Here is a 134,555-nt window from a genome sequence, read left to right on the forward strand (position 1 = left end):
GTCCCCTGCATTGGCAGGCAGATTCTCAACCACTGCGCCACCAGGAAAGCCCCAACTTTAATCAATTTTAATTTAAATAATCACATATAGGTTGTGCTTATTAGATCGGACAGCACCAGCTGCCAAACTTGAAGTTGGAGATAAAGAGACTACGTAAGATTGGGAGCTGCAGGCTTGCTGGGACCATTGCAGAGGAACCCCACGTGCTGCCAGTTGGGAGTCAGCAGACAAATGTGACTATGTTTCAAGAGCCCATCCATATCTAAGAGAATGGTTTAGGATCAAATCTCTCACCAGCAGAGCCTGTAGGGAGCTCACTGCTGGCTCTTGAGTCTACAGACCGTGAATTGGATTAGTGGTGGCGAGGCTGAAATTCAACCAGAACACGCTGTCGACTAAAAAATTATTCACAGTCTAAAAGTTGAGAGTTATCTTTTATTCTGTAACTGAGCAGGACCCTATGGGGCCTTCCTGGGACAGGCCTTCCCCGTACCCTCTGCTTTAGCTCCTCTCTGAAGCAGCTAGATAACAGTATTTGATGCACATTTCCTGAGTTGTTTTACAGATGTGAAAACCCCCCACCAAATGGAAGATGTTAACTACTTGATGACCATGAGAACATGGGCCCAGACCTCCTGGAGCCTAAGGACTGATAATGTTAACCCCTGTGACACCACTCTGTTACCTCACCATCAGCCAATCAGAGAATTGTGCATGAGCTGATCACTTTCCCTTTGACCCACCTCCCTCACCTGGCTTTTTTTTTTTTTTTGGCTGCGTTGGGTCTTTGTTGCTGAGCACGGGCTTTTCTCTAGTTGCGGAGAGCAGGGGCTAGTCTTCGTCGTGGTGCATGGGCTTCTCATTGCGGTAGCTTCTCTTGTGGCGGAGCACAGGCTCTAGGCACGTGAGCTTCAGTAGTTGTGGCATGCGGGCTCAGTAGTTGTGGCTCTTGGACTCTAGAGTGCAGGCTCAGTAGTTGTGGCACACGGGCTTAGTTGCTCTGCGGCATGTGGGATCTTCCCAGACCAGGGATCGAACCCATGTCCCCTGCATTGGCAGGCGGATTCTTAACCACTGAACCACCAGGGAAGCCCCCCTCACCTGCTTTTAAAAATGCTTTGCCAAAACCCTTCAGGGAGCTCAGGGCTTCTTAGGGAATGAGACACCTGTCTCCTTGCATGGCCCTGCAATAAACCTTTCTCTGCTCCAAACTCCGATGTTTCAGTTTGTTTGGCTTCACTGTGCATCGGGCACATGAACTTGCGCTAACAATTCAGTGGGAATTTTTAGGACTTCAAACCCAGGAGGCAGCATCTCAAGTAGCCATGATAGAACTGCTCTGAGGAGGTGAGGGGGGAGCTAGGATATACTGGAGTTTTGCAACAAAGGGCAGGTAGTAGGGAACATCAAAAGATTATTTTTGCCCACCCCCACCAAAGCCTCCCCTGGCTGCACGGGTCCCAGGCCTGAGCCCCCACCCCTGCCAAGGCCTCCTCTGACCGTGTGGGTCCCAGTGGACCTGAGCACTGCCACCCCCCATAGCCTCCATGGGCCACACAGGTCCAGGCGGGCCGAGCACCACCGTCCTCCAAAGCCTCCTCCAGCTGTGCCGGCCCCTGCGGACACACCCATGGAAGCCAGCGCCCCAGCCAGCCTGTGCGGGCACATGTGCTCCAGGCCAGCTTCAGGGTCAGACACTGGTGAAAGGAACACATGCAGAGGTGGTGCTGACACAGCAGGTTCAGAGACCTACCTAGAGGTCTTGGAGGCCCTCCTGTGGAGGCAGGGGTTGGATGTAGCTCACCGTGGGGGCAAGGACACTAATAGCAAAGGCACCAGGGAATTTTAATTTTTAATTTTTAATTTATTTTAATTTTTTTCCAATTTTTTTTGCTGTTGTGTTTTGTTGTTTCAATTTTATTTTTTCTAATATACTTTTTATTTTTCTAATTTTATTTTATTTTTTATGCTTTGTTATTGTTATGCTCTTTTTTGTTGTTGTCTGTTTTGTTTTTTGGGTTTTTTTTTTTCCCCGTTGCATGGCTTGTGGGGTCTTTGTTCCCAGGCCAGGGGTTGGGCCTGAGCCCCTGTGGTGGGAGTGCTGAGTCCAAGCTGCTGGAATAACAGAGTACTTCAGGCCCCAGGGAATATTAATAGGTGTGAGCTCTCCCAGAGGTCCTCATCTTGGCACCAAGACCTGGCTCCACCCAACTGCCTGCAAACTCCAGGGCTGGACACCTCAGACCAAACAACCAGCAAGACAAGAACACAGCCCCACCCATCAACAAAAATGAGATGACAGAGAAATATGTTACAGACGAAGGAGAAAGGTAAAAACCTACAGGACCAAATAAATGAAAAGGAAATAGGCAATCTACCTGAAAAAAGAATTCAGAGTAATGATAGTAAAGATGATCCAAGATCTCGGAAATAGAATGAAGGCACGGATGGAGAAAATACAAGAAATGTTTAACAAGGACCTAGAAGAACTAAAGAACAAACAAACAGTGATGAACAACACAATAACTGAAATGAAAAATACACTAGAAGGACTCAATACCAGAATTACTGAGGCAGAAGAACAAATAAGTGAGCTGGAAGACAGAATGGTAGAAATAACTGCTGAAGAGCAGAATAAAGAAAAAAGAATGAAAAGAAATGAGGACAGTCCCAGAGACCTCTGGGACAACATTAAACACATCAACATTCAAATTATAGGGGTCCCAGAAGACGAAGAGAAAGAGAAAGGGTCTGAGAAAATATCTGAAGAAATTATAGTCTAAAACTTCCCTAACATGGGAAAGGAAATAGCCACCCAAGTCCAGGAAGCACAGAGAGTCCCATACAGGATAAACCCAAGGAGAAACATGCCAAGACATATTAATCAAACTAAAAAAAATTAAATTCAAAGAAAAAATATTAAAAGCAGCAAGGGAAAGCAATAAATAACATACAAGGGAATCCCCATAAGGTTATCAGCTGATTTTTCAGCAGAAACTCAGCAGGTCAGAAGAGAGCAGCAGGATATATTTAAAGTGATGAAAGGGAAAAACCTACAACCAAGATTACTCTACCCAGTAAGGATATCATTCAGATTCGATGGAGAAATCTAAAGCTTTACAGACAAGCAAAAGCTAAGAGAATTCAGCACCACCAAACCACCTTTACAACAAATGCTAAAGGAACTTCTCTAGGAAGGAAACACAAGAGAAGAAAAAGACCTATAAAAACAAACCCAAAACCATTAAGAAAACGGTAATAGGAAAATACATATCAATAATTACCTTAAATGTAAATGGATTAAATGCTCCAACCAAAAGACACAGACGGACCGAATGGATACAAAAACAAGACCTGTATATATGCTGTCTACAAGAGATCCACTTCAGACCTAGGGACACATACAGACTGAAAGTGAGGGGGTGGAAAAAGATATTCCATCAAATGGAAATCAAAAGAAAGCTGGAGTAGCTATACTCATATCAGACAAAATAGACTTTAAAATAAAGACTCTTACAACAGATAAGGAAGGACACTACATGATCATCAAGGGATCAATCCAAGAAGAAGATATAACAATTATAAATATTTATGCACCCAACACAGGAGCACCTCAATACATAAGGCAAATGCTAACAGCCATAAAAGGGGAAATCGACAGTAACACAATAAGAGTGGGGGACTTTAACACCCCACTTACACCAATGGACAGATCATCCAGACATAAAATTAACAAGGAAACACAAGCTTTAAATGACACATTAGACCAGATAGGCTTAATTGATATTTATAGGACATTCCATCCAAAAACAGCAAAAAACACTTTCTTCTAAAGTGCACATGGAACATTCTCCAGGACAGATCACATCTTCGGTCACAAATCAAGCCTCGGTAAATTTAAGAAAATTGTAATCATATCAAGCATCTTTTCCCACCACAATGCTATGAGATTAGAAATCAATTACAGGGAAACAAACCGTAAAAAACACAAACACATGGAGGTTAAACAGTATACTACTAAATAACCAAGAGGTCACTGAGGAAATCAAAAAATACCTAGCAACAAATGGCAATGAAAACATGACAACCCAAAACCTATGGGATGCAGCAAAAGCGGCTCTAAGAGGGAAGTTTATAGCAATACCATCCTACCTCAAGAAACAAGAAAAATCTCAAATAAACAACCTAACCTTACACCTAAAGCAGCTAGAGAAAGAAGAACAAACAAAACCCATAGTAGAAGGAAAGAAATCATAAAAATCAGAGCAGAAATAAATGAAATAGAAACAAAGAAAACAACAGCAAAGATCAATGAAACTAAAAGCTGGTGCTTTGAGAAGATAAAAGAAATTGATAAACCTTTAGCCAGACTCATCAAGAAAAAGAGGGACAGAACTCAAACGAATAAAATTAGAAGTGAAAAAGGAGAAATTACAACTGACACCACAGAAATACAAAGGATTATAAGAGACTACTACAAGCAACTACATGCCAATGAAAGGGATAACCTGGAAGAAATGGACAAATTCTTAGAAAGGTACAACCTTCCAAAACTGAACCAGGAAGAAATAGAAAATATGAACAGACCAATCACAAGTAATGAAATTGAAACTGTGATTAAAAATCTTCCAACAGGGGGCTTCCCTGATGGCGCAGTGGTTGAGAGTCTGCCTGCTAATGCGGGGGACACGGGTTTGAGCCCTGGTCTGGGAGGATCCTACATGCCACGGAGCGACTGGGCCCGTGAGCCACAACTGCTGAGCCTGCGCGTCTGGAGCCTGTGCCCTGCAACGGGAGGGGCCGCGATAGTGAGGGGCCCGCACACCACGATGAAGAGCGGCCCCCGCACCGCGATGAAGAGTGGCTCCCGCTTGCCACAACTAGAGAGGGCCCTCGCACGAAGCGAAGACCCAACACAGCCAAAAATTAAAAAATAAATAAATAAAGTAGCTATTTAAAAAAAAAAAAAATCTTCCAACAAACAAAAGTCCAGGACCAGATGGCTTCAAAGGTGAATTCTATCAAACATTTAGAGAAGAGCTAACACCCATCCTTCTCAAATTCTTGCAAAACACTGCAGATGAAGGAACACTCCCAAGCTCATTCTATGAGGCCATCATCACCCTGATACCAAAACCAGACAAAGATATCACCAAAAAAAAGAAAATTACAGACCAATATCACTGATGAACATAGACGCAAAAATCTTCAACAAAATACTAGCAAATAGAATCCAACAACACATTAAAAGGATCACACACCATGGTCAAGTGGGATTTACCCCAGGGATGCAAGATTCTTCAATATATGCAAATCAATCAATGTTATATACCATATTAACAAATTGAAGAATAAAAATTGATCATCTCAATATGATGCAGAAAAAGCTTTTGACAAAATTGAACACCCATTTATGATAAAAACTCTCCAGAAAGTGGGAATAGAGGGAGCCTACCTCAACATAATAAAGGCCATATATGACAAATCCAGAGCAAACATCATTCTCAATGGTGAAAAATTGAAAGCATTTCCTCTAAGATCAGGAACAAGACAAGGATGTCCACTCTCACCACAATTATTCAACATAGTTTTGGAAGTCCTAGCCATAGCAATCAGAGAAGAAAAAGAAATAAAAGGAAGCCAAATTGGAAAAGAAGAAGTAGAACTGTCACTGTTGGCAGATGACATGATACTATACATAGAAAATCCTAAAGATGCCATCAGAAAACTACTGGTGCTAATCAATTAATTTGGTAAAGTTGCAGGATACAAAACTAATGCACAGAAATCTCTTGCATTCCTATACACTAGCAACAAAAGATCAGAAAGAGAAATTAAGGAAACAATCTCATTTACCACTGTCATAAAAAGAATAAAATACCTAGGAATAAACCTACCTAAGGAGGCAAAAGACCTGTACTCAGAAAACTATAAGATACTGATGAAAGAAATCAAAGACAACACAAACAGATGGAGCGATATGCCCTGTTCTTGGATTTGAAGAATCAGTATTTGAAAATGAATATACTTCCCAAAGCAATCAACAGATTCAGTGCAACCCCTATCAAATTACCAATGGCATTTTTCACAGAATTAGAACAAAAAATTTTACAATTTGTGTGGAAACATGAAAGACCCTGAATAGCCAAAGCAATCTTGAGAAAGAAAAATGGAGCTGGAGGAATCAGGCTCCCTGGCTTCAGACTATACTACAAAGCTACAATAATCAAGACAGTATGGTACTGGCACAAAAGCAGAAATATAGATCAATGGAACAGGATAGAAAGCCCAGAGATAAACCCACACACCTATGGTCACCTCATCTATGACAAAGGAGGCAAGAATATACAACGGAGAAAAGACAGTCTCTTCAATAAGTGGTGCTGGAAAAACTGGACAGCTACATGTTAAAGAATGAAATTAGAACACTCCCTAACACCATACACAAAATAAACTCAAAGTGGATTAAAGACTTAAATGAAGGGCTTCCCTGGTGGCGCAGTGGTTGAGAATCTGCCTGCCAATGCAGGGGACATGGGTTCGTGCCCCGGTCCGGGAGGATCCCACATGCTGCGGAGCGGCTGGGCCCGTGAGCCACAACTACTGAGCCTGCGCGTCTGGAGCCTGTGCTCCGCAACAAGAGAGGCCGCGATAGTGAGCGGCCCGCGCACTGTGATGAAGAGTGGCCCCCGCTCGCCGCAACTGGAGAAAGCCCTCGCACAGAAACGAAGACCCAACACAGCCAAAAGTGAATAAAAAATAAATAAATTTATAAAAAAAAAAAAAAAGACTTAAATGAAAGGCTGGACACTATGAAACTCTTAGAGGAAAACATAGGCAGAACACTCTATGACATAAATCACAGCAAGATCCTTTTTGATGCACCTCCTAGAGAAATGGAAATAAGAACAAAAATAAACAAATGGGACCTAATGAAACTTAAAAGCTTTTGCACAGGAAAGGAAACCATAAACAAGACGAAAAGACAACCCTCAGAATGGGAGAAAATATTTGCAAACGAAGCAACTGACAAGGGATTAATCTCCAAAATATACAAACAGCTCATGCAGCTCAATATCAAAAAACAAACAACCCAATCAAAAAAATGGGTGGAAGACCTAAATAGACTTTTCTCTAAAGAAGACATACAGATGGCCAAGAGGCACATGAAAAGATGCTCAACATCACTAATTATTAGAGAAATGCAAACCAAAACTAAAATGAGGTACCATCTCACACAGGTCAGAATGGCCATCATCAAAAAATCTACAAACAATAAATGCTGGAGAGGGTGTAGAGAAAATGGAACCCTCTTACACTATTGGTGGGAATGTAAATTGATATAACCACTATGGAGAACAGTATGGAGGTTCCTTAAAAAACTAAAAATGGGGCTTCCCTGGTGGCGCAGTGGTTGGGAATACGCCTGCCAATGCAGAGGACATGGGTTCGAGCCCTGGTCCAGGAGGATCCCACATGCCATGGAGAAACTAAGCCCGTGTGCCACAACTGCCGAGCCTGTGCTCTGGAGCCCACGAGCCACAACTACTGAGCCCACGAGCTGCAACTACTGAGGCCCGTGTGCCTAGAGCCCGCTCTGCAACAGGAGAGGCCACCGCAATGAGAAACCCGTGCACCACAACGAAGAGTAGCCCCTGCTCGCCGCAACTAGAGAAGGGCTGTGTGCAGCAAGAAAGACCCAAGGCAGCCAAAAGTAAATAAATAAAATAAATAAATTTATTTTAAAAAAAAACAAACTAAAAATAGAACTACCATATGACCCAGCAATCCCACTCCTGGACATATACCAAGAGAAAACCATAATTCCAAAAGATACATTCACCCCAATGTTCATTGCAGCACTATTTACAATAGCCAGGACATGGAATCAACCTAAATGTCCATCAACAGATGAATGGATAAAGAAGATGTGGTACATATATAGAATGGAATATTACTCTGCCATAAAAAGCAACAAAACTATGCCATTTGCAGAGACGTGGATGGACCTAGTGACTGTCATACAGAATGAAGTAAGTCATAAATAGAAAAACAAATATCATATATTAACACATATGTGGAATTTAGAAAAATGGTACAGATGAACCTATTTGCAAAACAGAAATAGAGACACAGACATAGACAACAAATGTATGGATACCAAGGGGGAGGGGGTAGGTGGGATGGATTGGGAGATTGACACTGACATATGTACACTACTATGTACGAAGTAGATGGCTGGTGAGGGCCTACTGTATAGCACAGAGGAAAAAAAAAAAGAAGGTACAATCTGTTTTCAGGACATATATTGAGTTAACCTTAAAAATGCATTTCAATATACATTGGGAGCAGAAAAATACTGTTTGATTCCACTTATACGAGGTACCTAGAATAGTCAAATTCATAGAGTCAGAAAGTACATTGGGAGATGCCAGGGGCTGGGGGGTGGCGGGGGGGTGGGGAGTGGGAAAGGGGAGTTAGTGTTTAATGGGGACAGAGTTTCAGTTTAGGAAGGTGAAAAATTCGGGAGATGGATGATGATGAGAGTTGCACAACAGTGTGAGTGTACTTAGTGCCACTGAACTGTACAGTTAAATATGGTTAAAATAGTATGTTTTATATTATGTGACTTTTACCACAATAAAAAAAACATTAAAAAAAGATAACCAGGATATATTAAGTAAAAAAGCAAAAAAAAAAAAAAAAAGATTATTGTTAATTAAATAAAACCAGGTATCCCAAGTTAAGGAATTTAGCACTTTTGTATGTATGGGAAGATGCAAGAGTCTGAGCTCACTGAAATCATTCCTCTGCTATGTACCTCAGCTATCTGGGGCCAGTATCCTGTGCTTTCTCATCCAGAGTTTCCTCAGGGCTCACCGTAGGGAGTGGCTGCAGTCTGATGCCTGCTAGATGGCAGGTATTCTTTCCTTCCTGAGTTTCCTCAGGGCTCACCAGCTCATGTTGGAGGGCTGCAATCACTGATGACTGTGACATCCTTTGTTTACTGATATGGCAGGAAATATCCCATTTCTCAACACCAGAACAACATACCAATCATTAAAATATTGAAACATTTCCACATCAGTTGGTAAATAGCCACTTCCCCGAGTGCCACCTGCCACCCCCTGCCACCCTGCTCCCACCACCAGGACTCCCTGGATTCCTGAACCTCCAAGTGGAACCACCCCTGCTCCTCTGCCTCTGGCCTGACACATCAGGGAGCTTTCAGGACCGGCAACTGGCCTGCAACTGTTCTGATGGGTTGGTGCCTGTGCTACTGTGGTTGTTAAATGTTTGAAGCATCACCCCTGGTGCTGGACACTGAAAGCACAGCAACTGCTATGTCGTTGCTTGTGCAGGGGAAGAGCGGTTATGATGCACAGGAAGAGGCCTGCCCCAACTCACCATGGGCAGTCACACGAGAAATCTGTTTTTTCCTTTCTCCCTCCTCCCTGAAACTCACACCAGAGAAGCAATCACAGGAAGGGGGTGAGTGTGTCAGAGCTCTCTCCCTGCCCCTAGCAGCTGGAGCTTTAAGTCTGCCCTTCATGGAGTCATGGAGTGGGACTGGGAAAGAGCTTTGAGTCAAATGTGAAACTGAAACTTTAACTAATTGAGGTTAATTCAGTCATTAAAAGCGATGGAGGGCTTCCTTGGTGGCGCAGTGGTTAAGAATCCGCCTGCCAATGCAGGGGATACTGGTTCAAGCCCTGGTCCAGGAAGATCCCACATGCCGCGGAGCAACTAAGCCCGTGCGCCACAACTACTGAGCCCACGTGCCACAGCTACTGAAGCCCGCGCGCCTAGAGTCCGTGCTTCACAACAAAAGAAGCCACCGCAATGAGAAGCCCGCGCACCGCAGTGAAGAGTAGCCCCCGGTCGCCGCAACTAGAGAAAGGCCATGCACAGCAACGAAGACTCAACACAGTCAAAAATAAATAAATAAATACATAAATACATTTATTTAGGAAAAAAAGTGATGGAAATAGTGGGGTAGGGATGGGTGGGAAGGTGAAAGGAATCTACTCCCTTGATCCAGGCGCTGACCTTCTCCTGTCTGCCGTTGCCCATCTCGGGCACATCTCCTTCTCCCTGGCCCTGGAATGCTCAGCTACTGAGCCCAGGGCAGGCCCTGTCCTTTGGCCACACACACACACACACAAACACACACACACACACACACACCCTAGCATGCCTGGCTGCCTCTTAAGACGTCTAAGAGCCTTTGGGAATACCGGAACAGATCAAGGCATGTAGGGGCCAGCCTGGCCATTAAAGGAGGTGAGCTGCCATGTGGCCCCATGGCCTCAGTCTCTACTTGTGGATATACCTGTCTCAAGTTGTGCTGATCAGATGCCATCTCTGGGAATTTGGAATTCTGAGTGGAGAGGCACAGAAATCTCAGTGTCAATGGACCAGAAGCCCATTGATGGTGGTGCTCTAGGAAGAAAGCCCTGTGATCTCTTGCTGGGGCGGGGGAGGGAGTGTCTCTAAGTCTGCCCTTGTGGCAATATCTTGGCTGTTCAACCCTGTCTTGGAATCCATGATCTATCCCTGACCCTTCTAATGTTCATCCCCTGCTCGCCCCTCCTACCTTCTGCCTTTTTCCCTTTAAGTTAGCCAGAGCTAGTTCCTATGGTTTGCAGCCAAACCACTCTCAACTAATGAAGGCCATGTAATTTGAGAGACAGGAGGTACAATGAGAAGGAGTGCCAGCAGAGGACACTCTGGGCTCACTTTGAAGGGGCCTTTGAGTGGTCTCAAAGGTTTTGGAGGCCTTTGAAGGGAAGATGGGTGGCTCTTCCTTTATGTATTTATTCTAGCAAGGACAGGGAGGGTGCATGAGGAGATGGTGAAATGGAAGTTGGGGCCTCTGTTTCAATCATATCTACATCATTCACTTTACTCACTGTGTGACCTTGTGCAAGTCACCTAACCTCTCTGGTTTCCTCATTTGTAAAACTGAGATAAAACTAGAACCTACCTTATAAGGTTGTTGTGAGGATTAAACGCAACAATGCATCTTTTTAAAAAAAAATTTAAGTATAATTGATTTACAATATTGTATTAGTTTTAGTTATACAGCAAAGTGATTCAGTTATACATTATATATATATATTTCAGATTCTTTTCCATTATAGGTTATTACAAGATATTGTATATAGTTCCCTGTGCTATACAGTAAATCCTTATTGTTTATTTTATATATAGTGGTGTATATCTGTTAAGCCCATACTCCTAATTTATCCCTCCCCCCACCCCCTTTCTCTTTTGGTAACCATAAGTTTGTTTTCTATGTCTGTGAGTGTGCAACAATGCATCTTAAGTGCTTAGGAAAAGGCCAGAGATAGAGCCAGAAAATAACAAGTGACAACAAAAGAGGGTGACTGGACAGTGGTCACTGACTTCAGATGCTTCTAGAGAACAGAGATGTTATGGGGGGTGGTGCTTGGTGCAGAGGAGGAGGATGGGAAGAGGTGGAAGATTCTGAGGTCAAAGTTTGGTGGAACAATCTGGAAAAGAAAGTGGGGACACTTTCTCCTTTGAGGTGATGGGAAGGGCAATTAGGACAAACACTGGAAAAATTACAGGTAGGCATGTAAGTCAAGAGACTTCCTCCCCTCACACAGGCCTCCAGTCTTTGCAAAGCAGCCCATCTGCTCAATGAGGGGCTGGATGAGGAAGGTTCAGCTCCTCCACATTCACAACCCTGGGCCTCCTTTTTCATGTGAGTCCTATGTCATTCTTCTCTTAACTTGCATCATTTATTCATTCATTTAATACATACTTTTGGATTAAATGTACTAATACTAAGTACTAAGCTCTGGGTATACAAATGTGAACCAGACTGTATTAGCCAGGGTTCTTGAGTGAGACAGAACTAAAAGCATTTATCTATCTGTCTATCTGTCTACCTACCTAGAGAGAGAGAGAGAAGGGAGAAGGAATGGCTCCCACCTTTATGCAGGTTGAGAAATCCCAAGATCTGCAGCCAGCAAGCTGGGGACCCACAAGAGCCTATGGTGTAAGTCCCAGTCCTAGTCTGAGTCTGAAGGCAGAAGCAGACCAATGTCCCAGCTCAGAGATAGTCAGGAGAGAGAGCAAATTCTCCCTCAGCCTTTTGTTCTATTCAAACCTTAGTGGATTGGATGAGGCCCACCACTATGGGGAGGGCAATCTGCTTTACTGAGTCCATTAAGTCAAATGCTAACCTCATCCAGAAACACCCTTGCAGACACACCCTATGGACCTGTCAAGTTGACACATGAAATTTACCATCATGAAGACCAACATGGCAACCCCTCTCATGGAGTTTACAGCCAAACAGACATAAAGTAACCAATAATTATGTAATTACACATTGTTGTCACAATATGCCATGAGGGAAATGACAGGATGCTTGACCCGAGTAAGGGAGTGCGGAATTCGGTGCCAGCCTGGAGGTGTGGGGAAGCACCTCCACGAAGATGGCATCTAAAGGACTGGAAGTGGCCAGCTGCATGAGAGAAGAGGAAGCGTGTGCCAGGCAGAGGGACTGCATGGGCAGAGACCTTGAGGTGAGGAAGAGTGGCTTCTCACATGAGCTCAGAGGAGACCTTTATGGCTGGATAGAAGTGACTTTGCTGAGAGAGGACCATGGCCAGGAGTTTGGATTTTATCCCAAGTGCCATCAGACTGTTTTGTGGCTGGGGGTGAGTAACACGAACAGCCTGAGTCACACTTTTAAGGATTACTTGGGCTTCTAGGTGTCGAGTGGGTTGGGGGCCTGAGAGCTGGAGTGGTTGAGGGGATGGAGGTCTGGACCGGAAGTGCTGGCACCCGATGGAGACGGGTGAGCAGATAAGAGCTGTTGGGAGAAGAGTCTGCAGACCCACTCCCACGACCTCCCACACCTAGAACATGGGAGGTGACCGGGAGCCTGGCCCATCATTCCAGATATTGGGGGCATCTGGGTGCTGGGTGCAGGGAAGGTGCCTGTGCATTAGGGTTCTGGGGGTGAGTGGTGAAGCCTGAGGGGAGCCAACCCATGGAGAGTGAAGTGCTAAGCTCATTCCCCTCTTCCTGGTAGACAACAGGTAGGTAGACTGAGCTTCAGGGTCACTTCTGGATCTGAGTTCCAGCCCCTGCTCTTGGGTGAGCATGTTGGAAGGGGAAGAGCCGGCTTCAGGAGGCCTCAGGACAGGTCTGAATGGAGTCCCGACTCTGCCCTACACTCCCTACTGGGGCTTCACTGATGCCTGGTGTCCTCCTCTCAGAAGCAGGATTAATCATGGTCCCAGGACCCTCCTACACTGCTGGTGGAAATCTAAATTGGTGTAGCCACTATGGAAAACGCTATGGAGGTTCCTCAAAAAACTAAAAATAAAGTTGCCATATGGTCCTGCAATCCCACTCCTGGGCATATACCCAGACAAAACTATAATTTGAAAAGATCTATGCACCCCTACATTCATAGAAGCACTGTTTACAATAGTCAAGACATGGAAACAACCTAAATGTCCATCAACAGATGAATGGATAAAGAAGATGTGGTACATACACACACACACACACACACACACACACACACACACACACACACACAAAATGGAATACTACTCAGCCATAAAAAATAATGAAATAATGCCATTTGCAGCAACATGGATGGACGTAGAGATTGTCATACTAAGTGAAGTAAGTCAGAAAGAGAAAGACAAATACCATATGATATCACCTATATGTGGAATCTAAAATACGACACAAGTGAACTTATGTATGAAGCAGAACCAGACTCACAAACATAGAGAACAGACTTGTGGTTGCCAAGGGGAGAGGAGGGATGGATTGGGAGTTTGGGATTAGCAGGTGCAAACTATTAAATATTGGATGGATAAACAACAAGATCCTACTGTATAGCACAGGGAACTATATTCAATATCCTGTGATAAACCATAATGGAAAAGAATATGAAAAAGAATGTATATATATATATATATATAACTGAATCACTTTGCTGCTGCACAGTAGAAATTAACACAGCATTGTAAATCAACTATACTTCAATAAAATAAAATTTAAAAAAATTCCAGGCTCATAAGATTTGTTGTCAGGGGGACTTCCCTGGTGGCACAGTGGTTGGGAGTCCACCTGCCAATGCCGGGGACACGGGTTCGAGCCCTGATCCGGGAAGATCCCACATGCCACAGAGCAACTAAGCGCATGTGCCACAACTACTGAGCCTGTGCTCTAGAGCCCGCAAGCCACAACTACTGAGGCCGCGTGCCACAACCACTGAAGCCTCTGCGCCTAGAGCCCGTGCTCCGCAACAAAAGAAGCCACTGCAATGAGAAGCCTGCGTGCCACAACGAAGAGTAGCCCCCGCTCACCGTAACTAGAGAAAGCCTGCAACTAGAGAAAGCCCGTGCACAGCAACGAAGACCCAACACAGCCAAATATATAAATAAAATTAATTAATTAATTAATAAAGAAAAAAAGAAAAAAAAAGATTTGTTGTCAGGATTAAGTGAGGTGATACATGAAAAAATACAGCATGGTATCAGGCATGTAGCAGGAGCTCCACAGATGGAGGTTGCTTCCCAGTGCCTAAAGAAAGTTCTAATTTCTGGTTGAGACTAGGGGATGATCAGTCTGGGGCTGTGTGATCTGGGTTGGGTTTGCAGCCTCAGTCACCCTCTCTTATTTGCAAACAGAGCCTGGATACTTTGGGCCATCCAACCCTCCCAAATGGGGGTAAAGAATCGCCAGATCTGCAAGGCAGAGAGGTAGCCTAGGGCCAGAGAAGGGCAGGGCTCGAAGTGACCTGGAGAAAGTCTTACTGTCTCAAAATTGGAAACTCAGGGATGACTCCTGGGAACCTGCATTTGTGTACCATAAAATTTGAGAATTGCTGACTTGTCCATCTTATTTATCTTCAGTTCAGGGAAACTGGAGGCCAAAGGAGGAGAAATAAAAGCAGGGTAGCTGGTGCCCTTGGGTGAGGAGCATTGGATGGGAAAGAAAGGGCCCCAGAGTAAACCAGCTGTGCATGGGGTGAGGACACAGGGCTTGCCTGCATCCAGGAAGTGCTTTTCCCTTTTAAAAAGAACAGATGAAATGCTTCTACGATTTGAATTCTGAAAGGAGAATTTGCAGGTGGGAAGACCTCCAACTAAATCATCAGTTCGCCCTGCCATCCGCCCCCCACGATGGCAAACACTAACAGGGCTGCGGGACAGGTATGTACTGTGAAGCCTGTGACAGTGGATGAAATATTGAACTACTAAGATACCAGTTGGCAAATGGTAAGCAGCAACTGCAATAAATAGTACAATTAATTATTTATAAATATGTTATAACATAAGCTCATCCGTTCATTGGATACCATCATGACCATTGATAAACGGGCCTCTTAAATAGCCACTTCTGAGAAACACTGATGGCATTCTGCTGCTTTGCTCACATCCCTGCCCACAGCACACGCCGCATCGCTCATTCTTTAGGAAGAACTCTGCTCTGTGCTTTAGAGGAATCATCAGTTTACCTTTATCCTCAAATTACTCACTTGTTAGTGATTCTAAATAGTTTACCCTTTACTTTGGTTTTATTGTGGGTGTGTTCTAACACTGGTATAAGTAGTAAGTCAGCAGGGTTTTGTTTTCTTAAAAGATCCAGAACCAACTAGTGTGGCACTTGTACCATTCAAAATGGCAATTATGTTCAGTTCAAATCCAGAGTTGATATTGATCATGGTTGGATCATACAAATGGAAACACGATGACTAATATAGGAAAAGGAATTTATTAAGGAATTAGAATTTATGCAATTGTTGGGATTCATTCAGGGCAGAGTGGGGGAAAGTGTATCTCTGTTCCTCAGTGTCTGGGGCCTCAGTTGGGAAATTTTGACAGCCAAGGGCTAAAGTCATCTGGAGACATCTTCACACACATGTTGGGTACTTGATGCCAGTGTTGATGGGGATCCCAGCTGGGGCTGTTGGGGGTGGACATGTGACTGGGAACTGGAAGTGATATGCCTCACTTCCTCATACAGACCTCCCAGGCATGATTCTTTCTCTTCTCCGTCTATCAGATGAATGGAGAGGATTGCAAGGACCTAGAAGAAGGCAGAACCCTAAGGTGGGAGAAGTCTAGGTCTCTGAATGACTGTATAGAGCAAAGCCCTCACCATCCTACATCGGATGGTGACGTGAATGAGAAATATCTTTCTATTAAGTTCAGCCATTTACATTTGGAGATGTTTGTTCCTGCAGCTAACATTACTCACCCTGACTAATAACCATCTCTGATCATTTATTGAAGTTCTGAATGACTGCAGATGTTCAGCTGGTGAGATCTGGTGTTGGGAACATCCATGGTGGTTTTTCTCACCATCACAACTGTTACATAAGCCCTGTTTATAGTCATAGGTTGGTCTTGTAGCGTGTATTACTTAAAATGTGTTTGATGGCATTTTAATGATCACATATGCCTTTTTTGACTAATGGTCACAGCTCATGAGGTCACTATATTGGCATTTTGTTAGGAAAAAAGAGGAATTCCATTGTCTTTCTATCACCAAGTTTACAAACCACTCATGTCTGGATCCATCTCTTCTGCCCCCATGAAAATGGAAAGTGTTCATCTCCTATCTAAAGGCAGTCCAGGGTACAAAAGCCCTCCACTCTACCAAATCCAATAGCAATTTTATATTCTTGTCCCTCTGAATCCCTTCAACAACTTTCAATGTGGTCGAGCAAACTCCACCTTGAAAAACTTTCCTCATTGCCTTCTGTAACAAACCTTTCCTGTAACTCACTGGCCTCACCTTGGCCCCGTTTGCGGGCTCTTTAGTTAGGTATCTAATAGGAATCTCAAATCACACACATCCATAATAGAACTCTTGATTAATCCTGCCACGTCCATGCCTCCCACAGACATCCCCATAAAATCCATGGCACCACTATTTATCTGGTGGCTCAGGCCAACCACCTAGGAATCATTCTCTTCACTTCCCTCTAATACCTCCAAACTCTAATCAGTCAACAAATCCTATCAAATCTACCTTCAACTGATATATATTAGAATCAATCGATTTCTCTTCATCTCTGCTTTTACTACTCTACTTCCAACAAGTGTCATCTTTTACATGGATGATGGCAATAGCCTTGGAATTGGTTTGCTTTCCTATACTCTTGTTCCTATATTGTCTATTCTCCACACAGAAATGAGAGTGATCTTTTAAAAGCCAAAGTTGTGCTTTCACTTCCCCTAACATACCAAGTTCTTTCCTGCCTCAGGGCCTTTGCACTTGTGGGTGTCTTTTCCTGGAACATCCTTCACCTGCTTGTTGAACGGCTGACTATTTCTAATCCTTCAGGTCCAAATCTAAATGTCACATCCTCAGAGAGCACTTATCTCCCTGTAGAAATTAGGTTCTCCCTCTCTACTATTCTCTATCACAGCACCCTGTTTACTTTTTAATAGGACTTGTAATTATATTTTTATTTACTTGTTTATATTGTTAAGTTGTCAATCTTCATGAGATCATAATCTCCATGAGGGCAGGTGCCGTGGACTGAATTTTATCCCCACAAAATTGATAAGTTGAAGTCTTAATGCCCAATATGACTGTATTTGGAGACAGGGTCTTTAGAAAGTAATTAAGATTAAATAAAGTCATAAGGGTGGGACTCTAATCCTTTGATAGGTCTGGTGACCTTAGAAAAGGAAGAGAGAGGGAATTCCCTGGCGACCCAGAGGTTAGGATTCCGCACTTTCACTGCTGAGGGCCCAGGTTCAATTGCTGGTCCGGGAACTAAGATCTCGCAAGTCGCATGGCCAAAAAAAAGAAAAGGAAGAGAGGGATCTCACTCTGTCTCCCCCCTTCCCCACAAAATGTACATACAGAAGAAAGTCCACGCAAGAACACAGAAGAAGAGAACACAGAGAAGGTAGCTGTCCAAAAGCCAGGAGCTTTCCCCAGGAATTGAACTGGACTTCCACCCTCAGAACTGTGATAAATTTCTGCTGCTTACACCACCCAGTCTGTGCTATTTTGTCATGGCAGCCCGAGCTGACTAAAACAGCAGGCTTACAGAGTAGGCTTGTTTCCACTTTTTCATCCCCTACACTTAGCATCGTAACTGCTACGTGTAGGCAGGTAAAAATTATTTGCTGAATAAATGAATGGGCTGCACACAAGCTTCTCCTTACTTGCACCACTGCTTCAGCTGTCTCTACCAGCCCCAGGCCAACCCTCAGATACCCCACCTGGGCTGCTTTGAGGGAAAGACACAGCTAAATGTCACACTCATGTCACAGGTATTTGAAGAGCAGCTCTTCCTTTTCCCCTGCCCCACCCACCGATGCTGTCTGAGAGATTCCAGATGGATGACCACACCCCTTCCCTCTGGTTAAGACAGCTCTATCCAGAGCCAAGCTTAACTAATCAAGATTGGCACATGAGATGAAACCTGTTTGCCTTCCCTGGACTAACAGAAACCAGCTCTGCTGAGAAAACCAGGCCTGTCTGCTTGGTCCTCACTCAGGACTGGGTTAATAGAAAACTGGGTTTGGGGTTTTCCAGGCTTGTTCCTATATTCTGTGAAGAACCGTGGCCTGCATTGCAATGACCTGTGAACAGCTGGGAGGAGGCCTGGTGTTACCCACCCCGCCTCGGGCATGGAGGTCGGTGCTTCTGTTGGGAACCCCCGTGTGGGGAGCTGGGGGCGCTGCGGCAGCCTCCCTAGGACACAGGCCACGCTTGAGGTGCTGAGTGGAGACCTCAGGCCCTGGTCCTGGGCAGAGCTCCGCGGCCTCCCTGTGTGGTCATGGGTGAGGCCGGCTCAAAGCTGCCAGAGTTACATCTCCAGCCCAGACCGCTGAAGCCCAGATCCAGAAACCCAAGAGCCAAATGTCTCAGAGGTATCTCTCTACTTCTCACCACCTGCACTGCCACCCCCCTTTCCCCCGACCCCTCCATGTCCTCACCACGTGTCCATCCCTGCAGTGGCCTCCCTGCCTCTGGCCTTGCCCCGCAGTCCATTCTCCTCACAGCAGCCAGGAGAAGCTTTGAACACACAAGTCAGATGATGTCACCCTTTTGCTCAGAACCCTCCAGTGACTTCCCAGCCCACGTAAAGGCCAAAGCCCTCCTGTTGGCTACAAGGCCCTACACCATGGGCTCCTCCCTCCCACTCCTCACCTCTGGCCCCATTTCATAGGACTCACCCCACTGTTCACTTTCTTCTGCCACCCTGGCCTGTATTCGTCAGAGTACTTCAGAGAAACAGAACCAATAGGATGCATATTATAACTATGGTGAGAGAGATTGATTTTAAGGAATTGGCTCACACTGTAGTAGGGGCAGGCCAAGTCTGTAATCTACAGGGCAGGCCAGCAGGCTGGAAATTCAGGCAAGTGCTGATGTTGTAGTCTTGAGTCTGAGGGCTGAAAACTCAAGCAGAATTTCTGCGTAGTCTAGCGGCAGAATTCCCTCTTCCTCAGGGGCAACTCAACTTTTGCTCTTAAGGGCTTCAGCTGGTTGAATGAGGTCCCCCCACATTATAGAGGGTCATCTGCTCTACTCAAAGTTGACTGATTTAAGTGTTCATCACATCCCAAAAAATGCCTTCATAGCAACAGCTAGACTGGTGTTTGACCAAAGAACTGGGCACCATGACCCAGCCAAGTTGACACATAAAATGAACATCACGGGACTTCCCTGGTGGCACAGTGGTTAAGACTCGGTGCTCCCAATGCAGGGGGTCTGGGTTCGATCTCTGGTCAGGGAACTAGATCCCACATGCATGCTGCAACTAAGAGTCCACAACTAAGGAGCCTGCCTGCCGCAACTAAGACCCGGTGCAACCAAATAAATAAATAAATAAAAATTTAAAAAGAAAAAAGAACATCACATGGCCTCTTTGTCATTTCTTGAAGACAGAGTCATCCTTTCTCAGGGCCTTTGCCCTTACTATTTTCACTACCCAAATGACCTGCTCCCAGATATCCACATGGCTCCTAGACAACCCCATAGCTCATTCCTTCCCTTCCTTTGGATTTTGCTCAGTGTCACTCCTGGAAGCCTTCTTTGACAGCCCCATCTGAAGTGACAAGCCCTCCTCCGGCCCTAGCTCTCGCAGGCCTTCTCTGCTGACCTTCCCTATGTGGTGGCCTCAGGTGAGGCACGTCTCAAAGGTGCAATTTTCTACTGTTACAGTCGAGTCATAAACAATTTTGTCATAGACTAGAAGCTCCTTCGTAAACAGACCTTATTTAACTTGTACACTGGCCAGAGCGTCCGCTGTTATCTCTCTGCTTCAAACTCTCCTTTCTGTACTCTCCCTTGTGAGGCTGGAGCTGGGACTCTGACACCCACATTTCTGCTTTGTGAACTGGCTTCCTGTTAGCCTCTGTCATGAGCGGATGCTACAGGGTGTTTTAAGGGCACCTGGGATTTGATTAATCTGTGTGACACACAGATGTGGAATTGACCATCATGAAGGAGGAAGTTTGCTCAGTTCCCTAGAAATAGGAGGCAGGGCACACCACTCAGGGTCACACGGCGAAGCACCAGGGTGGGTCAGGGGGCAAAAGGGGTGAGGAAAAAACATGGGCAAGAGTTTGTATTGTGGTTTTCACTGGAAGGAACAGGCAAGGCAGGGTAAGCAGGCTTAGGGTTGGCTAGTTTGAATAATTTCAGTGGTCTCTGGGGTATAGGGACTGTCCTTAGTTGTCTGGTACCCGGCCTTGGGGTGATTAGCGTGAATGGATAGTGGCCCAGAGTGTGAGAGCTCAACAGAGGAGATGGTTGGGATCATGGGCTCTGGATCAGTTGGTTTGCATATGAAAAGAACGCTCTAAGGCAAGTTGTTTGCCATCTCTAAAGGGGATGTTAGCTAGCCTTGGAAGAAGCAATCCCTCCAAGGTCAGTAAGGCCCCAGGATGCCCAAGCATCAAATAACAGGAAATTAAAAGGCATGATTAATACACAGGGAGAGAGAACATGCAAGGATGGTGGTAGCAGAAGAAACTTGCTTCTGGTTTCCTATGGGCTCTCTGATGGCTTACACTTTCTGAGTATCACCCCAGGGATGCTTCTAACCCCTGGTAACAGCAGTTCCTTCCTGTAGCAGCAGCTGCATCCAGTCACAATCTCCATCACTTGCAGAGACAGCTCCATGGTGCTCTTCTCCGAGATACCAGCATGAGCTGGCCAGTGCCCTCTCCCCGAGAGGTCTGGGTCTCAGCCCCGTGGGACCCTCTTCCAGGTTCAGAGACACCAACATCATCTAAGCAGTGACTCATCCTTAGGGGTCTGAGTTTCAGCTCTGCAGTGCCCCTCTTCTACGCTCAAGTGTTTTGATTATTCACACTTCTTCTCTTAGTTCCTTCAACCCTGGGGGTGGTAGCTGCTTCCTCCAATTGCTATGTCTATGATAAATTGGTGTATTTTTTATTGCTCTTTTACTTACCTCATTAACAACTCTATACCTAGTTTGCAATGATTTATAATCAGTTCTCTCTGTTCAAATAACTGGTGGGGTTCTGTCTCCCCATTGGACACTAGCTGATTGAGAAATTGGTACCAGAAGAGGAATTTTTTGACAATGCTTTGGCTGTGTTCTTGGAGTTGAACTCAGTGCTGACCTCCTTGACGATGGGGAATACTAGCAATCCGTGGTATGCAGTGACTTCATGATGGATCAAATTTTCACCTGTGGTTGGTTGTGATGAAGTGCCGATTGAAAGGGCCATTTGACAGAGTGGCTGTTTCACTTGGTCTTAGGGCAGTAATTACAAGGACTATGGTGTGGGATGAATCCTTCTGAATGCCCTAGAGTGCATATAGAGAGGAAATGACAAGCTCAAATGAATAATCAGTTGGGATTAAGGCTGAAGTTGAGGAGTAATTAACATGTTTTAGAAATGGATGGTATGACTCACTCAAAGATGATTTGATTATACAATGATTATTGCAACTTTGCATCTCCTCATTCAGGGTAGAGAATTAGATGTCTTCGTTTGAATGAAGGACAGTTGTAACTTGTTAGAAAGAAAAATAGAGTGTTTTTAATTTTCTTATGGAAGTTCAAATATGTGAAGAAGGTACGTAGGGATGCTGAATAGCCAAAGGGACGGATTGTGCCATTAAATAATCTGTTTTCTATTAGCTCCAACCCACCCTTCTATACTCTACATTGTGATGCTGGGGCAGGGACCAGAGTAACCATATTTCTGCTTTGCCAAAAGCAGGTTCCTCTTAGGCATTATGAATAGGTGGTACGTGAGGGGGCTACACGATTGGAGGAGGAAGAAGGAACTGGTTTCTTCCCTTGGGCTTCCTGAACTTGTGATCATCCTCCAGCAATGCTTCTTCACCCTGGCCGCAACACTTCCTTCCTGGGGAGGATGCTGAATCTAGTTTGCAGTATTTCCAACACTTGCATACCAACCTTATTGTGCTTCACCCAGAAAATCCAGCAACAGCTGAACAGTCCCCCCTCCTCAGAAATCTGAGTTTCAGCTCAGCAGGGCCACTCCGATAAGCTTGAGTTTTAATAATTTAAATACCTTCCATTTGTTCTCCCAGCCTAAAGGGCAGTAGATGCTTCCTTAATTGCTGCCTCCAAGATACCTTACTGTTCTTTTCTTGAATTGTCAGTTAACCAGTTAATAACTTTATACCTAGGTAACAATTCTTTATATTAAAATCTCTGCTCAACTAACCAGTGTAATTTCTATCTCTTGATCAGACTCTTCCTGATACACACACACGTTTCAAAGTGTCTTTCGATACTCTGGTTTCTCTTCAAAATGCATAAATTTTTCGCTTTTTACAAAGTGTCTTTCGAATGGAAAATAGTGCCTGACACCGTAGGCACTCAAAAAAATATTTGTTGAACTAACAGCAATAGCACTTAATGAGTTCTTACCACCTCAGGCTTTGTTCGAAGTGCCCTACATGTATCATTTCATCATCAAAATAATCTCATGAGATAGGAACTCTAATTCCTAATAAAAAAATAAATACTGATATGTGTTAAACTGACTGTAAACTGACTGTTAAACTGACTGTACTGCTCGGTAAGGCAGGGAAACTTGATCTAGTACAGAAGTTAGACCATGTAAGATTGGGTCTTCAGATGAAACGTTAGCAAACAACTCAGGATGATTAGCTAAAGCATAGAGGGTTTACGCTCAGGTAGGTAATCTACAAGGAAGAACAGGGCCCATGAAGACTGACTCCCAGTCCAAAGACAAGGATGGGCTTCTAAGAGCAAAAGCACTGTACAATATAAGGAGAGGTGACTGGCTGGTTAAATAAATCTTTAGCTTGTCAGCACAGGACTGTTTGGCTTGTAATGAAGCAGAGCCCCAATTCCATTTGTGGCTTTTAAGGACTTTATTGACCCAGTAGGTCCAGTAGGTTGAGTCCAAGTAGTACATCTGAGACACAGATCACAAACATAACAAGTTCATCATCAGGCTGGCTTTTGTTGTTGTTGTTGTTTTGTTTTCTGCTGATTCTGATCAGTTCTCCAAGAGGGATGCACTTTGGTTCCTTCTTTTGGGACCCTGATTGATTGTTTTCTTGCATTTTATTAGCAATACAGGCTCAGAGTCACGCAGTATACCGCATATGCTCAAGACTCAGCAAAAATTTCCTTTATCACCTCATTTTTACTGATAAGGAGCCTGAGCCACAGAGCAAGTAAGTAACTTTCCCTTGGTCACACAGCTGGCAAGCAATAGAGCCAGATGTTGGTAGGTTTGCTAGGTGACTTTTACTCTTCATGGGACTCAATTTCCTGATGCCATTCTGCCCTGCAGGTACTCACTGAGGCCCAGCCTTCCTAGTCAAGCAGACTGACTTTAGAATTGTTAAGAGTTGGTACATTTAACCAGTTTGGTATACTGTTTCTATTGGGAAGAGAGAGAGGTGGGGGCGGGGGGGAAGGAGGAAAGGAGAGAGAAAGAGAGAGAGAGAGAATGAAAGAGAGAGAATGAGAATACAGTGTGGTTAAGAGTATGGATTTTAGTGGTAAATAGATTGAGGTTAAAATCCCAGATCTGCTTTATGCTGCTTACAACTGCTGTGAAATAAGCAAATTACCTAGTTTTTCTAAGGCTCAGTTTCCTCATCTGTAAAGTGAGGGAAATAATACATACCAAAAGGGGCACTCAGTTTAATCTATTTTTAGGTAATGGTTTTTAATAACAGCCCTACCAATTTATGATCTATGACTGCCCTCTAGAGGTAAAATTAAAACTTTGTCTCCATAACCATGCTAAATACAATCCCTGAAAGCCTTTTTCTTCCCAAATTGTCCAGCCAAAAAGCAGTAGTTTCTGCAAATCAAATTTCCCAATAACAACTGGTCTTTAGTGACTCCAATATTTTTTTTTAATTAATTAATTTATTTATTTATTCTTGGCTGTGTTGGGTCTTCGTTTCTGTGCGAGGGCTTTTTTTTCTTCTAGTTGTGGCAAGCGGGGGCCACTCTTCATCGCGATGCGCGGGCCTCTCACTATCGCAGCCTCTCTTGTTGCGGAGCACAGGCTCCAGACGCGCAGGCTCAGTAGTTGTCGCTCACGGGCTTAGTTGCTCCGCGGCATGTGGAATCTTCCCAGACCAGGGCTCGAACCCGTGTCCCCTGCATTAGCAGGCAGATTCTCAACCACTGCGCCACCAGGGAAGCCCCGACTCCAATATTTTTGAACTGCAATATCAGACTTTCTTGAAGAGAAACAGGAAGGCTTGGCCGAGTTGGGTAATGCAGGGCAGAATGGCACCAAAGAATTAATTGCCATGAAAAATAAGTTACCCACCACCACCAGTAACACACACACACACACACACACACACACACACACACTCACACGGCATGAAACCCAGCTGGCTTCACAAACAAGTTTTCTGCACTTTACAGAAACAAATTATCCCTATCTTATGCGAACTATTTCAAATACACTGCTTCCCAAACCCCCGCCAAAAAAAAACCCACAAAAAAACCAGGAAATCTGACCAGTTTATTACGGTAAAATGGTTCACTATCCTCATCTTAAACTTTTTGGGGTTTGGAAGTTTAGAAAGATGATGCAGTGTGTAACTTGTGTATAAACACCCTCAGCACAGATGGGACCAGTTCCCTACAATTAAATATGTTAATATCTCTGCCATAAAACATACTAAGTGGTACAAGTAAAAACTAGTCTCACGGATCAAGTTTAGTGGCCAGGTGAGTTTGCTGAAAATGTACCCCCTCCCCCCAAAGAAAACCTGTTGCTAGTTTTCAGAACTTTTTGAATTTTGGAATTGCAGATAAGAATTGTAGACTTATATAACTGATGCCAAACCAATCTGGGATGCTAGTATGAGAAAAGAAAATTTAGCCCAAACTCATGAATATATTTGCAAAAATCCTAAAATAAAATGCTAGCAAATAGAATCTGGCAACTTATAAAAAATCATATATCACGACCACTGGAATGGAAGGTGCAGTGTCACCACTGTGATTATGGGTTCAAGTTGGTGATCAGACCCATGAGACACAAATAGATTTTTAAAAAATATTTATTTATTTATTTGGCCACACTGGGTCTTAGTTGTGGTACATGGGACCCTCGTTGCCGCGTGCGGGATCTTCATTGCAGCATGCGGAATTTTTAGTTGCGGCATGCGGGATCTAATTCCCTGACCAGGGATGGAACCCGGGCCCCCTGCATTGGGAGCATGGAGTCTTAACCACTGGACCACCAGGGAAGTCCCACAAATAGATTTTAATCTAGAACACAAAGCAGGAGATATGGCAGATGCCATTTTCATCTTCCTGGGAGGCCCAGCAGCTACCCAAGTACACATATTCTTTTGTCACTTACCCACAGGTCATGTACAGGAGAGCCAAAGTGTGTGAGTGTCACCTTGACTTATAGAAGCTGCAGCCTCTATTTCCCACCAATAATTTACACCATTTTGGATGTGTAAGCCCATTGACAACCCCCCAAAACTTAAGCACACAACAAAAGGGGGTTACAGTACACTATAACCCCCTTTTATCTTAACTCTACTGTTTCTAAGGAAACATTATTGTGGAAGACCAAGTTCAGTGTCAGGCAGGTTTGCATCAGCCCAGGTCCAATATTAATTTTCACTTTACTCACAGAAAGATAATTTAACATTAGGAAATCTATCACTGTGATTTGCTAATTAACTGATAAAGGAGAAAATCAGATGATCCTTTCAAAAATTCAAAAATACCGCTCAACAAAATGAAACAGAGATTCCTTATAAAAATGCTTAGCAAATTGAGAATAGAAGGGAACTTTTAAAAGGTATCTACCCCAAACCTAAACTTTATACTTAAGATGAAAGTTTGGAAGCATTTCCATTGAGTCAGGAACAAAGGAAGATTGCTCACTGTCACCTTACTAATCACCACTATCCTGACTTCCTAGCCAATGTAATAAGAGAAATAAATACGAGGGATAAGAATTAGGAGGAGACAACACTGTTTCTATTTTCAGGTTATATTACTGTCGATTTAGGAAATCTACAGAAAAACTATTTGAACTAATAAAAGAGTTTGGCAGGGCTACTAGATATAAGATCAACATACAAAAATCAACAGATTACCATACTGATTGTAATAGGAATAAGAAAATAGAAGATGTGATAGGCAAAAAGATACCATTCACAATGTCAGTAAAAACGATCATGTATCTAGGGATATATCTTTTTTAAAAAACATGCTAGACATTTACAAAGGAAAATACAAAGTATTTCCGAGTTATAAAACGAATATTTTAAAAATGGAGAGATATAACATGCTTATGCATGGGAATACTATCATAAAGATGTCACTTCTCCCTTAAAATAAATCTACAAATTCAATTCATTCCAGTAAAAATGTATGAGGATTTTCCATGTAACTTGATAGGTGGATTCTAAAATTCATATGAGGGCTTCCCTGGTGGTGCAGTGGTTAAGAATCTGCCTGCCAATGCAGGGGACACGGGTTTGAGCCCTGGTCCAGGAAGATTCCATATGCTGCAAAGCAACTAAGCCCGTGCGCCGCAACTACTGAGCCTGTGCTCTAGAGTCCGCAACCCACAACTACTGAGCCCATGTGCCGCAACTACTGAAGCCCGCGTACCTAGAGCCCGTGTGCTCTAGGTGTGTTGTCTGAAACAAGAGAAGCCACCTCAATGAGAAGCCCGCGCACCGCAATGAAGAGTAGCCCCCCTCGCCGCAACTAGAGAAAGCCCGTGCGCGCAACAAAGACCCAACGTAGCCAAAAATAAACATAAAAATAAATTAATTAAATAATTTTAAAAATAAAATGAAATTCATACGAAAGAGTAAACACCCAAGAATATACAAGGTAATTCTGAAAAAAGAACAAGATACAAGATATAAAAATTTATCATTAAACTATATATATTAAATAGGATAGAATTAATTCAGGATCATTCTAAAGTGGTAGGGAGCCCAGATACAGACCAAAAACACTGGAGACGATATATGACAGAAAGGGCACAATCAATCCTACAGGATGATAGAGTTGGGGCATTGGACCATGTTAATAAATAACATAAGAACTATAGTATGGGAAAAATCAGCTTTCCATCTGGAAAATCTCTATAGATCAACAGGAAGAAAACAACCTAACGGGGGGGAAAAAAAACCTAATGATATGTTCTAGCAAATCTCAATAGAAAAACACCATGGCCATCCTCAACATTATTAATATTCAGATAAATACAAATCAAAGCCACACAGAGATACCACTTCACACCAACTAAGTTGGCTATAATAAAAAAGACATACAATAACAAGTGTTGGCGAGGACGTGAGAAACTGGACCCCTCATACATTAATGATGGGAATGTAAAACGGTGCAATTGCTTTGGAAACAGCAAAAATGTCCTTTATTGTCTCACTTTTACAGATGAGGAATCTGAGCCACAGAACAGTGAAACAATCTGCCCTTGGTCACACAGTCTGGTTGTGATACAACCAGACTTAGAGACAGTTCCTCAAAAAGCTGAGTGCAGAGTTACCATAAGACCCAGCAATTCTATTCCTAGGTATATGCCCCAAAGAATTGAAAACATACATCCACACAAAACGTGTACAAGAATGTTCATAAAAGTATTATTCATAACAGCCCACAGTCCATCAACTGATGAGTGGATAAATAAACTGTGGTATATTCATATAGCAGATTATTATGCAGCAGTAAAAGGAAATGAAGTACAGACACATGCTACAACATGGAGGACCCTTGAAAGAATTATGCACGTGAAAGAAGCCAATCACAAAAGACTACATATTATGCGATTCCACTTATATGAAATACGCAGCATAGGCAAATCCACAGAGTCAGAAGGTCAATTAGTGGTTGCCAGGGGCTGGGGGGCAGGGGTAACAGGAAGTGACTGGTATGGGGCATCTTAGGGGGAGGGATGAAAATGTTCTAGAATTAGATAGTGATGATGATTGCACACCTTTGTGAATGTACCAGAAAACACTGATTGAACACTTTAAAGTGGTGAATTTTATGGTACATGAATTATGTCTCAATAAAGAACATGTTAGGCACCTTTCAAGCAAAACGAAACAAAAACAAAAAACAGAATTGACCAAACTAATGACAGATGTCTGTCAGAAAATCCTGCCCAAGCATCTGGTTTGCCACCTCTGCCCAAGCCCTCCTCCTCCCCTGCTGGCCCTCTGCAGGCTCCTATTCTTTCTCCTCCTCCTCTGCTCGCCCATTAAATGCTGGCATTCCAGGGCTCCATCCTGCACCTTCTTCTCCTCTCCCTCTGCTCACGCTCACCTGTCCACTTCCATGATGTCAGCTCCACAGACTCCCAAATTTCGGTCTCCATCTCCAACCAGCATCCATCCCTACTCCTGCACACCTGTTCCTTTACCACAGGAAATAGCACCACCAGCCACCTAGTCATCAAGGCAAAAGCTGGGGAGTCGTCCTAGTGACCTCCCAGCCCCTTCTGTCCCACCTCCTGGCTCATTCGTCTCCACCTCTGCAGCCTCTGGCTTACTTCAGGTTGCATTGTCTCTTGCCTGCAAACAGGCAAGAGGCAGAGAGCAGAACTGTATACACATCATTCCCTCACCTCCATCTCACCAATTCATTCACCACTCTGCAACCTGAGTGATTTTCTAAAAGACAAATCTAACCCTGTTACCTCCCAGTTTAGAACATAGCCTTTTCTTGACCAATAACAGCTAACAATGATTGAGATTCACTTGTTGCCATTTGCTAAGCATTTTGTATGAATTATTTAATGCTGCAACGACCTTATGAGGTAGAAATGATTATTATTACTCCTCCATTATGGATAAGAAAACCAAAGCTGATTTTTCTGTACCTGTTGAATGCGATTAATGTTAAAACAACTTTATTGAGGTGTAATTTACATATCATGAAATATGCCCATTGTAAGTGTATAGTTTGACGATTTTTAGTAAATTTACAGTTTGACAACTCTGTAAGTCACAGTCCAGTTTTAGCACATTTCCATCATTCCCAAAAGTTCACTTGTGCCCATTTTCAGTCAGTCCCTTCTTCCACCCCCTGGCCCAGGCAAACAGCTGATCTACTTTGTGTCTATAAATTTGCTTTTTATGGACATTTTATAAAAATGAATTCATACAATATGTAGCCTTTTGTAATTGTGTCTGCATTGTGTTTTTGAAGTTCACCTATGTTGTAGCATGTAAGTTTTATCCTTTTATATAGCTGAATAGCATTCCATTGTATGGCTATACTATAGTTTGTTTATCCATTCACCAGTTGATATTCAATGGATTCCACTTTTTAGCTATTTATGAACAATGGCGCTATGAACACTTCATGTACAAATCTTTGTGTAGACATATGTTTTTACTTCTCTTGGATAGATACCTAGGAGGGGAATTGCTGGGTCATAAATAAAGTTTAAATTTTAGTAGTTGCCAAACTCTTCAAAGTGGTTGTACCATTTTACATTCCCATCAGAAATGTATGAGGACTCCAATTTCTTCACACCCTCACCAACATTTGTTATTATCTTTTTTTATAGCCATTCTAGTGACTGTGTGGTGGTATCTTATTTTTGTTTCAATTTGTGTATCTCAAATGATAAATGATCTTGGCCATCTTTTCATGTGCTTGTTAGCTCTTTGTACCTTCATATCTTCTTTGGTGAAATGTCTACTCAAATTTTTGCCTATTTTTAAATTGGATAATATATTTTCTTATTATTGAGTTGTAGGAGTACATTTTATATTCTGGATATATATCCTTTATCAATCATTGAGAGTGAGGTATTGAAACGCCAAAACTATAATTGTTTATTTCTCTTTTCAATTCTATCAGTTTTTGCGTCATGTATTTTGGGACTTTGTTGTTAGGCATGTATAGATGTATAGTTGTTACATCTCCCTGATGTCTTGACTCTTTTATCATTATAAATATTCCTCTCATTGCCAGTAACATTTCTTATCTTAAAGCCTATTTTGTCATATTAACACAGCCACTTCAGCTCTCTTAGCGTTACAGTTTGCATGGTCTCTTTCCATCCCTTTACTTTCTACCTGCCTGTGTCTTTGAATCTGATTTGTGTCTCTAATAGATAGCATATAATTGAATCTTGCTTTTTTAAAAAAAATCCAATCTGACAATCTCTACTTTTTGATTGAATTGTTTAGTCTATTCACTTTTAGTGTAATTATTCATATGGCTGGCTTTATGCCTGTCATTTTGCTATTTATTTTCTATATTTATCCTGTTTTCTTTTGTTTCTATTCCCTCTTTGACTGCCTACTTTTGTGCTAAAATATTTTTTAGAGTACCATTTAAATTTATTTGTTGATTTTTTAAAAACGGTATTTTATTGAGTCATCCAAATTCACTCAAGAACTTCAGCCATTTTACTCACTCAAACTATATTCGTATGTAGAGTGGTTGCTCTGGGGACTGCAGTATTCATCCTGACTTACTATAATCTTCTTTAGGTTAATATTAGCTTAAAAATGGTTAAATATAGCAACTTTGCTCCAATATAGCTTAATTTCATACCCCCTCCTTTGTGTTATTATTGTTACATATATTACATCTATATATGTTATAAACCCAATATACAGTGTTATAATTAGTGGTTCATAAAATCTTATATTTTTTAAAGAAATTAACAGGAGAAAAGAGAATATGTATTTGTACAGTTTTTTTTAAATTAATTGATTTATTTATTTTTGGCTGCATTGGGTCTTCGTTGCTGCATGTGGGCTTTCTCTAGTTGTGGCGAGGGGAGCTACTCTTCGTTGCGGTGCACATGCTTCTCATTGTGGTGGCTTCTCTTTTTGCAGAGCACGGGCTCTAGGCACACATGCTTCAGTAGTTGTGCCACGAGGGCTCAGTAGTTGTGGCAAATGGTCTGAGTTGCTCCGCAGCATGTGGGATCTTCCCAGACCAGGGATGGAACCTGCGTCCTCTGCGTTGGCAGGCGGATTCTTAACCACCGCGCCACCAGGGAAGTCCCTGTACAGTTCTTTTTTTAAAAAATAAATTTATTTATTTATTTATTTATTTTTGGCTGCATTGGGTCTTTGTTGCTGCGCGCGGGCTTTCTTTAGTTGCTGTGAGCACGGGCTTCTCATTGCAGTGCCTTCTCTTGTTGTGGAGCATGGGCTCTAGGTGTGTGGGCTTCAGTAGTTGTGGCACATGGGCTCAGTAGTTGTGGCTCGCGGGCTCTAGAGTGCAGGCTCAGTAGTTGTGGCGCATGGGCTTAATTGCTCCGTGGAATGTGGGATCTTCCTGGACCAGGGCTCGAATCCGTGTACCCTGCATTGGCAGGCGGATTCTTAACCACTGTGCCACCAGGGAAGTCCCCGGTTCTTTATATTTACCCACATGTGTCACTTTTCTGGTGCTCTCCATTTCCTCCTGTAGAGTCAAGTTACCACTGGTGTTATTTCCTTTCACCGTGAAGGACTTTATATTTCATGTAAGTCAGGTCTGCTAGCAATGAATTCTCTCAGTCTTTGTTTATCTGGGAAAGTTTTTATTTCATCTTCATTTATTTTTTTAAATTCAATTTACTTAAACTAAAAAAATTATCCATTTCTGAAGGATAATTCTTTTGGACATAGAAACTTTTGTGAACAGGTTTTTTTGTTTTTTTTCTTTCAGCATCTTGATTATGTTATTCAAGTGCCTTCTGCCTCTATTGTTTCTGTCGAGAAATAAGGCTTGTCAGAACTGTACTTAAGAGTTCTTTTTTTATTTTTTGGCCGCACTGCTTGCGGGGTCTTAATTCCCTGACCAGGGATCGAACCCAGCTCCTCAGCAGTGAAAGCACCAAGTCCTAACCACTGGACCGCCAGGGAATTCCCATTTTTTACTTTTTTTTTTTTTTTTTTGGCCGAGAACTCTACTTGTGAGTTCTGATGTGCTGTTTTTCTCTTGCTGCTTTCAAAATTTTCTGTGTTTTAGGCTTTCAACAGTTTGATGGTAATGTGTCCAAATGTGGATTTCTTTATGTTTATCCTACTTGGAGTTCTTTGGATCTGTAAATGAATGTTTTTCTTTAAAATTAGGAAATTTTTGGCCATTATTTCTTCAAATATTTTTTCTTTCCCTCTCTCTCTCTTTTTTTCTTTCTGAATTGCTGGGTCATATAGTAATTTTATGTTTAACTTTTTGAAGAAGCACAAAACTGTTTCTAGAGTGGCTGTACCATTTTACATTCCACTAAGAATGTATGAGGTTTCCAGTTTCTCCACATATTTGCTGACACTTGTTTTCACTTTTATTTTCAATCATAGCCATCCTAGTGGGTATGAAGTGGTAATTCACTGTGGTTTGGTTTGTATTTCCCTAATGACTGATGACATAACGACATTGATTTTTTTTTAGCTTTATTGAGATATAACTGACCTATAACACTGTGTAAGTCCTAGGTCGAAAACGTCTTGATTTAGTACACTTATATATTGCAAAATTATTACCACCATAGTTAACTAACACCTCCATCATGTCACATAATTACCATTTCTTTTCTGTTGTGAAAACATTTAAGATCTACTCTTGGGACTTCCCTGGTGGTCCAGTGGTAAAGAATCTGCCTTACAACACAGGGGACGCGAGTTCGATCCCTGGTCAGGGAACTAAGATCCCACATGCCGCGGGGCAACTAAGCCCGCGTGGCACAACTACTGAGCTCGCGTGCCTCAACTAGAGAGAGAAAACCCGCACGCCACAACTAGAGAGAAGCCGCGCACCACAGCAAAGAGCCTGGCGCTGCAATGAGAGATCCCACGTGCCTCAATGAAGATGCTGCAACTAAGACCCAACACAGCCAAAAATAAATTAAATAAATAAATAAAAAATAAATAAATCTTTTTAAAAATCTACTCTCAGTAATCTTCAAGTATATAATACAGTATTATTAACAATGAATCCTCAGAACTTATTCATCTTATAACTGGAAGTTTGTACACTTTGAACAATATCTCCCCATTTCCTCCACCCCCTCATCCCCTGAAAACCACCAATCTACATTCTGTTTCTATGAGTTCAGCTTTTTTAGATTCCACATGTAAGTGATATAATGACACTGATCTTGTCATGAACTTTTGATCATTTGTATCTCTTCTTTGGAGAGAAGTCCTTTGCCCATTTGTTAATAGGGTTGTTTGCCTTTTTGTTGTTGGGTTTTAAGAGTGCTTTTCACATTCTGGACAGGAGACTCATCACCTATATCATTTGCAAGCATTTTCTCCCATTCTGTGGGTTATCATTTCGCTCTCCTGATATTGTCCTTTGATGCACAATAATTTTTAATTTTGATGAAGTCTAATTTACCTATTTTTCTTCTGTTTCTTATACTTTTGGTGTCTTATCTAAGAAACTATTGCCAAATCCAAGGGACAATTTCTTTTTGGAGATTATCAATTGTTTATTTTTTAGTGAAGTATAGTTGATTTACAATGTTGTATTAGTTTCCGGTATATAGCAAAGTGATTCGTATATATATATATATTTTATTCTTTTCCATTATAGGTTATTACCAGATACTGAATATACAGTATAATATTCCCTGTGCAATACAGTAGGACCTTGTTGTTTATTTTATATGTAGTAGTTTGTATCTGCTAATCCCAAACTCCTAATTTATCCCCCCCCACTTTCCCCTTTGGTAACCATAAGTTTGTTTTCTATATCTGTGAGTCTGTTTCTGTTTCATAAATAAGATCATTTGTACCATATTTTACGTTCCACATACAAGTGATATCATATGGTATTTGTCTTTCTCTGTCTGACTTACCTCACTTAGTATGATAATCTCTAGGTCCATCCATGTTGCTGCAGATGGCATTATTTCATTCTTTTTTATAGCTGAGTAGTATTCCATTGTATATATACTTGTATATATCTATATACTGCATCTTCTTTATCCATACATCTGTCGATGGACATGTAGGTTATTTCCATGTCTTGGCTATTGTAAATAGTGCTGCTATGAGCATTGAATCCAGTGTAATGAGATGATATTGAAAGGAAGGAAAAGTGGCCACAAGCTCTAGGTTCTGGCATACCTGGACATCCGTCCTTCCTGCTGCCAGTGAAGAAAAGAGTCCATGGCTAGCAGAGAGAATGTTTTAACTTCTAGTCCTTCAAACAGTCTCCATGGTGTAAACACTGACTCAAAGGAAGACTCCTGGAGAGCGTGGTTGCCAAGAGTGGTGGGATCTAAGTTGGCTTGTTCTTTTCCTTAGGGGTTCCCACTGCACCTGAGCCACCACTCACGCCCGTGCTCCTCCTTGGGCTTTTGCTCCACGGAAATGCACCCCAGTGTCAGCAGCCCACATCCCATGCTTCATTCATCAGATATTAAAACTCCACTAAATGCCAAGGAATTGAGAGTGGGATGGCGTCACAGCGGTAAACAAACTGACATGGACTCTGCTCTCAAAATGCTCTTTCTGCAGTAGGAGAAAGGGGATTTTAAAAAGTAGATACAAAAAAAAAAATTAAATACAACTTGTGCTAAATGTGAGCACAGGGTCTAACTGCTCCCTTCAGAAATGCAGGAGAGAAACGGATGTGGCCCACTGTCTCATTCACTTCACCTACCTAACGCTCTCTAAATATGGGAGTTCCAAAATGTAATGCCCTGTTGAAAAGATATGAATCGTTTCTTCTTTTTACACCTTTCCTTTGGATTTATTCTTCTTTACAAGTGAAGCAATTACTATTAGAATTCTTTTAATTGGGCTCAAACATTGCAATGCATGAATCCTTTCTATAGCCTGCAAGGTCCTGCTTCTATGCCCCAGATCATCACTGACCCCATAGAAGCATCTAGACATTGATGTCTACAAACATCTCATGTTTCTATAGAGCATTTTATGAGAGAGGGCGTATGGTATATAATAATCATAACTGGTCTGAAATGCATGCCCTTGGGCCCAGTCCTTTCTGGGAGTCCCTCCAAAGCAAATAACGGGGTCTTTACAATAAAGCTGTACTGCTAAAGATAGTTGCTGTAACTTTGTATGTTCAATAAACAAATTCAATACTCAGTTTTTATTTTGCTAATGTGAGCAAATGACTTGACCTCATTGGGCATCATGGGTAAAATTGGGTGATAATCTCTACCTGAAAAAGTTTATGAGGACTAAATATCTGAGGAAATAGCTGCCTAGCACTAGGCCTGACACAGAGCAGGTGTGTTCTCTATGGGTTCATTTCACCTCCTCTTTCTGACTGTATTGCATTGTATTACATACCTGAATATGTACACAGGAATCTATATAGTTTTTATATTCCCACCACTCCCCTCTCAGTGGACTGAATTTGCCCAGGGACCTCTCGTCCTCCTCTCCTGGCATGCTGAATAGTAGCATTCAGGTGTTGAATGGTTGGACTGTCCTAACCTCGACCACTGTCAAGTGTCTTTTCCCTGGTGCTAGCCCGCCGCCTCTCCTGGTTCCCAGGCACCCCAGCCTGCGGTCCACGTGCAGGGGCAGGAGCCGCTGACCGCCTCCATGCTGGCCGCAGCACCCCCCCAGGAACAGAAACAGATGCTGGGTGAGTGACCCACGTGCTTGCAGAAGAGGGGGCCAGAGCTGCTACTGACCTGGACACCAGCGTCCGTTCTCTACTGGGATGCCACTGGGTTTTTCACGGAATACCTTCCCACAGGTGAACATTTGTTCCCGCTCATCCAGACGATGCACTCAAACCTGGCTGGGAAGATTACGGGGATGCTGCTGGAGATTGACAACTCGGAGCTGCTGCACATGCTGGAGTCCCCCGAGTCTCTCCGCTCCAAGGTGAGCAGGTTCCCAGACCCCCGCGGCTTCCGCTCACTCGGCTCAGGGGGACAGGGGGTGGCCTTGGACACCCAGGGGAGGCAGAGAGAAGGGTCTGCTGCCCCGTGACCTCCTCGTGCCTCGCCTGTGACCTGAGGGCTGCTGGCGCGTGGGTATCTGGGAAGGCGGTCAGCACCAGGAGAGGCCACCGCTGGGCCCGGGCGCCAGGGAGGGGCGGAGGGGCTCTCCTCAGATGTCACTGACCACTTGGAGTTTCTCACAGGTGGATGAAGCTGTGGCGGTCCTACAGGCTCATCATGCCAAGAAAGAAGCTGCCCAGAAGGTGGGCGCTGTTGCTGCTGCTACCTCTTAGACAAGGACAAACCGTATGTTTGGCTATTTCATTTCCTGCGATGGTTCTGATTTACGATCATCATCCTAAAAAGGCAGAAGGAGGGGCACGGAGAGAGCCCTGCTTCTGTTACTGCTTATCCTGCCCACTTATCCTGTTACCTTTGTGCCTTATCTGTCATCTGAAGTTAGAGAAAGGAGGGGATAAGCTGTGAATTATAAAGGGCAAACAACAGTTTCCACTGTGGTTTTCTTCTGACACCAACCAATTCTACAATTCTCTGACAACGGTGGGGACCCACCATTTCAATTCAATTCTGATACCACGGACCCCACAGGTTAAGGGCTCAGTCCCACAAGACTGCCCCTACTTCAGACACCAGCCACAAATGGGGTCCCTATGCTACCCACACTTATGCTCAGCCAACTACAAATTTGGGTTCCCATGAACCGCCCCCCTAGGTTTGAAAATTTGCAAGAATAACTCACAGAACTCAGGAAAGAGGTATACTTATGATTATAGATTATTATAAAGGGCACAACTCAGGAAGAGCCAAATGGAAGAGAAGAATAGGGCAAGGTGTCAGAGGAAGGAGATGCGGAGCTTCTTTGCCCTCTCCAGGCACACCACCCTCCCAGCACAGCCATGTGTTCACCAACCCAGAAGCTCCCCAAACAAACCGCATTTAGAATTTTTACATGTGGTTTCACTATCTAGGCATGATTGATTAAATCACTGGCCATTGGTGATTGAACACAATTTCCATCCCTTTTCCCCTCCCTGAAGGTCAGGGGTTGGAGCTGAAAGTTCCAACCCTCTAATCATGTGGTTGGTTCCTCTGCTGACCAGCCCCCATCTGGAAGCTATCTAGGGGCCTGTGATGGATAATTTTATGTATCTACTATGTCATAAGGTGCCCAGATATTTGGCTAAACATTGTTTCTGAGTGTGTCTGGGAGGGTGTTTCGAGATGAGATTAGCAGTTTAATAAGTGGACCCAGTAATGCTATTGCCCTCTGTAAGGTGGGTGGGCCTCATCCAGTCCACGGAGGGCCTGAATAGAACAAAAGGTGGAGGAGAGGAGAATTAGCCCTTTCATCTGCCTATATGACTGAGTTGGGACATCTCAATTCATCTTTTCCTGCCCTTGAACTGGGATTTATACAATTGGCTCCCCTGGTTCTCATAATAAATCTCTCCATATATATCTATATGATGTATATATATTTCTCCTATTGGTTCTATTTCTCTGAAGATCCCTAACTAATACAGGACCCCACTATGCGTCACCTCCTTAGGGTAAATTCAGGTATGGTCAAAAGGGTTCATTATGAATTTAAAAAGGCCCTCCTACGGCTTCCCTGGTGGTGCAGTGGTTGAGAATCCGTCTGCCAAGGCAGGGGACACGGGTTTGAGCCCTGGTCCAGGAAGATCCCACATGCTGCGGAGCAACTAAGCCCATGCGCCACAGCTACTGAGCCTGTGCTCCAGAGCCTGCGAGCCACAACTACTGAACCTGCGTGCCACAACTGCTGAAGCCTGCGTGCCTAGAGCCTGTGCTCCACAACGAGAAGCCACTGCAATGAGAAGTCCGCGCACTGCAGCAAAGAGTAGCCCCCGCTCACCACAACTAGAGAAAGCCCGTGAGCAGCAATGAAGACCCAACGCAGCCAAAAATAAATAAATAAATAAATTTATTAACAACAACAACAACAAAAAGCCCCTCCTATCATTCAGGAAATTTCAGGGGTTTTAGGGGCTCTGTGCTAGGTGCTGGGGACAAAGACCAAATATATATATATTATACCACATCCACATAAAGGACACCTGGTCAGGTTCCTCTCAAGAGAGACCTTGTTGGTCTGGAGTAGTGACAGGTTCACAAGGGGATCTTGTAATCAAATCTCACAGCCTCACTTCTATGAGCGGTACCCCTCTGGTTTGGCCTGAGGATGCTGAGGTTGGCTGTGTGTGCATCCACTGCTTAGCTCTGGGAACACAGCAGCACAGGCCTTGTTGTCAAAGAGGGAGACAGACACACACATGACTACAGTCACAGGGTGTGTTTCAGTCAACTGTTGGACTTTGAGGCCATGGCACCTCTCTGAGGGGTAAACAGGACCTCCAACAAGGACAGGTGGATGCCTCCAGACAGAGAAAGGAGAGAACCAAATGAGCAGAGGCAGAGGCAAGAGAATCAAGCACATGGTAAGGGCCAGGGCTTCTGTGTTGGTAGGGCTTGACTTGACATGGCCAGGGCCCCTTGTGAAGGGCTCTAGGAGCCTTGTCATCAGCAGCACTGATTTAAGAAGGGAACTCTAGAGAGTTGAGGTTTGTTCTGAAGAAAGATCATCCTGGGAACAAGTCAGAGGGCGGACCGGAGGGAGAGAGCCACCATCAACTCTTCCTTAGTCTCGACTGCATTAACCTCCTGGTCTCCAGGTTTCCATCCAAATCATTCTGGGCATAGTGGTCAGAGCACAGTTTTATTTTTTTATTTATTATTTATTTATTTGGCTGCGTCGGGTCTTAGTTGTGGTATGCGGGATCTTTCGTTGTGGCACACGGGCTCTGTGTTGCGGCGCAGGCTCTTTGTTTGAAGCCGTGTCCCCTGCATTGGAAGGTGAATTCTTAACCACTGGACCACAAGGGAAGTCCCCCAGAGCACTTTTTTAAAACATAAATGTGACCATGTAACTCCCCATCACAACCTTCAGTAGCTTCTCAAAGCCCCCAAATCCTCCACATGGTTTACAGGGCCCTGCATCAAGCAGCCCCCGCCCACCTTTCCTGCCTGATGTTTCATGCCCTTCCCCTCCCCAACTCCCACACCTGGCCTTTCAGTTCCTTTAACCCACAGAAGTTGTCTCCTCTCCCTGAAACCCTTTTCCCTGCTCCATCCTCTCTCTGGCTCCTCTTCCTCCAGGTTTCAGCTTAAATGTGGCCTCAGGGAGGTCTTAACCAACTACTGTATCTAAAATAAGTGGCCCCATTATTTTGTACCACTTAAGTCAATCAGTGATTTATGTATTAGTTGATTTATTCCAAGAGTCAGCAAACGCTTTTCCCAAAGAGCCAGATGGTAAATATTTCAAGCTGTGTAGGCCCTGGGTTTGCCCTTGCATCCTGAAAGCACCCACAGATCAATACAAAAAGGAATGAGCAAGACTGGATTCCAATAAAATTTTTTTGGAATTTTTAAAATGAAAATTGAATTACATATAATTTTCACGTGTCACGAAATATTATTCGTGTTTCGTTTCTTTTTCTTACCTTTTTTTTTTTTTTTCCAGCTCTTTAAAAATGTAAAAACCATTCGTAGCTCCCGGGTTGTCCAAAAACAGACGGGCGGGATGGCCCGCGGACCGTAGTTTGTTGGTAGTTTATTACTTGCGGACCCCGGCTGACTCCTCAGAGGATTGTTTTCAGCACGACGGAACACGGGCAGCGCCGGGACCATGTCTGTTCACCCACCGAGATACACCTGCTTGGCGCCCGCCGCTCAAACGGAGCCGGAGGCGGGCTCGGCCTAAGCGGGAGTGGGCGGGGTCTGCGAGAGCGGTACCCGGGGGCGGGGCCTTGGAGAAGGGGGCGGGCTGAGCGTAGGCTTCCGGCGGAAGAGTGCGGGAGCAAGATGGCTACTACCAAGCGAGTGCTGTACGTGGGTGAGCAGGCGTGGGCTCTGGGTGGAGTTTGGGCGAACCGGGCCGCTAGTGGGTCGTGGCGTGGAGCTGGACAGGTCTCCGGGTGCGGAGGGCGGCGAGCAGCTGTCTAGGCCGTATCTTTGGCTGTATTGCTTGGCCTCAGGGTGTGAGCCTGAGACGTAACGGTCATTGCAGCTCTTTCCAAGTCCGCCAAGCTCTAACAGGAATCTCTTCACCTCCTGGGCCTGGGGCAGTGGTGGAGGAATATTAGGGACCTCTGAATCCTCGCGCCCATTCACTTCATGTTCACAGCAGTGAGGGCTCAGCCCCCGCTGTTGCCCTAAGCAAAAGAGTTCCCAGACTAGCCGGCTAAAAATGGGAATAACCTCAATAGCACAGTTTGATGAGCGCTTTGGTGGGGACGGACACTGGTGATATGGGCCTGGGTGCGGGGAGAAGTGACTCCTCCGTCTGGAGAGGTGAGAGCAAGCTTTGAGGATGCGGTGACGCCGCAGATGAGCCGGAGTTAGCCAGGTAGCCGAAGTAGAAGCAAGTGTGTTTACTGAAAGGGAGCAAAATCCCAAAGGTGTAAAATAGCCTGACACTTGGAGGCAAGTATATCATTTTGCGGGGAAGCAAAGGGAAAGAGGCTGAAGAGGTGGGCAGGGGCTTATGAACAGCCTTGTGTATACTGCTAAGTTTATACTTTATCATTAGGACAGTGGGAAACGTTTGAAGTAGCTTAACCAGGGAAGTGATGGGTTAAAATCTGCACGTTCCCGGGATCTTTCTGGTTGGCTTTGTGGAGGAGAGGAAGGTCAGTTATGAAGCTATTGCAGTAATCCTGGGGCTAGATGAGGGTCTGAAAGAAGGGTGAAGAGAGGGGTTTGCATCATAAGTAGGTGTGAGGGAGCATATGAGGGGGATGTTTATGAACCCAAAGGACTGGATGGAAAGACCCCTCCCCTTGGTGGTAGCATGCTAACTTTACAGCAGGGACTTCTCAAGATGGGCGGGGTCTTGAGAGAATAGAGGACAGTGTCTCAGAAGGCCCTTGGCTTCTTTGCAGGTGGGCTGGCAGAGGAGGTGGATGACAAAGTTCTTCATGCTGCTTTTATCCCTTTTGGAGACATCACAGATATCCAGATTCCTCTGGATTATGAAACGGGTAAGTCTTTTTATTGTCTCGCCTGCTCAGAATCCTCCTGCAAGGAAAAGAACTTAAAAAAATTTTTTTAAGTCATATCACAGTGCATTCTAAATATGCATTGGGCAACATGACAGTGATCTTGATGCAGAAGGACTGTTCTGAGGCTTGTGGTTGTGAGCTGTAACATGCTTTGCAGAGAGTCCCATCTGTTGCATTTGAGCAAAGACAAACTTTTCAGTTAACCAGTAGGAAGATAGGTTTTGAGCTACACGGAGATCTGTTGTTTCGAACTACCTGCCAGGCACTCTACCGCACCTGCTCCCTTCTTGGCGGCTGTGCTATTAAACAGGGTAGCAGGAAAGCCCAGCTTCAACAGTGGGGCCTTAGCCTCTGTGTACCTGGGGGTAAGCTTTCTATCAATTAGTATCACAGTTGTAGTTCAGTTTTCTATTTTAACCTTTGTTGTCATTTTTAAGATTGGAGTTTTAGGCCCAGCTCTGATAGGGATAGAGTACGCAGCTAGTTTAGAAATCCCACTAGGGGATCATAGATAGAGAGGGAACTTTGGGAGACCCCTGTAAGTTAATGATCACTCAAGAAAGCAGGCTTGGGGCTTCCCTGGTGGCGCAGTGGTTGAGAATCTGCCTGCTAATGCAGGGGACACGGGTTCGAGCCCTGGTCTGGGAAGATCCCATATGCCACGGAGCGGCTAGGCCCATGAGCCACAACTACTGAGCCTGTGCATCTGCAGCCTGTGCTCCGCAACAAGAGAGGCCACGATAGTGAGAGGCCCGCGCACCGCGATGAAGAGTGGCCCCCGCTTGCCACAACTAGAGAAAGCCCTAGCACAGAAACGAAGACCCAACATAGCAATCAATAAATCTTTAAAAAAAAAAAAAAGAAAGCAGGCTTGCTTAGCGACAAAACCAAGCAGGCTTGCTTAACTCGTGAAACCAAGCAGGCTTGCTTAACAACAAAACTATACATCAAGTCAGTGATGCCTGCATCCTGCTGGTTGAGATCAGTAAGTTAATTATCCCTAGGACATGCTTCTCTGCACACACTAAAAACAAAAACATAGGGGAAAGGTGACATTATGCTGAAACCTGAGGTGATTTACCATATTTTAGTGTATATTGCAGCCTTTTTGCTCATTTCCATAGCGCCATGACAGTCCAGGTTGGACCAGATAGGGTCAAAAACTCCCTTGCCCAACCTGTAGGAGGAGTTACTTATGGAAGACTTGAAGAATGAAGAAGAAGGTGGTCTTCTCCCCCTCCCCACTTTTCCTTTAATTATAAAACTGTATGTAGCCCACTGAGTTCTCTGTGGGGCACTCTCTTTCCTGCCCCCTTGTATCTCTCACAAGTGTCCTATACTAATAAATCACTTCTTGCCTGTCACTTTGCTTCTCACTGAATTCTTTCTGGGCCAAGACAAAAGAACCTGAGCTTCATTAAGTCCTAAGACGTGTTTTGAGGTTTTAGCAACCTATGCTCTACTGAGTCCCGAGTCGAGTTGTGCGTTTCAGCTCTATCATCAACCTTGCATATAATTTTAACCTCCCTGGGATCTTTATATGTTATAAAAATGATAAGGTTATATTGACTCTCTAAGGTTAATTGGTTAATTAAACTAGTGTTGTTGTGCACTTGGCCTTTCTGCTTAGATTAGCGTTTTGTTGAGGATAAAGACAGCGTCCTTACCCAGGTTTTAGGATTCATGGTTTATGCACGGTTGATGTTCAAAATGTATGCTTGGAATGAATAATTGATAGGTTAAATGACTTCATTTTTCTAGCTCCTGCACGCAAAGGTTAAGGTTTTAATTTGGCTTTGGTAAAAGAATTGAATGCTGCTTTTAGAGATTAAAACTATAGTTGATTATTCAGCTATGTTCACTACAAAACAGTTTAATATTGCTTGAAATGTTATTTAAACTAGAAAGAATCAAAGAGTAAGATTCCTTCTTCCTAAATAGTTATTGTGTAGAATTTCGAATGAATGGATAAGGCATGCAACTGACTTCACTTTCCTTGTGACCACCTGCTTCTTCCCATTGCCCCACATGATAATTGCTTGGCTTTGTTTGCCTTTTTTCAGAAAAGCATCGAGGATTTGCTTTTGTTGAATTTGAGTTGGCAGAGGTGAGAAAATTCTGTTACCTATGTTAAGTCTTTGGCTTGTGTTATTATTGTTACTGATTACAAAGGGAGCTGTTCTCCATTTGGTTGGGTTTTGGGGCCTCGTGCTGATGCTTCCAGAGAGATAAGAAGTGCTATTTGAAGGAAAGTTTCCCTCACTTAATCAAACTGTAGGCTGTGGTTAACATCGCAGACCTGCCAGATCCTGCGCCTCTTGCTTTGCAGAGCTCTTGTGGCACTGGTGATTATTTCTTTGTCTTCCACTAAATAGCCAATAGCTGAAGTCACACAGGAAGTGCACTTTGTTAGACACATACAACCTGGGCAAGGAGTATAAATAGACCTTTTCCTGTTAGGTTGTGTTTTTTTTTTGGCTACTGAGTATGTTTAGACACCACAAGAAGCATTTGACTGCAAGCCTAAACTTTTTTTTTTAATAAATTATTATTATTATTATTTTCTATACAGCAGGTTCTTATTAGTCATCCATTTTATACACATCAGTGTATACATGTCCATCCCAATCTCCCAATTCATCCCACCACCACCACCACTCCCCGCTGCTTTCCCCCCTTGGTGTCCATACATTTTTTCTCTACTTCTGTGTCTCAATTTCTGCCCTGCAAACCGGTTCATCTGTACCATTTTCTAGGTTCCACATATATTGCAAGCCTAAACTTGTACCTTGTCTTTCCTTGGCAGGATGCTGCAGCAGCTATCGACAACATGGTATGGCTAGGAATCCTCCTTCTTACAGAAGTTGCTTTTTGCTGGTACAGAGGGCACTTATTCATACATGAGTTTGCTGAACCTCCAAAGTTACAAGGTTGCATGGGGAAGTACAGATTATCATCATGTGAAAATATTCACTGTGAATTGATCGCTTTTGATCAATTTGATAATATTGTAAATGCTAACCATCCTTGTTGACCAGTCTCTCACTGGCTGCCCGTGTCTAGGATAGGAAATTGCAAACACAATGCAAATTGATTGCACAATGAAGTTGCATACTTTACAAAAGAGGCAGGATTTCATGAAGTGTTAGACCCGTTAACAATTAAGAAGAGAAATTCGACAAGGATAAAGATAGGTTATGCTACTGATGCAAATGATTGGAATAGCCTGGAGAACTCCTTGGGGAAAACGATGTAGCTCTTGAGTATGTATTCCCTCTTCAAGGTGCTTATGATTTTCACATCAGATAAGAAATGCAAAAATATCATAATGTTGATAATATTTTGTTGGAAAAATACTACAGATTAATCAGCATCCATTACATCTTTGTCCTATAAATTAGCACATAAATCAAATTAAACCTGAATTTTAACTATAAGAAATTTATTTTCATTATTTTTAGTTTCATCACAGTAAATTCCCAATCAATCTTTTTTCCCTTCACTTTTTACCATGAAATTTTCTTCACTGCCGTAAGTGAATTCACATTAAGTGACCTTTCCTGGTACCAATTACCTTAGGATAATAAGGTTTTCCTTTATTCCTGTTCTCTGTTTCCCATTCACCAAACATATTCCTCATCTCTCAGAGAGAGAGAGAGAGAGAGATCATTTCTCACCACTTAAAGCTGATCTTGACTTTTGAAGGTGAACTCGGGTACTTGGAAACTGCATTTATCCTTGTAATTTCAGAGTGCTCTGAACCCAGAGTCACCTTTGGAAGCACAGGTCATTGGTGGTATTGAAAGAAAGGTCAGATACACGCTACTATATATAAAATAGATGTACAACAAGGACCTACTATATAACACAAGGAACCATATTCAATATCTTATAATAATCTACAATGGAAAAGAGTCTGAAAAAGAATATATATATATACATGTATATATATGTGTGTGTGTGTGTGTGTGTGTGTGTGTGTGTGTGTATATATACACACACATATATATGTAAAGTATAACTGAATCACTTTGCTGTGCACCTGAAACATCGTAAATCAACTATGCTTCAACTTTTAAAAAAAAAAAGAAAAGAAAGAAAGGAGGTATGTGATGGCTCCAGGGAGGAAATTCCCTGCAACCTACAGGCTGCTTTGCAGCAGGTGCATAGCTTGGGTGCTAGGGGCTCAGGGATTAAGGGAGAACAAGTCATGAGCCTGTCTTGGATTTTTCAGAAGGATATGGAAAGCTGTCTGACTTTGTTTTAACCTAACAGAGTTTAAGCAGCTGGATTTTCAATCTTTTCAGAATGAATCTGAGCTCTTTGGACGGACAATTCGTGTCAATTTGGCAAAACCCATGAGGATTAAGGAAGGCTCTTCCAGACCAGGCGAGTGGGAGCAATACAGATTCCCCATCACATCGTCCAGTTTGGCCTTGGTTGCCTTTCTGTCCCGATTTGCTTGCAAGTGGGAGCTGAATGCTACTCTGGTGGACAGGAGTATAGCATGGTTTACATTGGCGAAGGACATGTGCCACCTTTGTCGGGAAATAAAAAGAGTTTGAGCTTCTCAGCCAAGCCAGGGTAATTGTTTGCTTTATGAGAGAAACCCAGCCTGATCTCTTACCTGTCCCTGTTTTCTGAACACTCCTGGCAGGTTCCGTCAAGGGCTGGGACTGGCAAAGGCTGCACCTGTCCCTGGGGCATAGCTTTTTCACTTAGTCCTGCTAAGAGCCGGGCTTCAGGGCTGGCAGTCCCTGAAAGGTGGGAACTTTCCTTACCCGTGGGAGTTCCCAAAGTGCAGTCCTCTGGCCGAGAGGGCCACAGAGTATGTTCTGCTTTGCTGACCAAAGCAGCTACTTAGCAGCTGGCTGATAGCTCGAATTTGTTCTCATTTGCCTGCCTCTTTCAGTTTGGTCCGATGACGACTGGTTGAAGAAGTTTTCTGGGAAGACTCTTGAGGAAAATAAAGAGGAAGAAGGGTCAGAGCCTCCCAAAGTGGAAACTCAGGAGGTGAGATTGAAGGCTGGCACTTCCCACAGGAGACTTCATTTTTTAGGTTTTTATGGAAATTTGCAAACATATATACAAAAGCAGAGAGAATGAAAAATGAACTTGTAGTGTTTTGGTGGAGGTGCTAATGAGTGAAGTAAAGGGAAGCTTTAGGCCTCTTGTCCTTGTGCTCTGCACGAGGAGCTTCTCAGCTCTGCTCGGGTTCTGTTCTGTGATTGCCGCCGACGAGGAGGAAGCCTGAGGTGAGGAGGGGTGGTGAGCGCACCACTGCAGCCCTCCTCATCAGTGCCCCCTTCACTGGAGCTTCCTGTCCTGATGCAGGGGAGGCAGGGCTGGGTGGGGGTACCTTCCCGGCAGCCTGGGCACAGGTTTGAGGTTCTTCCTTTCAGAGAACCCGCCTTGGCACTTCCTCCTGATTCTCGGCGTACCTCTCTAACCATTGCCTCTCAGGCTGCCTCTCCCCTTCTTGTAAACGTTGTTCTTCTGAATTTCTTGACTCACAGCAGCCCTCTCCCCTCTCCTCCAGAACAGTGGCAGTCACTCTCCTGTGCTGTTGACTTTCCTGGCCTCTGTTTCTAGTCCTGAGCTTCAGACGTTTCTGCTGCAAGTCTCGCCCTCCCTTCTCTAATCCTGTTCTTCCTGTGTTCTCAAACTCACCAGCTTGCCACCATCCATCCACATTGACCTAAGCCAGAAATCCAGATGCAAAGCAGAGCACATAAATGGCCCTCACAGTCAGTGGAGTAACCCTAGGTCACTCTAGACCCCTCTTTAAAATAGAGCCAGAACATCATATTCTGCCAAGTTTTTCTCTTAAATCTTCCTTGAATCCATCCTCCCCTGATTACTCCATCGTCCCAATGTAACTTCTTGTCTCATTTGGATAATTGCAATAGCTTCCTAACTAGCCTTCTGGCTGCAGTCTTGCTCTCCTCCCATCTTTCATAAAGGCAGCTAGAATGATCTTTTTAAAGCATATCATGGATCATCTGACTCTCCTGCTGAGAACTTTTCAGTGGCTGCCCATCACCTGTCCCGGGAGATAAAGTCGTGGGGGACTCTCCCGACCTTGACCCTGCCCACCTCTCACCTTGCAGTCCCCACTTTACGCTCTTGGTAAAACCAGTCTTTGTATTTCTCTGTATGTCTTTGCTTTTGTAAAGGCTATGCAAGTGCTTATTGCCTTTCCCTTTCTACTCAGTAAATTCTGTGAGGATAGGGGCCTCATATTAATAAAGGCCGTGTTAATAAAAATGTGGAATGTGAGGTGGGGTAATGTGATTAAGAACATGGACTTGGTTGCGGGGTGGAGGGGCTTAGGTGTGAATTCCAGCCTTACCACTTAGCACCTCTGTGACCTTGGGCAAGTTACTGAACTTCACTGCACCTCAGTTTCCCCATCTATGAAATGGGAATGATGGTAGCACTGATCTCACAGGTGGTTGTAAAGATTAAATGAGCTGATTACCTAAAACGTTCAGAATAGTACCCTGTACATGGCAAGTGCTATGTGAGTATTTGCTGTTACAACTATGCTACTACTGTTGTTAACAGCAAATAATAGTCACAGTATCCTCAGTGCCCAGCGTGATACCTCAGCGGGTTTGTTAAACTGAAGCACAAACAAGAACACTTGAGTTTTCTCTTTGGAGCAAATGTGACAGCTGTAATAAATATCTCCTCTGCCCAGCCTCGTCTACTTGGAGTATAAAGCAAGGTCCCAACCACCTCCATTCTGAACACTTAGGCCCTCCTTGCTTCCACTGCAGCCAGCCTGTGGATATGCAGGACCAAGCATAGAGGAAGGGGGTGGTGTTGCAGAAATGGGTCTGTTTAACTGACTAGGGTGGGTGGGCTTGAACTGGGGTTGAAGTTGTTGAGAGTTGTGTGTTTTGGGCCAGAAAAGCATTGTTCTGTGACTGCAGGGGAGGGTGAAGGCGAAGCGAGCTGACGTGTCTGAGGCAGTGAGATGAGATAAAATGCCTGAGGGGTGGGGCTCCGGGTAGAGGGTGCTGAGGTCTCCTGTCACTGGGTGTCCAGCTGGGGGCTGTGGCCGTGGCCTCCGCCTTCTGCAGCCCCATCAGGACCCAAGGCCTTCCCTGTCGGTGCCTTGCTCAGCCCGCTCGCTGCAGTGGGTTCTGGGGTGTCTTCAGAAGAACACTCGCTCTCCTAGTCGGGGAGTCAGGCTGTTCTCTCTAACCTGGCCATTTCTCCTGCATCTAGGGAGAGCCCGCTGTAAAAAAGGCCCGGTCAAACCCTCAGGTGTACATGGACATCAAGATTGGGAACAAGCCAGCAGGCCGCATCCAGATGCTCCTGCGTTCAGACATCGTTCCCATGACAGCAGGTGAGTAGGACTCCGGTCAGGATGGCCGGGAAGCTGGGAGCTGAGCAGTGAGCCTTTCCAAGGTTCTCAGTGCCTTAGTTCTTGTGTCCTTGACGTTGTTTCTGACCTGAGTTGATTTGCGGCATCTCAGATCCTGGGATCTATTAACAGATGAGTCAGAGCATGCATTTTTGAAGCTTTAGAGGTGCTGGTTTACTACTTTTTTTTAATATAAATTTATTTATTTTATTTATTTATTTTTGGCTGCGTTGGGTCTTCATTGCTGCACGCGGGCTTTCTCTAGTTGCAGCGAGCAGGGCAAGCAGGGGCTACTCTTCATTGCGGTGCCCGGGCATCTCATTGCGGTGGCTTCTCTGGTTGCGGAACACGGGCTCTAGGCACGCGGGCTTCAGTAGTTGTAGCATGTGGGCTCAGTAGTTGTGGTGCACGGGCTTAGTTGCTCCACAACATGTGGGATCTTCCCAGACCAGGGCTCGAAACCATGTCCCCTGCATTGGCAGGTGGATTCTTTTTTTTATATAAATGTATGTATGTATGTATGTATTTATTTATTTATTTTTGGCTGTGTTGGGTCTTCGTTTCTGTGCGAGGGCTTTCTCTAGTTGCAGCAAGCAGGGGCCACTCTTCATCGCAGTGCGCGGGCCTCTCACTATCGTGGCCTCTCTTGTTGCGGAGCACAGGCTCCAGACACGCAGGCTCAGTAGTTGTGGCTCACGGGCCTAGTTGCTCTGCGGCATGTGGGATCTTCCCAGACCAGGGCTCGAACCCGTGTCCCCTGCATTAGCAGGCAGATTCTCAACCACTGCGCCACCAGGGAAGCCTGGCAGATGGATTCTTACCACTGTGCCACCAGGGCAGTCCCTGGTTTACTACTTTTTTTTTTTTTTTTTTAGGTCCCATTTGTTTATTTTTGTTTTTATTTCCATTACTCTAGGAGGTGGATCAAAAAAGATTTGCTGTGATTTATGTCAAAGAGTGTTCTTCCTATGTTTTCCTCTAAGAGTTTTATAGTGTCCAGTCTTATATTTAGGTCTCTAATCCATTTTGAGTTTATTTTTGTGTATGGTGTTAGGGAGTATTCTAATTTCATTCTTTTACATGTAGCTGTCCAGTTTTCCCAGCACCACTTATTGAAGAGACTGTCTTTTCTCTATTGTATATCTTTGCCTCCTTTGTCATAGATTAGTTGACCATAGGTGCGTGGGTTAATCTCTGGGCTTTCTATCTTGTTCCATTGATCTATGTTTCTGTTTTTGTGCCAGTACCATATTGTCTTGATTACTGTAGCTTTGTAGTATAGTCTGAAGTCAGGGAGTCTGATTCCTCCAGCTCCATTTTTTTGCCTCAATACTGCTTTGGCTATTCGGGGTCTTTTGTGTCTCCATACAAATTTTAAGATGATTTGTTCTAGCTCCGTAAAAAATGCCATTGGTAATTTGATAGGGATTGCATTGAATCTGTAGATTGCTTTGGGTAGTATAGTCATTTTCACAATGTTGATTCTTCCAATCCAAGAACATGGTATATCTCTCCATCTGTTTGTAGCATCTTTAATTTCTTTCATCAGCGTCTTATAGTTTTCTGCATACAGGTCTTTTGTCTCCTTAGGTAGGTTTATTCCTAGGTATTTTATTCTTTTTGTTGCAGTGGTAAATGGGAGTGTTTCCATAATTTCTCTTTCAGATTTTTCATCATTAGTGTATAGGAATGCAAGAGATTTCTGTGCATTCATTTTGTATCCTGCAACTTTACCATATTCATTAATTAGCTCTAGCAGTTTTCTGGTGGCAGTTTTAGGATTCTCTATGTATAGTATCATGTCATCCGCAAACAGTGACAGTTTTACTTCTTCTTTTCCAATTTGGATTCCTTTTATTTCTTTTTCTTCTCTGATTGCCATGGCCAGGACTTCCAGAACTATGTTGAATAATAGTGGTGAGAGTGGACATCCTTGTCTCGTTCCTGATCTTAGAGGAAATGCTTTCAGTTTTTCACCATTGAGAATGATGTTTGCTGTGGGTTTGTCATATATGGCCTTTATTATGTTGAGGTAGGTTCCCTCTATGCCCACTTTCTGGAGAGTTTTTATCATAAATGGGTGTTGAATTTTGTCAAAAGCTTTTTCTGCATCGATTGAGATGATCATATGGTTTTTATTCTTCAATTTGTTAATATGGTGTATCATATTGATTGATTTGTGTATATTGAAGAATCCTTGCATCCCTGGGATAAATCCCACTTGATCGTGGTGTATGATCCTTTTAATGTGTTGTTGAATTCTGTTTGCTAGTATTTTGTTGAGGATTTTTGCATCTATATTCATCAGTGATATTGGTCTGTAATTTTCTTTTTTGTAGTGTCTTTGTCTGGTTTTGGTATCAGGGTGATGGTGGCCTCATAGAACGAGTTTGGGAGTGTTCCTTCCTCTGCAATTTTTTGGAAGAGTTTGAGAAGAATGGGTGTTAGCTCTTCTCTAAATGTTTGATAGAATTCACCTGTGAGGCCATCTGGTCCTGGACTTTTGTTTGTTGGAAGATTTTTAATCACAGTTTCAATTTCATTACTTGTGATTGGTCTGTTCATATTTTCTGTTTCTTCCTGGTTCAGTCTTGGAAGGTTATACATTTCTAAAAATTTGTCCATTTCTTCCAGGTTGTCCATTTTATTGGCATAGAGTTGCTTGTAGTAGTCTCTTAGGATGCTTTGTATTTCTGCGGTGTCTGTTGTAACTTCTCCTTTTTCATTTCTGATTTTATTGATTTGAGTCCTCTCCCTCTTTTTCTTGATGAGTCTGGCTAATGGCTTATCAATTTTGTTTATCTTCTCAAAGAACCAACTTTTAGTTTTATTGATCTTTGCTATTGTTTTCTTTGTTTCTATTTCATTTATTTCTGCTCTGATCTTTATGATTTCTTTCCTTCTGCTAACTTTGGGTTTTGTTTGTTCTTCTTTCTCTAGTTTCTTTAGGTGTAAGGTTAGATTGTTTACTTGAGATTTTTCTTGTTTCTTTAGGTAGGCTTGTATAGCTATAAACTTCCCTCTTAGAACGGCTTTCGCTGCATCCCATAGGCTTTGGGTCGTCGTGTTTTCATTGTCATTTGTCTCTAGGTATTTTTTTCATTTCCTCTTTGATTTCTTCAGTGATCTCTTGGTTATTTAGTAACGTATTGTTTAGCCTCCATGTGTTTGTCTTTTTTACGTTTTTTTCCCTGTAATTCATTTCTAATCTCATAGCGTTGTGGTCAGAAAAGATGCTTGATATGATTTCAATTTTCTTAAATTTACTGAGGCTTGATTTGTAACCCAAGATGTGATCTATCCTGGAGAATGTTCCGTGCACACTTGAGAAGAACGTGTAATCTGCTGTTTTTGGATGGAATGTCCTATATATATCAATTAACTCTAACTGGTCTATTGTGTCATTTAAAGCTTCTGTTTCCTTATTTATTTTCATTTTGGATGATCTGTCCATTGGTGTAAGTGAGGTGTTAAAGTCCCCCACTATGATTGTGTTACTGTCGATTTCCTCTTTTATAGCTGTTAGCAGTTGCCTTATGTATTGAGGTGCTCCTATGTTGGGTGCATATATATTTATAATTGTTATATTTTCTTCTTGGATTGATCCCTTGATCATTATGTAGTGTCCTTCCTTGTCTCTTGTAACATTCTTTATTTTAAAGTCTATTTTATCTGATATGAGTATAACTACTCCAGCTTTCTTTTGATTTCCATTTGCATGGAATATCTTTTTCCATCCCCTCACTTTCAGTCTGTATGTGTCCCTAGGTCTAAAGTGGGTCTCTTGTAGACAGCATATATATGGGTCTTGTTTTTGTATCCATTCAGCCAGTCTATGTCTTTTGGTTAGGGCATTTAATCCATTCACGTTTAAGGTAATTATCGATATGTATGTTCCTATGACCATTTTCTTAATTGTTTTGGGTTTGTTTTTGTAGGTCCTTTTCTTCTCTTGTGTTTCCCACTTAGAGAAGTTCCTTTCACATTTGTTGTAGAGCTGGTTTGGTGGTGCTGAATTCTCTTAGCTTTTGCTTGTCTGTAAAGCTTTTGATTTCTCCATCAAATCTAAATGAGATCCTTGCTGGGTAGAGTAATCTTGGTTGTAGGTTCTTCCCTTTCATCACTTTAAGTATATCATGCCACTCCCTTCTGGCTTGCAGAGTTTCTGCTGAGAAATCAGCTGTTAACCTTATGGGAGTTCCCTTGTATGTTATTTGTCGTTTTTCCCTTGCTGCTTTCAATAATTTTTCTTTGTCTTTAATTTTTGCCACTTTGATTACTATGTGTCTCGGCGTGTTTCTCCTTGGGTTTATCCTGTATGGGACTCTCTGTGCTTCCTGGACTTGGGTGGCTATTTCCTTTCCCATGTTAGGGAAGTTTTTGACTATAATCTCTTCAAATATTTTCTCTGGTCCTTTCTCTCTCTCTTCTCCTTCTGGGACCCCTATAATGCGAATGTTGTTGCGTTTAATGTTGTCCCAGAGGTCTCTTAGGCTGTCTTCATTTCTTTTCATTCTTTTTTCTTTAGTCTGTTCCACAGCAGTGAATTCCACCATTCTGTCTTCCAGGTCACTTATCCGTTCTTCTGCCTCAGTTATCTTGCTATTGATTCCTTCTAGTGTAGTTTTCATTTCAGTTATTGTATTGGTCATCTCTGTTTGTTTGTTCTTTAATTCTTCTAGGTCTTTGTTAATCACTTCTTGCATCTTCTCAATCTTTGCCTCCATTCTTATTCTGAGGTCCTGGATCATCTTCACTATCATTATTCTGAATTCTTTCTCTGGAAGGTTGCCTATCTCCACTTCATTTAGTTGTTTTTCTGGGGTTTTTTCTTGTTCCTTCATCTGGTACATAGCCCTCTGCCTTTTCATCTTCTCTGTCTTTCTGTAACTGTGGGTTTTGGTCCACAGGCTGCAGGATTGTAGTTTTTCTTGCTTCTGCTCACTACTTTTTAATAATAGTTTTTTCTTTAATACAAGTAAATGTGTATTCATGGTTTAAAAAAAAAAGTATACTCACATAAATATATTCCAACAATATTGAAGGCAATGAATTGAAAACCTAAGTCTTTCTTTCTTCTCCACATGTAGTCCTACTCTTCAGAAGTAACTACTGTTAACTAAGTTTCTTGAGTATTTTTCATTTGCTAAATACTGACTTCTATTTATTCTTCTTTTAATCTAAATTTTATTATATAGACATATAGTTTAGAATGTTAATTCCACAAAGCTTGTTTTGAAAAACAGCAGTGCCCCCATGCTGTCCTCCCATCCTGCCCCATCCCCCCCTTTGCTGCTTCTCAGAGGCAGCCAATTTCAACTCTTAGCTGATTCTTTAGGTTTTTACCTCCATGTTGGTAGATAACAGATTTATGTTGCTACTTTCTGGGTTTTTTTCATTTTAGACATCTATTGGCTTCCCACTTCAGAAGATAAGGAATTAGCTTTTTAAATCACATTCCCTGCTCCTTCATCCTCCTTACATTGTTACCATAATTTTGTTGAGGTCATAGGTTATTCTAACTGTGTAAGCATCATACTGTGATAACTTCCTTTCATACAGAGTACTTTGTTTTCCCTGGAATTCATAATTGTCTTGTTTTCACATTTGCTTAGTCTTCTGTGCATATATTCCTGAGTCTCTCTGAAATTCTCCTGCTTATATAAATCTCTCATCATGTTCAAATACATCAGATATTCTGTCAATTTCACTGTTCCTCCTTGGAGCCTTCTGACCTCCTCTGGCCTGGACCAGTTGCTTTCCAGGCGCCACTGCATAGCTATTGTCATGGGATCTCCTATTTTCGCTTATGTTGGAACCTCTGTTGTCTTTTTTGGTCTATTCTCTTGTTTCGGTAGAAGACATACTTCTGTAGCTTCTGGAGAAAAGAGCTTGGAGGGTAAGTTTTTTGAGACTGATGTGTGAAAATATCTACTTTCCCACTTGATGGTTTGGTTGTCAAATTGTAGAGGAGTCTAATATTCTGATTCTTGGTCCTTTATACAAAACCTTTTTAAAATTTTCTGCCTAGAGCTGAGCTGTTCAGTATGGTAGCCACTAGCCACGTGTGACTATTTAAGTTTAAATTAATTCAAGTTAAATAAAATTAAAATTCACTTCCTCAATTACACTATCCAAATGCTTAATGGCTGTTAGATAACACTGGTCCAGAGGCTTGGAGGGTCTCTTTGTCCTGTGTTCTGAAACGGTGTGCCTTTGGAGTAGATCTCCTTCCATTCATCATGCTGGATATTCAGTGGGCCCTATTGTGTTAGTTTTCTCTTGCTGCTGTAACAAATTATCACAGACTTAGCAGCTTACAAGAACATAAATTTATTAACTGTTATGAAGGCCAGAATTCCAACACAGGTCTCACCAGGCTAAAATGAAGATGATGGCTGGGTTGCTGCGTTCCTTGCTGGAAGCTCTAGGGGTGGATCTGTTTCCAGAGACAGTGAGGTTGTTGGCAGAATTCAGTTTCCTGCATCTGTAGACTGAGGTACCCATTTCCATGTGGGCTGCCAGCTGAGGGCTGTTCCCAGCTTCTAGAGGCTTGTGGTCCCCTTCTTCTATCATCGCAGCCAACAGTGGTAGATCCAGTCCCTCTCATGTTTCGATTCTCTCCTGCCTCCTCTTCCATCCACTTCTAACTCTCTTTCTGACTACAGATGGGAAAGGTTGTGATTGTATTAGGCCCACCTGGATAATCTAGGCTACTCTCCCCATCTCAACATCCATAATCTTAATCACATCTGCAAAGTACCTTTTGCTGTGTACAGCATAACATAGTCTCAGGTTCCAGGGATTGGGACATAGATATCTTTGGGGAGCCATTATTCCGCACACCACACCCATCTATCAGGGCAGTCCTATCTTTTGGTTTGGGAAAATTTCCTTGGATTATTTCTTTGCATTTGTCCCTTCTGATTTCTCTCTTCTCTCATTCTGGAACCTTCCTAAATGTCCTTTTTCATAGCATCCTGTGCTTATTTCATGCATGTACTGCCATTTCATCTTGGGAGATTACTAAAGCTTCTTTTTCCTATACAGCTTATGTTTCAGGTTACTTTTTTCGGAGTTTTAAAATTTTGTTTTTGCTTTGTTTGTTATTGGTCTGTTTGCTTGTTTTGGTCTTTGCTTTTCACATTAGATGCCTTTAAGACTAGGGCGCTAAAAATCTGCTTGGAAACTCCCTAGATATCGGTAAGGCTTGCTGACTGAGGCTTCCACTGCAAGGTGATTCTCTCTCTCTCTTGGACCCTGGATGGTAAGTATTCCTGAGTTGTAGTCTCTTGGACAAAGCAGAGTCCACAGAGAAGACTCTAGTCTCTTGCTAGTGGTCCTGTTTCCAGCTCTTTGCCATCATGGTTGGGGGGCTGGGAACAGTATATAAACTTCACTTGATCTCCGTTTGTCATTATGGTACCTCAGCCCTTGGCTATGTGTAGTGCATCCCAGAGCATAGGCCCTCTGCTTTAACATACCAGAAGGTAGACCTCCAGCCGGCAGCCAGGGCCAGGGAAGAGAGAGGATCTGGAGGCTAGCTACTTTTTTAAACAGGCTTTCAACCACACTTACTGTTTTTAGAGCCATCTTCATTCTTGTCTCTGAGCTTTTGGCATTTCTGCAGCATAAATCGAATTGCTCTCGGCTTTACCAACTTAAGCTTCAGGTTTGTTAGGTCTGCTATATCAGTTATGGCTCATCTATTTGTCTTCTAGGTTTCAAAGATTTTTTTTTTTTTTTTTTAATGTTGATGCCCAGGCCTTACTCCCAGGGATTCTGATTTAGTTGGTCTGGGCTGTGGCCTGGACATCAGGATTGTGTTTTTTTTTTTCTTATTTATTTATTTATTTGTTTGTTTGTTTGTTTGTTTATGGCTGTGTTGGGTCTTCGTTTCTGTGCGAGGGCTTTCTCTAGTTGCGGCAAGTGGGGGCTGCTCTTCATCGCGGTGTGCAGGCCTCTCACTATCGCGGCCTCTCTTGTTGCGGAGCACAGACTCCAGACGTGCAGGCTCAGTAGTTGTGGCTCATGGGCCTAGTTGCTCTGCGGCATGTGGGATCTTCCCAGACCAGGGCTTGAACCCGTGTCCCCTGCATTGGCAGGCAGATTCTCAATCACTGCGCCACCAGGGAAGCCCGGTTTCAAAGATTTTTGTTGCTTTTGTCTTTTCTCTTGCTCCTATTTTTTTTTTTTTTTGGTCATTTTATCCATTTTTTAAGTGTACAATTTACTGGCATTAATTGCATTCACAATGTTGTACAACTATCACCACTATTTTCAAAACTTTTTCACCACTCCAAACAGAAACTCAGTACCCATTAAACAACAACTCCCCATTCTCCTCTCCCCTTAGCCCCTGGAACATTTAATCTATTCTCTGTCTCTCAGAATTTGCTATTCTAGACATTTCATATAAATGGAATCATACAGTAGTTGTCCTTTTGTGTCTGGCTTATTTCACTTAGCATCTGTGTATCAATGTTTTGTTCATTTTTATGACTGGATAATATTCCATTGTCTGGATAGTCCACATTTTGTTTATCCGTTCATGTGTTGATGGACACTTGAGCGTTGTTTCCACTTTCCAGATATTGTGAATAATGCTGCTGTGAACGTTTGTGTACAAATATGTGTGTGTGTGTTTTTTTTTAATATAAATATTTATTTATTTTGGCTGCGTTGGGTCTTCGTTGCTGTGCACGGGCTTTTTCTAGTTGCAGCGAGCGGGGGCTGCTCTTCATTGCAGTGCATGGGCTTCTCATTGCAGTAGCTTCTCTTGTTGCAGAGCATGGGCTCTAGGCTGCAGGCTTCAGTAGTTGTGGCATGTGGGCTCAGTAGTTGTGGCACGTGGGCTCAGTAGTTGTGGCTCGTGGGCTCTAGAGCACAGGCTCAGTAGTTGTGGCGCACGGGTTTAGTTGTTCCGTGGCATGTGCGATCTTCCCGGACCAAGGCTCGAACCCGTGTCCCCTGCATTGGCAGGCAGATTCTTAACCACTGCGCCACCAGGGAAGTCCCCAAATATGTGTTTAAATCCCTGTTTTCAATTGTTTTGGGTGCCTACCTAAGAGTGGAAATGCTGTGTCATATGGTAATTCTAGTTTGACTTTTTGAGGAACTGCCAAACTGTTTTCTACAGTGGCTACACCATTTTACATTCCCACCAGCAATGTATTAGGGTTCTAATTTCTCCACATCCTCACCAAAACTTGTTTTCTGTTTATTACAGCCATCCTAGTAGATGTGAAATGGATCTCATTGTGGTTTAGATTTGCATTTCCTTAAGGACTAATGATGTGGAGCATCTTTTCATGTGCTTAGGGGAAGGAGCCGTTTGTGTATCTTCTTTGGAGGAATGTCTATTCAAGTCTTTTGCCTATTCATTTACTGGGTTGTTTGTCTTTTTGTTGTTGAGTTGTAGGAGTTCATTATATATTCTGGATGTTAAATGCTTAAGAGATAATGATTTGCAAATATTTTCTCCCATTCCCTGAGTTGCCTTTTTACTTTGTTGAGAGTGTCCTTTGATGCACAAAAGTTTTCATTTTGATGAAGTCTAATTTGCTTATTTTTTCTTTTGTTACCTACACTTTCGGTATCACAATTAAGAAACCATTGCTGGGACTTCTCTGGTGGTGCAATGGTTGGGAATCCGCCTGGCAGTGCAGGGAACACGGATTCGAGCCCTGGTCCGGGAGGATCCCACATGTTGCAGAGCAACTAGGCCAGTGCACCAAAACTGCTGAGCCTGTGCTCTGGGGCCCGTGAGCCACAACTACTGAGCTCGTGTGCCACAACTGCTGAAGCCTGCATGCCTAGAGCCCGTGCTCTGCAGCGGCAGAGGCCACCGCAATGAGAGGCCCGCGTGCAGCAATGAAGACCCAACGCAGCCAAAAACAAATAAATAAATTTATAAAAAAAAAAAAAAGAAACCATTGCCAAATCCAGAGTCACAAAGAGTTGCTCCTGTGTTATTTTTCTAAGATCCTGTTTGGTTTTTCTTTTAAAAAATTGCTTTACTGCCAGTTTAGTGTGGAACAGAGCTAGAATGCATGTGTTCACTCCTTCTTTAACTAGAATTCCCTCTAATCCTTCAAGATGTCAGTATCTCAAAGGTTTATAATGAGCATGTCATATTTTGAAGTGAAAATGTGAACATTAAACAAATACAACAGTTTTTCAGAGCCTAGTTAGAGGTTTCATTGGTTTGTTTTTTAACCCGGGTACCTTTTCCTTTCTCGGCGCCAGAGAATTTCCGCTGCCTGTGCACCCATGAGAAGGGCTTTGGCTTCAAGGGCAGCAGCTTCCACCGCATCATCCCCCAGTTCATGTGCCAGGGCGGCGATTTCACCAACCACAATGGCACTGGGGGCAAGTCCATCTACGGGAAGAAGTTTGACGATGAAAACTTTATTCTCAAACACACGGCACCAGGTGGGACCCGATCAGTGGCTGGTGATCAGTGGGCTGGGCTGGGCAGGATGACTGTGTCGGGGGAGTGATGGGCTGAGGTTCTGGCTGACAGGTTGGGGGGCTGGAGGAGACCCACCCAGTGAACAGAGGAGAGGCGTTCGGCCTGGCTAAGCAGAGTGAGCTTGTTTCCATTCATGTACTGCCCGTCCCCCCACCATGTCCTCACTCCCTGTCGACCTAGCTTACATTCTGTGGTCGGCCAGTGTAAGCCCTTGTCTTCCCTCAGCCCCACTACCCGCCTCGCTCTGTCAGACTCTTCCAGTAAAAAATTTCAGTGGTTGGTCCCCCAGCAACTAGAAAAAACACAGAACTGTACTGAAATTTATGACCGAAGCTCTGCAGGAGGCCCTCGGCAGCTGTACTAGATAGAGCTCCCTAGTTAACACTCAGTCCTGGTCAGAGATAACAATTCCATCCCTTCCTTCATTCCCAAAGCCTTCACGTCACCCTCTGCCTCAGCTGATGCTTGGCCTCCTGCATCTGTCCACACATGCCCGCTCTGACTTCCCTCCAAGTACAGGGGCTGAGCTGTCTTTCCTCTGCTCGTGGCCTGGACCCCTACTCCTCTCCCCTACTTCGGAACCTGGGTTCTGTGGATGTGCCCCTGCAGCCTTGTCTAATGCATTTCCCCTGCTCTGCTAGGTCAGTCCATCAGCACAAAAGTGCGCGGCGTCAGTCTTACCAAAAATCTTTGACTCGTGTACCCCCTCAGCTGTCACCCATGCCTCTGGTCCCCTTTGTAAGCAAAACTTCTTGAAAAAGTTATGTAGACTCCCTGCCTTCCATTCTCTCTGTCCCCCTCTAGACACACTTCTAGTGCCCCCTGTCCACTGAAGCCACTCTTCTCAAAGATGCTGGCAGCCTCCATCGTGCCAGTAGTCAGCTCCGGGTCCTCATTCCACTCCCCCTCCCAGCAGCATTTACGCTCCTCCCTCTACTCCCAGACATCCTGAGGGCCGGGAGCAGGGTGGAGGGGGCCGACGTGGTCGTTCTCTCCCCCAGGCCTGCTCTCCATGGCCAACTCTGGCCCAAACACCAACGGCTCCCAGTTCTTCCTGACATGTGACAAGACGGATTGGCTGGACGGCAAGCACGTGGTATTTGGGGAGGTCACGGAAGGCCTGGATGTCTTGCGGCAGATTGAGGTGGGCGGCCGCCCGGGCCCCCGGGGCACAGCCGTGTGGTAGGGCAGGAGCGGGGGCTCCAGGGCCTGGAGAGAGAGGCCACGGCTGCTGCTGGGGGGCGGGTATCCTGAGCTGCCCTTTCCTTTCCACCCTCCCTCCCTCCCCTGATTCCTCCTCTTCTGTTTTGCCTGCAAAGGCCCAGGGCAGCAAGGACGGGAAACCCAAGCAGAAGGTCATCATCTCCGACTGTGGGGAGTACGTGTGAGAGGGGAGCTGTCAGCCCGGGGAACCGGCAGCCAAGGTGTCCCGTTTGCAGCAAGCAGGGCTTTGTGTCCTGGCCCTTCCTTGGGGTCAGCGTGGGGCAGCTCCTCTGCAGGCACGGCCTGGGCCGCCTCTGGCTCTTCCCCAAGTGGGGCCGTGGGCCAGGGTGCTGCCCTCCCCACCGTGGACGGCTGTGCGTGCCCTTTCCAGTCCAGGGCCTCTCCTGGGCCCACTTGTGTGGATCCTAGACGTTTTCTTCTGGTAAAATAAATTCTAGTTTTTGTACTGCTGCCTCCAGCTAGTTCCTGGGAGTTGTCAGAGGTTACATCTAAAGCTAAACTGTCCCCCGAGACAGGTTGGTGAAGGAATAGGAAATAGTGTCTTCCCCACAGCTTTTCTTTCTTCCCTCCAACAATTCCCTGAGATGTTGGGTGATATATCTTCAAGCCAGATACCCTTGTCAGACCATTGTCAAGACTGTGGTATTTGGGGAGATCACGGAAGGCCTGGATGTCTTGTGGCAGATTGAGGTGGGCGGCCGCCCGGGCCCCCAGGGAATCAAAGACAGTGGAAAAGTTCCTATCTACAGTGCCTCCACTCCCAAATCATTCTGCCAGTCTCGTAGCCAGTGGATGTACTGCTCAGTCTCCGTGATTCATTTGCTTATTTGCTCACTTTCATTCTACAGGTTTTTTAAAGGATATTTTATTACTCAAAATGCCTTCTCCATGCCAGGTGCTGTACCTATTTGTCAGGAGACAAGAGGTCAGCAAACCCGTTGGGTCTAATCCAGCCCACTACCTGTTTTTGTGAATAAAGTTTTATTGGGTCATAGCCACACCCATTTGTTTACATATTGTCTGTGACTGCTTGCTCACTGCAGTGACAGAGTTGAGTAATTGGTGACAGATACTGTATGGTCCCTGTATTAGAGTTCCCAGAGAAACAGAACCAATAGGGTGTGCGTGTATGTTCATAGAGAAGAGATTTATTTCACGGAATTGGCTCTGCAGTCATGCTGGCTGAGAAGTCTGATAGCTGCAGGGCAGGCCAGCAGGCTGGAGCCCCAGGAAATAGTTGATGTTGAAGCTTGAGTCCAAAGGCCGTCTGGAGGCAGAATTCCTCTTTCCTCAGGTGATCCCAGCCTTTCTGTCTTAAGGCCTTCAATTCATTGGATGAGGACCACCCACGTTATGAGGCGGTCATCTGCTTTACTCCAAGTCTACTGATGTAAATGTCAATCACATCTGAAAAATACCTTCACAGCAACATCCAGACTGGTGTTTGGCTAAAAAGTTGATACCATGGCCTAGCTATAGACACAAAATTAACCAACACCGTCCCAAAGCCTAAAATATTTACTATCTGAACCTTTGCAGAAAGTTTGCTGACCACTGATGAGACAAGTGGTCTCACCCATGCCGAGCTCACAGTCTGGTCCCTGTGTGCAGCCACTTCCTGGAGCTCAAGTCAGGCTGGCTTCTCTCCGCTCCCCCTCCATGGACTGGTCAGCCAAGTGCCTTTAAAGAAATCCTGACCTACTGAAGGCACTGAGCAGAGACTGAGCCCTGTAGCCACTAGATACCTCCCTGTGGGGTGGGTTACTCAGACCATTCAGAGTCTACCCGGCTGGGCTTTTACATGTTGAGTAGAAATCTGGACAAGGCAGGAGTGTGGCCTGTTGTCCCCTGGCCCTGGTGGCCCCAGGAGAGCTCCTGCTGAGAGACGATGGCACTCTGGCTCTACCTCTGGCTCCCATGTGCCGAGTGGACTCCTGGCCCTCAGCTGAGCCCCCTTTGCTGCAGTTGACCAGGTTTCTGTCTGCTCGGGCCTCAGATGTACCACAGTGACCCCTGATCCTTATGGAGCTGCCGAAAGAGACCCCCCACCTCAAGGCCCAGGCGCCCCCTCTGAGTGCAGACTGTGGCCGTCACAGGTCAGTCTGCCTGACTGCCCACAGCGTTAGGGCAGGCTTTAGTGAAGCAGGGTGATGGCAGTGACTTCAGGGCTTTTATAAGAGCCAAGAAAGGATATGTATGAGGAGCTTAGTACAGCCAGCCCTCCAAGAGAGGACCGACTCCTGATAGCCTAGGGAGGTTGAGACCAGCCAGCAGCTTGGGAAGCTCAGTGGGTTTGGAGCTACAGTGGCCTTCCCAGTGCCCCTCTGGGTGTCCACAGGTGTTAACTCACTGTTTCCACACCAGAACCTTGTGCAGAGGTCAACCAAGGCTCAGGTGACATGACTGTTCAGGTCACCCAGGATGACGTGGCAGAGCTGGAGTCGGAAGCGTGGCCATCTCCCCATCAGTTGTAATGGAGTCCTGGGGTGTTTCCTGAGCTCTAGCCTCAGTCTACAGCAGGACAACCCCAGGCCTGTGGGGAGACAGTCATGGTCTCCATGGTTGGTCTGGGCCCTACTCTGCCAGGCAGGACGGGGAGCCCAGAGTCTGGGGAGCAGTGGCCTAGCCACCTCGCTCAACCAGTCACAGCACAGCACTGACCCTCTGTTGCTCAGGAGGGCTCTGGCCTGTGGGAAGTGGACCCAGGGCGCTGTGGGGCCTTTGCTGCAGGCTGAAGGTCAAAGCTGCCTTCCTGGGACTGCCTGGCCTCCCCGTCCTCGTTTCCATTGCTCTGTTGCTCCAGCACCAGGACTGAGAACACGGGGCTTGGCTTTGCTCATGCATCCCCTCACTAGCTCCTCCAGGGCCGGGCCCCATCTGTGCAGGCCCTGTGACGGCTGCATGGAGGAACAGACCCGGGGGTGTAGCCCCGGGAGCAGTCCTGACTGCTGGACTTCCTCACAGCGTGTCTGCTCCAGATGCTGCCAGCACAAGAAAGAGGTTGTGGGACCTACTTTTTAGTGGTGAAAACTGAGTCTTACGGAGTTCAGGTGATGGAAAACTAGACAGCCATATTTTCAAAAAATATTTATTAACGGGGAAAATTACACCATATAATAAAGTGGGAAAAGCACATCTAAAGCAGTTTATATAATACAGTATGATCCCAATTTTGTACAAATACCTATCTGTAATATGTAAACATCTATGTTTTATATGTATTCTAAGAAAAAAGCCTAGAAATAAATTCAACAAAATATTTCTAGCATGTTTATCTGACTTGGAGGATTATAGTGATTTGAATTGTGTTATTTTTTGTTTTTTTCCAAACTTTTCTCCAAAACTGCATTACTTTTGTAATAAATGAAAAGCACATTTTTTTAAAAAGTGGGTCAAGTGCTCACAAAAGGCCTCCCCATAAGGAATAACACTTGGGATGGACAACCCCTGTTTAAACTGCCAAAAGGGCACCTGGTGGTGCTGAGTGCCCTCAGCAGGCCACTGGGATCCCCGTGTCTCTGGAAACACAGAGCACAGTGTCACAGCCCTGGCCACTGCCGGCATAACCGGGCATTTGTCCCAGGCCTTTAAAGCAGGTGAGAACACAAGTCCTGCCCTCAAAAGGATTGTGGTGGGAAAAGCACAGCTCTGAAATAAAACACCACAGAATACATTCTGGGAGGAGAAAAGGTTTAGTGGACAAGCACGGAAGGGGCTCAAAACTAGCAAATTCATTTGTAATAATACCAACGGGTACCAGTTGTTAAGCATTTATATGCCAGATGTTGTCCTAAATGTTTGTGTCCATATATGATCTTTTTAAATAGCTTGGAAGGAAAGCCAGTATCCTGCTCTACAGAGGAAGAAGAACCAGGATTCAAATCCATTTGGCTCCAAAAATCTGTACTCTTGCTGTGCTGCCTTTTTTCCTATTTCTTAGGGATTTTTCCAGAACATGTTACTACCCTATCTTAGTTTGAAGACAGTGAACCTCACATTATGATGACTTGGTCTTGAGGCCGGGATTGCACTGCAAACACCAAAACTGTTGTGCATTTCACCTTAGCCTTTTTTCCTATGTGTCCTCCCTGCCTATCAACTGTCACTGATTTCTTATTGCTGTCAGTGGGTCTGAATTGACCACCCTTATTTATTCTAGTCTGGCCAGGTAAACAAGCCAGGCCCTGAGCAAGAGTACTGCAGCTGCATTGCTTGGCTAAGCAAACATAACTCTCGGGATAACATACATGGGCTTCGTGTCCATTCACAACTGTTCCACTCCTCAGGGCTTTTCCTATTTGATTTCATTTGGTAACTGGATGGCAAAAGTTGCTGGAAGTCTGATGGCCAGGTACATAAGCAATAACTTACTGTTTTTCAGTTGTTCTGCTTGAAAAAGGATTGTAACTCCACTCCTCCTGTGCACAGCTTGATTGGTAGGTGAGGTGTACTCCACATCTACCAACCTTTGGATAATATGACAGACATTCCTGGTGTACCCGACCAAGCTAATCATCGGCTGGGCCTAAAAATACCAAATTAAAAAATTGTCAAAAAAAATAAAAAATAAAAAATTAGTTGTCAATTCTTCCATTTTAATGGTAGTCATTGATGAAACTACCATTAAGACTACCATTTTTTTTTGGTAATTTGTAGCTGGTGAGCTAACATGTTTTGATTTTTCCACTTTCGCAATAAAAAAAAAATTAAAATTCAGAAAATTACAAGTAAAAATTTTCAAGTGAAAAATGTTAGTTCTCAAAATAAGCTGCTAATTTAAGATTTATATTTACCTAAGAGACAATCCTCCATGTTGGGAAGAGAACTGGTAGGTAAGTACTAGAATAACAAACAGGTTCCATGTTATGTGGAAGCTCTGATTCGTGATGGCCACCTGAGCTCCGTGTTCAGGGTTAGCAAGCTGCCTCTGGGCTCAGTGTGAGACAGGGTTGGCAGACAGATTCCCTGGCTGAAGGGCCTTTTCAGATCAAAAAGTCCATGCTTCATGTTACAGATGGGAAATAGACCCAGAGGAGGAAGCCACCAAGTCATGTCCCCTAACATGTAGGCCAGAGCTTAGATCCCTACACTGATGGGGAGCTCACCCCTTTCCAGTCTCCTGTGTCCATGGGGAGGGTCTCTTCCTGTGCACTGGCTCCCAAGGCCCTCCCAGGTCCAGGCGGAGGGGCTGCTGTCCTGCAGCAAGGCCCCAGCCTCCACCCCTGCTGCCAGACCTGCACTCCCGGAGCCCCTCCTTGGGGCGCAGAGTGAATTCCAGGGCTGCACGTCCTGGGCTGTGCCCGTGGGTTGGGGCGGGCCCAGGCTCTGCTTTTAATGACACAGTATTTCAGGGTTCGGGCAGCTGGACGCAGTCTGCTCCACCAGGTAAATTACAGGCTTACCAAGTCAGAAATCAAATAAACACTCCAACTGCCGGCGGCCGCTCCAAGGGGAGCAGTGGTTTCCGGGAACCTCCCCACCCAGCTCAGCTTAATTGCTGTCTGTCACTCCCCTGGGACGGGGGCCTTTTCTTTGGCTCACAGGCCCCAAGAAACAGGACAGGGCTCCTGGGCACACAGGGTGACGCAGACTTGGGTGACCAGTCTGTTTTTGACAGCTTCTGGACGGGGGCAGGTGCTAACAAGCCTTGCCCTCGCTCCACGCCTGGCCCCAGGCTGCCCAGTGTCCCAGAGCACTGGGGGCAGTGGATCGCTCCTTAGCAGGAGATGGCAGGTAGTTTTCACTCCACATGCCAACTCTAATCTGTTGGTGGTGGCCACCTGGAGTTCTGTGCTGGTCATTTTGAAATTCTATCCAGATTTGAAAGAAAAAATATCAAGGTTGATTATTGATGACTGCCGTGCAGAAGGTTACGGGAAACTATGTCACCCGTTCTGGGCATTGTCATCCTGGGCCACCCGCCGTATCCACCGTACTTGGCTCAGCAAAAAAACTTCCACAGAGCTGAACTCCTGATGGTTCAACATGGTGACCAGATGGGGTCAATAAAGCCCCCAAGATTTTTTGTTTCCCTAAAGTGCACGTCTTCCCCAGACAGCAGAGGCAGTTCAAGGGAGGAAGACAGGCAAGATGAATGCCATCGGCCTTGGCCCTAAATCATGCTGTTCATTTAGCTCTTTCTGGAGGTGACCCACATGCCTCCTTGTGGCCAGCGGTTTGGTAATTCAGATCCACAAATATAGCACACCGAGGGCAACTCCACACTCTAACAGAAGTGCCCAGAAATGCCCACTTTTGCACCTGGGAAGGGCAGGCAACTGGAGATGGACCAGGACCTGTCTACACATCCCCAGACCCCTTCGTGGACGGTGAAGGGCCTGGGGTGGCCATCCTGGGCTCCAGGTGCCTCTGAGTTCGTCCCACATCCGCCCACAGCTGGGCCAGCAGTGGACAAGGGCAGGTCCTCAGACAGGACTCTGCCAGCCGCAAAAAACGGTCAGCCCGTGCCTCTGGGGAGGGGGCTGGGGTAGGACCCTGCTGCGGACGCAGACCACCAGGCCAGATTTCCACCACCGCCTCAGGCGCCGGGCGGGGGCGGGGCAGAGGGGCCTGGGGAGGACCAGCCCCTGGCAGGATGTGGGCAGCAGAGGGGCGCCCTGGCTGCCGCCTTGCCTGAGCTGTGAGGGCGTTGGGGGTGCCCCCTGCGGAGGGTTGAGCTGACCCGGGAGGGGCGGCGCAGCAGGCGGGGCGGGGCCTCAGTGGCAGCCGCAGGCGCGGACCACCATGTTGCGGTGCTTGCGCAGGATGACGTTGTTGCTGCTGTCGTAGTAGAGCACGGAGGTGGCGCTCAGCTTGGTGGGCGCGCAGCACGCCTTGGGGACCGCGTCAGGCTTCATCAGGTGCACCTGGCGGGGAGGGGGCGGCAGGCAGACGCGTGAGAGCCGCGGGGACCCCGTCCCAGCCCCCAGCTCCTGCCGCCCGGGCTCCAGCCGCTCGCGCCTCCTCGGCTCCATCTCGCCCCGCAGCCCAGCAGGTGCTGGCGCGAACTCTGCCCCGGCCCCGCCCCCCTTGGCCACCCCGCCGCTGCCCTCAGGCCCAGCCTGGGCACCTGTGGCTCCTGTCACAGCCCCTCCCCTCAGACAGGACGACCCTGACCTTGCTGGTCCCCGGCACGTGTGCCAGGTCCTGCCTGCGCCCCTGCAGCGCCGCCCCCGGGGTCCCCTCTGCTCCCCTCTCCTCCCTGCGCTTCTGCAACGTCCCTGATCGTGTCTTGTCCGCATGAGCTGTTTCTGGTCCGTCTCCCCCTCCAGACTGGGAGCCGGTGAAGGTGCGTGTTACACCTGCTAGTGGCCAGACTTCTAGGCTCACCCTTGGGGTGTCCGACACTGTTGTTTCTCAAAGCACCTCCACCCCTCCTAACAATTTCTAGGCAGGGATTGTTCTGGGCAGATGACCACTGAGGGCACAGGGACCGAGTCACCTGCCCAGTTCCATGGCTGAGGCCGAGGCCGCGGCACGACTGGGATCTGACACGGGGATCCCGCTACCCTCCTCCAAACAGCTCTACCCCTAAAGGCAGCCCGACTGAGTGAGCTCTTGCAGCCTCTACAAAAATATTTAACTGGAGACTTGGCAGGATGAGCTGCCGTTCACCCTGGACTCTTCATCGGGGCCCCACGTGGAAGGGCCCGGACGGCAGCTCCCCAGCCTGTCAGGGGCTGGAGAGAAAAGGGAACCTGCTTCCATCCACCGGGACCTCCCAGGCCTCACGGAGGCCGCTGAGCAGGACCTGGGCGAAGCCGTCTCATGCGGGGCCCTGTCCGGCAGCCTGGCCCCCGGTCCCCAGAGCCCAGCCTTACCCCAGGAGCCCCAGCTCTGAGCAGCCTGCTGCCAGGACAGGCTCCATCACCCCTGACCTTCTTCAAGGAAGGCAGCTCCCCAGGGGTCCAGCAAATCCCATGTGACCATTGGGAAAGGAGGCATTATCCTGGGGTCCATGCTGCCTTCTTAACTCATTTGCTCTAGGGCATCACCTTGAACAACCTGTAACTAGGGTGTCCAGGTCAATGTTCTAGAAAGAAGCCTCAGCACAAAAAAACATTTAAAGCACTTAGCAATAAGCAGCAGCAACAGTGTTCCTATTAGAAACTTTTTCAGCATTTAAAGTTACCCCAGACAGCGGGGCATCAAAAGCCTGTAGAGACACAAAGAGCCGAGAGGGACCCAGAAAAAAGCCAACGGGAAAGGAACAGGAGGGGAAACCAGAAGGGCACGGGGTACCTGGTGACTCCTGCACAGGAAGAGGGGGCAGAACCCACACGTGTGTCACCCCCCACCCCGACCCTGAGGGCATGTGTGACACACAGGAGGCCAAACGCGCCAGTGAACATGGTGCACGTGTGTGTTCCGAGGGCACAAGTAGCCGTGTGGGATGCCCGCCTATCATGCACAGGCTGTGCCTCTGACCACCAGCCGGCAGGCCTTTATAAGTCTGGTACCCACCGCATGGACGTGAAAGTCCCCCACGTGTACGTGTGTACGTGTGCACACCGATCAGCAAGAGTCTAGTGCACGTGTGTTCAGGTGCACGGGTTGGGGGTGGCCCACACGGGGACCAGTTGCTGCACAGCTGTGGGATTTCACTGCACATGCACACAGAAAGGTTTCCATGTGGAGAAAGCTCCCTGACACAGCAGTCCTGCCATCACCTGCTGGCTGCACGCGCCCCTCTTCTCCGCAAACCCCTCCCCTGGGCGTCCAGGCAGAGGGACGGGGTACTGACCAGGGACTGCAGGATGGCGTGGTTGGTGGCGTTCATGCAGGAGTCCAGTGGGAAGGAGCACTCCCCTTCACAGTAATAGGCTGAGTAGCCTTGGGGGGCGATGACCCAGTCCTGGGGGCAGGTAATGGGAGAAGGTGAGTGCCATCCATGTGCCCCTCCCGAGCCCCCCAGTCCAGCACCTGTCACAGCACAACTCAGGGCTGCCCCTTACCCTCCCTCAGCCTCAGGGCCCATCACCCCACCCTCGGGCCCCTCCCAGGGCAGTTTCCCCCAGAGGCCTGACATCCACCCGAAGACCCTCAGCAGACAGGGCTGGGCACGATCTCCGTCCCCTTCATGCGCCATCAGCGCTCAGCTTCGTCCTCCCCAGCCCACCCCCAGTCACAGCAGAGGCCAGAGGCACTGCCCACCCTGGCCTCAGTTTTCCTGCTGCAGCTCTGACATTTTATGGCTAAGGATTCAGACAGTCTCCATTTTCATGGTTTTCACAAAAAAGCACTTTTCACTACAAAAGCAACACATTCTCCCTTTAGAGAGCTTGGAAAAACACAGAGGAAAATAAACCAAGAAAATCCAAATCCCCCATGATTCTACCTCCTCTTGGACATACACTTGCCATCTTCAAGGTGGGGACTGTCATTTAGGAAAGAAGGAGAGTCAGGAATTACCAGCCAGCCAAGGTCCTGGAAGCTGACATAGAGCTCATGCCGACGGCACACCTGTCGGCCGTGGGAGCCGTGGACGTCGTCTGCGGGGGACAGAAGGGGCAAGGTCTTTTCTGAGGGTCCTGCTCTGTGCACCTACCACGGGGAGCTCCTGGGGCGGGGGACGCCCTGATGGGCTCATTTGTTGAGTAAATGAATGATGGGAAACTAACCCATTTGGTCTCATAAAGCCCATCTCTGCAGCTCTGCTGGCGCCGTGACCCAGGTCAAGAACCTTCGATGGCTCCAGATGATTCCCCGTGGTCACAGTCACCCCACGCTCAGCCCAGCCTCCCCTGACTTTCAGCCTGTAACTCCCGATGGTCCAATAAACAGCCCGGGGACCCTCTGCCGTCAAGCAGCCCCTCCTCCTTTCCTCCGAAGACACCCCTGACCTCATCCGCCTCTCCAGCCACGCCCATTCCACAGGACAAGTGGCTCCCAATGAGGCCAAGCAAAGCCTGGCTCCCTGTGAAGGAAAGGAGGGCGCCAGGGGGCTCTGGTCCCAAGGGGCTTGGTCTGGTGGGGACACCTTCACACAAACGCTTGGATCCTGCAGGGCGCCCGGGGCAGCACCGAGGGCCACCAGGGGCATCTGATTTTGATGGGGGTGGGGTGGGGGTGGGGCCTGGTGAGCCAGGGCGGGCAGGAAGGGACTTCAGGGCGGCAGGGGCAGCGAGGGCAGATGCTCAGAGCCCTGGAGACCGTGCAGTGGCTGGTCCCCAGGGTGCAGGGGTAAAGTGGTGTCAGGAAAGGTGGCTGGGTGACTGACCATCAGCCTGACCCCACTGAGGCCACGAGGGTTCTGTCCCCACCACCTGGTCCCCAACCTCACCGAAGATCCCCGGCAGTTTGTTTGGGGGCGGCAGCTCGTTGGTTCTTTTCGGCAGCCTCCTCTTCAGGGGCCTCACCGCCCGAGGGGCTCGGACGGGGCCGGGGCTCGCCCTGAAAAAGGTGACCACGAAAGGCTGTTTGGAGCGCGGTGCCTGTTGCCCCAGCAGACCGGCCAGGCCAGGATCCACACTGCGCCCTGAGACGGAGAGAGCAGAGAGGGCGGTCACTCGAGGGTGGGGCCCTGCACGGGGACACAGCAGGGACCTCTCTGTGGGCGGGCCAGGAGCACGGAGCCTGAGGCTGCAGGGGACCCACTGGGCCTCGGTTTCCTCCTCTGAAGACCCGAGTCCCAAGTCCAGCCCCAGCCCCCAGCGGGCAGGTCTGCAGGGGAGGGGGAGGGTCCTCGTGAGCACAGACTTGGGATTAGTGATGGTCCAGGGCACTGCCAGTGGTGACAGTGCTTTACAGCTTTCAGTCAGTTCACGTGATGATCTCAACCAGTCTTCATGGTGACGCCAGACCCATCATTTCCCTGAGAAACATCAGAGCCCCTCGGTGACGGCTCAGAGCACCACTACCGGACACTCTCAGAACCAGGGTTCCCACCCATCTCGGGGCTCCGAGGCCCGAGTTCTACCTTCCACCCCATCCTTTCTGGGGATCAGTGTAGGATTTACAACACCTGGTTTGTGGGAGCGGCTGCCAGGACTCAGTGCTTGCTCTGCTGAGTACCGCCCAAGAGCAGGCCACTCACCGTCCCGATGCCCCCAAACGAGACCCGAGGCTCCGCAGACAGAGACATTTACCCCAAGTCCACGTTCAAACACCTGCATCTAATTCCAGAGCCCTTCTTATCCATTTAAGTTCTTAACCAGCGGGTTTGTGGTTTGAAAAGGAAGAAAGAGAGAAAAGGCTGTGGGCAGAGACGTGACTGGGGCCTCAGCCTAGGAGTAGTGATGCTTGTAAAACTGGGATTTTACCGGCAGCTGCTTAAAGCCTGAGGACGCCGGAAAAACACACTGGTTATCCCTGGAAGTCACTTCCACCGATAAAACTATCCTCCTGTACCTCTTTGTAGTTCCAATGACCTCTTGTTTTTTAATTGTCAAAGTGATATATAACAACAACTGTAAAGAAACTTAGAAAAAATATCACCCATAAAACCCCTCCCCTGCTACAACACACCATTTTCATTTTTCTGTGATATTTTCATATGTTAATTTAAATTGTGGGCGTAAGAAAGAAGTCTGTATATTTCCCAATTTTTCCACATAAACATTTTCTCAGTTGTTAAGTCTCAACTATGAACATTTCAAATGTATAAAATTCCTTTGAGTAGATACATCTGCATATTTAGATATTAGTTCATCTTTAGACATTTAAGTTATTTCCTCGCTTTCATCATAAAGATGAGAATGTGATAGAACCTCTTTATTTCCTTTCCCTGTGGAATTTTCTCAGACTAAACAACAGGGGATGACTACAAGCTCACTGTTAATGTTTCTTATAACACTGGGCGGAACATCCCACTTCCATATACATTTCACCCCAATGTTGCAACAGTGATGCACAGGCATATACACACATGCACATATATGTATGCGTACACACACGTGTGCACTTATATAGCTAGAGTACACATGTGCACATACATAAACATATGTGTTCTATTAGTGGGTCTCATGATCCTCCACTGCACATTACAGGTCAAGGACATCGCCGGCCCTTACACAGCTGTGCTTTAGCCCTGAGTCCATGCGCCAGAGTTGACTGAACAACTAATCGACCAGAGACTAACCTTTGACCTATGACATCACCTGCCACAAACATGCACTGGGCCCATCAGAGGTGCCACTCAGGGATGACCCTGCTGAGACAGGAGCTGACACTGGAAGGGGCCCAGGGAGAAGCCGTTCGGGGAGTTTGGGTCATGACAGGTTAGGGTCACGAGGAAGAGCAGCAGGCCCGTGAGGACGCAGAGCCACAAGACACACAGCAGCCCCGCCACAGAGGGAAAGGCCCGTGAGCGCACCAGGAGGAGGCCGTGGAGCGACGGGGGCAGGGGGGCGGCTGTCGTCCACGCGGCACTGGAGCGGAGCCCCACACCTGGTGGGCGCGTGGGGCGGCCTTGGCCCGGCAGCCCTCCGGGCCTGTGTGTGCAGCTGCCCTGTCCTGTGAGTCCCTCCCTGGAGAGCCCGGTCCACGGAGAGGCCAGGGGGACCCTCGGTGCTCCCGAGGCCGTGTTCACTGTAGGCTTTTCTTTGTGCAACTGTCTGGTCAAGGATCGTGTTGGGGTCTCCTGGGCGCAGAGAGATTGGGTCACAGGGCAGGCCCCGGCTGTCCAGGTGCTGGCCCCCAGGCTGCCTGGCTCTGGCAGGACCCTTTCCAGAAAGCAGAGGCAGGAACTTCAGGAACCTCTGAGGCCCAGGGTCCCTGCCTCTAGACCTGACCTGTGAGGGTGCTGGCAGGCATGCTGTCCCCTTTGTGAGAGACGTGGGATGTGTGGCCACACCTCGAGATGGGGGCCACACTGTGGCCTCCCCCTGCACGCAGGTCCAGATGAAGATGTTGCTCCTCTGGGCCAGGAAGGCCCCCGACACCTCCAGCCTCCCCCCATTTCTGAGACCACCCCATCAGGGCCCGGATGTCTTGGCAGCTCCCCTGACCTATCCCATCCCTGCGGATTCATGCCCCCTCCCCCTGGGCCAGGCCAAGATTGCTCCCATCTCTCCCCAAGGCCTCTTTCTGCTCTGGGTGCCACCTGCCCCTTCCCTGCAGCCCCTGCCCCACCTCAGCCTGCGGTCATGGATGTGACCCTAGTGCCACGTTGAAGGACAATCAGGACGCCTGGCTGAAATCCTTGGAGGGGATCCAGCTGTGACCAGGTGTGCTTTTGTCCCACAGGGTATTTCCTCACCACATGAGAAGTAGGAACTCAGTGCTTTTCCTTCTTTCTACTGTTTAACAGCCCTGTAACTCGTCTGCTTCTAGAACCTCTGCCTGTCCCAGGCTGCTGCTGTAGGACATCTCCCACCATGCAGAGCAGATCAGGTCCTCCTCCCCAGAAGCCCCAGAAGGTGCTGCACAGTCCACTCAATGACGTCCATCCACTGCCCGCCTGGTCACGGTCCCCTGACACTCTGTGGCTGTCCCCTCAGGTACACTGTCTCTCCACTCCAGGATCCGGGCCTCCCGTCAGGGTGAGGCTTCAGGGAGACCTCTCTGAAAGGCCTTCCTTGACTAGCTGGAGCTTCCTGTTCTTACCTATGAGCTCCCATCCATTTTGTGCAGCCCTAGAGTCGCATTGAGAAAACGTGGGCTCCACGGCAGGCCTGGGTTTGAAACCTACACACGCACACACGCACGCACACACACATGCAAACGGAAACTCATTTTTTTCTGTTTAGTTTGTGAGACTGTGGATTCAGGATGAAGTACCTCACTGCCCCTCATGAGTTTCAAGGGAGTATGAACAAGAGGCTGGTTTAGGCTCCGTAACAGAGAAGAAGGGTCTAAGTGTCTGATCTGGACGACACAGGAACGCTATGATTTAAGAAGAGAAAACCCATCTATGTCCATCGCTCGGGTTTCTAGAACTCCTCCCATCCTAAGCCGCAGCCTTTGGCCACACACAGGTGAGCTGTTTATTCACAGAGAAGACTTCCTGGTGGAACGTCGGCACCAAACAGTCTCTCCCGCTTCAGTTGCCCCTATTACCAGTTTACTGGCCGCCTAGACGGTCTTGCTTCCCTTCTAGAGACATCTATTTAGCTAAGAGGAGGAGAAATGTGAGAGGCAGAGGAGGTGAGGCTACAAGGAAACAAAACTTAGCGACAAAATGAAAGGCCCCAGAAGGAAGGTCAATAGGGCCAAAGGAAAAAATCTTTCATTTAGACAGCGTTTCTCCTGGTTACAAATTCACATTTATGTGTGTATGTTTTCATTGTTCCAGTACACTAAAACGGTGCCTTCCGCAGACTCTGGGTGGAGTTGTTCCTCCCCCATCACTTTTCCCTACATTTCATGATTCATTCACAAGAGCAGGCACTTCAGTGAAACCTTTCCCATGGGATCATCTCAAGCTGCATACAATTTAATGTAAATATCACAGATAGGGAGGAGGGTGATTGGAGCAGAGCTTTCTCAGAACTCACAGGACATATAAGGTCAATGCCTCTGTTTTCCTTTTGTTTTTAATTAAAGGCATGTCCCTCTTGAGAGAACAAAGCCTATCCAGTGGCAGCCAGTCTGGGACGGCAGGAGAAAGCCGGCCAGATGCTGGTGAAATGTAGAAATGTGATTGCGGCTTTCTCAGGATGCAATCCAGGAGGTTAAAGGGAGAAGCACACGGTCTGGGACCAAGGTTCACTTTCTGGCTAGGTTTCGACCTGTTGCATGGGTCTGAGATTCGGGGAGATGGCAAAGGTGCTCCTCGTGCTCTTTTTTTTTTTTTTTTTTTTTTTGGGTACCAAATTACTTTATTTGAAGGAATGATACTAAGGAAAGGACTTGTAGATGTTTTGGTACAACTTACAGAAAAGGTAAAGGTAACCCAAACATGCATGCACTGCCTTGGTGACCAGGGAAGTCACTCCTGTGGCTATGGGAAGCCAGCCTAAGGCTTAGCTTTCATTATCACTATTCCCCAGGGTGTGCTTGTCAAAGAGATAATGTGCCATGCCGGATTCGGGGGCCCCCATCGTGCGCAAATTGGTTACGTGGTCACCCAATTCTTTAATGGATTTCACCTGCTCATTCAGGTAATGAGTCTCAATGAAGTCACACAAATGGGGGTCATTTTTCTCAGTGGCCAATTTGTGCAGTTCCAGTAGTGACTGATTCACACTTTTTTCCAAGTGTAGCGCACATTCCATTGCATTCAGCCCATTCTCCCAGTCATCACGGTCTGGTTTCTTGATATCCTGCAGGAAGATTCGGCCACCCCGCTGGTTCTGCAGCTTCATCAGTTTCTCAGCATGTTCCCTCTCCTCATGAGATTGGTGAAGAAAGTATTTGGCAAAGTTCTTCAATGCCACGTCATCGCGGTCGAAATAGTACGACATGGACAGGTAGACGTAGGAGGCGTAGAGCTCCAGGTTGATCTGGCGATTGATGGCGGCCTCCGAGTCCTGGTGGTAGTTCTGGCGCACCTGCGAAGGGGACGCGGTCGTCATGGCGAGCGGCTGAGGTGAGGCGGTGGCTGCGCGGCGCTGTAACGGCAGCGGGGACTTTGGGGCGATCGGAGAGCGCTGTCAGGTGGTGGCGAGGGTTGGCTCTGAGCAGCCTGCCGGAGGGGGGACGAGCGCCGGGTTCCGTCCAAGCACTGTTGAAGCAGGAAACCGCGGCAACTCTCCGCGAGGACTGTGGCCCCTCGTGCTCTTTTTGATGTCCTCCACCATCAGGCCACCCCAGAGCTCGATCAGGGTCAGTCCTCTCTTTTTTTTCTTTTTTTTTTCAAATTTATTTATTTATTTATTTATGGCTACGTTGGGGTGGGCTTTTCTCTAGTTGCGGTGAGTGGGGGCTATTCTTCGTTGTGGCACGCGGGCTCAGTAGTTGTGGCTCGCGGGCTCTAGAGTGCAGGCTCAGCAGTTGTGGCTCATGGGCCCAGTTGCTCCGTGGCATGTGGGATCTTCCCAGACCAGGGCTCGAACCCGTGTCCCCTGCATTGGCAGGTGTATTCTTAACCACTGCACCACCAGGGAAGCCCAGTCCTCTCTTCTTGTGCATGTCAAACACGGCCTTCTCGGTGATGATTCAGTCCACACACTGCTTTCCATTCAGCGGCATGGTGCATATCTCCAAAATTTTGGGTTCATTAGCCTTGGTGCAGTGCTCCATGGTGACCACCACTCTGGTCTTGGTACTGGACACCAGATCCATCGTACCCCCCATTCCTTTCACCTTCTTGCCGGGTATCATCCAGTTAGCCAGGTCACTGTGTTTGGAAACCTGCATGGCTCCCAGCAAGGTTAGGTCAATGTGTCTGCCTCGAATCATGGCAAATGATTCATCGCTGGAGAAAAAACAGCCCCCAGGAAGAAGGGTGACTGTTTGCTTGCCCACATTGTTGAGATCTGCATCCACCTCCTCTTTCAGCGGAAACAGACCCAAGCCCAAGATTCCATTTTCACTGTGAAGATGAACGGTTATACTGGGGCTGATGTAGTTGGTGGCCAGAAGAGGGATTCCTATGCCCAAATTGGCATACAGGCCGTCCTCAAATTCAAGAGCTGCCCCCTTGATGATCCGTGTCCTTATACTATCTGCAGACTTGCATATTTCATCATCCTCTTTCCAGATCATTATGTGCTCATTTCTTTTCTCATATTTTTCTCCCTGTATTCCTCGATCTAAGTAAATGTTAGGAACATGGATGTCCTCTGGGGCAAACGACCCCAGGTCCACAATTTCTTCAGTCTCCACCACTGAGGTTCTCGCAGCTTTGCACATGCGCACGTTGAGGTTCCTGGCGCTGGCCCTGAAGATGGCGTTTCCTGCCCGGTCGGCCTTCCACCCTTTCACCAAAGCAAAATCGGCCGTGACGGCGTGCTCCAGAAGGTAGTGCTGTCCGTGGAACTCCCTCACCTCCCTGGGCTGACTCAGGATGGCGATGTGGCCGTCCTCTAAGTACTTGCTGGGTGCGCCTCCCTCCTGGGCCAGGGTCCCGTAGGCCGTGGGGGTGTGGAAGGCGGGCACGCCGGCACCCCCTGCGCGGATGCGCTCGGCCAGGGTGCCCTGGGGCGCGATCTCCAACTCCAGCTCGCCCGCCAGGTACTGGTGCTCGCAGAGCGAGTTCTCCCCCAGGTACGAGCAGACGATGCGGGTGATCTGCTTGGTCCCCAGGAAAAGGCCGAGCCCTAAGTTCCCCTCCCCCACGTTGCTGCTGACCACGGTCAAGTCCTTCACGCGGGTCTTGAGCAGCGCCCCTATCAGGTTCTCCGGGATCGCGCAGAGGCCGAAGCCCCGGACCATGATCCTCGCGCCGTCCGAGATGTCTCTCACGGCCTCCACGGGGTCCGCGTAGGACTTGGCACGCGCGCGGGCGCTGCTGGCGAAGCCGCACACACCGCCCGTCGCCAGTGCGGGCACCGAGCGGCCGGCGGGGATCCGGCGCCCGAGCGCAGACTCCAGGAGCCGCAGGGCTGCCATCGTCCGCTCCGCTCCGGCTGGGGTTCCGGCTCCGGGCCCAGCTGGGACAGGCGGCGGCCGTGCGCGCCCCGCCCTCGCGTCACAGGGCAGGGGGCCCCTGGCGGTGACGCGCCCGCCCGGCTGGTTCCCCGCCGCCCCTCTCCGTCTCCGCGCTCCGAGGGCGCGAGGCGCCGAGCTTCCCGGGCCGCGAAGGCGAGAGGCGGGACCGGTCTGGACCGTCAGGCGGGACTGGAGGGACCCGGGGACTGGCGCACGGAGGCCCCGAGGCGACGTCCCTCCAGGGAAGCCTGGGCGCCATGTCCTTCCTCTCCATCGTCACCCTTCCTCCCAGGCGCGCTACTCCCGTCACCCCGCCCCCAGATCCACCTCCACGTCAGCGGTTCCCGCACCTGTGTCCCCAGCACGTACTGTCCTGGATCCACATTTGTCACAACTAATCAACCAATATTGGTATCTTATTATTTACTAAACATCACGATCTACTCAGATTTCATTAGTTTTCTCCAGTGTCTTTTTTCCAGGATCTCACCCAGGGTCCCACGTTGGCATATAGTCATCACAACTCCTTAGGCACCTCTGGGCTGTTACAGTTTCTCAGACCTCCCGTGTTTTTTGATGACCTTGACAGTTTTGAGAAGTACTTGTCAGGTATTCTGTAGAATGTCCTTTAGTTTCAGGTTGTCTGATGTTTTTCTCATGGTGAGACTGGGGTTCTGGGTTTTGGGGACAAAGACCACGGAGGTGAAGTGCTGTTCCCATCCCATCAGATCAAGGGTGTCTGGGAGCTACATGACGTGCTCATGGGAGCCTGAGCACCCGGCTGAGGGGTGCCGCTCAGGTTGCTCCTGCAAAGGTACTGCCCCAGCCCACGGCATAATTTGGGAAGCAAGTCTCTAAGCGTAGCCCACACTGAAGGAGGGGGAGATGCTATACCCCCTTGAGGGGGAGTGTCTCAGAGGGTTGTTTGATAAAAAGCTGAATCAGATCCTGTCCTCCTCCACTGCTATTAAATAAAATAACATTTATTTCATAGTTAATATTTTGCCCACTTCTCTCAACCTCCTCACAGTCGCTGCCTAGCCCCCTGTTCTCCAGCCATGGTGGCCCCTTGCTGCACCTCAGACACACCAACCCTGGGCCCACCAGGGGGCTCTCCCCCAAACACCTGCTAAAGGAATGAAGGTGTGAATCCTCATTCTACAGATGAGGAAACCGAGGCTTAGAAAGGTAAGTAACCTGCCAAGGCCACCGAGTTAGAAGGCTGCAGAGCCGAGATTCACACCCAGGCCTCTGCCTCAGAGCCTGAGGGTGTGAGCGCTTCCCCTCGCCCAGCCCAGGACGGAAACTCCTGGTGCAGAAGGCAGCTCTGTAGAGTAGAAAGAATCTCCCATTTCTTGGGGAGGGAAAACATGGACTCACTCTGAGCAACACAACTGTTGGTCCTGCAGAAGGAGAGGAGGGACTCTCGGCTGGTAGGGGGTCGCCTGCTGTCCCGCACTGCGGGAACCTCACTCTCTGCCCACTGAGCCCCGCGGAGGGGTGGAGGTATGCCCCAGCATCACAGGTGGAAAAGGCCAGGCCTCCAGGGCCATGTGACGGGCTCCAGCTGCGTCTGCCGCCAGCAGCTTCCTCGGAGGAGCCCCCAGGGGAAGGTTCGCTGCTGACCCGAGTCTTACCATCATCTGTTTCCACATAGAGGCGGAGTCCCAGGTCCTTGTTACGGTTCAAGAGCCAGCGGTCACTGGCTGCTGTCACGTCCAACACCAGCCAGCCCTCGTCCCCAGATCGGAGCGTCTGAAGATCCAAAAAGAACAAGTCAGACTCCCTGTGGACATGAAAGAACAATTAACCGAGGGCTGGCACAGCTGCCTTTGTTTCCAGTGCCCTCCTGGGGGACCATTAGTGGGGCATCTACCCCGCCTGGCTCTGACCTGAGTGCCTTACATGCCTTTTCTCACTGCATCTACCGTACAAAGGTGTTACTGTGCCCGTGTACAGGTGCGGAAACAGGCTCAGGAGCTCAGTGACCTGTCCATGGTCCCACAGCTAGGACAGTAGGATGGGGACTTGAATCCAGGACTGCTGCTGGGCCTCTCCCCACGGTGACACGAGGCCTCCGGCCAACCATCTTTCTTCTCTGAGGGTGGGCTGCCCAGGAAGGTCCCCTTCTGTCCTCTGGGAAATGTCCCCCCCGGCACCCAGGGCTGGGCCGGACACTCTGACAGAGGCTTGAGCGGGCCTGTGGGGCGCAGGGCAGGCACCTGTTGGACTGCTCCAGGACCACCTCAAACATGCTGACGTGGAGGGTCCAGTTGAGCAGGTGGGTACTGGGCAGCTTGTAAATCCGGAACTCCGCGGCCGTGACGGCCTCCCCCGCCGGGATCTGGGTCAGGTCAAAGCGGAACTCCTTCCACTGGGGCTCCTGGTGGCCCAGGGTGCGGTCCCGCTCCACTGCAAGACAAAGTGGGACTGGCGGTCACTTGTGGTTCCAGCCCGGGTTCCGGGGTGGGCAGGGCCGGGTGGGATCTGGGGGCCTGGGCAGTCTGGGTGGGACCGCTCCCTCCTCGAGAACAGGCTTGTCCCAGCTCTGCTTCCTGGGTGCCGAGAGGGCTCCGGGAGCCGTGTCGTGAGGCGCCTGGCACACGGCAGTGCCACAAGGGCAGTGTCCATGTCCGGTCCGCAAGCCCCAAACCCAGCCTGCCCCGCTCAGCACCCTGCTGGCTCTGGGACCCACAGATGAGGCACAGGACAGGTCCTTCCTCTGGGGAGATGGACATCAGACCCAAGGCAGAAAAGGGCCATGGTGGCAGCAGGGACATAGCTGAGTGCACTTGAGCAGGACGGGGCTCCCGGAGTCAGCCAGTATGTGGATGGGAGTTGAGGGGAGAGAGGGCTTTGGAGCTGGGCCTTGAGGGGTGAGAGTGAATTTGCCACGATGTCAAGGGAGGACACTGCAGAGGCAGGGTCCAGCCTGAGCAAAGGCCTAAAGCCGAGGAACGACAGCACCGGCAGGGAAAACAACAGCCATAAAACCCAGCAAAGGGTTGAAAGGATGGCAGGACCCTTTTTGGAACAAGGGGAAGCAGGAAGGGGGGCCGGAGAGAGACATGGAAAGAACCAGGAAGAGGCGAGGTAGTATGACAGCTCCTGGAGATGCTGGGTCAAGTGCTGGGGAAGCTGCAGGGTCCCATGGCATGATCTGAGCAGGCTTCCTGGAGGAGGTGACACCTGAACTGGCCTTGAAGGATGGGAATGAGTCTTGGTAGGTGGATAAGGTGGGGGAGAAGACATTCTAGGCAGAGGTCCTGCACAGGTGTGGGGTGCTGGGGCCGCCCACCATCCAGCAATGTGCGGCTCAGGGCATAAGTCTGGCTGTGGCCTGACTGCGGAGAGCTGGAATTCTGGCCTCGGAGCGTGGGCTGTGCTCTGGCCAGTGGGGGGTCAGGGCTCTGGGCAGCAAGGGAGTGTGGTTTAAGGGTAGAGTGGAAGCTATGTGTGGAGGCGAGGGTAAAGCCCAGGCTGGAGGGGACCCGAGGCAGGCCCGTGGCAGGGCTGCTCTAACAGTCTGGGCAAGAGACCACAGGAGCAGAATAAACCCCATATTTCCCCAGCTGCCCGGAAATGCCCAGGACAGTATATTTAGAGCGTCTCACTTTAGCCTCCTGTCACTTTCAAACACTAAAAATCTGTGTTTCCGCAAAGCAGGGGTGGGAGCCTCCCAGAGCCTTCCCCCAAAACCAACACTGAGATTTTAATTACATGTCTGTGAGTCTTTTTAAAAATTCTCTCTCTGGCTACTGGACTCAGAGACCACAAGTCACCAGGCTGGTGGTGGAGGCGGATGGGGGAGCACTTCCTGTCCTTGCGGTGGAGGCCTGGTCCGGTGATGGATAGGCAAACAGCTGTGCTGGGCGGGGCCAGTGGACACATGTTTGGGCAGGAGATGGGCGTTTCATCCCCTGACCAGGGAGGAGAGGAAATAGAACCTCTATTGTCTGACAGGGTGCTGGACCCGCAGTAAATGCCCAGCCACGAGCCAGGCTGTTTCAGGGGCAGCGTGACACAGGAGGATCTGGGTCCTCCCATACAGACAGGGCACGGAGGGCAGGGTTCTGGACCTTTGCCGAGTGATGCTTGCCATGATTATCAATCACCACACGAGTCCCCTCCTCCCTGCAGACACACTCACACACACAGCTTTAGGGACAATTTCTGTGGATTCGGTAACTGCAGAGACCACCTCAGTTACATGGCTGTGTAAGCATCCCTGATCTGCAGGATGAAACAGGTCCAGGCTGTTGGCTGTCACAGGGTGTGGCCCCGAGAATAAGGAGGGGTCACTCAGCCATGCCCTGAGCCCGACCCCTCTCAAAGCATTCTTAAGTATATCTGCCCCCAAGGCACAGTGGGTGACCCTTGATGGGTCACTGGGAACCTCTGTCTGCAGGCCTGACGCTGACTCATTCATGTTGTATCCAGGACTGAGGGAACAACCACAAACCTGCCAGCTCCTGCGGGCACCAAACTCTGTGGCCTCTCTCCCTTGCTGAGCTGGGGGCCCGCGTGCGGTCAAGACAGCCCTGTTCACCTGGGCTGACCCCAGTTCCAAACTTCCATCCTGTGGGTTTGTGAAATTGATGCCCAACCCCCACCCCACCCCCGCAATAGTTCCAGCACAGGAAACTGCCCACCCCAGCAAGCACTAGAGGTGGGACATTTTTAGGAAAATGATTTTCATCAGAAATTGGTGAAATGTCCTGAGTGTGGAACTGGGTAAAGAGAGTAACTCTTTTATCTGACAGTCAGTGGGGAGGGGAGGGCGAGGCCACCTGTGGATTTGCAGGTTTTTCAGTGCCTGTGGCTTTGAATTGGGAGAGAGAGTTCCCAAAAGCTGGTGTTCTGGGAAAGCATTTTCTGGCACCTCTATTTCCCCCTTGTTAACTGTGCAGACTGAGCCTGCTTTAGCCAGAGAGGCAGCTTAGGGCAGCCCGGAGGGTTCTGGCCAGTGGTCAGGGCCTCACTGCAGGCCTGTCCCTGCACTAACCAGGTATGGAAATCCCCTCTGGGCCTGGTCTTCTCCTGTGTGAACTGAGAATGAGGAGACACCCAGCTTTCCTCACAAGCCCATGAAAGTACTTTGTAAATAGTCAGGCAATGGACTGGGAGGGATGGCTGTTCAGCAGGAGTTTGGGATGAGCCTGACTTGCAATCTCCCAGCTTTGAGCCAAGATGAGATACCCTCTGAAGGCCGTGTCAGCAACTCCAAGGCCATGGGTGGAGGGGAAGGGGAGATTTTGACTGATTGTTTTCTAAATAAGTGTACTCATCATTCATTTATTTATTCATTCATTTATCAAGTTCAATTTATAAACAAATTTATCAAGTTCTTACGGTATGTAAGAGTCTGTTCTGAGCACTGGGAACACAGCAGTGAACAGACAGAACAAGACAGTGCATTCACAGTGTTTACAGTCTAACAGGGGAGACAGAATAGAAACAAACAAGACAAATAAAATAGGGGATGTCATTTCTATTGTAAGTAAAATACAGAACATGATGGTTTCAAGAGGATTGGAAGGGATGGGGGGCTTGTCCTTGGGTGCTCAGTATGGCCTGTGAGAAGGAAATAGGTAAGCGCAGATGTACATATTCTCACATGGTGCTGGTAGGGATGCCATGGAGAGGAATTTGGCAACATCCTTTTGCAATACCCTGGCAAAATTACATATGAATTTATCCTTTGACACAAGATTCCCAAAGACACACTGGCAAAGATATGAAAAGACAGGCACAATGCACTTCATTGGGCACAGGGAGCAGACAAAGGTATGTCTGGCTCCATAGGCACCTTGACATGTTTATTTTCCACAAAATTATAAAGAGCTGCCCAAAATGTTCAATCACTGAACCAGCTTTTCTGTCTGGAGAAGCAGCAGCAAATTAATTTACTTTCTGGATCGCCTTAATGCAGCCCCCAGAACAATAAACAGTCACGATTCACCAGTGAGTGCTAACTGGACCCTCGGCCTTCTCCTCCAGCCCCTGATAAACCACCTCCGGATCCCACGGTTGAGGGGAGGGCCCACAGGAGGAGGCGGCCTCCACCACCACGTCTGTTGCCCTTATTCTGCTTTCCCATGTCTGAGGCCCTGCACCCACAGCTCAGGCTAGACCTCCAGATGCCACCCGCCCAACACCTACATTGGCTTTGGCTATTTTTGTGCCCTCAGCAAAATGTAGAGTCACCCGCACAACCTAAATCTGTCTTGTTCCTGACCAAAAAGTAAGACTTCAAAAGACACCCCCTTCCTCCAGTCCAGTGTGGCTATTAAGAGAATGGCATCTTCTGACCTGACAGTCCTTCCTGCCCTCAAACCCTTCCCCAGCCCCTCAGGGTCCATGGGAGGGTCTGACGCTTGGCTCTGCTGTCCAGTCACCACCCCTCACCCACACAGGCTGGCCCTGCCCATCCTCACGGCCTCCTGGGCCTTCTGGTGCAAACACCCCCCCCCTGGAGTCCCTCCTTGAAGCCGCTCTCTCCAGGGTTGCCCCGTCCCACCAAGTATAAAGGCTACTTTCTTCTCGGTCCAGCTGTGAAAGCCCCCTTGCCCGCCTCTGACCCCACACACATCAGCCTGCCGGTCTCTCCCTTTCCCTGTCCCGGGGGTCCCCGTCGCTGGTTCATCTGCCCTCTGGACGGTGACCAATTTGAGGACAGAGACTGAACAATGTGGGGTGGAAACGGGAGGCCTCAGCGGTCTGCTCATCCAGCCCCTCGTGTCCCGGGGGCCCAGAGAGGGGATGCCCGGCCCCTCATCCCAAGGGCTCCTGGTCCCCAGGACAGCGGCTCAGCATCCAGCAGCGCAGCCCCTGGGCTGGGCGTCCTGCTGGTCTGGGAGTGGCTTCCTCATCACCGAGGGTTTCCAACCCAAGCCACCCATGTTCTCACTTTACTGTGGGACTCGCCTCCGTTCACGGCCCGGCCCCGAGGTGGAGGACAGGCTCCCTCGGGGCCCCGGAGGCAGATGGGGTGGGCCCGTCTGGCTGGTCCTGCCGGTAACAAGGCCGAGGGGGACCCCAGACCTAAGGAAACACCCGGGTCTCCGTGGCCCGTGCGGGTCCCGAGTGAGCTGCAGAATCCATCACCTCCCGCTTCTGCCTCTTCAGGGCTTCCTCCCGCCCAGGAATCTCAGCGCTGCCCAGAGCAGGCCCCCCGCTTCACTTCTGGGGGTATTTTTAGCCAGTTCTCATTACTGACTTTTTCAAGAGCTGTTTCCATAAATGGCTCTGTGCTCATAATTACCGGTCCAGGCCCCAGCCGGCTTCACAGCCCAAATTAAAAGGGAACAACCTGCCCACTGCACCACATCAAGCCCGCCAAGGCCAAAAATAGATCCAGGGAGATGTGAGCAAGAAGGATGCGGTTCCTCCAGTTCAAACCCAGGAAAGACCTGAACTGTGGGGCTTTCCAGAAAGCCGTGGTCACGGTGACACATCCCCTCTCTCCCGTGGGGAGTGGGTGCCCGTGAGGAGTGGTGGGTGTCCTCCCACCCTGTGCCTCAGCCCTGGAGGAGCCCCACCAGTGCGCAGGGAGGGTGGGGGACACATTCTTTTGTGGGAGCTGCAAAGGCCTTCGTGGCAACCCTGCATAGATGGGAAACTGAGGCCCAGGGGAGCAGAGACTTGCTGGGGGTCACGTGTCAGGTTAGGGGCCTGGATTAACCTGACATGTGAACTTTGCAGACTTGGAGCCCATGTAAAATGAGTGGCCCTGGACTTTCTGGGTGGCGATACTGGTATGGGGGAATCACCTCTCCACAAGATTCTTCCATCAACAGGTGCCTGAGAGGTGGCCTGCTGAGGCCACTGTCCTCCAGGCAGCGCCCTGCAGGGACTCGGGTCCCAGAGGAGGGACAGGGTGATCTGAAAAGACGAGGAGGCTGGAGGGACCTCCCTGGCGGTCCAGTGGTTATGACTGTGTTTCCAATGCAGAGGGCGTCGGTTCCATCCCTGGTCAGGGAACTAAGATCCCACATGCCGTGCGGTGTGGCCAAATTAAAAAAAAAAAGCAATAATAAAAAAAAAGACGGGAGGCTGGCCCTGCTTATGTGTCACCCATCCAGGCCCAGAGTCAGATTTGGTCCCCGTTCTGAGGTTATTCATAGTTTCTTAGTAGGGTCGGGGGGTGGGTAGGAGAAAAAGGGACTAGACGTGTCCCCAAATCAGACAGGCAGAAAGCAACTCCATTCCTAAGAGAAATACAGATGATCAAGGTGGAGGGCGCTCGTGGAGGTGCCTTAGGGAGGAGTGGTCAGAGAACACTTTTCTAGGAAACATAGTTGAGAGTGGTGGAAGAATTCTGACAAGCAGAAATGGAGTAAAGTATTTGAGGCAAAGCACGGAGGTGGGAAATAATGTGTCAGCTCCCATTTTTTGAGCACTGAACTGTATGTCAGGCACCATCCTGGGCACATTACGCAGGCCATATTTGTTATTGTTTACCTTACAGTGTTAGTTATCTATTGCTGTGTAACAAATTACCCCAAATATAGCAGCTGAAAACAACCAACACTTATTATTTCCCATGGTTTCTGAGGGTCAGGAATCCAGGTGCTTAGCTGGGTGGCTCTGTCTCAGGGTCTCTCATGAGGTGACAGTCAAGCTGTCAGGTGGGGCTGTGGTCTCTGGAGACTTGACTGGGACGAACAGATCCACTTCTAAGCTCACGCTTGTGGCTGAGGGTAGAAGGTTCCCCATGTGGACCTCTCACGACATGACCTTTCCTCAGAATGAGTCATCTTGGGGGGTGGCGGTTAGAGCCCAAGACGGAAGCTGCAGTGTTTTTATAACCTAATCTTGGAAGTGACACAGCATCCCTATTGTCACATCCTATTGGTCACATAGACCAGCGCTGGCCCAGTGTGGGAGGACACAAGAGTGTGAAAACCAGGAGGCAGGGATCATTGAGAACTATACTGGAGGCTGGCAACCACAGCAACCCTGTGAAAGAGGCATTCTTCACCCCATTTTATAGCTGAGAACACCGAAGATCAGGGAAGTTAACTGATTTGCACAAGACCACACCCAGAAGCCCCCAAGGTGGGATTAGAGTCTAGGTGTGTCTGTCTCCAAAGTCTACATTCTTTCTCCCCATCCACAGCCTCATCAGGTTGGGGACATGTCAAGGGAACACCGCAGGGTTCCACTGGACTATAATGTCAAACGCCAAGTGCCAGGCTGGCAAGAAGGAACACGCAGAAGGATCCCAAGCAGGAGAAGCCGTGAGTGGATTTTCACTTGAGGAACTAGAGTTCCAAGAACAGGCTGAGAGCTTTTTCACCTCCATGCCTCCCCTCTGCCTGGACACCTTCTCCTTTCACCTGCTTCTGACTAAGTTCTACCCTTCTTTCAAGGTCCAGCACAGTGCCACCTCCTTCAAAGCCTTCTCTGTCCCCCAGCCAGGAGGCCATTCATTCCTCCCCCTCTTCTGGCCTAGTTCATCCCTTGCAAATGAGAGAGGGACTTGGTCTGTCTTCTGCAGCGCTGAACCTTCATGCTCATATCTGAGTGGGGGAATGGCCATTTCTCCCACTTTGTGATCATTTACATTGAGTTGTCTGTGGGCCTATCTTTCCCACTGTAATAAGCAGATCTTGGGCTGGGGCTTGTGCTTTGGAGTGGGCACCAAGATAACCAGGGAGGGCAACAGCACACAGTAGGTTCCCAGGAGTGTTTGTGAAACAATGACCTCAGACTGAAGGATCCAACCTTCTCCATACCTGGGTCTTGCAGCCTTTGGCTTCCCCAGAACCCTTCCTGTATTCAGAGCCCTAGACTGTTCTGAAGGAATGGCTGCTGCTCAGGGGGCAGAGCCATCAGTTAAAGGAAATAACTGGGTTTTACTTCTGGTCTTGTCACTGACCAGCTGGACTTAGGTTAAAAACAAATGAACAATCAAACAAGGCTAACACTTACTTTGCATTTACCAGGCACTGTTTCAGCCCTTTACATAGAGTAAGTCATTTAATGCTCATAGCCATCCTAGGAGGCAGGAACTATTATCGCTCCCATTTTACAGATGAGGAACCTGAGGCACACAGCAGTAAATAACTTACACAAAAATCATATAAATATATCTTAGGTCAGACTTCCTGGGCAACAGGCTGGGTGGGTAGGTTTAGTGGAGAGTATTCTTGCAGGGAACGAAGGAGCAGGAGTGGGCACAGTTGAACAGTGACGCAATCACAAAAGGGCCAGCCCATCCCATCTGCACGGGGAGCTCTGGGCTGATGGCCCTTCACATTTGTCCCTCCTTGAGGCAAGGGGGCTGGGCATTTATACCCCAATAAGCCAGTCATTGGATGTGGGGTGCCCTCAAGGTGGGTGCCCAACCTTGAGCAAGAAGCTGGTGGGCTGATGCCAAGAGAAGGACCCAGTTGTCAGCAGCCACCCTCCAAGCAGCTGGGGCAACAAGTGGCTCAGTCCCAAAGAGAATATATGGGGAGCACCATAGCATCCACTAAAAACAAGTGGTAGAATGGGGATCTGATCCTGGAACCGTGCTCTTACCACTCAGCTCCAGGTCCCCAAGTAAATGATGGGGGCGGGAGGGTAGACAAACACAGCAGGCTCTTCCTCATAATTCTGGCTGCTGTTTATTGAGCGGTGCCAGGCACTTGCTAAGTTTTTCAATGCCTTAACCTATGTAACCATTGCACTATGATACAGGTATTATTATCCTGATTTTAAAGATGAGGAAACTGAGATGCTGAGACTTTAAGTATCCTGCTCAAAATCTTACACATCGCAAGTAGCAGACCCTGAACTAAAACCTGGTCTTCCCCACTGTGCTCTCCCACCCCCAAGGCCAACCCTCCTCACGGCTGTGACCCAGTTTTCATATCTGCTCCTTTGGATCTGGGTACCCAGGACCTTGGGCCAGTCACTTATACTCTTTGAGACTAAACTTCTCCCCTGTCACCTAGGGGCAATAGTAGTCATTTACCTCAGAAGGGTGAGAAAAGACTGAGAAGATGGGGGCGGGGAGGAGTAGTCAGTCATCAGGGATTCATAGGGCACACCATTCTCATGGCCAAACAGGGTTTTGGAGAAAAGAGACCCATCTTCAACTCTTGGAAAGAGAAATACCTCTGGAAACCATCAACAGAATGAAAAGGCAACCTACTGAATGGGAGAAAATATTTGCAAACCACATTTCTGATATGGGGTTAATATCCAAAATATATAAAGAACACATACAACTCAATAGAAAAAAACCCAAACAATCCAATTTTTAAAATGAGCAGAGGAACTGAATAGACATTTTTCCGAAAAAGACATACAAATGTCCAAAAGGTACATGAAAAGGTGCTCAACATCACTAATCATCAGGGAAATGCAAACCAAAACCACAATGAGCTATCACCTCACACTTGTTAGAATGGCTATTATCAAAAAGACAAGCGATAACAAGTATTCGTGAGAATGTGGGAAAACGGGAACTCTTGTGCACTGTTAGTGGGAATGTAAATTGGTGCAGCCACTATGGAAAATAATATGGAGGTTCTTCAAAAAATTAAAAATAGAACCACCATATGATCCGGCAATCCCACTTCTGGATATATATCCAAAGGAAATAAAAACAGGATATCAAAGAGAAAAAAGTGTAAGTATGGTAGTGGTCATTTTGCAGTATGTACAAGTATTGAATCATTATGTTGCACACCTGATACAGATATAATATTATATGTCAATTATATCTCAATTAAAAAAAAAGAGATATCTGCACTCCCATGTTCATTGCAGCATTATTCACAACAGCCGAGATGCGGAAATAACCCCAGTGTCCATCTACAGATGAATAGATAAAGAAGATAAGGCACATGCGCGCGTGCACACACACACGCGCGCGCACACACACACACACACACACACGGGAATGCTATTCAACTATGAGAAAGAAGGAAATCCTGCCATTTACGACAACACGGATGAAACTTGAAGGTATTATGCTAAGTGAAGTAAGCCAGAGAAAGACAAATACTTCATGATACCACTTATATGTGGATTTTAAAAAGTTAAAAAGTCAGAAGAGTAGAAAAGTGGTTGCCAGGAGGTGGGGGTGGGGGAAATAGGGAGAGGTTGGTAAAGGGTACAAACTTTCAGCCATAAGTTGAATAAGGTCTGAGAAGCTAATGTAAAACACGGCGACTATAGTTGATAACACAGTTATATAATTTTGAAATTTGCTAAAAGAGTAGAAATTAAATGTTCTCACACACAAAAAAGAATACATATGTGAAGTGATGACTGTGTTAATTAACTAGGTGGGGGGAATGTTATATGTATATGTATAGCAAATCATCCTGATGTACACTTTAAATAACTTACAATTTTATATGTCAATTATACTTCAAAAAAGTTGAAATAAAAATAAATGAATAGGGCTTCCCTGGTGGCGCAGTGGTTGAGAATCTGCCTGCCAATGCAGGGGACACGGGTTCGTGCCCTGGTCTGGGAAGATCCCACATGCCTCAGAGCAGCTGGGCCCGTGAGCCGCAATTACTGAGCCTGCGCGTCTGGAGCCTGTGCTCCGCAACAAGAGAGGCCGCGATAGTGAGAGGCCCGCGCACCGCGATGAAGAGTGGCCCCCGCTTGCCACAACTAGAGAAAGCCCTCACACAGAAACGAAGACCCAACACAGCCATAAATAATAAATAAAAATAAAAATAAAAATTATAAAAAAAAAAGAAAAAGAAAACAACCCAATTTAAAAAAAAAAAAAATAAATGAATAAAAGGTAGATAGATAAAAAGAAAAATAATGTGGTCACTTAATAGTCGACTTTCAAGACAGATAAAGGATTTATTGTTAAGTGAAAGACAAAATGGCAAAACAGTGGGCATTTAGATTCCACTTTGTAAAAAAGAATAACACAAATTGATAAAATATCAGGGCTGGTTGCTGGGGAAGGGCTAAGCTAAAGGATTAAACATTGGTTCTAACTGAGGTAGACAGAGGATTACTAGGAGCTTCCATATTATATGTCTCTAGATATATGGTCTGAATTTTCTATCATGAAATTCTATAATGAATCTATACGGTATGAATTTTCTACAACGAATATGCATCAGTTCTATAAATCCCAAAACAAAGATATTTTGAAAATCACGTTCTTAGTTTACAACACACACTCACATTGAATACAGTCCAATTCAGCAGCACGTACTGCACCTAATGATGGGCCCTGGGCCGGGGGGAGAGGCAGCTTCTGTGTAGGACAAGAGCAAAGGAAGTGCAGGCAGGGAGACAACCTGCTGTGTACCTTGGGAAAACCACCGAACTACCCTGAACCTCTCTGTCCTCTTTTTAAACAAAGATGTGACAGTAAATGTGAGATGAGATGAAAGCACAGACATGGAGGTTCTGGGCATGTGGTCATCACTGGGTGTCATCTCACACAATCGCTGTACAGCCCCTAGGGTGGGGACCGTGAGTATATCCGTTTTATAGAGGAGACTGAGGTTCTGAGAGGTGGACTGAAAATCCAGATCACACCGAGAGTAGTGGGTGGAGTCAAGATGCAAATTCTGTTGAGTCCCAGGTCAGAACCCCCAGCCCAGTCCTGCCTGCCCTCCACTGTCCTTCCCCTCCCGGTTTCCAGAGAGAGGCGGCACTGTCTAGACCACGTGACAATCACCCTGTGGCTGATGTACTGTTATCTGTCTCTCCCACTGGAAGGTCAGCTCCACAAGGGGGGACTTAGTTTCATTCCCTGTTATAATCCAGGAACTAGAACGGAGCCTGGCACAGAGCAGGTATTACATGACTATTTGTGGAGTGAATTCAGGAAAATATGCAAGAATTGCCTACTAAAGAACCAAAGAAAGTGACCCTGGGGCTCACGGAGGTGAGGTCAGGGGGCTGAGCAGGACCCGGGCCAGGTCCCTCGTGTGCACTGAGCCCGGCGCCTCCCGAATCCAACAGCCCAGCTCATCCCCACCCCCGTCCTCAGCCCCCCAGGATCGCAGGAGTGAATTAGTCCAGTGCAGGGAAGGGGCAGGACAAAAGTGAAGATGGCCCATCCAGTTCTGACTACACTTCTGCCTGCAGTGCCGTTTGTGCCTCAGTTTCTCACTCTGGAGCCTGGGCACCTGGTGCTCCCAGGACAGGAGGCGGAGAAGGGCTCAGGAGAAACATGCAGAGGTGGTCTCTCCTGCCTCATTCCTCCCTCAGGACTGGCTGGGCCGGCTCAGGCACTCGGGGGTCCCGCCAGTCACACCGAGCTGGGCGGAGGGATGGGTGGTGGTGTGAGAAGCTGCCTCCGAGGAGCCACAGGGCCAGAGCTGGGAGGCACCTCGTTTTTCTGACACCATCGCTGTGGACTGGACAGGAAAGCAGAGGCCCAGAGAGGGAAGGGGTGTGGCTCGGGACGTGCAGGAGTCCACGGCAGGCCCAGGAGGGACGAGAACCTGGGCGCTGCCTCCCAGATCAGGGCCTCCTCCCCTGAGCTCAGGCGGCACCAGGGACAGGCTCCGTCTGCTCCTCAAGGGCAGCGGCCCCGTCACTGTGTCCTGGCCAAGGGGAGCCAAGAGTCCACAGGCGGAGGTCGACAGGCAGGCCAGGCAGGGCCCAGCTCTGACCGCAGCCCTGGCCCCCAACACAGGCCCTGTCAGTCACGACATGGCTCCTAAAGCATCTGCTCAAAAGCAGAGGCCTGACCCCTGGACGGCAGGCCCAGGCCTCTGGGTCCTACAGGTGCCACTGACGGTCAGGGGCCCGGCAAGCACCAGGCCCGGCTGGCTTCTCAGGAGCTGATGAGGCCAATAGCAGAGGTGGAGCTGGAGCCAACAGGTGTGGGAGCCTCGGCGTGGGCGCTGATGCCCCAGCGACTCTGCTATTAGACTCCACGGTGGTTCAGGGGCCGCTGACCTTCAGGGGCCTGGAGCCGGGGCCTCCAACGGAGGAAACAATCCTGGTAGGTTCTAATCCCCCACATCAGCCTAGGTAATTACCAGTTAAAACTACTCGAACTGAAGGAGTTTTACTAGTGCAATTAGTACATGAGAATAAAGAAGGCCCTCAGACAGCTGGCTGGACTGCCCACAGGCCAGGCTTCCACTGAACAAAGATCTGCTTGTTAATCCACAGCGTCAGAGGCCTTAGATCTTCATGAAACACACAGAAGTGGTGTGGGAAGAAACTGGGATTTGGAATCCACAGCCTGGATGATGCCATGGACGTGCTGTGTGGCCCTGGGTCGGTTATTTAACCTCTCTGAGCCCATGAAATAAGGCTGGAAAAACAGCTTCACAAGTTGCTGCATGGATGAAATGAGTATTTATAGGACTATGGAACTTCAAATGTTAGTTTTTATTCAAAAACAGATAGAAACACCTTTGGTTGGCTTTAAAAATCTGTTTCTGGGTTTCACATGTCTATAAGACATGTGGGGACATTTCCATCACATCCACACCAAGGCTGAGCAGCAGCTGGGAGGGTCTGGTATCAGCACTGACCAGGGCCAGGTTCACCCTAAAAAGGGGGCTGACTTTCTGCCCCTCCCCCTCTGTCAACCTATCACACAACAACTCTGAGGATAGATCACTAGGAGCCCCATTTTACAAGGAGAGATCTGAGGCTCAGAGAGGGCAAGGGACTTGCCTAAGATCACAGAGCAGAAGCAGGAGGGCAACCAGCTCCTCCTGAGCTCAGGGTGCTGCTCGACTCACAGCAGCAGCTCCCACCAGGGCTGTGCACCCCTTGCCCCAGGGGATGCTGGGGGAAGAGGGACATGGGCTAGGCGGTGACTCACTCAGATGGACGGCTCCCCTGGAGGCATTCTCAGGGTGACTGCATCCACAGCTCTTCTTAGTCCTGAGCCCGGGGTCAGCCTGCCCCCAGCACAGAGCTCCAGCCTCAGTTCCACATGTGGTCGCTTCTGTCCCAAGTCCCCACCCCTGCCCTCTAACCAGGAAGGTGGCATCTAGAACCCGCCAGCCCAAGTCCTGGGCCTGGCACTGGGCTCTCAGCACAGGTTAACGGCTGCCTCCTGCTGCTCGCTCCCCCACCTGAGCGCATCACGAGCTCTGGTTTGGGGGGGACGGGCCTCCTTGAGGCAAATGGCTGAAGACCCACAAAACTTACTGTCACTCTGACCCCTGGGTTCCTCTGCCGAAATCCCTCTGAAAGCTCTCTCCACCTTGAAAGCCTGCCCTCCTGACACAGAAATGTCACCTCCTTGAGCACTGGATGGAGGGCCAAACAACCTGGGCCTGTCCTGCCTTGGCCACATAGAGGCCACGTGGTCCTGAGCAAGACACTGCCTCTCTGAGCCTCACTGTCCTCACCTGGGAGATGGGGATGAATATCATGTCGCTCACAGGGCTGTTGGGAGGGTTTAAGAGCGGTGCTGTAGGTGAAGGGAGGCTGGTGGCCATGGCAAGGGTCCTCTCCCTGCTCTGGGTCCCACAGCTCTCCCCACCTGGGGCTGAGCTGTAGTCCTTGGGTCCCCAGGTCCAGCCTAGTGTCTGCCTCAGCCCAGACTCCTGCCCCTCACTGGCCACAGACAGGAGGCAAAGCAGGTGGGGGACATATGTTCATGAATGTAGGTTAAAGAGAGTTTAGTAATGGAAAACGTTATCTCTGAGAACTTTAAGGGTAAATGACTCCACGATTTGGAGTATAATTTCTGCAGAGAGGAAAAGCTGGGCTTTACCTGGGAGAACAAAGAGGGTCCAAGCTGCCCATCAGGTCATTCAATGGCCTGGACACTCATTCCATGACAAGCCAAGTCCCGGGTGTGAGCCCAGGGTGACAAGACAACAGTCCCTGCCCCGCCGAGCTCAGAGTCTACTCCTTCCCCACCGCCCCACCCCCCAGCAGCACCCCGCCCCCAGGTGGCCCAGGGAAGAGGCTGCTGTGGACTCAGAACATCCGGGTCCTCATCTCTACCTGGTGCTTTGATGATGTGACCAGGGTTTCCCACGCTGAACTTTGTCCCTCTCTTCAGTATCGCCCTTATCACCGTGACAGCATCACAGCCTCTGTTTACTCATCTGCCTCCCCAGGACCAGACTGTCTTCCTGGCACTGCCCGCGTCCACCCGACACTACACGAATCTTACCGTCGGGTGTGTTTGGCCGCGGGTGAATGTACGCCTCTGGGACTCATATCCCTCATCTGTCCCTGCCGGATCGGCAGCTCACCGACCCCCACCCCCCTGAGACTTCGCTGCCCTGACCTGGTTTTCCCTCCCGCGGTTCCTCGTACACGACAAGGTGATTCCCCGCTCCCAGCAGGGCGCTCGCCCTGCCCGAAGTGGCGCACACGCCTCTGCAGCCCGCGTTCAGACCCCGAGGGGCCCCTCGGCCCGCCGTCCCCCACTCGCCTTCTCGCGGGGTCGCCGCCGCCCACCCCGAGCCCGCTCTCACCCATGTTGACGAAGCTCATGACCAGGTCGGCGCGGCCCAGGCGCCGCTCGGGGGTCCCGCCGTCCTCGTCGTCGTCGCCGGCCATGGCGCGATACAGGTCCAGCATGAAGAGCGGCGCGGACGCGGGCAGCCGGGCGGCGGCGGAGGGCGGCGCGCGGGGCCGGGGCCGCCCGGGCAGCCCGAGCACCGCCAGGATCTCGCGCTGCAGGTCGCGGCGCTCGCGCGGGCCCAGGCGCCGTTGCGGGCAGCCGGGCGAGGGGCGCGGGCCCGAGGCGCCGCCGCCGCTCAGCGCGCACAGCGCCAGGCCCAGCAGCCAGAGCGGCCCGGGGCGCGCGGCCATGGCGGGACCCGGGCGGCTTCACCGCGCGCGCATCCGCTCCCGGCCGTGCCCGGGGCTGGGGCCGCCCCGACGGCGAGCGGCGGGCCGGGCTTGGGGCCGGCGGGACGGGGCCGGCGTCGCCCGCGAACGCAGCGCGGTCCCTAGAGCGTCCGGCCCGCGGCGCCTGTCGCGGCTCCGGGTAGTCGGATGCGGCCGCACCTCCTCGGGCAAGGGCTCCTCCGGGGACCGGGGACCGTCGGCTAGTCTGTCTGTGCCGCCGCGCCAGACAGTCCGGCTGCTGCCGAGGCAGCTCAGCTCAGAGGCGGAGGGCGAGCTCCCGCCGGGCTCCGGGAGGCGCGGACCCTCAGACTGTGCCGCGCGCCCCGGGCCGAGGTGGCCTCTCTCAGTCCAGCTCGCAGCCGTCGGGTCCCGCCCCCTCCGGACCCAACCAATGGGGGCACAGGGGCGGGGCCAAGTCCACGGAACAGAAGCCCCAGGAAGGGTTGCTGGGGGGCGGTTGCTCATGCCCCAGAGATACTACCCACTTGTGGGTGGCGGGCGGGACTGGCGAGGAGTCCGCAGCCCTGCCGTCGGGGGCCTCGCGGTCGTCCTGGGCTCCCCTCCCGCCGCTGGCCACGCTGTCGGACAGCCGCGGGGACTCGGCCTGGGGACCCAGGGTAGCGGTGCGGTTCGGGGAGATCAGACCCTACGCTCCAGCGGGGCGTGTCCTTGATCGCCCTGCCAGAGCTGGATCCCAACTCTCCGTCCGGCCCGCAGAGTGACCTTGCAGCCCAACCTGGTGCGCGGAGTGTCGCCGCAGGACCCGAAACGCCTCAGGTGGGTGCCAGCCAGGCCCGAGAGTGGGGCGCATCCCTGTGCGAGCAGCTGGGCCCGGGTTCCCGGCCACCGCAGCTCCTCGCCGGCCTCTTGGCGCCTTCCCCGCAGTCCCCTTGCGTGCGCCTCTGGGAGCTCTTTCCCGGACACCTGACGCCGGCTCCGTCACTGCTCCTGGCGCGCCCACCCGCCTGGCTCCCGCGCGCTCCCGGCTGGCGCCTCCGGCGGGCCGCCCCGGCAGCTCCAGCAGCCGCACTGACACCACTAGGTCTGGCTGGGCGCCCTTCGGACCCCGGTGCCGGTCCAGCCGCGCGCGAGATACGCGTACCCGCTTCCCGCCTCCCGCCAGTCAAGGAGCTCTGGTGCCCTTCCTGAGCCTCTGCGCATCTGAATTGTCACGGCCCTCAGCGGCTTGCGAGAGAAGGCTCCTCACGGAAACCCCTCCATTGACTAGCCCCCTTCTGCACGCCCTGCTCTTCCCTAGGTGCCTTCTCACCGCATTTATTCGTTTATGGTTGAGGCGCTGCGCTGAGAGGAAAAGACCCTTAGACTGAGCTCTGAAGGCCGGAAGGAATTGGCTGGGATGAAGGAAAGGTCAGTGGGAGGGGAATGTACCAGGCAGAGGAAATAGCTTGTGCGAAGGCCGAGACTCCAAGGAGCGTAACAGTGGCAGGTGACAATCAGCACTGTCCATGTGCCAGCCATGTTCTGTACCATTTCTTTCACGCTCACACGTTGTCATAGCCTAACTAACCGCCCCTCCCCCACCTCATTTAACAGACGAGGAGACCGAGGCACACAAGGGTTAAGGGACTTCCCTCAGGTCACACAACACTGGAGCTGGGCTGCAGCAGGTGGGCACGTGCAGGTGAGCTGTGCAGTGGAGGCTGGAGAGCCTGGGGGGCAAATGGCCAGCTGAGGGTGAGGCTGGAGGCACTGACAAGGGACAAACCATAAAGGGCCTTGGAAGGCTAGAAGAGGGCTCTGGGCCCCTGACCATAATGGTGCCCTAATGTAAATTCAAGATTAAACTTTAAAATTATGTCCAATAAAATTCACATTTTTCCATGATCACTTCAAAAAAATTTTAAATATCAAATAAATCCTTAAATAATCATCTGCTGTTGCCTTAGCAACATGCCTAGTCTGTCTTACCCAACAGACAGACCACGTGTAAGGCAAGATAAGAATGCTGAACTTTATCATAAGGATAATGGAGATAAGCCATTGAAAGTGCCCAAGACAAGACCAGACCCTGGATGCAGAAGGGACTCCAGGTTGGAAGGAGGGAGACTGGAGTCAGGGCCCACAGCTGGGGCAGGTACAGTAATGGGAGGGCTGGAAGGAAGACAGTAGCAATGGGTGGAAGGCAGAGGAGAAGGCTGTTTAGGAGGCTGAATCCACAGGGCTTGGTGACTGCATGCAGAGGCAGGGGGCAGAGTCAAAGGGGTGTCCCCTTGTCACACTTTGTCAGGGTCTCTGAATCTCCTGCCCCCTTCACTGTCCCTGTCTATGTCCCTGGGCATCCCTCTGCATTCCCCTTTGAGTCCACACCACATCACTGGGGGTCTCAGATCGAGCCTGTAATTCTCTGGTTGTGTATTGTACAATGCTGGCCTCCCAGCAAGACTGCAAGCAACCCAGTACCAGTATTCTTGTAATAGCCGAGATCATTTATCTCAATTTCAGATGAGTGGAAATAACTGTGATCTTTAAACAATAGGCTCACATTCCCATAAACCTAAACAGCAGGTTATAGCCAGTCCAAAGGGCATCACCCCACAATTCAGTTTAGCAACAACCACAGGGGGCGCTCTGTGCTGTGCTCCAAGCCAGAGATGAAGCGGACCAGCTCCCTGCCCTCAAGAGGCCCCCACTCTAACAGGGGTGGCCATCAGGTGAACATACAATCTTTTCCAAAAGCAGAATGCGCTCTGACAGAGGGGCCGGCAAAGTGCCTGGAAAGACAGAGGAAGTGGGGACAGGTGATCCTGGAACTCCTGAACTGGAGGGGAACTGAAATGAGGAAGGTTTCTTGGAGAAAGTAGTGTCAAACAACAAGGGCTTCCCCAGTCACCCGGCAACTCTGTGACCTTGGGCAAGTTACTGAACCTCTCTCAGGTTGTCTCTCATCTACCAACGAGGCCCATGATTGTAGGATTGTGATGGGAATTACGTGAGAATGTACATAGAGCACTTAGCACAGTGACTGGCACACGGGAAGCACTCAATACATGTTAGCTATTGTTATTGTTACTATTATTAACATATTATTATTACACTATTCAAAGCACTAAAAAAACTTTTTTTCCTGATTACGAAAACAGGTTGCTTATTGCAGAAACTTTTGAAAATACAGAAAGATTAAAAAAAGAACAAAAATCACCAAACCCATGTTCAAGAGATAATCACTGGTAATATGTGGTGTATTTTTCTTAAACACATCTGTACATTTTTAATGCAAAAAAAACCACAACAAACCAGGATCACACTTGCTCTATTGACTTACAATATATTGCAATATTTCACCGTGCCGTTGATTATTTCGCATGTGTTTTTGTTTGGCTTCATGGTATTTTTTCATCATATGGCTATCATAACTTATTTAACCAAGTATACATGATTGAATAATATGTTTTTTTAACATTATTGCATTGCTGTTACAATCTTGTCGAATAATCTGTGCTCACCCGTGGTGATTTCTTTAGGATAAATGTCTAGAAATGGAATATTTGGGTCAAAGAGCACATACAGTTTTTAAGGTTTTTGCTACGTATTATCTGCTGCCCAAATAGTATGAGGGTGCCCATTTTCTTTCACCCTTGCCGACACTAGGTGTTATTGTTAAATATGTAAATAAATAAGTCTCTGCCAATTTGGCAGGTACAAACACCTCTCTACTGCTGTCATTTGCACGGAGGGGAGTTACTGACTGTTTTCTTCCTGAAGCACTCTCCGCCCTCAGCTTCCAGGACCTGCGCTCTCCTGCCTCTCCCCCTTCTCCCGACTACTCCGTCCTACCTACTTCTTTTTTTTTCTTTTTAAATACTTATTTATTTATTTTATTTTTGGTTGCATTGGGTCTTCGTTGCTGCATGCGGGCTTTCTCTAGTTGTGGCGAGCAGGGTCTACCATTCGTTGCGGTGCACGGGCTTCTCATTGCGGTGGCTTCTCTTGTTGTGGAGCACGGGCTCTGGGCGTGCGGGCTTCAGTAGTTGTGGCACGTGGGCTCAGTAGTTGTGGCTTGCGGGCTCTAGAGCGCAGGCTCAGTAGTTATGGCGCACGGGATTAGTTGCTCCGTGGCATGTGGGATCCTCCAGGACCAGGGCTCGAACTTGTGTCCCCTGCATTGGCAGCCGGATTCTTAACCACTGCGCCACCAGGGAAGTCCCAGGCTCATGTTTAAGATTTCAATAAATACCTGTGAATTTACTAGTCTCTGACAAAAGAGTAGCCTCCAACCTTCATGAATCCTTCCACTAAGACTTGCTCACTATTGCGTGGGAGCGATGAACAGAACAAAGCTGTGTTGGAATGTGGGGGTCGGTGTCCAGTAAGCCTTCCTCTCTTGCTGTGTGTCTGGCTTTCTTGCACGCCAACCACAAATGCAAATCCATGAATTTTCATTACTGAAACCACAAGGTTAAATTCATGATCGCTAAGACCTACTCTATATAGAATATGAAAAAGAGACAGCAATTTAAAAAAGCAGAGGGAGGGGCTTCCCTGGTGGCACAGTGGTTAAGAATCCGCCTGCCAATGCAGGGCACACGGGTCCGAGCCCTGGCCCAGGAAGATCCCACATGCGGCGGAGCAACTAAGCCCGGGCGCCACAACTACTGAGCCTGTGCTCTAAAGCCCGCGAGCCACAGCTACTGAGCCCACGTGTCACAACTACAGAAGCCAGTGCACCTAGAGCCCATACTCCGCAACAAAAGAAACCACCACGATGAGAAGCCCGCGCAGCCCAACGAAGAGTAGCCCCCACTCGCCGCAACTAGAGAAAGCCTGTGCACAGCAACGAAGACCCGGCGCAGCCAAAAATAAATAAATAAATAAAATTAAAAAAAAAAAAAAAGCAGAGGGAGTAGCTTGGTGGCCTAGTGATTAGGATTCCTGGCTTTCACTGCCATGGCCTGGGTTCAATCCCTGATCAGAGAACTGAGATCCCGCAAGCTGCGCCAGGCAGACTAAATAAATAAATAATAAAAAAGCAGAGACAAGTTTCCCATAAGAAATATTACAGGAGTGGAGATTATCCGATGTTATCACCAATACATGTAATCTTTGCATTTTGTGATCTGAGGACCTATCATAGATATGAATACAATCACAGGATCCTGTCCTGAGCTCCTATGTCATGATCATGTCAGACCCACAGGCTGCCTTGGTGTAGGCGCACTATAATGCCTCATTAAATGACCAATGAGGGGCCTCAGAGGTGCCTCACTCACCCTCCTGACTGCATCCATGATGCTGGGAAAATCCAGTTTATCATGCTCCCAAGGTGTGATTACATGGCAAGAATAAACATATAGACATAATGAAACAGTCTTGTCTTCATGGGGAATCTCCAGGCAGTGGGTAAGGTCACCTCCTGTTAATGGACTAAATGCTCCAATTAAAAATCAGAAACTGTCAGATGAGTTAAGGGAGAAAAAAAAAGCAAGAACAAATGATAAGCTGTCTATGAAAGATGAACTGTAAATACAAAACACAGTTTGGAAGTAAATGGATGGAAGAAATATATCATGCAAATAAAAAAGTAAGAAGGCTAGAGGGACTGTATTAATATCAAGTAGACACTAGACTTCAAGATAAAGAATGTTAGCAGAGATAATGATAAAAGTGTCACTTCATCAGAATCCATCCTACTGAAACAGGAGGGTATTATGCACCTGAACATGACAGGCTCAGGCTACACTAAATATTGATGAGTATGGTTCCAAAGTGGTTAAAAAGTCCTCACGTTTATTTTGGGAGTCAGTGGAAATGGGTGTCTTTCCACCTGAAATTAAATCCATTTTGTGACCCAAATGACACCAATGGATGATTGGATTGGGGATCGGGGTAGAGGTGGGGGAAACCTCTCAAAGTGACGTTTACACATCGCCAAATCTGAATCAAACCAACTTTGGTAAATGCTTTGTGGCTGATGCAGAATCCTGGCAACAGTTTGTTTAAACACACAGAGCAAGGAGCTGCCTCTCTGACAAGCAGAGATACAGACATTTTGAGACTTCCTTTCTCCCCTAGGAGGGTACCGTGAGCCGAAGGCACACACAGGTGGAGGACCCAACAGCTTTGCCCTCCACACAGCCCAGATCTCATCCCTCACCTTATGGGCATCCATGAGGTTCATGATGAGGTTGAGATCCCCATACACAGGCTGGTCCTCAAGCCAGCTTCGGCTCCACCTTGTACAACCAGTTGACCACGGCCAGCAAAGTGTCCATAGACTGGCCTGAAAACAGCAAGACCTCCATCAACTTGTGCTGCCTGAGAAAAGCATACAAACCTTACCAATTCAGGGGATCTCCTTTTTATGAATAGCCCAACTGAAGGGGAATATTGATTGAACTCTATATAGAGAAGGACCTCCATATTGGAGGTTAGAATGGTTAGAAATGCAGTTAAAAGTTATCAAGACGATGGGAATTCCCTGGCGGTCCAGTGGTTAGGACTCGGAGCTTTCACTGCAGTGGCCTGGGTTCCATCCCTGCTCGGGGAACTAAGATCCCGCAAGCTGTGCAGCAAGTTATCAAGATAACAACAAACCCACAGACAACAAAAGAAAAAATAGATCAATTGGACTTTTGGACATTAACAAAATTTAAAACTTTTGTGCATCAAAGGACACTATCAATAGAGTAAAAGGATAAAAGGCAACCCACAGAATGTAAGAAAATATTTGCAAATCATATATCTGATAAGGAATTAATATCCAGAATACATAAAGAACTCCTAAAACTCAGCAACAATAAAACAAACAACCAATTTAGAAATGGGCAAGGGACTTAATAGACATTTCTCCAAAGAAGATGTGTAGATGGCCAATAAGCACATGAGAAGATGTTCAACATTACTAATCATTAGGGAAATGCAAATCAAAACCACAATGAGATACCACCTTATATCCATTAGAATGGCTATTATCAAAAAAAACAGAAAATAACAACTGTTGGTGAGGATGTGGAGAAGTTGGAACCCTTGTGTATTGCCAGCAAGAATGTAAAATGGTGCAGCCAATGCAGAAGACAGTAAGGAAGTTTCTCAAAAAATTAAACATAGAAATACCATATGATCCAGCAGTTTCACTACTGAATATATATCCCCAAAATTGAAAGTCATGAGTTGAATAAATATTTGTACACCAATGTTCACGGCAGCATTATTCACAATAACCAAAATGTGGAAACAATTCAAATGCCCATCAACAGATGAACAGACAAACTGTGGAGTATACATACAATAGACTATTATTCAGCCTTTACAGGGAAGGAAATTCTGACACATGCTACAACATGGACAAACCTTGAAGACCTTATGCTTTATTAAAGCTAGACACAAAAGGACAGATATTATGATTCCACTTATATGAGATATCTAGAGTAGTCAAACTCATAGAGACAGAAAGTAAAATAGTGGTTTCCAGGAGGTGGGGGAGAGGGGAGTTTTTTGTTTTTTTTAAATTAATTAACTAATTAATTTATTAATTTATTTATTTTTGGCTGCGTTGGATCTTTGTTGCTGCACACAGGCTTTCTCTAGTTGCAGCGAGCAGGGGCTACTCTTTGTTGTAGTGTGTGGGCTTCTCATCACGGTGGCTTCTCTTGTTGCTGAGCATGGGCTCTAGGTGCGTGGGCTTCAGTAGTTGTGGCTCGCGGGCTCAGGAGTTGTGGCTCGCGGGCTCTAGAGCACAGGCTCAGTCGTTGTGGCACACGGGCTTAGTTGCTCCGCGGCATGTGGGATCTTCCTGGGCCAGGGCTCGAACCCATGTCCCCTGCATTGGCAGGCGGATTCTTAACCACTGTGCCACCAGGGAAGTCCCAGGAGTTATTTTTTTTAATGGTTATGGAGTTTCACTGTGGGATGCTGAAAAAGTTCTGGAGATGGTTGGCAGTGATGGTTGGAAAACATTATGAATACACTTAATGCCACTGAACCGTGCACCTAAAAATGGTTCAAATGGTAACTTTTGGGACTTCCTTGGTGGCGCAGTGGTTGGGAATCAGTCTGCCAATGCAGGGGATATGGGTTCGAGCCCTGGTCCAGGAAGATCCCATATACCGCAGAACAGCTAAGCCCGTGCACCACAACTACTGAACCTGCACTCTAGAGCCCACGAGCCACAACTACTGAGGCCGTGGGCCACAACTACTGAAGCCAGTGCGCCTAGGGCCCGTGCTTTGCAACAAGAGAAGCCACAGTGATGAGAAGCCCACACACCGCAACGAAGAGTAGCTCCCGCTCGCCGCAACCAGAGAAAGCCTGTGTGCAGCAACGAAGACCCAGCGCAGCCAAAAATAAATAAATAAATAAACTTTTTTTAAAAAGCAACCCCAAAAAATGTTTAAAAAAAAAAGATATCCAGTCCACTGAATCTTCCAATTTCTCCCTATCTATCAACTCTTTTCTGCCTTTATTTTGCTCTTTAACCAACTTAAGTTTCACGTTCCATTGTTTTTTTTGAAATCATGTTCTATTGTTTTAATCACTTCCTGCAAACGTCCTGAACACAATTGCCCTCAGCACTTACCTATCAAAACTCCAAACTCTAGATGAACCTAACTACCCATCTCCTTTGTGCCGGCATCCAGGCTGCTTAGCACTGCTGAAGAACACAAACAACTGGGCATAAGTAACACTATAAATTCATAGTCACCAGCCTCAAGGCTGCTAAACACTTCTATTATGTTTTGTTGTTTAGATACACTGTTCTCAGACTTCTATCTTCCTTCTACCCTGCTCATGCTCAGCAGATGACCTAATGTTCTACTTGACAGAGAAAATAGAAGCTATCATACAGCTGCCGTCTCCTCCCTTCCTTCCCTCCTATCCAAGGACTCCTTTTGTGCGCAGAATTCCATCCCTCCAGATTCCTGGGAACTTTGCACTATTCTTTGGAGGGAAGTGATATAGTGTGAAGGGAGAAGAATTAAGAGAGAGCTGCAGAGGTGCTTGTTTTAAAATGCAAATCTGGGTATATTCATTCCCAACAGGTAACCCTACAGCACCTTCCTATTGCTCTCAGGAATTTAAAAAAAATGCTTGGGCTTCCCTGGTGGCGCAGTGGTTGAGAATCTGCCTGCCAATGCAGGGGACACGGGTTCGAGCCCTGGTCTGGGAAGATCCCACATGCCGCGGAGCAACTAGGCCCGTGAGCCACAACTACTGAGCCTGCGCGTCTGGAGCCTGTGCTCCGCAACAAGAGAGGCCGCGACAGTGAGAGGCCCACGCACCGCGATGAAGAGTGGCCCCCGCTTGCCGCAACTAGAGAAAGCCCTTGCACAGAAACGAAGACCCAACACAGCCAAAAATAAAATATAAATAAATAAATAAATTTATTAAAAAAAAAATGCTTGACATGGCTCTCATCAATACATAGTTCACAAGAGAAGAGATGCAAGCAACCTTTAAATATATTGAAATATGCCAACTTCACTCATAATAAGAAAAGTACAAATTTAAATAACACTGAGCTAAAATTTCTCACCTATCAAAAGAACAAAAAAAATCAAAAATTTATCAACACAGACATGATGAGGCTGTGAGGAAATAGGTACTCGTAAATTCCTGATGGGAGTACAAAAATAGTACAGTCTCTACAGAGGGCAATTTGACGGTATCTATCAAAATTTCAAACACATTTACACTTAGACTCAGCAATCCCTCTTCTGAGAATTTATTTTATAGACATATCTCTGCACTGAGAAATGACATATGTAAAAAGGTGATATTCAATATATTTAACAAGTGGATATGATCATTAAAATGTATGTATATATATGTGTCTTTATATATGTATATCAATAATTTAAAAATATTCCCTCTTATTCTCTAATTTATCTAAACTATATCTTATATGACTGTCTAACAAGTGATACAAATTGTAGGTGCTAACCTATTCATCAAATTATTCTAATGATTTCCAAATCATATATTGGTTTTTAGAAGTTGCGGGCATATTGTTCGTATAATGCAGTTGTCACTAGCTAAGTGATATCCTTGTCTGAGCCATGATTTGACATTAAACTCTTCCAACGCTTTCTCTGCTAAATTGATCATCTTTAGGTGACGTGTCCTCTCAATCAATAGAGAATTTATTCTTAAAAGCAGTCATATTATTCATAGGGCTGAAACTTTTCTTCTGTTATAATTGCTGTTAGTTCTTCTGAAGTAACAGCAATTATATTCAAAGTTCTTCTAACAATTATAATACTGTGTGAGATTTTTAAAAAATATTTCAGAGTTGTTTACTGGACTAGGTAACATGAAAAGTCTTACATTTGTATATCAAATCATTGAAATTGTGTAGAAAAATATATATACAGTGAATGAAATTGAGCGCCCCTTTAGAAATTTTACTACTGATATTCTCCAGTTTAGATATGTGAGATTTGTATGTATCATACAATATCTCTATTACCAATCAAGTCATGAAGGTCATTAATTTGAATGTCATATTTAAATAGTTGGCTTAAGGTTGTTGATCTTTTTTTACCTTCAACTCACATAACTTTGCAAGCATCCTTTGACCAAGTTTCAGGATTCAATAAGAAGTTAGGAGAATTTAAAGTTCATTGTATATTTTACTTTTGTTCAAATAACCACTTTGGCTTGCTACAGCAAAACGTGCTGGGCCCTTGGCCCTGAGTTCCTCAGCTATGGTGCAACCCACTGCCTGTATAGGTTCCAAACTGGCCCCACTATATCACCACAAAGGTCTTGGAGGCATATGTTTGTACGTGGGGGAGAGTGAGCCATTAAAGTCTTTCCATTAAGGATGGGTTTGCTTTCTGGCTTCCCTATCATCCTCTGTAGTTATTGACAATTGCCCTCCCCTTGGGTCACATTCCTTTTGTTGGGTCCCCAGATAAAGAGGATAGTTCTAGGAACCGGGAGCATACACTGACTCCTGGTTCTATATAAGCAGTATGAGTCTTACACCTTGTCAAAAGAGACCATGTTCCAAAGACCATAATCAAAGACCCACCGGGAATTCCCTGGCGGTCCAGTGGTTAGGACTCCACACTTCCACTGCAGGGGGGCTAGGATCCCACAAGCCACACGGTGCGGCAAAAAAAAAAAAAAAAAAAATCAAAGACCCACCTTTTACTTTAGCCACCAAGCCACAGAGATGGCACAAGTCCCAGGTCAACAGATTAGTCTAAGCTCTCTTGTGTGGTTGCAATGGGTATGATTGTATGCATGTATGGTTGTCAACACCTCCTGCTAAATTTGAATTAATGCCGTAGTTTAAGCAGAACAATCCACCTACAGCACAAGAAAGGAAGCTCAAGGGTTATCTGAAACAACCCCTACCGATCCCTCTGGGACTTACTCATTTGCCTGAGTCAGGGATGCTGGGGTGCATGAATGAGGTCACTACTGCAGCCTGGCCTCATACTGCTGATTGGGATTCTGCTGATGGTGTCTAATCTGAGTTTCTGATAGGATGGCCTATTCATGTGAAAATTTGAACTCATTTAAAAATGTGTAGGGATGAGTGGTTGGATTGTTGAGAAAGGCAGCCACCATGGGCCCTGAGAACCCCTGTCTATCCTTGCTGGGCTAAACCAAACTACCTGACACTGAGCAGTCTCTGCAGCTTTTCACAAAGTTGATGGGACAGGTCAAGGAGACCACAGGAGACTGATGTGCCCATTCACTCTCCAGAGCATGAGACTGGTTTGCTGCTCGCTTCAAAAAGTTCTGGGCCCTTGCAGCCACTGTGGAAAATAGTATGGCGGCTTCTCAAAAAACTAAAAATAGAACTACCATATGACTCAGCAATTCAATCCTGGGTATATATCTGAAAGAAAACAAAAACACTAATTCGAAAAGATACATGCACCCCAATGTTATAGCAGCATTACTTACAATTGCCTAGATATGGAAACAACCTAAGTGTCCATCAACAGAGCAATGGATAAAGAAGATGTGGTACATATATACAATGGAGTACTACTCAGCCATTAAAAAGAACAAAATTTTGCCATTTATAGCAACATGGATGGACTTGGAGGACATTATGCTAAGTGAAATAAGTCAGACAGAGAAAGACAAATACTGGGGGACTTCCCTGGCAGTCCAGTGGTTAGGGTTCCGCACTTCCATTGCAGAGGGCATGGGTTCAATGCCTGGTCAGGGAACTAAGAATAACACGGCGTGCCCCCCCCCCCAAAAAAAAGACAAATACTGTATGTTATCACTTATATGTGGAATCAAAAAATTACAACAAACTAGTGAATATAACAAAAAAGATGCAGACTCACAGACACAGAGAACAAACTAGTGATTGCCAGTGGGGAGAGGGGTGAGGAGAGGGGCAAGATAAAGGTTGGGGATTAAGGTATATAACTATTAGGTATAAAATAAGCTACAAGGATATATTGTACAACACGGGGAATATAGCCAATGTTTTACAATAACTATGAATGGAGCATAACCTTTAAAAATTGAGAATCACTATATTGTACACCTGTAACTTATATAATATTGTACAGCAACTACACTACAATTAAAAAAAAAAAAAAGGCTCGAGGGACTTCCCTGGCAGTCCGGTGGTTAAGACTTCACCTTCCAGTGCGGGGGTTGCTGGTTCAATCCCTGGTCAGGGAGCTAGGCTCCCACATGCCTTGCGGCCAAAAAAACAAAACATAAAACAGAAGCAATATTGTAACAAATTCAATAAAGACTTTAGAAATGGTCCACATCAAAAAAATCTTAAAAAATAAAAAAAAAAAAAAGGCTGGGCCCTTGGCTCTGGTTTCCTCTGGTGTAGCTGTGGCACAACCCATATTTCGTGCGCAGCCTCTATCCGGGCGCATCACGTCACCCGTGTGGGACTTGGAGGCAAGGGGATGGGCACCATTATACTGATAGTCCTGCCATTGCTGTGCTATGAGTAATAGCTCGCCTTGCTCAGCCTCTGTGGAGTTGTGGCAGCGTTGTTACCTGCCGTCCTCTATGAGGTTAGAGTTCTTCCCTGACGGTCTTTTTTTTTTTTTTTTTTTTTATTTTTGGCTGTGTTGGGTCTTCGTTTCTGTGTGAGGGCTTTCTCCAGCTGTGGCGAGCGGGGGCCACTCTTCATCGCGGTGTGCGGGCCTCTCACTGTCGCGGCCTCTCCCGTTGCAGAGCACAGGCTCCAGACGCGCAGGCTCAGTAGTTGTGGCTCACGGGCTTAGTTGCTCCGCGGCATGTGGGATCTTCCCAGACCAGGGCTCGAACCCGTGTCCCCTGCATTGGCAGGCAGATTCTTCACCACTGAGCCACCAGGGAAGCCCCCTGACGGTCTTTTACTCTCTGTTTTGTATTTCTCATCCCTTTGTCTCTCTGTGCCTGATTCTGGGTACTTTTTTCTGACCAGTCTTCTAGCTCGCTAACTGTCATCCACTGAGTTTTTACTTTGAGTCATTGTATCTTTCAACTTGATTCTCTGTATTCATTTCTTAGGGCTGCAGGAACAGAGGTCCACAAACTGGGTGGCTTAAAACAATAGCAACAAATTCGCTCACAGTTCTAGAGGCTGAAAGTCTGAAATCAAGGTGTCAACAGGGTTGGTTCTTTCTGGAGGCTGTGAGGGAGAATCTGGTCCACACCTGCATTCGGGTCATTGCCGGCTATCCTTGGTGTTCCTTGGCTTGTGGCTGCATCGCTCCAATCTCTGCCTTCATCATCACATGGATTCTCTCACTGTGTGTTTTCACATCACCTTTTTGTAAGGACACCAGTCATCTTGGGTTAGGGACCCGCCCTACTCTGATACGACCTCATCTAAACTTCTAATTACATCTACACTGACCCTATTTCCAAATCAGGTCACATTCTGAGGTATTGGGAGTTAGGACTTCAACACATCTTTTGTGGGGGACACAATGCAACCCATAACACTTTGCTTATCGTTCTTTCTAGTTTCCGCTTCTCTGCTGAAATTCAAGCTTGCCTTTTATATCTTTGAATGTAGAAAGTTATTTAAAGGTCTGTCTATAGCTCCAATATCTGAAGCCTCTGAGAGTCGGTTTTTCTTATCTCTTGTTCTACTGGTCTTGTTCATGTTAACTCCTCATGTGCTTGTTGTGTGTTTGTGTGTGCACACATGCATGTGGTGGACAGTCACTGTATTTGGAAAATTCCTTGTAAGAATTTCAGGCTGAGGGTAGTGTTAGCTTCCTCCAAAGAGTAAGTCCAGAGAGGACTTACTTTTTTGCTTTTGCCCAGCACCTGGAGAAATTTGCAATCCGGGATCGCCTTAGTACAATTTCAAGGATTCTGATGGTACGGAGTGGAGGTGAATTTTTTTTTTTTTTGGCTGCGCCCTGTGACATGCGGGATCTTAGTTCCCTGACCAGGAATCGAACCCGGGCCCCCTGCATTGGGAGCATGGAGTCTTACCCACTGGACCGCCAGGGACGTCCCTGAGGTGCATTCTTTATGAAGATCTATCTACTTCCCATTTGTCCTTACATACTCCCAGAGGTTAGCCTTTTAGTGTCCTAACACAAACGGAGGGGGGGTTCACCAAGGAGCCCTCCTTGATGGTCCTTGACTCCAAATCCTGTCCCTCTTACCCTGCAAATTTGTGGAAGTACTACTCAGCCTCTAAGCCTCCCCCTCAGGGGAAAAGCAGCCCCAAACATAAGCTCACCTCCCTGAGCCTCTACACTCCCAAGAGTCTTGGCCCAGTCTTGGTAACTCTTCACTAACTTATTACCACTCCACTGCCTTTGTGTTAGTTATTAATTGCCAAATAACAAATAATTGCTAAACTTAGCAGCTTAAAATAATAAACATTTATTATCTTACACAGGTTCTGAGAGTCAGGATCCAGGATTGGCTTAGCTGAGTGGTTCTGGCTCAGGGTTTCTCATGAGGTTGCAGTAAAGCTGGTAGCCAGGGCTGTAGTCATCTGAAAGCTTGGCTGGGGCTGGAGGACCCATTTCCAAATGGTGCACTCACACCTGGCGAGATGGTGCTGGTTGTTGACAGGAAGCCTCTGTTTCTTCACCTCGTAGACCTCTCCCTAGGGATGCTTGAGTGTCCTCATAACATGGCAGTTGACTTCTCCTAGAGTGAGAGCAGGAGGAGACTGCAGTCTCTTTAATGGCCCAGCTGTTCACGGTCACTTACACTCTATTTTATTCATTAGAAACAAGTCACAAAGTCCAATCCACACTCAAAGGAGGGGGAATTGGGCTCTACCTCTTGAAAAGAGGTATGTCATCAATAACTGGACACATTTAAAACCCATTCACTTGTTAAGTAGAATGATTTTTAAATGATTCTACTTTGTCCAACTTTTGTCCAACTTTTCTATTCCTCAAAAATAAGATTGATTAGAATTGCCTCGTCCATAATAACCTGAAGCACAAGACTATCAATTTGCTTTTTATTCTAGAAATGCAAATTATTTGTCTTATTTTGTACTGATTCTTGCATGTTAATAAATATTCTAGGCTCCTCAGATTTGGACACAGCCATAAAAGATATCCCAGGCTGTGATGGATTATTATTATTATTTCTTCTTTCTTCTTTTTCCCCGGAAAGAAAGATTCACATTTAAAATATTTAAAAAAGGGACTTTCCTGGTGACGCAGTGGTTAAGAATCCACCTGCCAATGCAGGAGACACAAGTTCGAGCCCTGGTCCGGAAAGATCCCACATGCCGTGGAGTAATAAGCCCGTGTGCCACAACTACTGAGCCTGCGTGCCGCAACTACTGAAGCCTGCATGCCACAAGTACTGAAGCCCATGCATCTAGAGCCCGTGCTCCACAACAAGAGAAGCCACCACAGTGAGAAGCCCGTGCACCGCAGCTAAGAGTAGCCCCTGCTCGACACAACTAGAGAAAGCCTGTGCACAGCAACGAAGACCCAATGCAACCAAAAAATAAATTAATTAATTAATTTTAAGAATAAAATATTTAAAAGAAATGTTAAGAAACATCCAACATTTCTTGTCTCTTCATTTTGGTGTTTGTTTTTAAAGTTTTACTATAAATCTTAAATTTACAAATATCAAAGCACTGCATTCATCCTACTGAACAAGAATGAGAATGAACCAGTAGAAGCTCAGTGAAAACTAAAATATTTACAAGCAGTAGCAGCTAGATAATTAGAAGAGAATGATAAACCGGTGATGGTTCTAAAATACAGAGTGTTCTGTAAAGACTTCTCAATACATCAACACAGTCACCCTGCAGCATGGGCTATAGTCCCAACTGATCCTGGCATTTCTTTTTTTTTTTTTTTAATTTTTATTAATTAATTTATTTATTTTTGGTTGCGTTAGGTCTTCATTGCTGCACGCGGGCTTTCTCTAGTTGTGGTGAGCAGGGGCTACTCTACGTTGCCGTGCGTGGGCTTCTCATTGAGGTGGCTTCTCTTGTTGTGGAGCATGGGCTCTAGGCGCGTCAGCTTCAGTAGTTGTGGCACGCAGGCTCAGCAGTTGTGGCCCACAGGCTTAGTTGCTCCGCGGCATGTGGGATCTTCCTGGACCAGGGACTGACAGGCAGATTCTTAACCACTGTGCCACCAGGGAAATCCCAGTCCTGACATTTCTAATCATCCGGAAGGCCCATTGGGCAAGTCCTGACATCCTACAACCATAGCTTGAACTAAAGAGTTATAGCAGAATTGTATTAAGTTATTGATTGTTACAGCTACAATTGTACTATTTACCAAACACTACAAAAGTATTTCAATATTTTAACAACTGGTACAGCCTTGCCCATGATACTCTTGCTTAATTATCAGCCCTGGGTAGGCAAGTTTATTCACTGCAGTATTGTTTGTGATAGCAAAAGTCTGGAAACAACCCAAGTGTAATTAAGGAAGGAGCTAGCTAATAAATTCTGCTACATCTCATCATGTACTAGAAAGCTCATAGAAGAAAGCTCTCTATGGACTAATTAAACTACAAAACATCTTTTCAAGTGAAAAAGGTAAGATACAGAGCATGGTATGCCCTCCTTTGAGTAAAACAGGGGTGTGAATGAATAAGAATGCATATTCCTATTTGGTTGTATTTATTCACCTGAAAAGGATACATAAGAAACTAATAAAGTGGATTACTTATAGGGCATGGATGAGGTAAGTGAAAGAACACAGATAGAGGTAGCAGGAAGGCCTTGTAAAGTATATCGTTCTATATGTGGTTTCTTGGATGTTGTGATATATTACTTAACCAAAATATTAAATAGAATAAAAATGTGTTGAATTAATGAATGCTCCGTATGACCCTAAGGAACTTCTTTACCCTAATCGAAATCTCAGTTTCCCTACGTGGCCTGGAGGACCACTGAGGGCCTTCCCATCACTGGTTCCCCTACTTTGTGTACAGGCTCTAGGACTCTGGTCTACTGCTCTGGCCCCAGACCTGATAGAGGGTCGGAAGGGGTCTGCCTCATGTCAGGTGCCTCCCTGCTCTTAAGTCAGGCTCAGAGTTGTCAGCGCTCCAGTCCCAGTGCCGCTCCCTGGGGCCACTGAGCCAGAGGGACAGTTCTCCATTCGGTCCTCCAGTGGGGTGGGGCCAGCAGGATCACACTGAGGGGCCAGCCAAGCTCTGTGCTTTACCTAGAAGCCGAGTCTGTGCTCACCTGCTCATATGGTGCCCCTGCTGGGGTTGAGGGCCGTGGTGGGGTCTTGGAGCTCTCATCACATTGCATGCCTCTGTCCCCTCCCCGCCCACAAGTGTGACTCCCCACTGCACTGATGTTGGAACCCTCCTTCCCAACTGTAGGCACCTGGCTTCTGTCTGGTGGCTACTGTGGGCTACATACTTCTGTATACTATCTCTTTGCATCCTCACAACAGTTCAGTTTGGCAGATAAGGAAACTGAGACCTAGAGAGGGCTCGGGGCTACAGCAGAGGTGGGGAAGGGGGAAGCAAAGACAGTTGAAGTAACCTTTCAATGAACTCACCTAAGTGAAGGCATGCTGGGAGCTGGGTGTGGTCAGAACACAGGGAGCAGAAAGGTACAGGGTGACTGCGGCTGCAGGGGCAGGCAGGGTCCCAGAGGGCCCGGCTGAGGGGCTTGGACAGCCGTCCAAGATGGGGCATTGGCAGATGGAGCAGGGTTGAGGCTTTGGGAGAAATCCAGATCATGAGGCCTGGTCTAAGAGGTACAGGGGATACAAGAGGAACCAGAATCAGCAGAGCTTGGTGACTTGTAGGACGTGGAGGTGGGGGAGAAGAAGGGGTAATGATAATGATTGGCAGGTATTGGGCACATCCTGTGTGTGGCTCAGTAGCAAGTGTTTTATATTCACTGTTATACTTAATCCTCACAACATCCTGATGATGTTGGTACTATTATTATCCCCATTTAACAGATGGGGACTGGGGCTCCAAGGGATAGGATCCTTGGTGGAGGACACATAGCTAGTGCCCACGTCCTTGGGAGTTACTGTTTTCTGGCTGCCACTTCCCCCGGGTGCTAGGCTGCTGATGTCCACCAGGGAGCAGAGAGAAGCCAGGCATTCAGACTCAGGCTCCAAGTTTGCCTGAACTTCCTCTTGGCCTTTCTTTGTGGTGAGAGATCTTGGTGATCAGGGATCTGACCTCTGTTTCTCTCTTTACAATAGGATAAACCAAGGCCAGGGAGGGATAGTGACCGACCCAGGTGGCAGAGCCGATCAGAAGCAGAAGTGGGACCACAGCCCAGGACTCCAGCCTCCCAGCAGCTATGACCTTGGCCCTAGACTCAGGTGACACTCAGCACCTGGGGGGAGACGGGGTGGGCATGGACCACAGACACCCGTGACCCCAGGCACAACCCACGCTGCCCTACACACAGAAGGGATCCAGCTGCATCTCCTGAACAAGGCTCATCCTCACTAAGTCATTACCAAGTTCTTTGTAAAATGGGGAGAGCGCCTCGCTCACAGCACTACTGCGAGGATTCATGCAAAGTGCTAACACAGAGGAAGTTCTCGAGAAGTGGTGGCTATATTATTGTTGCTGTTGCTGTTTTTTATTATTAATAGGAAGTTGTCCAGCAGCCAAGGGAGACGGGCATCATTTAGGCCCGTTCTGTAGAAGAGGAGGTGAGGCTCAGGGAGTCCCACGGCAGCGAGGGGCGGGGTCCTGGCACCCCAGGCCCAGGCAGCCACACCTGCCCCAGGAGGGACCTCTTCCTCTGGATGATTCTTTCACTCATTCATGTGTGCAGGACTCACCCCGAGCTGGCCCTGTCGTGGGTACAGGGTGCCATGCCCTGGGCCCTGTGGTGAATGATGGGGACTGAAATGAGCAGAAACACGCTTGCAGGCCCCGAGCCTACGGGCTCCCTGGTCTGGGCACCGAGCAGTGAGCCCAGGGGCCAGAAAGCCAGGCCTGAGTGTGCCGGCTCCATGCCACCTCTGCCTGACCTTCCACAGACTGACACTTCGCAGGTCAGAGCATCTCCTGGGTAGCATTCTGCCCCCAGAAGAGCCTCGAGGCTACCAACAGAGCTGGGAGCTCCTCATCCAGGGGCTACTCCGGGGCCAGGGAGTGCTGCGTGGGAAGAAGTCTCCTCCCAACAGTGTTGGGAGCTTTTTCTAAGAGACCCCTCCTGAGTCCTTGCCCTGCTGTCTGGAGTTGGTTTGGGCCAGTGAAGAGGGACCACCTCTGGAATGGCCTCCTTTTGTCCAGCCCGGGGAATATCCAGGTCAGGGGAACAGGGTTTGGCCTGGGAATCAGGGGCCCAGGGTCATGGTTCGGGGATTATCCTCCCAGGCATTGTTGCCCCTGCATAAGACAACACAGCTTGGATCTGCGCACGCTCACATAAATGAGAAGCAAGTGGGGGTTGAAGGCCAGCTCCATGCCCTGCTCCGCTTAGCACAGCTGGGGGCCCTGGAGGAAGGCTGTGTCCACCTGGAGTAAAGAGCTTTCTTTTCTGAATCATCATTAAGCACCACACGGGCTGGCAGTGGCCCTGATGGCAGGGGTCACTAGAGCACGGTGGTGGCGTAAGCCTTGATGTCGGCCGGGGCTGGGAGTTGGGCCTGGGGCTCTGGGCCGGGCCCTATTTGAATGAAGGAGCTGCAGTGAGGTGGCCTCTTGCCCAGATTCGTGCTCCCGAAGTCTTGCTCACAAGAAGGAAGGAAGGAGAAGGAACAGGTCATAGGCTGGCCACCCCCTCAGGAGGCTGGACCTCCCCTTCGAGGAGCTTCTAGTGCTTTGCTCAAGATATGTCTAACACGAACCCCACCACCGCCCTCGGGGCTCCAGAGTCTTTTCCACTTTTCACTCTCCCAGGGCCCTAGTCCAGACTTACTCCCCCAAATGCCTGGTGGCATGTCCAAATTCCTCTGCAGGGCCATTGGTTCTCTACCACAGACTCACATCTGTCCGGTCTGCTCCTCTGAGCAGCCATGGCTGTTGAGACGGACCTCCTGGCTGCGGGGAACGCCAGGCCCTAGAGCCGTGAAGCCACCTGCCCTGTGAAGACACCTTGGGGGAGGGGGGAGGGTGGCAGTAACAGGAGGTCCAGGCAGCCCAGCAGAGCCCCTGGGTGGAGATGGGGGGAGATGAAGGCCTCCCTCTGGGACGCCCACCCCAGACAGGCAGCCAGGCGTTCCAGGCTGGGCATCAAGGCCTCCCCGTGGCCTCCTGAGGCCGTGTAAGGACCCGACCTGGCCTGGCCTGGAGGTCAGATTCCTCAGCCGAGGCGCTGCAGGCACAGGAGAGGCGGCCAGTGGAGGCGGGAGGACTCCTTTGTTCCAGGTATTTTCTCAACGTTGGGGCCGGGCTGCCTGCCAGGTGCCAGGGCGCGGCTCTGGCCCCCCCGCGCACAAGCAGCTTTGCCGCCAAGCTCTGCGCCCGGCCCAGCAGCTCCTTCCCGCGCTTCCTCTGCCAGTGCCGGCAAAGCAAGAGGCAGGACCCGGGGTGGGCGGGAGGGCGGACAGAGCGGGCCCCCCAGCCTCCTGTCAGGACTCACTCAGGGCTCCTCGTGGTGTTTGGCATTGAGAACTACATTCTTCCAGGAGAATGGGTTAAAGATGTATAAAGATACCAACTTCGGCTCAAGAAAATATGATAAAACTGGAACGCTGGGCATGGGCTCTGTCTAGATGTGAATCCCAGCTCCACCACCTCGTAGCTGTGTGACCGTGGCAAGTTACTTACCCTCTCTGTACCTCAGTTTCCTCATCTGAAAATGAGGGATGATAGTTGTACCTACCTCGGAGGTATGTTGAGGATTTAACAAGTTATCACATGTAAAGCTCTCAGAACAAAGTCTTGGGCAGGGTAGGAGTCGTAGAAGTGTTTGCTGAGAGTGTGATGGTGACATCAGTGAGGTTAATGTTAGCCAAGACGCTTGATTGCACAAAACAAAAACCGCTCAAGCAAGTTGAGTAAAAGAGGAATTTAATACAAGTCTTCAGCGGTGTCACACGGAACCCAAGGGTAGGGGGCAAACAGACCTCAAGGGAATGAGGATCCTGATTAAAACCACGGAGCAGACAGCAAGCTTCTCTCCCTCTCCGGGCCTCACTGTGCACTTCCTAAACACACGGCCAAATGTGACCCGCTCTTGGTTCTCAGGGCAGGAGAGCAGCAGAAATGGACTGGCATCTCTGAATCCCAACAGCAAAATCAGGGGAGGGAGAACCCTCCCTGGGTTCTGCACGAAGAGCCCATCAGCTGTGGCTGAGGGCACAGCCAGGCACCGAGTCCTAGTGCCCGGAGACAGCAGCACGGGCTGGGCAGATGTTCCCCAGAGCATCTACCTGCCCCAGGGGTGATCTGGAGTGGAGTTCAGAAAACCTGAGCACTAATCCTGGTGTTGCCTCGGGAAATCTTGACGTCTCTGGACCCTTTTCCTCTTCTATAGTCCTTTATCTCAGCACTTGGGTTGTATTATAATTGTGTTTGTGTATCTGTCTTCCTCACTAGCCTGTGATTTTCATTCATTCTTTCAACCTAAGAAATGTCTACCAAGCACCACCCATACGTTAGGGATACAGAGATGAATCCAACTCAGGGCTTGCTCCTTCCCAGGGGCTCCTTCCTCAGTCTGGCGTGGGGTGTCATCATGTGAAACAGGTCAGCTTCAATGTCCAGTTCTGCCCAAGTGCAGGTGCTGCAGACTTTCCCACACCACTGATACTCAGCGTCAGGATCCCACCCTTTGTTTTATGAGGCTTATAATGTCCCTGAGCTCTTGTGGAAAGTGGGTGTCCACGGGAAATGGCTCAGTTGGGGCATGGCATGGGTGGGCATCAGTCCTGCTGGGTGATTCAAGGGCAACAGCAGGTAGCTGACAAGAGAAGGACTTCACCGGCAAGTAAGGGGCAGAAGAGGGATCGTGGCTCATCAGCACAGGTGGTGGCAGCGCTGATGCAGGGGGCCGTGAATGGTCCCTGACGTTGGCTTGGCTGTCACAGCCCAACCTGGCCCGGCTGCCGGGCAGTCTCTTGACACTGACTCTGCCCCTCTCCACATCTTTGCTTCCATCTCAGACCACCCTGATCTCCAAGATCAACTCCTGTCCCCATTCTCCACCTGAGTGACCCCTAACCGGCCTTCCCACTAGCAGGATGGGCTAGGCATCCTTCCACGTTCTTACCAGTCCATCACTGGGGACTGAAGAGCGGGTGGGTTATAAAGGTATAAACTTCACACCATGCTTCCTTTAGGACCCCCTATTTGGGTTTCCATAAACCCACCACTTGGCTTTCAGTAGTATTCACATTGTCCACATTGAAGCCTAGTTTGGAAGTTGAAAACCTAAATATAGGTTTTTTCCCCCCTTTCTCTTTGTATTGTACTCTTGCTATAAAAATACTACTTCTTCAAGGCAATGTGAATGACTCTGAGGGACCAGGCGGAAGGTCACATACAAGGACGTGTGGAAAAGAAAAGCACAAAGATTTATATTTCAAGATGTTTTCCTCCTACACACATCATCAAATAATTGTAAAAACAATATGATAGGGTCTCTAGTTCAGGTCTGCAGAGTTTCCAGAGCGCTGGCATGTGGTGGGAGGAGACAGCAGGGAGGCCTGTGCAGAGGAGGTGATACTGAGCTGAGCCTTGAAAGGATGAGTAAGAATTTCCAGGGACATAGGAGTGTCGGGAGAGCATTCCAGACAGCATCAATGGGTCTGAAAGAACGTGGAATGATGGAAGGAAAGACAACTGTGTGCCAAGCACTGTTTTAATAAGTATATTTAAAATATTAATTTAATCATCACAACAACCAGATTTTTTAAAAGATGAAACTAAGGCACAGAGTGGTTAAGTTATTGGCCCCAAAATTCATATGTGGCAAGTGGTAGAGCTGGGATTCAAGCCTGAGACACTTGGCCGCAGAAGCTCTATAACACACACTATTCTGTATATGGAGGCATCGAAAGTGGCTTTGTGAAGGCGGGAGGGAGATTCGGCTGAAGGACTGAGGGGAGAGACCACAGAAGACCTTGTACAGCATCTTAGGAGCTCAGACTTTATCCTGAAAGTAAAGAGGGGTTCATAGAAACTTAACCAAGAGAGAGGGGCATACAAGATGCAATTTCAACGACAGTGGATCGGGGTGGGGGCTGGACCAGAGGCAGAGACCAATTAGGAAATGGTTTTATGAGTCTAAATGAGAGACGACATGACCTGAAGAGCAGAGACAGAACAGTTGGAACAGGAATGTTAAGTGGGTAGAATGGTGTGAAAGAGCCACAGCCTAATGACTGGAACCTGTGGATGTCACCTTATGTGACAAAAAGGACTTTACAAATGTGATCAACGTAAGGACCCCCAGATGGGTAGATTATCTTGGGTCATGTGGGTGGGCCCTATGTAAATCACAAGGGTCCTTAAAAGAGGAAGACAGGAGATCAGAGTAGTAGGAGGAAGGCAATGGGAAAGGAAGGCAGAGACTGAAGTGATGCAGCTATAAGCCAAGGAATGTAGGCAGCCTCTAGAAGCTGAGACAAGAACAGATTTTCCCCTGGAGCCGCCAGAGGGAACCAGCCCCGCTACACCTCGATTCTACCCCCGTAATACTCATTTCTGACCTCCACTACTGTCAGATAGTAAAGTTGTGTTGCTTTGAGCCATTAAATTTGTAGTTATCTGTTATGTAAGCAATAGGAAACAAATACACATGGTTAAGACCCAATGACCACGTACTTATGCAAGAAGGAAAGGGAGGGGACACAGAAAGGGTCGAGGATGACGGCCAGGATTTTGGCTTGGGTGATGAGGCTGGTAGTGGGACCATTATAATCAGGATTGAGAATAGTGAGAAAGGGGTGGTTTGGGGACTGGTGGGAGGGTGGGATGTTCAGTCTTGCACATATCAAGATTGAAGTGCCCAGATGAAGTATCCAGGAGGAAGGTCTGGAGCGTATGACAGAGCTTGGAAACACCACCTGTGTGCACAGGCTCTGGTCTGAAACCGTTGGGAGACCCCTGTGGCCAGAGACATGGGTTTCCTTTTCTAGCTCATACCCTGTGATACGGGGTCAAAAGGCTCTCCTAAATGCAGCCGTTGAGCACTTAAGCCCCCGTCCTAGCATCCTCCTCATACCCCTCTTTGGACTGGGTGGCAGACTTAGTCCAGATGGCAAACAAACTTGACTCTTCCAAAGAGGTGCCCAGTATCACCTTTGGTGGCACAGGAAGCCTCACACCTGCCAGGGCCTTGCAGGGGGTGTGACCTTTACCCACAGGGCAAAGGTCCAAGTAGGTGAGCTCTGTTGAGCCACTTTTTTTTTTTTTTTTTTGGCTGCCTTGAGTCTTTGTTGCTGCGCGCAGGCTTTTCTCTAGTTGTGGCGAGCGGGGGCTACTCTTCGTTGTGGTTCCCAGGCTTCTCATTGGGTGGCTTCTCTTGCTGCAGAGCACAGGCTCTAGGAGCGCAGGCTTCAGTAGTTGTGGCACTCAGGCTCAGTAGTTGTGACTCACAGGCTCTAGAGCGTAGGCTCAGTAGTTGTGGTGCATGGGCTTAGTTCCTCCACGGCATGTGGGATCTGCCCGGACCAACGCTTGAACCCGTGTTCCCTGCACTGGCAGGCGGATTCTTAACCACTGCGCCACCAGGGAAGTCCCTGTTGAGCCACTTCTGGGTGAGCTCTACGGGATCCCACTGGTTCATTTGAAGACGCAGTGTAGTGCATGAGCCAGTTTACCTCAGGTGTACCTGGGGACAGCACCAAGGTGTTTCTGACAGGGACAAAAACATCTCAGTGGAGTTTCCCATGGGTCAAACTGAACATTCAGACTCTGAATACAAAGTGCGTAGGGTGAAAGTCATATATCATTGAAAAAACAAAACAAACCAAAAACCAAAGCCTGCTCATCCTGCAAAACAAGTGGGAGCTGAGGCCTGAGAGCAGATGAGATCATTGAGACCATTCAGGGAGGGCTTGTGGCCCAAGAGGAGAAGAGGACCAGGGAACCCAACTTCTAGAGGGTGGGCAAAAGAAGACGGTGGGGGGGGAACCCTGACATCCTCACCTTATATACCCAGGGTTGACATCCAGTGGGAAGTCAACAGATGCTCGATGACTGGATTCATTTGTATTTTATGTTCTGTAGAATATAAAAAGGAAAGAAAGAGTATGTGGGGAAATATGTGTACCAATAAAAACAACAACACAAAAACCAAATGCACATTTATTTTCCAAATATTTGAATTAAGCATGTAAGTGTGAAACTGGATTCTACTCCGAGAGGGCTTAAACTATAAACAAGATGAATATAAAGTGATCTCAGGAAAATGATGGTCTTACCGGTGAATAAAATAACTGCAAATTCAGTTGCCTTAAGACAACATTATAGGCCCATAAAACTAGAAAAAACAAAGGTAGGTAACGAAGCCCCAAGTTGGTGAGGCTGTGGGAAACAAGGGCACCACCAGCCACAGGTGAGAGCTGCATGGCCATCTGGACAGCAGCTATAATAGCGTGCATACCCTGGACAGGGGTCCTTAAGTTGCACATAAAAGAAATCCATTTAAGCAAAACTGGGGTTTTAATAAGGAAGTGGAGGTGTCCAGAAACCCAAGGAAGCACCTGAGGTCTGGGCAGGGTCAGAAACCAGGAATTGGGAAGCCAGCAGGAACCTCTTTCTCCTCGTCTGGGCCTCCCTTGCACATCTGCTTCTTTTCTCCTTCTCTGCAGATCTTTTTGCCATGCACCCATTCATACAACGAATATTTATTTTACGTATATGCCCAAACATTACATTTCTGTGTTCAAGTGTACCCAGCAAAGACTGAGTCGCAATTTGAAATTCTTGGGAGGAGGAGTCTGATTGGCTCAGCCTCGGGTCCTGCACTGCTCTAATCAGCTAGAACCCAGGGGTATTTCTTATCTCGAAGTGGGTTGGAAATCTCTGATTCCTTTTTCCACAGGAAGATCTCCATGTAAATTAGTGGATGTGATTAGATAAACTGGGCAGGGGATGTCCCAGGGCAGAGAGACAGCTGACATTAACCATTAACCCACCCAGAACTTCCGAACTCCAGGCCCTGCTTCCAGCCAGAACATCTTTTTCCTGCTTCCACATTCCAAATCCTTACAGTCCATTCTCCACATAGCAGCTAGATTTATCTTTTAACATGCAGATCAGACTATATTCTTCCACTGCTAAAATCAAACAGACAAAACAACAAGAAACAAACCAAAAAAAACCTCTCCAACTCCTTCCAGTGGCAATTAGGATAACATCCTTACTTACCATCATTCTAATTTTAATTTAGCACCCCCCTCCTCCACCCCGTTACCTCCCTGACTTTATCTTTTATAAATCTCCCCCTCCTTCACTCTGCTACAGCCACTCTGACCTTGCTTGTCCTCGAATAAGCCAAATTCATTCCCATCTTAGGGCCTTTGCATTTGCTGTTCCCTCTCCCCCTCATTTTTGCACAGCTGACTCCATATCATTCCAGACTCAGGTGACACCACCGCCTCAGAGGGTCTTCCCCGACTGTCCCATCTAAACTAGTAACACCTACCTCAACACACATAACTCTAGTTACCCTCTAACCTGTTTTTTAGTTTTTTCTTCATAGGACTTAATACCTGTTGAACATCCCTTGTTTGTTTACTAGTATATTTTCTTTCTCTCCGTATTAGAATGTAAGCTCTATTTGAGCAGGGACCTAGGTATTCTCCCAGCAGCAGAACTGAGTCTGGTACATAGGAGACACCAAATAACACGGAATGAAGGCCTGAGTAACGTGGTTTCAGTGTGGGACCACCAGGCACGGCACTTCGCAGCCAAGGCTTTGGAGCTGGCCGCCTGGCTCACCAGCCCCCCACCAGCCCCTGTGCTTCCTTTGTAAACTTGCACAAGTTGCTGGACTTACCATATGCAAAATGGGGAGGATAATAGTACCGCTCCCATGGTATTGTTTGAGGACTGAATGAATTCACACATGTAAAAAAGGGTTTACAATGTGCTTGCCACAGAGTAAGGCCTCAACGTGTTTTCACTTATTATTCATTATTAATCACTAGTCCATTCATTTTTGAATTCTTAAAATTCACCTTCCATTGTTCCGCCCTCCATATCTCCAATTTTATCTTCTTTTCATAGCTTTATCGGCGTCCTCTGGGTTCTGGGAGACAATCTGAAGTTGGTTTTCCGTACTAAATCAACCGACGATGTTCAACCTGGCCGTCACTGCTTCTATGCAGTTTTTAATTCAACAGCCACATTTTTAATCTCCCCCCTAATCCTTCCTTATCCTTCCAACAAATGATTCCATTTGTTGGATTGCTAGCTCTGCATTACTTATGTACATCTTTTTGAAGCCTATTGAAACATCCATCAGGTACTGCCTACATTTTCTTCTGTTCCTTGCAACAGGTCTTTTTCTGAGGTAGGCAGCTCCTCTGAATCTTCAGAGAAGTGATAAACCACCCTCTTAGCAGCTGTAGAATATTTCTTACTTAGCCTTACGGAGGGAAGTCTGTATCCAGGGTAAACAACCATCCTGGTCTGCCCGGACCGAGGGGTTTCCCAGGACATGTCACTTTTTCGTGCTAACACCAGGAAAGTCCCAGACTAAACAGGACGAGTTGGCCACTCTACCTCCAGCTGTAGATGGCGTCAAGGAGGTGCTCTGTCACATTGGCACCGACGTTCCTCCAAATCTTTCACAAAAGGAGGAAACCATTTTCTAGTACTTAGAACTACTAGCCCTTCCAAGCAGCATTTAAACATGTGACAGTGTCTCGGAAATAAAGGAAAACACCATCAACCCCAAGTCTCCCACTGGCTCTCTCCGTCCTTTGGTAACTTAAAGATCAGACCACACTCACTATGGCCACTCTCTTTCCTCCTGTTTATTCCTCAAACTTCTGAGGTATGGCTTCCACTTTCTAATCATCCACCGAAACTTCCCTTGCCAAGGTTATCACTGATGTTGTCACTAAAATCCACTGAAATGTTTCTCATTCCTTATCGTATGTGGCCTCTCTACACGTTCTCCCCTGCTGCCCACTCCCTTCTCAAACTCTTTCAGTGATCCCAGCCTCCTGGTTTCTCCCCTCTCACTACTCCTCGGTTTCCGATGCAAGCTCCTCTTACGCAATTGTCGACGTTCCTCAAGTTCTGTTCTGGACCTTTTCTCTTCTCACTACACCCCCTGCTCCAGTGACCTCATCTCGCACAGCTTCAAATACCATGAGTGCTGATGACTTAGAGATCCCTATCTCCCAGAATTCTCTCCGGGCTCAACCTGAATATCCAGTTCCTTACTGTACCTCCCATTAGGATTCTCTGCAGACACTTCAGTCTCAACAAGTCCTCAACTGAACTCATCTGATGCCTCAGGCCAATCCTCAGGCATTCTTTTCCTCCAGTGCTCTCCATCTTGGCCAAAGGACCCACCATCAATCAACTGCTCAATTCTTGACCCCTTCTACCTCCTCACAATCATCAAGTGCTGTCAATTCTACCTGGTAAATACTAGAACCATCCCCCCGGCCTCTATTGTCTCCAGGCTGTCTCCAGCCTACTAGAGTGATTTCTCCAGTAAACACGTCTGAGGTTGCTCTCTTGGGGTTAATGGTTTACAGGGCCCTCTATGACCTGGTTCCTACAGACCTCTCCAGACTTTCTCCTAACACTTCCCTACCTGACTCACTCCTGTCACTTTTTCTGGTGTTTTCTTAGATGTCATTTCCTCAGAAAGTCTTCCCAGACTCCTCTGAACTGGGTCAGGTACAATCATGAGTATTCCCTGGACATCTCTATTATAGCATTTATCACACCCACTGAAATAGCCTGAGAGACTTGAACTTCTTTGAAGACAGAAACTGTCTTGTTCACTGATCTATCTCTAGCACCTAAAATGGTGAAGAGTAAGCATTAAGTCTGTCGAACAATTTAAACAGACATTCCTAATCATAAAGCTCTTATCTGTTTATTGGATTAGGCTCCCAAAGTTCTCTACTTGCCTTCGTGTTAGTCCAGTTCAAGTTACTGTGAGCCTGAAGAAAAATACAACTACTCTGTTGGAGTGCTCATTCAAAATAGCTAGAAGCAGCATCATACAGTAGAAGGAACACAACTCCTAAGCCAGGAGACCAGGGTTCCAATCACAGCTCTGCTGCTCTTTGTGCTGTTGTGGGTGACCACTTAGCCTCTCTGAGCTTCAATTTCTCCATCTGCGAAATAAAATGGCTACTCTAGATCAGTGATTTTCAAAGTGTGTTCCACAGGGGAGGAGACTGAATCAGAGGGTCCAGAGGCCCGTGACCCACCAAGACCCCAAGCCACTCTGCTCCTATCTATATCATATATTGGAATTCAGGTGAGGTTTTCCTTAGAGAAAGAAAAAAAAGGATCCACAGCTAAACCAAGTTTGAAAACTGAACCATATGATCACTGAATTCCCTGCTCTCTTTACATGTTGACATTTAAAACAAATGAAAGGCAGGAGTGTCATTATCAAGAAGGTAGTGTCTAAAAAGCACGTGAGGACTCCGTGAACATCTGAAGAGGTGGGCTGGCACTTCTGTCTGCCATTAAGAACTCACTGGTGGTCATGCAACTCTACCTCATTATGCAGATCTAGTAGGATGCAGAGACATTTTTGAATCCACAAATAACATCTATATAGTCATCTTTATCCCTCAATCCCCTTGATAATAACCAGGAAGCTCAGACCGAAAAGATACAGGCCTTAATGGTTCTCGTCCAAGTCTTGCTTTCGGGTGGCTCATCACTCCCAATCTGGTGACTCAAAGGCTGACCCCAGCCTCACAGGTGAGATGCACTGTCCTGGGGGCCTTGCACAGAGAAGGCCTTCCTTTTGCATGAAAAGTACTCAGCAGTCAGTGTGTGTGCGCCACTGAGGACTGCAGTCAGCGGACTTGGGCTTCTCTCCTCATCTGCCACTTACTTGCTCTGTGTCACCGCTGTGGACACGTATGGTTTGCTCTACTCAGCATCAATCCCATCGCCTCCTTCTTTCTGAAAACTGTTTCTTCCCCCAGCCCCATCGGAGTCCTATGGTTCTAGAGTGAGTTGCCAAGTTCTCAGGTGACTGTTCTCTTGATTAACCCGGGGTGGGGGGTGCACAACAGGATTCAGCTCTACTCAGAGTCCTTCCTTGGGATTTCTAAGTTTGGGACTCAGGTCCACTTCTGATGTGAGGCGTGGAAGCTTCCAGCGATCAGCTGGTTGGTGTGGAGGAAAAAGTGAAGTCAGCATACAGAGAAGAGAAAGGAGGGGCAGAGAGCGCTGGTGGTGCCTGAGTCCCTGGTGGCAGTTGTTCCTGATGCCCAGAGGCACCTGACCTGCCCTTCAGGAGGGGCTTGGTTGTTCAACTTGTCCATAGGTTCCATGAGCCAATAAATCCTTCTTTATACCTAAATTAGTTCAAACTGGATTTTAGTCCCTTACAACTGACACCAACCCTACATTAAGTCACTTAAATAGCATGAGTCTGTTTCTTCATTTGTAGACACTACTTCAAAGATTTTTGGCAAAGACTAATGAGATATGTAACTCTGTTAAAACCATACCGAGCTATAACTATGTAAGGAGTGACTACGACAGATGTCAGATGGTGAAGATAAATGCAAGTGCTACCCCAGTGGTCTGGACGTAGCATAAGATCACCCCTGCTGCTAGAAGAACAAGTGTCTTGCTGACCAGAAGGCAGTTACTCCACAGTGGATACCCGCTGCTTGTCTGTCCAGTCACCCTCCCTCCCAGCAATCCACACACCCTACCTCTGGAAATCACTCCACTTCCATTCCATCCACTTGGTTTCCATGGGAACTGCCCTATCCTTTCAAGACTCCATCCTAGTCTGGTTGATGGCCCTCAGGGTAAGCGCCAGACCCAAGCTGGGCTAATGAATCCCTTTCCTGGGACTCTTTTTTTTTTTTTTTTTTAATTGTGGTAAAATACATATAACATAAAATATACAATCTTAACCATTTTTAAGTGAACAGTTCAATAGTGTTAAGCATTTCATATTGTTGTGCAACCAATCTCCAGAGCTTTTCCATCTTGCAAAACTGAAACTCTATACCCATTAAACAACTCCGCATTTCCTTGCTCCAGGCCCTGGCAACCTCCATTCCACTTTCTGTCTCTGCGAATTTGACTAGATACTTCATATAAGTGGAAACATACAGTATTTGTTGTTTTTTTTATTTTTTAAAACAATTCATTTATTTATCTTTGGCTGCACTGGGTCTTCGTTGCTGCGCGCGGGCTTTCTCTAGTTGCGGCGAGAGGGGGCAACTCTTCGTTGCGGTGTGTGGGCTTCTCATCGCGGTGGCTTCTCTTGTTGTGGAGCACGGGCTCTAGGCACGCAGGCTTCAGTAGCTGTGGCTCACGGGCTCTAGAATGCAGGTTCAGTAGTTGTGGCACGCAGGCTTAGTTGCTCCGCGGCATGTGGGATCTTCCCGGACCAGGGCTCAAACCCGTGTCCCCTGCATTGGCAGGCGGATTCTTAACCACTGCGCCACCAGGGAAGCCCCAGTATTTGCTCTGTTTTTGACTGGTTTATTTCATTTAACATAATATCCTCAAGGTCTATCCATGTTGCAGCATGTGTCACAATTTCCTTCTTAAGGCTGAATAATGTTCCATTGTATGTATCTACCACATTTTGTTTATCCATTCACCTGTCGACGGACACTTGGGGGTTATTTCAACCTTCTGGACTACTGTGAATAATGCTATGAACGTGGGTGTACAAAAATCTCTTCAAGACCCTGCTTTCAGTTCTTTTGGGTACATATCCAGAAATGGAATTTTACTGGATCCTATGGCAATTCTATTTTTAAGTTTTTTTTAAAAAATAAATTTATTTATTTATTTATATTTATTTTTTGGCTGTGTTGGGTCTTCGTTTCTGTGCGAGGGCTTTCTCTAGTTGCGGCAAGCAGGGGCCACTCTTCATCGCGGTGCGCGGGCCTCTCACTGTCGCGGCCTCTCTTGTTGCAGAGCACAGGCTCCAGACGCACAGGCTCAGTGGTTGTGGCTCACGGGCCTAGTCGCTCCGCGGCATGTGGGATCTTCCCAGACCAGGGCTCGAACCTGTGTCCCCTGCATTGGCAGGCAGATTCTCAACCACTGCGCCACCAGGGAAGCCCTATTTTTAAGTTTTTTAGGAACCACCAAACTGTTATCCATAGCAGCTGTACCATTTTACATTCCCACCAACACAAGGGTTCCAATCTCTCCATATCCTCAACACTTGGGTTTTTGGGGGGTTTTTTGTTTTTTGTTTTTAAATAGAGTCCATCCTAATGGGTGTGAGATATCCTGGCACTTTTGAACTTAGAACCAGAGAAAGCATCAGCACAATCTCTCTCAGATGTAAAAGCTGGAAGAGATAAAGCTTAGGTGCTATGGGCAGTCCTGTCTCCCACCAAAGAGAAAACCTGTTTGCAGTGACAGAAACAAGAAAGGGAGACTCCACAGCACCAGGGTAGGTGGTACTGGTTGTACCTGGGGCCTTGATGCTTTCCTGTGCTTGAATTTGATGAGACACCTCAATAACCCTATCATAGGATCACCTTTTTGCTTAAGGTCGTTTGAATCTGGCTTGTTTCATTTGTAACCATAAGTCTTACCTAACACAAACATCTTAGTAGAAGGGTTACTTCTTCAGGAATCTTTTTTTGCTTTTTCTTGTCTTGATTCCTTCTTATACATAGATGGGATATAAATAATTTGTACATTTGAAAACCCCTAAAGGAATGCCTTTGGAGAAGTACAGCTTAATGATTACAGCATAGGTTTTAAGGCAGCCCAAACTGGCTTCACATCCCCCCTCAAGAAATGTTTAGGGACTTCCCTGGTGGTCCAGTGGGTAAGACTCCGTGCTCCCAATGCAGGGGGCCCGGGTTCGATCCCTGGTCAGGGAACTAGATCCTGCATGCATGCCGCAACTAAGATACCATGTGCCGCAACTGAGACCCAGCATAGCCTAAACAGATAAACACATAAATAAATAAATAAACAAATATTGAAAAAAAGAAAGAAAGAAACGTTTACCGAGTGCCTTTCAAGGAGCAGGCCCCTTGTAGGTGCCAGGGATAAAGCAGTTAACAGTGGACAAAAATTCCTGTCCTCACAGGACTTTCTCTCTAGTCCTCAGCAGATATTTGCATGTCTACTCTGTGCCAACCATCATTAAGCTCTCTGTATATATATGCCTGTTTATAAAATGGGAATAATAAATTACCTTTGTCCGTTTGTTTAAAGAAATCATTATAAGGTATGCATGTACTTAACACAAAATGCCTGACACACAGCAAAGCACCCAGTGAAGAGTAGCCATGTTTACGTTTAGACATGGAGTCATGTCCTGTCTAAACCAGCCTTAATATCTATTGGGTACCCACTGTGTGCCTCACATTTGCCTTAAGATAGGACTCACGTCATGCCAGGACTTACTCGCCAACGAGAGCATGAGATAGTTACAGGTGAGATGTGCTGTAGCAGAGCAATGAGGAGGGAAAAGAATATGCTGGCTCAGAACACAGACTTTGGAGCCACCCAGCTGGTTTCAAATCCCAGCTTGCCCTCCAGAAAGTCACTTAACTCTTCTACTGGGTTTCTTCAACCGAAAAACAGAGCTAATAACAACAATGATGATGTAAGGACTAAATGAATTACATGTAAACTACTTAGAACATGCCTGGCACATAGTACCATATGCTACTATTATGTAATAAACTGTTACAGGAACACGTAGGAAGGAAAAACTAAACCTCCCTAGAGGAGCCAAGGAAGCTTTGTCTAAGGAGAGGACATCAGATCTGGGCCTTGAAGGATATGCAGGAGTTCACTAAGTGAAGAGTAGGGGAAAGGGCATTTCAGGTGAATGAGACTGTTCAAGCAAATGAGCTAACTCATGAAGAAATCATATGCATTAAGAAACAACAACAGTAACGACTAACAGCTGAAGCCTGGTTGGATGACAGATAAAGCCTGAGGCACAATTTTTAGCCAGTAGCCCAGTGGACCACCAAACCAGTCAGTTTTAAGTCAGAGCTTGCCCTGATAACTTCTGGGAACTGACACCATACTATAAACCAACACTTTGGTAGCATTAACAATTTTTTCCCCAATGAAGCAAATAAATCCAATTTATACCTACCACTTACTAGGCACTACAGTGCCAAACACTATGCTGCTTTCAGAAGGACCTCATTTAATCCTTACAATGTCCCCTGGAATGGAGGTAATAACTTCATTTTATATACGAGGAAACTCAGGCTGCTTGAGCAACTTTCCCAGGGCCGCACAGACAGCATATCAGACAGGAAAGCCTTCAGCTGCAGGTACAAATAGCAGTTTCTTTTTTTTTTTTCCCACATCAAAAGAAGTCTGGAGGTAGATGGTTACAGCTCTTAGTTCAGGTATTCTGCAGTACCACCAAAATACCTTCCATCTTTCCTTTCCACCATCTTTAGAGCATTAGCCATTGTCCCCAGGGCTCACTCAGTCTCATGTTCACTGTAACGATTTTTAATTCTCATCTTAAAATCTCAGCAGCCAAGATTTTGTCAAGCTTTACTTTCTGAAATATTTCAGGTCAGCTCATGCAACTCACTGATTTCACAGATGGGGAAATAGAGAGATTTGCCCCTAGCGAGCTAGCAGAGCTAATTAGTTAAACCAGTGTTCTTTCCATGAGACTAATTTAGTGGAGACTCCAAGTTGCCCACCAAAATCTGTCCTCCCATTCTTTCTTGGCTTGACTACATTTCTCAGCCTCCTTTGCAGGTTAGGTGTGGCCACATAACTAAGTTCTTGCCAAAAGAAAGTGAGCAAAAGTATGTGTGCCACTGCAGGGTCCAGGCCTTAAGGCACCTGGCGTGCCCGCTCCACGCTTTGTCTCCTTCCCACTGGCTGGAACCAGAGATGAGCCAACTTTAACCAGGCAGGTGTTGACAATGCCCCCCAGAGGGTGGAGAGGCAACATGATACAGGGAATCTGTGTCCCTGAATGACCGCTTAGAGTGGAGCTGCCCCACTGACCTGGACCGCTCACTTCGGAAATGTTAACTCCCCTCAGAGTTGTTATGTGAGGAGGAAACAAACTTCTTTGTTCTTTAAGCCACTGTATTGTTGAGTCTCTCTGTTACAGCAGCTTAGCCTTTCACCCTGACTAACACAACCAGGCAGCGTCCTTTGTACGTATTCAAAATAGCTTTACCAATGACCCATTAGCCATCTTTTCAGAGAACAGCCCTAACCACCCAAGTAGGTGATAATCAAATAATGAAACTCCTTCCTGTGGCTACTATCCCAAGATTTCTTCATGTTAGTTAAAAGCTATTTAACAATTAAAGCAGATTATTTATGTAGAAATCCACTTAACTGTGAGGCTTTCACGCAACTAATTCAACAAATATTTGACTTTCTAGATGCTGGGGATATAGAGACAGGTTACTGCATTCATAAAAGCTTACTTTCTAGTGTTTTTTTTCTGTTTGTTTTTGTTGTTGTTGTTTTAATGTTGTGCTGAGTGTTTTAAGCAGAAAAATCTTCTTTGTAGAATGCGGGACTGAGGCTAAGAACATAAATAATTACTGAGAATTACAAAGGCTCAAACCATGTACCTATAGATGAAATGTTTTGCTGAGCCCTAAAAAACAAGCAAAGTATTTTAAAGACTAAGAATCCACCTCTCTTTCCGGAGTCAAAGTATTTCCTACCTACCTAAAACAGCATTGTCCGAACTACAAGAAGTGTCTAAAGTCGAGTCAAGATGTCTGCTTTATCTGTCAATTATCTCTCAATAAAACTGAGGGGAAAAGGTTTTTACTGACAGAGGTAGATGGACCTAATAGCTTGCTGAGTGTTGGAATTAACTGCCAAAGCCATTTAGATAGCACTGCCACGGACTGGAGACTCTGCGTACCTGCAGTGAAAGGCTCTGCTTGTCTAGGGATTATCTGAGGCAAGATGGTACAAAATGGCATTCCTTATCCTCACTCCAGGCTGAACAAAATGCCCAAAGCTGGCCCCTTCCTGCTCTCAAATGAGATTTGGTATGAGACTGGGCAGTTGAGTGAGAGAGGAGACCTGAGGCTTGTGCTGGCTTTGTCACAACTTGCTCTGTAGCTGTGGAACGTCCACGTTTTGGGCCTCAGTTTCCCCATCCGTACAAGAAAGTGCTAAGGAGCCTTTCATCTCTACATATAGGAAAATCATTAGACAGAGCTACTCCCTTCCCTACGCGTGCAACAGCAAAGTCATTCAGAGGGCAGCAGGCAGAGAGGGGACATCTACCTCAAGGCAGTGCCTCAGGCCTGGGCACCAAGTAGATTCCTAGTGAGGGTTCTGCCTTCCTCAGGCCCTCTGCTGCTGGTAAAGGAATTCCATCCTGCTGAGTCTAAGAACAGGGGTAGCAGGCACAACCACAGTGCCTTAAACTTAGTTAAATATTGGGCACTTTGATTCTTCTTTTTCAAGAAATCCCTGATTTCCAACTGCCAGAGAGATAGCAGTGAGTCAGTTCAACGAGAAGTTACTGCTCCAGGTATTTCAGATGGACGGATTAAAGGTTTTTAAGGAAGGATTATTAAAACTAGTTTTTCCTGCTTCTCCACTGAAACTTTTTTTTAAGGTTTAAAACATATTTAGCAACTTGTGTGAAGAGCATTTCAGAGACTAATGTTCCTCCTTAAAACCAGCCATCTTAACACAGGGCTCAACAGCTTGAACACTTAATTCTGTGGCCTCGCCTCAATTCTGGCTTTGCCACTTACTAGCTGGGTGCCTTTGCTGAGCCCGTTTCCCCATTGGTAAACATGTTTAGAAACAGCGTCTCTTTCCCAGGGCTGTATGAGAAGCTAATGTATATAAACTGCTTGGTCCCTCTTGGCTCACAATAAGTATTCACCTCCACTTCCAGTGGGAAGATGCCGCCTCCCACCCCATTAGCTCCTGAAGTGGTGAATAAACTGATTGGGAAAATTACACATTTAATCTAAAGAATAAGATGATGTGGATTCAATGACAATTTCTTCTTTGACCAAAGAATACATTTATTCTTGAGATTCAAATCAGTTAACGTGGGTAAGTCTCAATAAAACTCAAGGGGGCCAGGATATCCCACAGACTGGGGGAGGAGAAGCCACTGAAGTCAAGTTGAGAAGCCCAGCTTTCCAGATCACGGGGTACCACGTGCAGTCTTGGCTTCAGACTCCTGCCCCAGCATCCTGCTGTGTCACACCATGCACCTCGACACACACACACACACACACACACACACTCCCACACACCAAGTGGGGGCAGGACTGTGGATTACCTGCACTCACCGCGAGTGTCCTTTCTTTACAGCCCTTACTGCAGCTGTAATTATTTGATCAATGTGGATTTTTTTGATCATTGAATTCCCAGAGTCTAGCACAGCACCTGGCACATAGTAAGTTCTAAAATATCTGCTGGCTGAATGAAAGGGCTGGCCATAGCTTAAGATTTCCTCAGAGGCTGGTTTTGGCCTAACCCTGGCATCTGAATGAAGTTCAGTATGCTTATGGCCTGTGCTCAACTGGGGGACTCTGGGGAGGGTGGTAAAGAACAGAAACAGGAGACCTACCAGAGGAGGCAGGGGAAACCCATGCACACCCAGGTACTGCCAACAGGTAAGGTAACGGATAAAGACAGTATGTGCTATTTGTTATCTTTTGGGTAAGGGGAAGAAATAAGAATATATATTTGTATTTGTTCATATTTACTGATACTTAAAAGAACACTTGAGGGGTATGTAAAAAAAACTAATAAGTGATTATCTATGGGAGGAGAAGGGGATGGAGGTAGGAGCGAGATTTCTCAATGAATGTCTTTGTCTTTTTATATCATTTTGATTTTTGAAAATTGAACTATGTAAAAAAATCTAGGGAAAAAATAAAACTTTTGCATAGCTAGCTCACATACATTCACAAAGAACTGCTTTTTCAGGTCCCGCGGAAATGCGCCTTCTCCCATGATCCCTCCCCTCCTCCCTCCAGAGTGAAATTCTATACAGCTCTTACGGTCTTTGATAGTCTCTTACCTAAATTTGTTGTCTGTGTATATATAAGATATTTACAAGCTCCCTGAAAGCAAGAACCACATTTCATTGTATCTCTGTATCCCTCTAGCCTACTCTAGGGCCTCTCATATAGTAGATTCAGAACAAATATAATACTGCTTGAGTGGGGAGTTACTGCTTAATGGGTGCAGAGTTTCTGTTTGGGGTGATGAAAAAGTTCTGGTTGCACGACATAAACCCTGCTGAATTGCAAACTTAAAAATGTTTAATTTTATGTTATATTCATATA

The 134,555-nt window shown here is 47.3% G+C and overlaps 5 protein-coding genes across 9 annotated transcripts; 2 read left to right on the forward strand and 3 right to left on the reverse strand.

The window, feature by feature from the left end:
• Nucleotides 1-12,470: 12,470 nt before the first annotated feature.
• On the forward strand, nucleotides 12,471-36,696 carry LOC103015495 (polyadenylate-binding protein 4). Its single transcript, XM_028164089.2, has 4 exons — nucleotides 12,471-12,560; nucleotides 35,992-36,085; nucleotides 36,200-36,330; nucleotides 36,593-36,696. The coding sequence occupies exons 1-4, from the start codon at nucleotides 12,471-12,473 to the stop codon at nucleotides 36,680-36,682; spliced, it is 405 nt and encodes a 134-aa protein (XP_028019890.2). The 3' UTR covers nucleotides 36,683-36,696.
• A 3,573-nt stretch (nucleotides 36,697-40,269) lies between these two features.
• PPIE (peptidylprolyl isomerase E) lies at nucleotides 40,270-61,570 on the forward strand. Of its 5 annotated transcripts, none has more exons than XM_007164716.3 (10): nucleotides 40,275-40,326; nucleotides 41,375-41,473; nucleotides 43,558-43,601; nucleotides 44,301-44,327; nucleotides 45,802-45,883; nucleotides 46,407-46,507; nucleotides 48,731-48,854; nucleotides 59,121-59,306; nucleotides 60,348-60,490; nucleotides 60,666-61,570. In XM_007164716.3, exons 1-10 carry the CDS (start codon nucleotides 40,296-40,298, stop codon nucleotides 60,732-60,734), a joined length of 906 nt encoding a protein of 301 aa, XP_007164778.3. In that variant the 5' UTR covers nucleotides 40,275-40,295; the 3' UTR covers nucleotides 60,735-61,570. The 5 variants fall into 5 exon arrangements, with proteins under 5 accessions (XP_007164780.2, XP_007164778.3, XP_007164779.3 ...); XM_007164717.3 differs by having other exon boundaries at nucleotides 60,348-60,442; XM_057551472.1 differs by lacking the exons at nucleotides 40,275-40,326; nucleotides 41,375-41,473; nucleotides 43,558-43,601 and having other exon boundaries at nucleotides 44,315-44,371.
• Nucleotides 61,571-67,155: 5,585 nt separating this feature from the next.
• LOC103008528 (bone morphogenetic protein 8B) lies at nucleotides 67,156-95,775 on the reverse strand. Its single transcript, XM_057551457.1, has 7 exons — nucleotides 95,436-95,775; nucleotides 80,265-80,454; nucleotides 79,680-79,828; nucleotides 70,853-71,047; nucleotides 69,982-70,061; nucleotides 69,314-69,424; nucleotides 67,156-67,436 (listed from the first exon to the last, which is right to left on the reverse strand). Exons 1-7 carry the CDS (start codon nucleotides 95,773-95,775, stop codon nucleotides 67,287-67,289), a joined length of 1,215 nt encoding a protein of 404 aa, XP_057407440.1. The 3' UTR covers nucleotides 67,156-67,286.
• Nucleotides 75,358-76,073, reverse strand: LOC114236183 (ferritin heavy chain). Its single transcript, XM_057551482.1, has one exon. The coding sequence runs from the start codon at nucleotides 76,023-76,025 to the stop codon at nucleotides 75,474-75,476; it is 552 nt and encodes a 183-aa protein (XP_057407465.1). The 5' UTR covers nucleotides 76,026-76,073; the 3' UTR covers nucleotides 75,358-75,473.
• LOC103019509 (succinyl-CoA:3-ketoacid coenzyme A transferase 2, mitochondrial) lies at nucleotides 76,104-78,003 on the reverse strand. The gene is given in 2 exon segments (XM_057551450.1): nucleotides 76,104-76,282; nucleotides 76,551-78,003. Coding segments are annotated over 2 exon segments (1,632 nt in total).
• Nucleotides 95,776-134,555: the final 38,780 nt, after the last annotated feature.

The sequence above is a fragment of the Balaenoptera acutorostrata genome, chromosome 1, assembly GCF_949987535.1.
Source record: "Balaenoptera acutorostrata chromosome 1, mBalAcu1.1, whole genome shotgun sequence".
Classification (NCBI taxonomy): Eukaryota; Metazoa; Chordata; class Mammalia; order Artiodactyla; family Balaenopteridae; genus Balaenoptera; species Balaenoptera acutorostrata.

What these genes read in the sequence shown, in the direction of transcription:
- PPIE (XM_007164716.3), top strand. Translation starts at nt 40,296, where the DNA reads ATGGCTACTACCAAGCGAGTGCTGTACGTGG. An exon ending in CAGCAGCTATCGACAACATG is followed by an intron (nt 44,328 to 45,801) that starts GTATGGCTAGGA and finishes CAATCTTTTCAG; the next exon opens with AATGAATCTGAGCTCTTTGG. An exon ending in CATCGTTCCCATGACAGCAG is followed by an intron (nt 48,855 to 59,120) that starts GTGAGTAGGACT and finishes TCTCGGCGCCAG; the next exon opens with AGAATTTCCGCTGCCTGTGC.
- LOC114236183 (XM_057551482.1), bottom strand. Translation starts at nt 76,025, where the DNA reads ATGACGACCGCGTCCCCTTCGCAGGTGCGCCAGAACTACCACCAGGAC.
- LOC103015495 (XM_028164089.2), top strand. Translation starts at nt 12,471, where the DNA reads ATGGCATCTAAAGGACTGGAAGTGGCCAGCTGCATGAGAGAAGAGGAA. An exon ending in GGAACAGAAACAGATGCTGG is followed by an intron (nt 36,086 to 36,199) that starts GTGAGTGACCCA and finishes ACCTTCCCACAG; the next exon opens with GTGAACATTTGTTCCCGCTC. An exon ending in CCGAGTCTCTCCGCTCCAAG is followed by an intron (nt 36,331 to 36,592) that starts GTGAGCAGGTTC and finishes AGTTTCTCACAG; the next exon opens with GTGGATGAAGCTGTGGCGGT.
- LOC103008528 (XM_057551457.1), bottom strand. Translation starts at nt 95,775, where the DNA reads ATGGCCGCGCGCCCCGGGCCGCTCTGGCTGCTGGGCCTGGCGCTGTGC. An exon ending in CATGAGCTTCGTCAACATGG is followed by an intron (nt 80,455 to 95,435) that starts GTGAGAGCGGGC and finishes TTTGTCTTGCAG; the next exon opens with TGGAGCGGGACCGCACCCTG. An exon ending in GTCCTGGAGCAGTCCAACAG is followed by an intron (nt 79,829 to 80,264) that starts GTGCCTGCCCTG and finishes TCATGTCCACAG; the next exon opens with GGAGTCTGACTTGTTCTTTT.